General features: G+C 38.7%; 8 protein-coding genes across 8 annotated transcripts in view; 4 read left to right on the forward strand and 4 right to left on the reverse strand.

Moving 5' to 3' along the window:
• Window positions 1–25,119: 25,119 nt before the first annotated feature.
• On the reverse strand, window positions 25,120–40,013 carry scml4 (Scm polycomb group protein like 4; the record flags this gene model as incomplete). The annotated part of the gene is made up of 8 exons (XM_083898539.1): window positions 25,120–25,166; window positions 25,828–25,942; window positions 27,384–27,529; window positions 28,723–28,935; window positions 31,734–31,863; window positions 32,878–33,240; window positions 36,423–36,438; window positions 39,934–40,013. 8 exons carry the CDS (start codon window positions 40,011–40,013, stop codon window positions 25,120–25,122), a joined length of 1,110 nt encoding a protein of 369 aa, XP_083754665.1.
• A 2,030-nt stretch (window positions 40,014–42,043) lies between these two features.
• sec63 (SEC63 homolog, protein translocation regulator) lies at window positions 42,044–56,317 on the reverse strand. Its single transcript, XM_083898238.1, has 20 exons — window positions 56,125–56,317; window positions 54,890–54,989; window positions 52,713–52,827; window positions 52,509–52,621; window positions 52,335–52,396; window positions 51,838–51,896; window positions 51,656–51,706; window positions 51,432–51,540; window positions 51,250–51,344; window positions 51,014–51,146; window positions 50,319–50,411; window positions 50,040–50,185; window positions 49,788–49,935; window positions 49,425–49,507; window positions 49,207–49,275; window positions 48,969–49,124; window positions 48,698–48,871; window positions 48,001–48,201; window positions 46,475–46,579; window positions 42,044–44,178 (listed from the first exon to the last, which is right to left on the reverse strand). Exons 1-20 carry the CDS (start codon window positions 56,246–56,248, stop codon window positions 44,041–44,043), a joined length of 2,274 nt encoding a protein of 757 aa, XP_083754364.1. The 5' UTR covers window positions 56,249–56,317; the 3' UTR covers window positions 42,044–44,040.
• Window positions 56,318–56,388: 71 nt separating this feature from the next.
• Window positions 56,389–60,609, reverse strand: iyd (iodotyrosine deiodinase; the record flags this gene model as incomplete). Its single annotated transcript, XM_083898540.1, has 6 exons — window positions 56,389–56,461; window positions 57,992–58,170; window positions 58,474–58,630; window positions 59,469–59,628; window positions 59,741–59,947; window positions 60,471–60,609. The coding sequence occupies 6 exons, from the start codon at window positions 60,607–60,609 to the stop codon at window positions 56,389–56,391; spliced, it is 915 nt and encodes a 304-aa protein (XP_083754666.1).
• A 2,470-nt stretch (window positions 60,610–63,079) lies between these two features.
• On the forward strand, window positions 63,080–81,114 carry ppp1r14c (protein phosphatase 1, regulatory (inhibitor) subunit 14C). Its single transcript, XM_083899054.1, has 4 exons — window positions 63,080–63,371; window positions 77,455–77,538; window positions 79,081–79,113; window positions 80,406–81,114. The coding sequence occupies exons 1-4, from the start codon at window positions 63,135–63,137 to the stop codon at window positions 80,478–80,480; spliced, it is 429 nt and encodes a 142-aa protein (XP_083755180.1). The 5' UTR covers window positions 63,080–63,134; the 3' UTR covers window positions 80,481–81,114.
• A 14,148-nt stretch (window positions 81,115–95,262) lies between these two features.
• Window positions 95,263–110,827, forward strand: map7b (microtubule-associated protein 7b; the record flags this gene model as incomplete). The annotated part of the gene is made up of 20 exons (XM_083898759.1): window positions 95,263–95,431; window positions 101,190–101,354; window positions 101,475–101,552; window positions 102,289–102,452; window positions 103,122–103,239; window positions 103,631–103,732; window positions 104,091–104,201; window positions 104,726–104,821; window positions 106,248–106,367; window positions 107,260–107,432; window positions 107,955–108,088; window positions 108,238–108,476; window positions 108,559–108,709; window positions 108,777–108,948; window positions 109,031–109,135; window positions 109,216–109,266; window positions 109,359–109,392; window positions 109,500–109,617; window positions 109,708–109,889; window positions 110,402–110,827. The coding sequence occupies 20 exons, from the start codon at window positions 95,263–95,265 to the stop codon at window positions 110,410–110,412; spliced, it is 2,493 nt and encodes an 830-aa protein (XP_083754885.1). The 3' UTR covers window positions 110,413–110,827.
• Window positions 110,828–112,076: 1,249 nt separating this feature from the next.
• On the reverse strand, window positions 112,077–114,090 carry armc1l (armadillo repeat containing 1, like; the record flags this gene model as incomplete). The annotated part of the gene is made up of 6 exons (XM_083898919.1): window positions 112,077–112,519; window positions 112,623–112,697; window positions 113,033–113,149; window positions 113,256–113,439; window positions 113,539–113,630; window positions 113,938–114,090. 6 exons carry the CDS (start codon window positions 114,088–114,090, stop codon window positions 112,325–112,327), a joined length of 816 nt encoding a protein of 271 aa, XP_083755045.1. The 3' UTR covers window positions 112,077–112,324.
• Window positions 114,091–115,607: 1,517 nt separating this feature from the next.
• mtfr2 (mitochondrial fission regulator 2) lies at window positions 115,608–118,914 on the forward strand (the record flags this gene model as incomplete). Its single annotated transcript, XM_083898541.1, has 7 exons — window positions 115,608–115,679; window positions 116,148–116,252; window positions 116,344–116,468; window positions 116,556–116,764; window positions 116,853–117,174; window positions 117,543–117,726; window positions 118,861–118,914. The coding sequence occupies 7 exons, from the start codon at window positions 115,608–115,610 to the stop codon at window positions 118,912–118,914; spliced, it is 1,071 nt and encodes a 356-aa protein (XP_083754667.1).
• An 18,934-nt stretch (window positions 118,915–137,848) lies between these two features.
• Window positions 137,849–144,179, forward strand: part of LOC310934746 (3',5'-cyclic-AMP phosphodiesterase 7B-like) — a gene marked incomplete at both ends in the record, with an annotated part of 9,794 nt that continues 3,463 nt past the window's right edge. The window contains 4 exons of the mRNA XM_083898542.1: window positions 137,849–138,179; window positions 142,880–142,972; window positions 143,893–144,056; window positions 144,149–144,179. The exon at window positions 144,149–144,179 is cut by the window's right edge and continues 33 nt beyond it. Of these exons, the coding sequence (XP_083754668.1) occupies window positions 137,849–138,179; window positions 142,880–142,972; window positions 143,893–144,056; window positions 144,149–144,179 (619 nt within the window). The remainder of the gene's footprint in view (window positions 138,180–142,879; window positions 142,973–143,892; window positions 144,057–144,148) is intronic.

Raw genomic sequence — 144,179 nt, forward strand, 5'->3', positions numbered from 1 at the left:
TATGTCGTTTTTGTCAAATTTTGGACCAAATTTTTTTTGCAAGAAATTGTCATATTTTGGACGACATAGTATAGTATGGCGTACTATATAGTATAGTATGACGTTTTTGTCAAGTTTTGGACCAAAAAAATGTTTTTCAAAAAAATTGTCTGATTTTGGACGACATAGTATAGTATGTCATTTTTGTCAAATTTTGGACACAATTTTTTTTGCAGAAAATTGTCACATTTTGGACAACATAGTATAGTATGATGTACTACATAGTATAGTATGACTTTGTTGTCAAGTTTTGGACCAAAAAAATGTTTTTCAAAAAAATGGTCAATTTTGGACGACATAGTATAGTATGTTGTTTTTGTCAAATTTTGAACCAAATTGTTTTTGCAAGAAATGGTCACATTTTGGACGACATAGTATAGTATGACGTACTATATAGTATAGTATGACGTTTTTGTCAAGTTTTGGACCAAAACAATGTTTTTCAAAAAAATGGTCACATTTTGGACGACATAGTATAGTATGTTGTTTTTGTCAAATTTTGAACCAAATTTTTTTTGCAAGAAATGGTCACATTTTGGACGACATAGTATAGTATGACGTATCACATAGTATAGTATGACATTTTTGTCAAGTTTTGGATCACAAAAAATGTTTTCAAAAAAATTGTCAGATTTTGGACGACATAGTATAGTATGTCGTTTTTGTCAAATTTTGGACCAAATTTGTTTTTCATAAAATGGTCACATTTTGGACGACATAGTATAGTATGGCGTAATATATAGTATAGTATGACGTTTTTGTCAAGTTTTGGACCAAAACAATGTTTTTCAAAAAAATTGTCAGATTTTGGACGACATAGTATAGTATGTCATTTTTGTCAAATTTTGGACCCAATTTTTTTTGCAGAAAATTGTCACATTTTGGACAACATAGTATAGTATGATGTACTACATAGTATAGTATGACTTTATTGTCAAGTTTTGGACCAAAAAATGTTTTTCAAAAAAATGGTCACATTTTGGACGACATAGTATAGAATGTTGTTTTTGTCAAATTTTGAACCAAATTTTTTTTGCAAGAAATGGTCACATTTTGGACGACATAGTATAGTATGACGTACTATATAGTATAGTATGACGTTTTTGTCAAGTTTTGGACCAAAACAATGTTTTTCAAGAAATTGTCAGATTTTGGACGACATAGTCGTTTTTGTCAAATTTTGGACCAATTTTTTTTTTACCAAAAATTGTCACATTTAAGACAACATAGTATAGTATGACGTATCACATAGTATATTATGACATTTTTGTCAAGTTTTGGACCACAAAAAAAGTTTTCAAAAAAATTGTCAGATTTTGGACGACATAGTATAGTATGTCGTTTTTGTCAAATTTTGGACCAAATTCTTTTTGCAAGAAATGGTCACATTTTGGACGACATAGTATAGTATGACGTACTATATAGTATAGTATGACGTTTTTGTCAAGTTTTGGACCAAAACATTTTTTTCAAAAAAATGGTCAGATTTTGGACTACATAGTATAGTATGTCGTTTTTGTCAAATTTTGGACCAAATTTTTTTTGCAAGAAATTGTCATATTTTGGACGACATAGTATAGTATGGCGTACTATATAGTATAGTATGACGTTTTTGTCAAGTTTTGGACCAAAAAAATGTTTTTCAAAAAAATTGTCTGATTTTGGACGACATAGTATAGTATGTCATTTTTGTCAAATTTTGGACACAATTTTTTTTGCAGAAAATTGTCACATTTTGGACAACATAGTATAGTATGATGTACTACATAGTATAGTATGACTTTGTTGTCAAGTTTTGGACCAAAAAAATGTTTTTCAAAAAAATGGTCAATTTTGGACGACATAGTATAGTATGTTGTTTTTGTCAAATTTTGAACCAAATTGTTTTTGCAAGAAATGGTCACATTTTGGACGACATAGTATAGTATGACGTACTATATAGTATAGTATGACGTTTTTGTCAAGTTTTGGACCAAAACAATGTTTTTCAAAAAAATTGTCAGATTTTGGACGACATAGTATAGTAAGTCGTTTTTGTCAAATTTTGGACCAAATTTTTTTTGCAAAAAATGGTCACATTTAAGACAACATAGTATAGTATGACGTATCACATAGTATAGTATGACATTTTTGTCAAGTTTTGGATCACAAAAAATGTTTTCAAAAAAATTGTCAGATTTTGGACGACATAGTATAGTATGTCGTTTTTGTCAAATTTTGGACCAAATTTTTTTTGCAAGAAATGGTCACATTTTGGACGACATAGTATAGTATGACGTACTATATAGTATAGTATGACGTTTTTGTCAAGTTTTGGACCAAAAAAATGTTTTTCAAAAAAATTGTCAGATTTTGGACGACATAGTATAGTATGTCGTTTTTGTCAAATTTTGGACCAATTTTTTTTTTTGCAAAAAATGGTCACATTTAAGACAACATAGTATAGTATGACGTATCACATAGTATAGTATGACATTTTTGTCAAGTGTTGGATCACAAAAAATGTTTTCAAAAAAATGGTCAGATTTTGGACGACATAGTATAGTATGTTGTTTTTGTCAAATTTTGGACCAAATATTTTTTGCAAGAAATGGTCACATTTTGGACGACATAGTATAGTATGATGTACAATATAGTATAGTAAGACATTTTTGTCAAGTTTTGGACCAAAAAAATGTTTTTCAAAAAAATTGTCAGATTTTGGACGACATAGTATAGTATGTCGTTTTTGTCAAATTTTGGACCAAATCTTTTTTTGCAAGAAATGGTCATATTTTGGACGACATAGTATAGTATGATGTACTATATAGTATAGTATGACGTTTTTGTCGTTTTGGACCAAAAAAATGTTTTCAAAAAAAAGGTCACATTTTGGACGACATAGTATAGTATGTCATTTTTGTCAAATCTTGGACCAAATTTTTTTTGCAGAAAATTGTCACATTTTGGACAACATAGTATAGTATGACGTACTACATAGTATAGTATGACTTTATTGTCAAGTTTTGGACCAAAAAATGTTTTTCAAAAAAATGGTCACATTTTGGACGACATAGTATAGTATGTTGTTTTTGTCAAATTTTGAACCAAATTTTTTTTGCAAGAAATGGTCACATTTTGGACGACATAGTATAGTGTGACGTACTATATAGTATAGTATGACGTTTTTGTCAAGTTTTGGACCAAAACAATGTTTTTCAAAAAAATTGTCAGATTTTGGACGACATAGTATAGTATGTCGTTTTTGTCAAATTTTGGACCAATTTTTTTTTTTGCAAAAAATGGTCACATTTAAGACAACATAGTATAGTATGACGTATCACATAGTATAGTATGACATTTTTGTCAAGTTTTGGATCACAAAAAATGTTTTCAAAAAAATTGTCAGATTTTGGACGACATAGTATAGTATGTCGTTTTTGTCAAATTTTGGACCAAATTTTTTTTGCAAAAAATGGTCACATTTAAGACAACACAGTATAGTATGACGTATCACATAGTATAGTAAGACATTTTTGTAAAGTTTTGGACCAAAAAAATGTTTTTCAAAAAAATTGTCAGATTTTGGACGACATAGTATAGTATGTCGTTTTTGTCAAATTTTGGACCAAATTTTTTTTGCAAGAAATGGTCACATTTTGGACGACATAGTATAGTATGGCGTAATATATAGTATAGTATGACGTTTTTGTCAAGTTTTGGACCAAAAAAATGTTTTTCAAAAAAATTGTCAGATTTTGGACGACATAGTATAGTATGTCATTTTTGTCAAATTTTGGACCCAATTTTTTTTGCAGAAAATTGTCACATTTTGGACAACATAGTATAGTATGATGTACTACATAGTATAGTATGACTTTATTGTCAAGTTTTGGACCAAAAAATGTTTTTCAAAAAAATGGTCACATTTTGGACGACATAGTATAGTATGTTGTTTTTGTCAAATTTTGGACCAATTTTTTTTTTTGCAAAAAATTGTCACATTTAAGACAACATAGTATAGTATGACGTATCACATAGTATAGTATGACATTTTTGTCAAGTGTTGGATCACAAAAAATGTTTTCAAAAAAATGGTCAGATTTTGGACGACATAGTATAGTATGTCGTTTTTGTCAAATTTTGGACCAAATATCTTTTGCAAGAAATGGTCACATTTTGGACGACATAGTATAGTATGATGTACTATATAGTATAGTATGACGTTTTTGTCAAGTTTTGGACCAAAAAAATGTTTTTCAAAAAAATTGTCATATTTTGGACGACATAGTATAGTATGTCGTTTTTGTCAAATTTTGGACCAAATTTTTTTTGCAAGAAATGGTCATATTTGAGACGACATAGTATAGTATGACGTACTATATAGTATAGTATGACGTTTTTGTCAAGTTTTGGACAAAAAAAATGTTTTTCAAAAAAATCGTCAGATTTTGGACGACATAGTATAGTATGTCATTTTTGTCAAATTTTGGACACAATTTTTTTTGCAGAAAATTGTCACATTTTGGACAACATAGTATAGTATGATGTACTACATAGTATAGTATGACTTTATTGTCAACTTTTTGACCAAAAAATGTTTTTTCAAAAAAATGGTCACATTTTGGACGACATAGTATAGTATGTTGTTTTTGTCAAATTTTGAACCAAATTTTTTTTGCAAGAAATGGTCACATTTTGGACGACATAGTATAGTATGACGTACTATATAGTTTAGTATGACGTTTTTGTCAAGTTTTGGCCCAAAACGATGTTTTTCAAAAAAATTGTCAGATTTTGGACGACATAGTATAGTATGTCGTTTTTGTCAAATTTTGGACCAAATTTTTTTTGCAAAAAATGGTCACATTTAAGACAACACAGTATAGTATGACGTATCACATAGTATAGTATGACATTTTTGTCAAGTTTTGGATCACAAAAAATGTTTTCAAAAAAATTGTCAGATTTTGGACGACATAGTATATTATGTCATTTTTGTCAAATTTTGGACCCAATTTTTTTTGCAGAAAATTGTCACATTTTGGACAACATAGTATAGTATGATGTACTACATAGTATAGTATGACTTTATTGTCAAGTTTTGGACCAAAAAATGTTTTTCAAAAAAATGGTCACATTTTGGACGACATAGTATAGTATGACGTACTATATAGTATAGTATGACGTTTTGGTCAAGTTTTGGACCAAAACGATGTTTTTCAAAAAAATTGTCAGATTTTGGACGACATAGTATAGTATGTCGTTTTTGTCAAATCTTGGACCAAATTTGTTTTTCATAAAATGGTCACATTTTAGACGACATAGTATAGTATGACGTACTATATAGTATAGTATGACGTTTTTGTCAAGTTTCGACCAAAACAATGTTTTTCAAAAAAATTGTCAGATTTTGGACGACATAGTAAATGTATGTCGTTTTTGTCAAATTTTGGACCAATTTTCTTTTTTTTTGCAAAAAGATTAAGATTAAGAACCAGAACCCTTTAAGTCCCGCAAGGGGAAATTTAATTCTGCAGTGAGTTAGTGAACACACACAGCACACAGCGAGGTGGAGAACATGCTAACCCAGCGCAGTGAGCTGCCATGCCAGTGAGCGGCACTCGGGGAGCAGTGATGGGGTTAGGTGCCTTGCTCAACAGCACTTCAGCTGCGGACTGGTCGGGGATTGAACCGGCTACCTTCCGGTCTGGAGCTCGAAGCCCTCACCACTAGGCCACAGCTGATGGTCACATTTAAGACAACACAGTATAGTATGACGTATCACATAGTATAGTAAGACATTTTTGTCAAGTTTTGGACCACAAAAAATGTTTTCAAAAAAATTGTCAGATTTTGGACGACATAGTATAGTATGTCGTTTTTGTCAAATTTTGGACCAAATTTTTTTTCCAAGAAATGGTCACATTTTGGACGACATTGTATAGTATGACGTACTATATAGTATAGTATGACGTTTTTGTCAAGTTTTGGACCAAAAAAATGTTTTTCAAAAAAATTGTCAGATTTTGGACGACATAGTATAGTATGTCGTTTTTGTCAAATTTTGGACCAAATATTTTTTGCAAGAAATGGTCACATTTTGGACGACATAGTATAGTATGATGTACTATATAGTATAGTATGACGTTTTTGTCAAGTTTTGGACCAAAAAATGTTTTCAAAAAAATTGTCAGATTTTGGACGACATAGTATAGTATGTCGTTTTTGTCAAATTTTGGACCAAATTTTTTTTGCAAGAAATGGTCATATTTTGGACGACATAGTATAGTATGACGTACTATATAGTATAGTATGACGTTTTTGTCAAGTTTTGGACCAAAAAAACTGTTTTTCAAAAAAAATTTCAGATTTTGGACGACATAGTATAGTATGTCATTTTTGTCAAATTTTGGACCCAATTTTTTTTGCAGAAAATTGTCACATTTTGGACAACATAGTATAGTATGATGTACTACATAGTATAGTATGACTTTATTGTCAAGTTTTGGACCAAAAAATGTTTTTCAAAAAAATGGTCACATTTTGGACGACATAGTATAGTATGACGTACTATATAGTATAGTATGACGTTATATAGTATAGTATGACGTCCAAAATTTTTGTCAAATTTTGGACCCAATTTTTTTTGCAGAAAATTGTCACATTTTGGACAACATAGTATAGTATGATGTACTATATAGTATAGTATGACGTTTTTGTCAAGTTTTGGACCAAAACGATGTTTTTCAAAAAAAATTGTCAGATTTTGGACGACATAGTATAGTATGTCGTTTTTGTCAAATTTTGGACCAATTTTTTTTTTTGCAAAAAATGGTCACATTTAAGACAACATAGTATAGTATGGCGTATCACATAGTATAGTATGACATTTTTGTCAAGTTTTGGATCACAAAAAATGTTTTTCAAAAAAATTGTCAGATTTTGGACGACATAGTATATAGTATGTCATTTTTGTCAAATTTTGGACCCAATTTTTTTTGCACAAAATTGTCACATTTGGACAACATGGTATAGTATGATGTACTACGTAGTATAGTATGACTTTATTGTCAAGTTTTGGACCAAAAAATGTTTTTCAAAAAAAAGGTCACATTTTGGACGACATAGGATATATAGTATGTCGTTTTTGTCAAATCTTGGACCAAATTAGTTTTTCATAAAATGGTCACATTTTAGACGACATAGTATAGTATGACGTACTATATAGTATAGTATGACGTTTTTGTCAAGTTTTGGACCAAAACAATGTTTTTCAAAAAAATTGTCAGATTTTGGACGATATAGTATAGTATGTCGTTTTTGTGAAATTTTGGACCAAATTTTTTTTGCAAGAAATGGTCACATTTTGGACGACATAGTATAGTATGACGTACTATATAGTATAGTATGACGTTTTTGTCAAGTTTTGGACCAAAAAAATGTTTTTTTTTATAAATTTCGGATTTTGGACGACATAGTATAGTTTGTCATTTTTGTCAAATTTTGGACCACAAAAAATGTTTTCAAAAAATGTTTCAGATTTTGGACGACATAGTATAGTATGTCGTTTTTGTGAAATTTTGGACCAAATTTTTTTTGCAAGAAATGGTCACATTTTGGACGACATAGTATAGTATGCGTACTATATAGTATAGTATGACATTTTTGTCAAGTTTTGGACCAAAAAAATGTTTTTTTTTAAAAATTTCAGATTTTGGACGACATAGTATAGTTTGTCATTTTTGTCAAATTTTGGACCCAATTTTTTTTGCAAGAAATGCTCACATTTTGGACGACATAGTATAGTATGATGTACTACATAGTATAGTGTGACTTTTTTGTCAAGTTTTGGACCAAAAAATGTTTTCAAAAAAATTGTCAGATTTTGGACGACATAGTATAGTATGTCGTTTTTGTCAAATTTTGGACCAAATTTGTTTTTCATAAAATGGTCACATTTTGGACAACATAGTATAGTATGACGTACTATATAGTATAGTATGACGTTTTTGTCAAGTTTTGGACCAAAAAAACTGTTTTTCAAAAAAATTGTCCGATTTTGGACGACATAGTATAGTATGTCATTTTTGTCAAATTTTGGACCCAATTTTTTTTGCAGAAAATTGTCACATTTTGGACAACATAGTATAGTATGATGTACTACATAGTATAGACTTTTTTGTCAAGTTTTGGACCAAAAAATGTTTTTCAAAAAAAAGGTCACATTTTGGACGACATAGTATAGTATGACGTACTATATAGTATAGTATGACATTTTTGTCAAGTTTTGGACCAAAACATTTTTTTTCAAAAAAATTGTCAGATTTTGGACGACATAGTATAGTATGTCGTTTTTGTCAAAATTTGGACCAACTTATTTTTTGCAAGAAATGGTCACATTTTGGACGACATAGTATAGTATGACGTACTTTATAGTATAGTATGACGTTTTTGTCAAGTTTTGGACCAAAAAAATGTTTTTCAAAAAAATTGTCAGATTTTGGACGACATAGTATAGTATGTCATTTTTGTCAAATTTTGGACCCAATTTTTTTTGCAGAAAATTTTCACATTTTGGACAACATAGTATAGTATGATGTACTACATAGTATAGTATGACTTTATTGTCAAGTTTTGGACCAAAAAATGTTTTCAAAAAAATTGTCAGATTTTGGACGACATAGTATAGTATGTCGTTTTTTGTCAAATTTTGGACCAAATTTTTTTTGCAAGAAATGGTCACATTTTGGACGACATTGTATAGTATGACATACTATATAGTATAGTATGACGTTTTTGTCAAGTTTTGGACCAAAAAAATGTTTTTCAAAAAAATTGTCAGATTTTGGACGACATAGTATAGTATGTCGTTTTTGTCAAATTTTGGACCAAATATTTTTTGCAAGAAATGGTCACATTTTGGACGACATAGTATAGTATGATGTACTATATAGTATAGTATGACGTTTTTGTCAAGTTTTGGACCAAAAAATGTTTTCAGAAAAATTGTCAGATTTTGGACGACATAGTATAGTATGTCGTTTTTGTCAAATTTTGGACCAAATTTTTTTTGTAAGAAATGGTCACAATTTGGACGACATAGTATAGTATGACGTACTATATAGTATAGTATGACGTTTTTGTCAAATTTTGGACCAAAAAAATGTTTTTCAAAAAAATTGTCAGATTTTGGACGACATAGTATATAGTATGTCGTTTTTGTCAAATTTTGGACCAATTAGGTTTTTTTTTGCAAAAAATTGTCACATTTAAGACAACACAGTATAGTATGACGTATCACATAGTATAGTATGACATTTTTGTCAAGTTTTGGACCACAAAAAATGTTTTCAAAAAAATTGTCAGATTTTGGACGACATAGTATAGGGTCGTTTTTGTCAAATTTTGGACCGAATTTTTTTTCCATGAAATGGTCAAATTTTGGACGACATAGTATAGTATGACGTACTATATAGTATACTTTGACGTTTTTGTCAAGTTTTGGACCAAAAAAATGTTTTTCAAAAAAATTGTCAGATTTTGGACAACATAGTATAGTATGTCATTTTTGTCAAATTTTGGACCCAATTTTTTTTGCAGAAAATTGTCACATTTTGGACAACATAGTATAGTATGATGTACTACATAGTATAGTATGACTTTAATGTCAAGTTTTGGACCAAAAAATGTTTTTCAAAAAAAAGGTCACATCTTGGACGACATAGTATAGTATGTCGTTTTTGTCAAATTTTGGACCAAATTTGTTTTTCATAAAATGGTCACATTTTGGACGACATAGTATAGTATGACGTACTATATAGTATAGTATGACGTTTTTGTCAAGTTTTGGACCAAAACAATGTTTTTCAAAAAAATTGTCAGATTTTGGACGACATAGTATAGTATGTCGTTTTTGTCAAATTTTGGACCAAATTTGTTTTTCATAAAATGGTCACATTTTGGACAACATAGTATAGTATGACGTACTATATAGTATACTATGACGTTTTTGTCAAGTTTTGAACAAACAATGTTTTTCAAAAAAATTGTAAGATTTTGGACGACATAGTATATAGTATGTCGTTTTTGTCAAATTTTGGACCAAATTTTTTTTGCAGAAAATTGTCATGTTTTGGACAACATAGTATAGTATGATGTACTACATAGTATAGTATGACATTTTTGTCAAGTTTTGGATCACAAAAAATGTTTTTCAAAAAAATTGTCAGATTTTGGACGACATAGTATAGTATGTCATTTTTGTCAAATTTTGGACCCAATTTTTTTTGCAAGAAATGCTCACATTTTGGACGACATAGTATAGTATGACGTACTATATAGTATAGTATGACGTTTTTGTCAAGTATTGGACCAAAACAATGTTTTTCCAAAAAATTGTCAGATTTTGGACGACATAGTATAGTATGACGTACTATATAGTATAGTATGACATTTTTGTCAAGTTTTGGACCAAAAAATTTTTTTTCAAAAAAATTGTCAGATTTTGGACGACATAGTATAGTATGTCGTTTTTGTCAAAATTTGGACCAACTTATTTTTTGCAAGAAATGGTCACATTTTGGACGACATAGTATAGTATGACGTACTATATAGTATAGTTTGACATTTTTGTCAAGTTTTGGACCAAAAAAATGTTTTTCAAAAAAATTGTCAGATTTTGGACGACATAGTATAGTATGTCATTTTTTTCAAATTTTGGACCCAATTTTTTTTGCAGAAAATTGTCACATTTTGGACAACATAGTATAGTATGATGTACTACATAGTATAGTATGACTTTATTGTCAAGTTTTGGACCAAAAAATGTTTTCAAAAAAATTTTCAGATTTTGGACGACATAGTATAGTATGTCGTTTTTGTCAAATTTTGGACCAAATTTGTTTTTCATAAAATGGTCACATTTTGGACGACATAGTATAGTATGACGTACTATATAGTATAGTATGACGTTTTTGTCAAGTTTTGGACCAAAACTATGTTTTTCAAAAAAATTGTCAGATTTTGGACGACATAGTATAGTATGTCGTTTTTGTCAAATTTTGGACCAATTTTTTTTTTTGCAAAAAATGGTCACATTTAAGACAACATAGTATAGTATGACGTATCACATAGTATAGTATGACATTTTTGCCAAGTTTTGGACCACAAAAAATGTTTTCAAAATTTTTTTCAGATTTTGGACGACATAGTATAGTATGTCGTTTTGTCAAATTTTGGACCAAATTTTTTTTGTAAGAAATGGTCACATTTTGGACGACATAGTATAGTATGACGTACTATATAGTATAGTATGACGTTTTTGTCAAATTTTGGACCAAAAAAATGTTTTTCAAAAAAATTGTCATATTTTGGACGACATAGTATATAGTATGTCGTTTTTGTCAAATTTTGGACCAATTAGTTTTTTTTGCAAAAAATTGTCACATTTAAGACAACACAGTATAGTATGACGTATCACATAGTATAGTATGACATTTTTGTCAAGTTTTGGACCACAAAAAATGTTTTCAAAAAAATTGTCAGATTTTGGACGACATAGTATAGTGTCGTTTTTGTCAAATTTTGGACCGAATTTTTTTTCCAAGAAATGGTCACATTTTGGACGACATAGTATAGTATGACGTACTATATAGTATAGTTTGACGTTTTTGTCAAGTTTTGGACCAAAAAAATGTTTTTCAAAAAAATTGTCAGATTTTGGACAACATAGTATAGTATGTCATTTTTGTCAAATTTTGGACCCAATTTTTTTTGCAGAAAATTGTCACATTTTGGACAACATAGTATAGTATGATGTACTACATAGTATAGTATGACTTTAATGTCAAGTTTTGGACAAAAAATGTTTTTCAAAAAAAAGGTCACATCTTGGACGACATAGTATAGTATGTCGTTTTTGTCAAATCTTGGACCAAATTTGTTTTTCATAAAATGGTCACATTTTGGACGACATAGTATAGTATGACGTACTATATAGTATAGTATGACGTTTTTGTCAAGTTTTGGACCAAAAAATGTTTTCAAAAAAATTGTCAGATTTTGGACGACATAGTATAGTATGTCGTTTTTGTCAAATTTTGGACCAAATTTGTTTTTCATAAAATGGTCACATTTTGGACGACATAGTATAGTATGACGTACTATATAGTATAGTATGACGTTTTTGTCAAGTTTTGGACCAAAACAATGTTTTTCAAAAAAATTGTCAGATTTTGGACGACATAGTATAGTATGTCGTTTTTGTCAAATTTTGGACCAAATTTGTTTTTCATAAAATGGTCACATTTTGGACAACATAGTATAGTATGACGTACTATATAGTATAGTATGACGTTTTTGTCAAGTTTTGAACTAACAATGTTTTTCAAAAAAATTGTCAGATTTTGGACGACATAGTATATAGTATGTCGTTTTTGTCAAATTTTGGACCAAATTTTTTTTGCAAGAAATGGTCACATTTTGGACGACATAGTATAGTATGACGTACTATATAGTATAGTATGACGTTTTTGTCAAGTTTTGGACCAAAAAAATGTTTTTCAAAAAAATTGTCAGATTTTGGACGACATAGTATAGTATGTCATTTTTGTCAAATTTTGGACCTAACTTTTTTTTGCAGAAAATTGTCACGTTTTGGACAACATAGTATAGTATGATGTACTACATAGTATAGTATGACTTTATTGTCAAGTTTTGGACAAAAAAATGTTTTTTTTTATAAATTTCAGATTTTGGACGACATAGTATGTCATTTTTGTCAAATTTTGGACCCAACTTTTTTTTGCAAGAAATGCTCACATTTTGGACGACATAGTATAGTATGATGTACTACATAGTATAGTATGACTTTATTGTCAAGTTTTGGACCAAAAAATGTTTTCAAAAAAATTGTCAGATTTTGGACGACATAGTATAGTATGTCGTTTTTGTCAAATTTTGGACCAAATTTGTTTTTCATAAAATGGTCACATTTTGGACAACATAGTATAGTATGACGTACTATATAGTATAGTATGACGTTTTTGTCAAGTTTTGGACCAAAAAAACTGTTTTTCAAAAAAATTGTCAGATTTTGGACGACATAGTATAGTATGATGTACTACATAGTATAGTATGACTTTTTTGTCAAGTTTTGGACCAAAAAATGTTTTTCAAAAAAAGGGTCACATTTTGGACAACATAGTATAGTATGACGTACTATATAGTATAGTATGACGTTTTTGTCAAGTTTTGAACTAACAATGTTTTTCAAAAAAATTGTCAGATTTTGCACGACATAGTATATAGTATGTCGTTTTTGTCAAATTTTGGACCAAATTGTTTTTGCAAGAAATGGTCACATTTTGGACGACATAGTATAGTATGACGTACTATATAGTATAGTATGACGTTTTTGTCAAGTTTTGGACCAAAAAAATGTTTTTCAAAAAAATTGTCAGATTTTGGACGACATAGTATAGTATGTCATTTTTGTCAAATTTTGGACCTAACTTTTTTTGCAGAAAATTGTCACGTTTTGGACAACATAGTATAGTATGATGTACTACATAGTATAGTATGACTTTATTGTCAAGTTTTGGACAAAAAAATGTTTTTTTTTATAAATTTCAGATTTTGGACGACATAGTATAGTATGTCATTTTTGTCAAATTTTGGACCCAAATTTTTTTTGCAAGAAATGCTCACATTTTGGACGACATAGTATAGTATGATGTACTACATAGTATAGTATGACTTTATTGTCAAGTTTTGGACCAAAAAATGTTTTCAAAAAAATTGTCAGATTTTGGACGACATAGTATAGTATGTCGTTTTTGTCAAATTTTGGACCAAATTTGTTTTTCATAAAATGGTCACATTTTGGACAACATAGTATAGTATGACGTACTATATAGTATAGTATGACGTTTTTGTCAAGTTTTGGACCAAAAAAACTGTTTTTCAAAAAAATTGTCAGATTTTGGACGACATAGTATAGTATGATGTACTACATAGTATAGTATGACTTTTTTGTCAAGTTTTGGACCAAAAAATGTTTTTCAAAAAAAGGGTCACATTTTGGACAACATAGTATAGTATGACGTACTATATAGTATAGTATGACGTTTTTGTCAAGTTTTGAACTAACAATGTTTTTCAAAAAAATTGTCAGATTTTGGACGACATAGTATAGTGTCGTTTTTGTCAAATTTTGGACCGAATTTTTTTTCCATGAAATGGTCAAATTTTGGACGACATAGTATAGTATGACGTACTATATAGTATAGTATGACGTTTTTGTCAAGTTTTGGACCAAAAAAATGTTTTTCAAAAAAATTGTCAGATTTTGGACGACATAGTATAGTATGTAATTTTTGTCAAATTTTGGACCTAACTTTTTTTGCAGAAAATTGTCACGTTTTGGACAACATAGTATAGTATGATGTACTACATAGTATAGTATGACTTTATTGTCAAGTTTTGGACAAAAAAATGTTTTTTTTTATAAATTTCAGATTTTGGACGACATAGTATAGTATGTCATTTTTGTCAAATTTTGGACCCAAATTTTTTTTGCAAGAAATGCTCACATTTTGGACGACATAGTATAGTATGTCGTTTTTGTCAAATTTTGGACCAAATTTGTTTTTCATAAAATGGTCACATTTTGGACAACATAGTATAGTATGACGTACTATATAGTATAGTATGACGTTTTTGTCAAGTTTTGGACCAAAAAAACTGTTTTTCAAAAAAATTGTCAGATTTTGGACGACATAGTATAGTATGTCATTTTTGTCAAATTTTGGACCCAATTTTTTTTGCAGAAAATTGTCACATTTTGGACAACATAGTATAGTATGATGTACTACATAGTATAGTATGACTTTTTTGTCAAGTTTTGGACCAAAAAATGTTTTTCAAAAAAAAGGTCACATTTTGGACGACATAGTATAGTATGACGTACTTATAGTATAATATGACGTTTTTGTCAAGTTTTGGACCAAAACAATGTTTTTCCAAAAAATTGTCAGATTTTGGACGACATAGTATAGTATGACGTACTATATAGTATAGTATGTCATTTTTGTCAAATTTTGGACCCAATTTTTTTTGCAGAAAATTGTCACATTTTGGACAACATAGTATAGTATGATGTACTACATAGTATAGTATGACTTCATTGTCAAGTTTTGGACCAAAAAATGTTTTTCAAAAAAAGGGTCACATTTTGGACAACATAGTATAGTATGACGTACTATATAGTATAGTATGACGTTTTTGTCAAGTTTTGAACTAACAATGTTTTTCAAAAAAATTGTCAGATTTTGCACGACATAGTATATAGTATGTCGTTTTTGTCAAATTTTGGACCAAATTGTTTTTGCAAGAAATGGTCACATTTTGGACGACATAGTATAGTATGACGTACTATATAGTATAGTATGACGTTTTTGTCAAGTTTTGGACCAAAAAAATGTTTTTCAAAAAAATTGTCAGATTTTGGACGACATAGTATAGTATGTCATTTTTGTCAAATTTTGGACCTAACTTTTTTTGCAGAAAATTGTCACGTTTTGGACAACATAGTATAGTATGATGTACTACATAGTATAGTATGACTTTATTGTCAAGTTTTGGACAAAAAAATGTTTTTTTTTATAAATTTCAGATTTTGGACGACATAGTATAGTATGTCATTTTTGTCAAATTTTGGACCCAAATTTTTTTTGCAAGAAATGCTCACATTTTGGACGACATAGTATAGTATGATGTACTACATAGTATAGTATGACTTTATTGTCAAGTTTTGGACCAAAAAATGTTTTCAAAAAAATTGTCAGATTTTGGACGACATAGTATAGTATGTCGTTTTTGTCAAATTTTGGACCAAATTTGTTTTTCATAAAATGGTCACATTTTGGACAACATAGTATAGTATGACGTACTATATAGTATAGTATGACGTTTTTGTCAAGTTTTGGACCAAAAAAACTGTTTTTCAAAAAAATTGTCAGATTTTGGACGACATAGTATAGTATGATGTACTACATAGTATAGTATGACTTTTTTGTCAAGTTTTGGACCAAAAAATGTTTTTCAAAAAAAGGGTCACATTTTGGACAACATAGTATAGTATGACGTACTATATAGTATAGTATGACGTTTTTGTCAAGTTTTGAACTAACAATGTTTTTCAAAAAAATTGTCAGATTTTGGACGACATAGTATAGTGTCGTTTTTGTCAAATTTTGGACCGAATTTTTTTTCCATGAAATGGTCAAATTTTGGACGACATAGTATAGTATGACGTACTATATAGTATAGTATGACGTTTTTGTCAAGTTTTGGACCAAAAAAATGTTTTTCAAAAAAATTGTCAGATTTTGGACGACATAGTATAGTATGTAATTTTTGTCAAATTTTGGACCTAACTTTTTTTGCAGAAAATTGTCACGTTTTGGACAACATAGTATAGTATGATGTACTACATAGTATAGTATGACTTTATTGTCAAGTTTTGGACAAAAAAATGTTTTTTTTTATAAATTTCAGATTTTGGACGACATAGTATAGTATGTCATTTTTGTCAAATTTTGGACCCAAATTTTTTTTGCAAGAAATGCTCACATTTTGGACGACATAGTATAGTATGTCGTTTTTGTCAAATTTTGGACCAAATTTGTTTTTCATAAAATGGTCACATTTTGGACAACATAGTATAGTATGACGTACTATATAGTATAGTATGACGTTTTTGTCAAGTTTTGGACCAAAAAAACTGTTTTTCAAAAAAATTGTCAGATTTTGGACGACATAGTATAGTATGTCATTTTTGTCAAATTTTGGACCCAATTTTTTTTGCAGAAAATTGTCACATTTTGGACAACATAGTATAGTATGATGTACTACATAGTATAGTATGACTTTTTTGTCAAGTTTTGGACCAAAAAATGTTTTTCAAAAAAAAGGTCACATTTTGGACGACATAGTATAGTATGACGTACTTATAGTATAATATGACGTTTTTGTCAAGTTTTGGACCAAAACAATGTTTTTCCAAAAAATTGTCAGATTTTGGACGACATAGTATAGTATGACGTACTATATAGTATAGTATGTCATTTTTGTCAAATTTTGGACCCAATTTTTTTTGCAGAAAATTGTCACATTTTGGACAACATAGTATAGTATGATGTACTACATAGTATAGTATGACTTCATTGTCAAGTTTTGGACCAAAAAATGTTTTCAAAAAAATTGTCAGATTTTGGACGACATAGTATAGTATGTCGTTTTTGTCAAGTTTTGGACCAAATTTGTTTTTCATAAAATGGTCACATTTTGGACGACATAGTATAGTATGACGTACTATATAGTATAGTATGACGTTTTTGTCAAAATTTGGACCAACTTTTTTTGCAAGAAATGGTCACATTTTGGACGACATAGTATAGTATGACGTACTATATAGTATAGTATGACGTTTTTGTCAAGTTTTGGACCAAAAAAATGTTTTTCAAAAAAATTGTCAGATTTTGGACGACATAGTATAGTATGTCATTTTTGTCAAATTTTGGACCCAATTTTTTTTGCAGAAAATTGTCACATTTTGGACAACATAGTATAGTATGATGTACTACATAGTATAGTATGACTTCATTGTCAAGTTTTGGACCAAAAAATGTTTTCAAAAAAATTGTCAGATTTTGGACGACATAGTATAGTATGTCGTTTTTGTCAAATTTTGGACCAAATTTGTTTTTCATAAAATGGTCACATTTTGGACGACATAGTATAGTATGACGTACTATATAGTATAGTATGACGTTTTTGTCAAGTTTTGGACCAAAACTATGTTTTTCAAAAAAATTGTCAGATTTTGGACGACATAGTATAGTATGTCGTTTTTGTCAAATTTTGGACCAATTTATTTTTTTTGCAAAAAATGGTCACATTGAAGACAACATAGTATAGTATGACGTACTATATAGTATAGTATGACGTTTTTGTCAAATTTTGGACCAAAAAAATGTTTTTTCAAAAAATTGTCAGATTTTGGACGACATAGTATAGTATGTCGTTTTTGTCAAATTTTGGACCAATTTATTTTTTTTGCAAAAAATGGTCACATTGAAGACAACATAGTATAGTATGACGTACTATATAGTATAGTATGACGTTTTTGTCAAATTTTGGACCAAAAAAATGTTTTTTCAAAAAATTGTCAGATTTTGGACGACATAGTATATAGTATGTCGTTTTTGTCAAATTTTGGACCAATTAGTTTTTTTTGCAAAAAATTGTCACATTTAAGACAACACAGTATAGTATGACATATCACATAGTATAGTATGACATTTTTGTCAAGTTTTGGACCACAAAAAATGTTTTCAAAAAAATTGTCAGATTTTGGACGACATAGTATAGTGTCGTTTTTGTCAAATTTTGGACCGAATTTTTTTTGCAAGAAATGGTCACATTTTGGACGACATAGTATAGTATGACGTACTATATAGTATAGTTTGACGTTTTTGTCAAGTTTTGGACCAAAAAAATGTTTTCAAAAAAATTGTCAGATTTTGGACAACATAGTATAGTATGTCATTTTTGTCAAATTTTGGACCCAATTTTTTTTGCAGAAAATTGTCACATTTTGGACAACATAGTATAGTATGATGTACTACATAGTATAGTATGACTTTAATGTCAAGTTTTGGACCAAAAAATGTTTTTCAAAAAAAAGGTCAGATTTTGGATGAGATAGTATAGTATGTCGTTTTTGTCAAATTTTGGACCAATTATTATTTTTTTGCAAAAAATGGTCACATTTAAGACAACACAGTATAGTATGATGTATCACATAGTATAGTATCACATTTTTGTCAAGTTTTGACCACAAAAAATGTTTTCAAAAAAATTGTCAGATTTTGGACGACATAGTATAGTATGACGTACTATATAGTATAGTATGACGTTTTTGTCAAATTTTGGACCAAATTAGTTTTTCATAAAATGGTCACATTTTGGACGACATAGTATAGTATGACGTACTATATAGTATAGTATGACGTTTTTGTCAAGTTTTGGACCAAAACAATGTTTTTCAAAAAAATTGTCAGATTTTGGACGACATAGCATAGTATGTCGTTTTTGTCAAATTTTGGACCAATTTCTTTTTTTTGCAAAAAATGGTCACATTTAAGACAACATAGTATAGAATGACGTATCACATAGTATAGTATGACGTTTTTGTCAAGTTTTGGACCAAAACAATGTTTTTCAAAAAAAAATTCAGATTTTGGACGACATAGTATAGTATGACGTACTATAGTATAGTATGACATTTTTGTCAAGATTTGAACCACAAAAAATGTTTTCAAAAAAATTTTCAGATTTTGGACGACATAGTATATAGTATGTCGTTTTTGTCAAATTTTGGACCAAATTTTTTTTTTGCAAGAAATGGTCACATTTTGGACAACATAGTATAGTATGACGTACTATATAGTATAGTATGACGTTTTTGTCAAGTTTTGGACCAAAACAATGTTTTTCAAAAAAATTGTCAGATTTTGGACTACATAGTATAGTATGTGGTTTTTGTAAAATTTTGGACCAGATGTTTTTTTTTGCAAAAAATGGTCACATTTAAGACAACACAGTATAGTATGACGTATCACATAGTATAGTATGACATTTTTGTCAAGTTTTGGACCACAAAAAATGTTTTCAAAAAAAATTTCAGATTTTGGACGACAAAGTATAGTATGTTGTTTTTGTCAAATTTTGGACCAAATTTTTTTTGCAAGAAATTGTCACATTTTGGACTACATAGTATAGTATGACGTACTATATAGTATAGCATGACGTTTTGTCAAGTTTTGGACCAAATAAATGTTTTTCAAAAAAACTGTCAGATTTTGGACGACATAGTATAGTATGTCATTTTTGTCAAATTTTGGACCCAATTTTTTTTGCAGAAAATTGTCACATTTTGGACAACATAGTATAGTATGATGTACTACATAGTATAGTATGACTTTATTGTCAAGTTTTGGACCAAAAAATGTTTTCAAAAAAATTGTCAGATTTTGGACGACATAGTATAGTATGTCGTTTTCGTCAAATTTTGGACCAAATTTGTTTTTCATGAAATGGTCACATTTTGGACGACATAGTATAGTATGACGTACTATATAGTATGGTATGACGTTTTTGTCAAGTTTTGGACCAAAACAATGTTTTTCAAAAAAATTGTCAGATTTTGGACGACATCGTATAGTATGTCGTCTTTGTCAAATTTTGGACCAAATCTTTTTTGCAAGAAATGGTCACATTTTGGACGACATAGTATAGTTTGACGTACTATATAGTATAGTATGACTGTTTTGTCAAGTTTTGGACCAAAACATTTTTTTCAAAAAAATTGTCAGATTTTGTACGACATAGTATAGTATGTCATTTTTGTCAAATTTTGGACCCAATTTTTTTTGCAGAAAATTGTCACATTTTGGACAACATAGTATAGTATGATGTACTACATAGTATAGTATGACTTTATTGTCAAGTTTTGGACCAAAAAATGTTTTAAAAAAAATTGTCAGATTTTGTACGACATAGTATAGTATGTCATTTTTGTCAAATTTTGGACCCAATTTTTTTTGCAGAAAATTGTCACATTTTGGACAACATAGTATAGTATGATGTACTACATAGTATGGTATGACGTTTTTGTCAAGTTTTGGACCAAAACAATGTTTTTCAAAAAAATTGTCAGATTTTGGACGACATAGTATAGTATGATGTCCTACATAGTATAGTATGTCGTTTTTGTCAAATTTTGGACCAGATTTCTTTTTTTTGCAAAAAATTGTCACATTTAAGACAACACAGTATAGTATGACGTATCACATAGTATAGTATAACATTTTTGTCAAGTTTTGGACCACAAAAAATGTTTTCAAAAAAATTGTCAGATTTTGGACGACATAGTATAGTATGTCATTTTTGTCAAATTTTGGACCAAATTTTTTTTGCAAGAAATGGTCACATTTTGGACGACATAGTATAGTATGACGTACTATATAGTATAGTTTGACGTTTTTGTCAAGTTTTGGACCAAAACAATGTTTTTCAAAAAAATTGTCAGATTTTGGACGACATAGTATAGTATGTCGTTTTTGTCCAATTTTGGACCTTTTTTTTTTTTGCAAAAAATGGTCACATTTAAGACAACATAGTATAGTATGACGTATCACATAGTATAGTATGTCGTTTTTGTCAAGTTTTGGACCACAAAAAATGTTTTCAAAAAAATTGTCACATTTTGGACAACATAGTATAGTATGATGTACTACATAGTATAGTATGACTTTATTGTCAAGTTTTGGAACAAAAAATGTTTTAAAAAAAATTGTCAGATTTTGGACGACATAGTATAGTATGTCGTTTTTGTCAAATTTTGGACCAAATTTGTTTTTCATGAAATGGTCACATTTTGGACGACATAGTATAGTATGACGTACTATATAGTATGGTATGACGTTTTTGTCAAGTTTTGGACCAAAACAATGTTTTTCAAAAAAATTGTCAGATTTTGGACGACATCGTATAGTATGTCGTCTTTGTCAAATTTTGGACCAAATCTTTTTTGCAAGAAATGGTCACATTTTGGACAACATAGTATAGTTTGACGTACTATATAGTATAGTATGACTGTTTTGTCAAGTTTTGGACCAAAACATTTTTTTCAAAAAAATTGTCAGATTTTGTACGACATAGTATAGTATGTCATTTTTGTCAAATTTTGGACCCAATTTTTTTTGCAGAAAATTGTCACATTTTGGACAACATAGTATAGTATGATGTACTACATAGTATAGTATGACTTTATTGTCAAGTTTTGGACCAAAAAATGTTTTAAAAAAAATTGTCAGATTTTGGACGACATAGTATAGTATGTCGTTTTTGTCAAATTTTGGACCAAATTTGTTTTTCATGAAATGGTCACATTTTGGACGACATAGTATAGTATGACGTACTATATAGTATGGTATGACGTTTTTGTCAAGTTTTGGACCAAAACAATGTTTTTCAAAAAAATTGTCAGATTTTGGACGACATAGTATAGTATGTTGTCTTTGTCAAATTTTGGACCAAATCTTTTTTGCAAGAAATGGTCACATTTTGGACGACATAGTATAGTTTGACGTACTATATAGTATAGTATGACTGTTTTGTCAAGTTTTGGACCAAAACATTTTTTTCAAAAAAATTGTCAGATTTTGTACGACATAGTATAGTATGTCATTTTTGTCAAATTTTGGACCCAATTTTTTTTGCAGAAAATTGTCACATTTTGGACAACATAGTATAGTATGATGTACTACATAGTATGGTATGACGTTTTTGTCAAGTTTTGGACCAAAACAATGTTTTTCAAAAAAATTGTCAGATTTTGGACGACATAGTATAGTATGTCGTTTTTGTCAAATTTTGGACCAGATTTTTTTTTTTGCAAAAAATTGTCACATTTAAGACAACACATTATAGTATGACGTATCACATAGTATAGTATAACATTTTTGTCAAGTTTTGGACCACAAAAAATGTTTTCAAAAAAATTGTCAGATTTTGGACGACATAGTATAGTATGTCATTTTTGTCAAATTTTGGACCAAATTTTTTTTGCAAGAAATGGTCACATTTTGGACGACATAGTATAGTATGACGTACTATATAGTATAGTTTGACGTTTTTGTCAAGTTTTGGACCAAAACAATGTTTTTCAAAAAAATTGTCAGATTTTGGACGACATAGTATAGTATGTCGTTTTTGTCAAATTTTGGACCTTTTTTTTTTGCAAAAAATGGTCACATTTAAGACAACATAGTATAGTATGACGTATCACATAGTATAGTATGTCGTTTTTGTCAAGTTTTGGACCACAAAAAATGTTTTCAAAAAAATTGTCAGATTTTGGACGACATAGTATAGTATGTCGTTTTTGTCAAATTTTGGACCAAATTTTTTTGTAAGAAATGGTCCCATTTTGGAAGACATAGTATAGTATGACGTACTATATAGTATAGTTTGACGTTTTTGTCAAGTTTTGGACCAAAACAATGTTTTTCAAAAAAATTGTCAGATTTTGGACTACATAGTATAGTATGTCGTTTTCGTCAAATTTTAGACCCAATTTTTTTTGCAGAAAATTGTCACATTTTGGAAAACATAGTACGACGTGCTAAATAGTATAGTATGACGTTTTTGTCAAGTTTTGGACCAAAACAATGTTTTTCAAAAAAATTGTCAGATTTTGGACGACATTATAGTATGTCGTTTTTGTCAAATTTTGGACCTTTTTTTTTTTTGCAAAAAATGGTCACATTTAAGACAACATAGTATAGTATGATGTACTACATAGTATAGTATGACTTTATTGTCAACTTTTGGACCAAAAAATGTTTTCAAAAAAATTGTCAGATTTTGGACGACATAGTATAGTATGTCGTTTTTGTCAAATTTTGGACCAAATTTGTTTTTCATAAAATGGTCACATTTTGGACGACATAGTATAGTATGACGTACTATATAGTATAGTATGACGTTTTTGTCAAGTTTTGGACCAAAACAATGTTTTTCAAAAAAATTGTCCGATTTTGGACGACATAGTATAGTATGTCGTTTTTGTCAAATTTTGGACCAATTCTTTTTTGCAGAAAATTGTCACATTTTGGACAACATAGTATAGTATGATGTACTACATAGTATAGTATGACTTTATTGTCAAATTTTAGACCAAAGAATGTTTTGCAAAAAAATTGTCAAATTTTGGAACAACATAGTATAGTATGACGTATTTGTCTAAATCTTGACCAAAATTATTTTTTTCAAAAAATTGACAAACCTCGACGACATAGTATAGTATGACGTGTTTGTCAAATTCTGGACGACATAGTATGGCCTTTTTGTCAAATTTCAGATGTCACAGTATAGTACGATGTTTTTGTCAAATTTTGGACCAACGTCTTTTTTTTTCAGAAAAATTATCACGTTTTGGACGACATAGTATAGTATGACTTTTTTTGTCAAATTTTGGACGACATAGTTTATTATTACATTTTTGTATATATATATATTTATATATTATATTTATATATTTATGAACATAACTGTGGGTACATACGAAGTAGAAAAAGTTTTACATTTGGATCAATAGTAAAGTCGCATTTGTCTAAACAAAATAACAAAAATGCAACTACAAACATAATTCAAAAGAGAAGCAGGTTCATTTGGAGTACAGATGCATTTAATATACATCATAAATGTGATACAAAACTTGTGGAAAATAGGTCTCTTATACCACACCACCCTTCTTGCAGATCATGAAATTCCATATGTCAGACTGAATTATTACAACTGTATTTTTTTTTTTTTTTTTTTTTGAAAAGGAAAAATTGAATAGCTCACTTTGACAGAAGACCATTAATGAAATACAAAAAAGAAAATCCTACATCGACATACAAGCTGTTCATCTTATAAGTCTGACTGTGGCACAACATTTCAGAGAGAACTTTAAGCAAAACACAAAATATCACAAAATATTGATCAATGAAAACTTTCAGATGTCAATGTTACTGTTATTAATGCTGTCACTGGTAATGCTGATACTGAGTAGTTGGTCGGTTTTTCTTTATGATTGGACATAAAGTACTGCTGCATACTGCAAGTTAAAATAACTAGAGAGGTATCATGTGAAAAGAATATGAACCGTGAGTGTATTTGTATGGACGTGCACAGATTAGGCCCCAGGTGGCGCTCAAGCCCCTTTTGAAAGACATTTTTATTTATGTCTCTATTCTTTATTTTCTTTTTTTTTTAATATGGCCCATGGCATCATTTCTCAATTAAAAGTGTATAATAATGCCACCCCCCAAAAAAAATTAATATATAGTCGTTCTGAGTACTTAACATCTGCATGAGTGTATGTTTATTGCAATAAATAAATACTGAAGATTGATGAGTCTATGTAGTTGCAGTAATTCTTTGACTGAGCACAAAGTCGCACGGGGGGTTCGTTGCCAGATGTCATCACTCAGCACCACTTCTGCAGCCTTCTGGGCGCTCGAGAAGTGCGACTGTAAAACCAGAAAGTGTAACATCATATGCGATTTATGAGAGCATAATAATAAAAAATCAAAAAAAAATCCATCTGCCTTGTTTGCTTGCTGCCATGTCAGTAGACAGAGTGCCATTCCGAGCACGTCTGCTTTAGTCAGACACCGTATGTTCGTTCACTGAGATGTGGTTTGTGGTTTAAAAAGAAAAAAAAGAAGATGCCCCCTTTACTTTGTTTCACCTTTTCTCGATGATGAAATACAGTACATGTCTATTTTTTTCGAAACGTCTCGCAGTTTTCGAGATTTAGAATCGCCTCGGTAAACATTATCACGGATTATTTGAAAAGATTTCGTTTAAATGTAAATATAACTACTGAGGTAAAGCACCGTGAATTGTCTTTGTGCGTCTCCTGAGGTGTTGATACAGCGTCAATTACGTGAGATCTGCACATCACATTCCATCGTACTGCACTGTTTACACTGTAAAGCCATTCAGATATATGCAGCAAACAAAGACATTAAATAATTCAGCTGTAATAGTTAACAGGGTGTGAAAAAGTCCAAAAAGGTTGCTCGTGAGCTATATTGCTGATGGTTGAGGAAAAAGTCTGTGTGTGTGTGTGTGTGTGTGAGTCGGTGTGAAACCAGAGGTGAGCTTAGCCAGAAAATCACAACCGACTCTGTTTCAGCCTGTCGATGTGGTAGCAGAGTTTGAGCGCGGGGCCCAGCTTCAGGCCCAGGTACTTCATCATCATCTCACTTTTCAGCAGCAGCAGAGCGTCTCCGTCGATCTCCTGAAACGCATCACGGAGCCACGTTTACATGTACAGTACAAGATTGTTATATTATGAATAGAACATCAAGGGAAGACTGTGATGGAGCATTAGCACCTGACTCCATCACAGCATTAGCTGCTCAACAATATGTTATATGGCAAAATGAGAACGTAAAGATATGCAGTTTCCATCATCTATGCAGAGGTGGAAAGTAATGACTTACGTTACTATAATTGAGTAGGTTTTTTGTGTACTTGTACTCCATTCGTTATTGAGTAAACAAAACAGACGGTGGCGGTGAATGACGAGGGCAGGAGAATTAATTATAGTCCCAGAGTGAGTGAAAAAAGTTAAAGGCGCCATATGTAAGAATGTGGCCATTAACGGTTACTACACTCAAATTCAAAATACTGAGGTCTTTTAGGTTTCGTTTTCTGACGTAACTGGCAACCCCGTGGTTGCTCGGCAGCTGAGACTCTACTGACTGCAATGATTGGTAGACGGCGGTAGGTGGCGCCACATTACCAAAACATGATTTCAAAACATAAACATGATTTGCAGTCTGCAAAATATTTTTTTAATGCGAATATTTTGTCTGTACTGTTGTTGTTGGTGAGTTCAGTTTGTTATATGAACATTATTCCTGAGTCTCTGTGACATAATGATTTTACGGCCAGTTGCTTTAGATTCATCACATAATGCAGCTTTAAAGCATTTGTGACCTTTGACCCATTTTGACGGATACATCATGTGTTTACATATTTTATTTTGTCAGCACTTTAATTTGTAAAGGTTTACCTTTAATTAAAAACAACTAATGTGAGATTTGTGTCCCCTTGTAAATTTTGCACGACACAAGAAAGAACCACAACATTAAATTAATTAACTTTAAAACAAGCTACTTTTTTTACTTTAACTTGAGTACATTACTCGACCAGTACTTTTACTTGTACATTACCGTTCAAAAGTTTGGGGTCACTTAGAAATGTCCTTATTTTTGAAGGAAAAGCACTTACTTTTTCAATGAATATAATGTTAATCAATCAATCAGAAACACACTCTATACATTGTTAATGTGGTAAACAACTATTCTAGCTGCAAACGTCTGGTTTTTAATGGAATATGCACATAGGTGTATAGAGGCCCATTTCCAGCAACCATCTCTCCAGTGTTCTAATGGTACATTGTGTTTGCTAATCGCGTTAGAAGGCAATCGGATGATTAGAAAACCCTTGGAAACCCTTGTGCAATTGTATTAGCACAGCGCTGAAAACAGTTTTGCTGATTCTTTGACGAAAGCAAAGTTTGAAGGGCAAAATGAGGACATGTTAGTGTAACAGAAGAGGACGTCTGTTGTGGCGAACCCCCTGAAGGGAGCGAAGCCGAAAAAGGAAAAGCAGAAGATAACAGAACGATCAAAAATACATGAATACCCTACAGTGTAGTAGTCTGGACTCACATGTTTCCTGAAGACATCAGCGTGAGGTCCTAGTGCTTGAGGGTCGGCGTCTTTGATGAACCAAACCACCTCCTCCACACTCCAGTTAGATGGGTCCTTACCAGCAGGACGTTTGCACTCTCCAGAGTCTGGCATCGGACTGTAGCCTGTGAATGTAGCACAGGGAGGAAGATTTTATGAATAAATGCTGAACACCACTGGAATTTAAATGACTTTATTTGCCTTTTTTTGCATTGACTTAGATCAGGAGATTCCCACATATGTCTGTTTATAATGAACTACATGAGCACGACTGTGTTCCACTCTTGCAAATAAAGAGAACCAATTAAAGGTGCCTTATGTAAGAATGTGGCCAAAAACGGTTACTACATTCAAATGCAAAATACCGAGGTCTTTTAGGTTTCGTTTTCTGACGTAACTGGCAACCCGTGGTTGCTCGGCAGCTGAGACTCTAATGACTGCAATGATTGGTAGACGGCGGTAGGTGGCGCCACATGCCAAAACATGATTTCAAAACATAAACATGATTTGCAGTCTGCAAAATAATTTTTTTAATGCAAATATTTTGCCTGTACTGTTGTTGTTGGTGAGTTCATTATGTTATATGAACATTATTCCTGAGTCTCTGTGACATATTAGGAGGATTTTATGGCCAGTTGCTTTAGATTTATTACATAATGCACCTTTAAGTTGCACCACAACAACATTTCTCTCGCTAATTGCATTGCATGTAAGGTCAAAATTGGAGGTAGACGATCATTCATTGGATGTTTTTTTTATATATATTCTGTATCAACTGTCTCTGCACCATTAGTTGATTAGATGAATAAAGAAAACAAGTTAAGTTATACAGCAAATCTTTGTCTACTTTTGTTCTCAGAAACGCATTAAATGCTGCAATAAAAGTGCAATAAAACTAAATGTAACGTTTTCATTTGAAAAGGTTTGGGGGGTTTTTGATGACCTGTTTGTGGGATATCAACCTACAATGTTATGCACAACAAGTTTGCTTGTTGTAGAAGTCGTCTTGTCCATCTCGATCAGAAATCAAGTGATTCAAACAATGATCTATAGGTTATATAAGCCGGGGTTGAAAATGCGAACCCTAACTCTAAACCCTAATCCTAATTATTGATTAATAAAACAATAATGTCATATTTGTTTCACTGGTAACAATGCAAACATAAAATGTAGATTGGAAAGACAGACCATATGTATTTAATATTTATTGAAGTCATTTTGTCATAATATATCAGCTCTGACTTGAAATATATTAATTTTCTTTCATAATAAAGGGTGTAGCAATCGTTTCAGGGGTCTCCCCCACACACAGCCTCACCATTTCTGTTTGCATCCTGGAAGCTTGCCGGGCTTGACAATTGTCTGCACAAGCCCATCGGAGTGGAGCACCTGCTGCCACGGTAACCATAAGTGCGCTTCGCTGGGTACTGTGACACCATGAGGTTAAAGCCGGAGTCACTGGGATCCACGGCGTACCTCTTGGACTCCACTGGCGGGTCACACAGGAAGTCGTCAGGCACTGGCGTCTCTGCTGAAGAAGCAGCAAACCACAACCACAACAAGGACAGGAAGTGACGTATTTCCTTTGAAGCCCACGCGCGGTGGAGACGGGTCAAAGGTTTCACACATTTACTCAACGACTGAGGATGGAACAAATCAAGGTGGTTGTAAAATGTGATTAACAGTTCAATTTAGCTATTTTCAAACCAACTGACTAAACTATAGTCAGCAAAAAATATAAACACACAAACTTGAAATGTTGAACAAAAACAGAATGTCATGACATTTGCTCAGATTCTTGATGCATTTGTTTATGGAATGATTTGTTTTGCTCAAACCCAGTAGTCCAGTGTCACTCGGCCACTCCTATTGACTGCAATCTCAGATTGAGTATTTCAACTCACCAGAGTCATGGAGCATGGCAGAGTGGTGGTCAATATGTGTGACCAGTACACAGACACTCCTTATGGTCTGGTCAATAAAAGGGCACACCAAAATGTGGACTTTTGTCACTTTTTGTCAATATGCCACAGATGTCACAAATCATGAGGGAGCGTGACATTGTCATGCTGAGTGCTGGATCGAGCATTACAGCTGTGGCAACACAACTGAATTTGCATCATTCCACGATCGACAACCCGGTGATGTCCATGCATCGCCGGTGTACCGCTCTGCGTGAGGCTAATGGTGGACACCATGGATGTATTATATGAACTGGATAGAGCACCGCCCCTGGCTTCCGTTCATTCCTATGAAGCTGCTCACCCAGCGCATATGCCAAAAAAGTTTTTTGACTTCCGCGTCTATTTCTTTATGGGGCCCATAGAGCATGCACAGTAGTGTCACTACCATATAAAGATCTATAAAAGCCCGTGTCCATGTCTCTGTGGACACTTTTACTATTGCGGTCAATGGGAAAATTTATTTTGGGCTCCATGGGGTTTTCTGTTGCAGTACCCACAGTGACCACCATGTAAAAATTGTCTTCAAGGCAGAGGGGGCAGTACTCTATCCAGTTCATATAATACATCCATGGTGGACACACACAGAACTTGGATCATCGACCCCCATTGTGTTTTTCCTGCCATTACTCCAAGACTTTTGTTTTGAAATTGATAAAGCCACTTCATTGTAATTTGATCTGATTTTGTATGATTTTTGTATGATTTAGTCACTCAGCGATGACCGACTACACTTATAGGAAAGTATATGTTAAACCCCCGCTGAGTCTGTTACTGTGAGGAAATGAAACAGCTGAGCGGTAAAACAGTAGATCCTTTGAATCTGCTCTGAGCTGTTATAAGTTTACCTGTGATGACAAAGATTAAAGATGGAAATACTCCACTGAGGTTTGAAAACACTATTTCCTTTTTCATCTATACATCCAAACATCTTTAACCTCTGCATCCATGACTCTCTTTACTAAATAGTGAGTATATCTCTGCAATTACAAGCTCTATGTGAATTATCCTGGTATCAAAATAGAGATAAATGTCCTACTCTTTGCAAATGCAATTGCTAAGGTTGTAAATATTGTGTAAATTGAAAAATTGTAAATATTATAAATAGTTGATTGTGGATTTTTAAAGTGATTGTTGTTATTCTTGCTATTATTATCATTATTATTATTTTTATTGCTACAGTTTTTATTATATTAGCAATTTTCAGTCAATCTATTCATGTTAGAGACAAATAGAATCCTTTTGTATGGTTGTATTTGAATTTTTTTCATTCATTTCTTTTAGACCAATAGTGATATGTAAATACATTAAAAAGGGTTTAATAATTTGGTTCCTCAAATGGCACAGATGGTGCCAAACTGTGCCAAATTAGGCATCGCTTTACTAAAACCTCTGCTCTGTTTTTAAGCTGCTACCGCATATTGTTCAAGTTGATATTTACTTTAAAATGCAATTTTTACCTTTTTTTTTTTTTAATTGTGCAAATTCTTTTAATCCTTCATTTATGTTGGGTTCCACAGTTGCATCTAAAGTGATAGAGCATGTAATTACAGAGATATTCATGTCATTTTCAAGCAAAGACCCCCCTAGAAAAGTGCATATCTGTCTGGGTGGTGGTGCAGAGAGTTAACTGGTCTGTGTTTGCACACACAGTGTGTGTGTGTGTGTGTGTGTGTGTGAGAGCATGCTTTGCGTCTGTTTACAGTGTGACATTAAACACGTTTCATGATTTGCGAGACACAAAGACCAAACTGCCGGTCCCTGACACGTTAGATTCCTATTCCCAACTCAAATACACTGAAGGCAATCTTTAAATATTTGCTTATTCAGAGTAGAATAGATCATGTCAGGAAATGGAAGAAAAAAAAAATGTCTGACTTTCTCCACAGACAAAGCAGAAGAGGGAAGCTAAGCGACTGAAGAAAACGCTATGTTTGAAAATGCATCTCTGTATTCTCATGTTACTGCAAAAACACAACATTTACAGACACTACTGTATTTTTTTCATTTAACTAGCAGACAAACACAAGAGTCAGTGTGTTCTGTTACCATCTAAAAGCACATCATCCCCTCACAGACAACAAGTGACTAGTTAGGGAACAAAGAACAAAGACGCCGCGCTGACGTGTGTGAAAACAGAGGCATGTATTCAGCGCTGAAGTATGAAGTCGGCAAGGGACGCACGAAAGAGAAGAGAGGAAGAGGGAGCACATGTCACACCGCAAAACACTCATCGAGCTGTCAGAGTTAAAAAAAAAAAAATACACCTTTCTACCTAATTCGACCTGATAATTCTACAGGTGCAGACCTTTATGTAGAGACGTGACTTTATAAAAGTCAAACTGTGACTCTGTGTGTGTTGTGTTACCTGTTAGGACCTGTGGTGTGGCCGACTGAGGGACGATTGCGGCGTCCTGTGGAACTGAGCCCATCTCAGGCTCTGGAGTGCTGCTGGGAGAAGAGTTGGCCAGTGGGGACATGACCATCCTGGGCTTCAGCTGCACACACACACACACACACACACACACACACACGCACACACACACACACACACACAGAGAGAGAGACACCCAGTTCCCATGACTTCAGAGGACATTGCATTGACTTACATTCATTTCCTGGAGACTTACTCTAACCATAACCATAATTACTACTTAAAGGTGCATTATGTAATAAATCTAAATTGAACTGGCCATAAAATCCTCCTAATATGTCACAGAGACTCAGGAATAATGTTCATATAACAAACTGAACTCACCAACAACAACAGTACAGCCAAAATATTTGCATTAAAAAAAATATTTTGCAGACTGCAAATCATGTTTATGTTTTGAAATCATGTTTTTGGCATGTGGCGCCACCTACCGCCGTCTACCAATCATTGCAGTCAGTAGAGTCTCAGCTGCCGAGCAACCACGGGTTGCCGGTTACGTCAGAAAATGAAACCTAAAAGACCTCGGTATTCTGAATTTGAGTGTAGTAACTGTTTTTGGCCACATTCTTACATATGGCACCTTTACCTCTAACCCTAACCTAACCTTAAAACATGTATTCGCCTTAAAATGTAGTACCTTACAGTTATGGGGACTTGCTTTTTGTCCCCATAAGGAAAACGAGTCCCCATAATGTGACTGTGTAAACAGATGTAGGTCCCCACGACATCAGTAATACCTGTACACAAAAAATAGTTTTTTCCATCTCCATGATGTGACCTCAAAGACATAATGCATTATCTAGCCTCTTACTCTTAACTAAATGCTCAACCCTGAGCCTAAAACCAGGTCTTAACCCTGAAAAAGCCCTTAACCCTCGTGAGGACCAGACAAAATCTCTTGATGGAACTTCACATACCAGTGAGGATGTTCTTTGTTTGCATATTAAGCTTCTGCTTCAAATATAAAAAAATCACACTCTGGCTTCTGCTAAAAGATGACGCCTCCATAAAGCTTTATTCCAAAATATCCCACACTGGACCTGTAATATATAAAAAAATAAAGCGATGACTGACTGACCTTAAAGCCAGGTTTCCTGCCTCTTTTTTTGGGGACCTTGTGGGACGACAGAGGCTCTATGTAGTGACTCTGGAACTCCAGCTTACGGATGGGTGGCCGTCCTCTCTTTCTGCCGGGCACTTTACCCTGGGGCCCCATCATAAACTGCGGGCCAGGAGCGGCGGTCTGCATCTCGGCGCTGCCAGACAGGGGGGCACTCATCAGACCTGACGGAGACCAAAGAACAATGCTGCTGATGGTGATGTTGATGCTGATGATGTAGATGAAAACCAAAAGGAACAGGAAGTGGCAGCTTTCAATCGTGCGCACCGCTGCCTCAGCACCAAACTGGAGCGGAAGCTTAGATGTGTGTGAGACCACTCCCTACACACACACACAGAGAGAGAGAGAGAAACTATAGGAAATAGAAAAAAGCCACATAAAAGCTTTGTAGACTGCTTCACCCCTCCCCCTCTCCAGCTGCAAAGATTGAAATAAATATCATTACTGCGAAAGACAGAAAGAGAGCGACAGACAGAGAGACAAAGACAGGGTGCACACAATCTTAACTTTGACCAGACCAACTAGAAAAGGCAAATACACACATAGACACACACACACCACATAGTGTGATGAGCAATTGTGAGTTACCAGCAGGGAGTTAACAGCACAGAAGTTAAGATGATGATGATGATGGACTAATTAACTGTCTTATACCTATTATTATTGTTATTATATTATTTATGTTGCCTAAAAACAGGAAATAAATGAAGGTAAAAAAAAAGAAAATATATGACCTTCCTCGATGACAAATACTGACAGAGGAGAAACAGGAACAGAGACGCGGACTGAACACGTGAACATCCCTTCGATTCTCCTCCCGAGAGCAAACCACACACACACACACACACACACACACACACACACACACACACACATATGATTCTCAGCGTTGCTTACCCTGCACACAGCTGCTGTCTGCTGACGCTTCACTCCAGTAGCAGGTCTCCTGATATTCCCCCGATGGATCTCCAGCCGTCTGTTCTCTACTGTTACTGTGATGCTGCTGCTGCTACTGTACACTTTAAACACACACACACACACACACACTCTCTCTCTCACTCGCTCTCTCTCTCTCTCTGTTCCTCAATCTCCGACCACCTTCTTCTAAAACCACCCCCTCCTCCCCTAACCCCTCTTGCTGTGTCCCCTTTCAGTTGTCATAGCAACACGCTTCTAACATCCCATGGCAGCCTACAGAGCTTAAAGCAGTGTGTGTGTGCGTGTGTGTGTGTGTGTGTGTGTGTGTGTGTGTGTGTGTGTGTGTGTGTGTGTGTGTGTGTGTGTGTGTGTGTGTGTGTGTGTGTGTGTGTCATAAGCTACTTTTGAAGACAAACCAGTCAATTGGGGACAAAAGATGCTTAGAATAAAGGGTGAGGGTTACACATGTGGTTAAGATAAGGGATACAATAAAAAGAGATATAATTTTTTTTCCCCCCATTTCTATGTTAAAACGTAGAGTATATACAGAGGCTATAAGAATTTGTAACATAGAGTGTCTTATATCTTTTTTTCGGGCACAACCTATAAGCAATGCGATGAAAAAAAAATGTTTAAAATCAGATTGAATTTGTGAAATGTGGAAATACGTCACAGTTCAAAGTTCAATTGGTTCGTTTTTATGAAAAACAAAAGAAAAACGGTCTAATGTTGTGACGTCAGCATAATTATTGCTACTTTATATCACCATTAAAAATGCGATATAGAAATGACTTAACAAAAATGCATTTCTTTTAAAGACACACACACACCCCAGGATGTCCATATAAGGAGTTGTGTATTATTCCCACGGCAAATCACCGTGGGTGCACCTGCGGCACAGTCCCTAAAGTATGACCTGTGACATCGTGTGTGTATGTGTGTGTACTTGTATGTATATCATGGCGAGGACCATTATAAACCACAGGAAGCAAGGACATTTTGGGGAAGTGAAAAAACATTTTTTTTTTTTTTTTTTTTTTTAGCTGGTCCTCACTTTCTGTCACACTGAAAGCTGTTTTAAGACGTTAAGGATTAGAATTAGGCCAGGGTTAGGTTGAGGGTTTGGGGTTTGTCGTTTAACTTGTGATGATTAAGGTTATGGTAGGAGGCTTGTGAGTGTCCTCACAAAGATAGCCGTGCAGACATGTGTGTGTGCGAGAGAGTGAGAGTGTGTAGTGTAATTACAGTCGCTGCAGCTCAGGATTTTTCTTGTCTGTCTTAAAAAAAAAAAAAGCTCACTCAGAGGAATGATGGGGGATTCAAGCTGTGCAATGTTTACCCTATGAGCACAGGGGTCTGTAAACTGTAATCACTGAAATTACACCTGAGGAAATTATATACATAGTATATAATGTATATATAGAGGGAGAGAGGTTTTTTTTTGTGTATTTATACGTATTTTTACTGAAGTATGTTTTTTTTCAGTACTGCACTTAACTACACGGCCATTCCCCAGTAAAAATAAATAAATAAAATGGACAGGTGAATGATGAGGACATGTGAATTAGCACTAATAAAGGTCCCTGAGTGAGCGACACTTTGACCCATTTTGACTGACACATGATTATTATTTTGTCAGCACGTTAACTTATAAAGTTTTGCCTTTAATTAAAAACAACTAATGTGACATTATTGTCCATTATTGTAATTTTTGCACGACACAAGAACCCCGACCTTATATATTATAATCTGTGTGACGTCATGTTTACGTGCCGCGACTCCGGAGTCCGGGCACTGTTTACCAGTTAGCTCCGTTAGCTGCGTTAGCTCCTTTAGCGCGCCTACAGTCGAACTGCAGCTGTCTGTTTATTAAACGAAAAGAGCAGCGCTACAAATAACCAGCGTACCTGTGTACTACGTATGCATTGAGGGAAATGTAGTTGATGGTCAACGCACGCCTTAAAGCAGCATAGACCTATTTTAACACCGATTTTTAAGACCAATTAATCACTCGCGGGCCACATAAAATGACGCGGCGGGCCACATCTGGCCCCCGGGCCTTGAGTTTGACACATGTGCTTTAGAGACTCATTTGAACAATCTGGAGTCACGTGAACATGACATCACGCGCATCTTTTTCCGGTCAGTCGTCCTGGAATATATATATACATATATATATGTATATATATATGCATAAAACCAAAGTTTCAGTTAGAGGCCTTTCGAAAAGCTCATTTTTACAGACTTCCTCTGCTCATGTCTGTGTTTTAATGTCTGATAATAAAACACACCAAAAGATAAGACGACCCAGCCGAGGGTAAGGTTGTGCGATTCCCCCGGCTGAGGTCCGGTTATTAAAAGAAAACGTGCGCTCTCCGCGGGCTTATTTCCTCTAAAAAGCGACAACTGAAGAACAACTCGGCCTCTACCCCCTTTGCCACCACTTATCGATTAGTTGCGCTCCACGGTTGCCATGCCGATTCCCGTTTAGACCCTGCGTTTGTGTGTGGGGGGGCTTGAACGCTCAATCAAAATCAGGTTAACCTTTCAGAGAGAGGATCAAAGCCCCCCCCCCGCGCCCTCACCTCCACGAACAACCGCCTGACAGCACGTGCAGGGACTTGTAAGAGGTCGGCTTTAAGGAAAACACTGAATATGATATGAATATACGTATTTTCAAAAAGGGAAAACGAGGGTTTGAACAAAAAGGGGTATGAACGGATTGCAATATATCAATATATGTCATTTGATTTTACAGATTAAGGGTTAGGGTTAGCCTCAAAAATATTGTAAGTTCTGTTTATTTTCATTTGAAGGCTCACATTGGTGCGGTGTCCTGTTCTATTCATTTTGGCCAATGGTTTTATTTTTATTTCATTATATACTTGGTCTGATTGTATTTATGTTATTATCATTATTAGCAGGGACATTTAAAGGTGCATTATGTAATAAATCTAAAGCAACTGGTCATAAAATCCTCCTAATATGTCACAGAGACTCAGGAATTATGTTCATATAACAAACTGAACTCACCAACAACAACAGTACAGACAAAATATTTGCATTCAAAAAAAATTTTTGCAGACTGCAAATCATGTTTTGGCATGTGGCGCCACCTACCGCCATCTACCAATCATTGCAGTCAGTAGAGTCTCAGCTGCCGAGCAACCACGGGTTGCCACGTCTGAGCTACAATGGCGGACAAAATGACACTGAATTTGATTGTAGTAACCGTTTTCGGCCACATTCTTACATATGGCGCCTTTAAATGTGGCATTTATAAAATATTATGTTTTAAATTGTTTCAGACTGAAATGTGACTTTTTGGTTATTCCTGAATAAATATATCAGTCAAATTTGGTTTACGTAAGAAAAAAAAAAAAAAAACACATTTATAAATACTACTTGGGTACACCAGTTACTGTGATCTAATCAAACTGTGACAAAAGCATATTGTCCCAGCCCTAGATATGATACAGCTAGAACACAGTCGCACGGTTAATCTGCAGTTACTGTGATGCCCTGTCTGTTGTCTATGTGTGTGTCTGTATCTATGTGTGTCTGTGTGTGTGTGTGACCCCATAAATCATAAAAGTAATTACACAGTGAGATTAATCCAGATGTCCCTCCTCGATCAGTCCTGTCCTATTACGCTGTTTCACATTACAGATGGAGACTGAGGGAGCAGATAATCATCTTTTACTTAAAAAGAAATGGGCGTGGGGGAGGGGAAGGAGGGGAAGGGAGGGGGGTTCACCATTAACACTGACTAACGACGTGAGGCAACTCCATTTTTTTTTTTTCACAGACGGGGGGAAATCTTTGCACCACTGCACCCTGTGCTTTTTGGACTGCAGCCTAATTTGTTTACGGCTAATTAAGCAATTAAGCGATCAGCGATCGACTCCTCCCCCGTTTTTATTGTTAAACCACGGGACACAATCTTCCCATATTGTCTCCTGTTTTGGGACGCCGGCGTGTTAGAGGACGGCGTTTAAAAAAAAATGCTGCTGGAGCACGGTGTTATGATGCTGAACAATGATCGGCGATGATTAGCATAACTTAATTCAGTAGCTTCGGGCCATGGACTTTTAAATCTGTTTTCACTTATGCAAAAGGGGAAATTGCAATGGAGTCAGTTATGCTAATGCTGCTGTAAAGTGCACACCTACACACATAAACAAAATGTCTTAACACACACACACACACAAACACTGGTTTCCATGACTTCTAAGGACACTGCATTGATTTACAGTTATTTCCTGGAGACTTCATTTAACCTTAACCATAATTACTACTGCCGTAATCCTAATCCTGACCCTAAATTTAATTCAACCCTAACCTTAGTCTAACTTTAAAACATGTCTTCACCTTAAAATGTAGGAATTTACATTATATTTATCATTTTTGTCCCCATAATGTGACTTAGGTCCCCACAACATAAGGAATACCAGGTACACACACACACACAGATTCTTGTACAGCATTCTTAGCGAAGACACTCGTATACATAATACATTCCCTAGGCCCAAGACTACAATTAACCTTCACAATTAAATGCCTAACCCTTAACCGCAACCCTTAACATACACTTAATTATAATCCTTCCCCTAAAACCAAGTCTTCACCCTGAAAAAGAAGCCCTTTAAAATTAAAGCTAAATTGGTCCTCACAAAGACAGATATACAAGTAAAAACACACACACGCGTGAAGATTTATGCATAAAATAATCACATTTTAACTAGAAGCTACAGTATATGCCCTTTTCCTCTGGGTGTGTGTGTGTGTGCGTGCGTGCGCGCGTGTGTGTGTGTGTGTTCTCTAATCAAAGTAACAATGAAACACACACCCCTGAATTTATTTACAGCTCAGGCAGAGTGTCACCATGGTAACAGACAGCCAAATCGGATTCGGCACCGAAGTCATGCAATAAGGTGGGAATAAATAAACACATAAACAGCGATGTGTGTATTAAACAGGCGCACACACACACACACACACACACACACACACACTCTGCCCCTCCTTATCTCCACTTTGTGTTGATAACACGAAACACTCCACGAGGAATGGAAGGAGAGGAATATTGCTCTTTTCATCAGCTCAGTGTGGGGGGTTGGAAATGGAAGAATTTGACAAATATATTTCAAAATAAAAATGTCTACAACTACAGACATACAGTATGCACCTACATTTTAGGTTTACATATATATATATATATATATATATATATACTGCACACATTTGAAATGAGTCTTCTTGAATGTTATTTTCTTATAATAAAGCAAGGAGTGCCTATTGTTTTGCCCAATTAAAATTAAATTTAAATTGAAAGGTTTCATTTAAATGTTGGCTTTCCCATTTTTGTTATAGGTTTGGATTGCAGAGCCAAATTTAAATGAAGGAAGCAAGAAAGAGAGAGAGAGGAAGAGGGAAACTGTAAAACTTGAGTTCACCCATTAGAATCAAAATCACCGTTTTAAAGTCTCGAGATTCGTCATTTGACCTGCGCCACTTTGAGGCTCTCGCTGAAGGATACCAGCCGTCAATTAACCCTTAAGTGTCGCAGGTGCACCCAATTAAAAATGTAATTGTGATTTGCCGTGGGAATAAGACACAACTCCTTATATGGACACCCTGGGGGAGGGGGGGGGGTTAGGTCACATAATTAAATTAGGTGCTATTGGAGAAGAGCTGAAGCTAGCCTAGTAATTGAGCTCATTAAATCCTCAGGAAAGTTAGGAGAGTTTATATTTTTGTTGAGCGCACATCAAACCCCATGTGTGTATTCAAGATATTCTTACTCCCTGTTTTTTTATAGATTCTCAAAGGGGCTAATTTTATTTATTTTTTCTCTTTTTTTTTTTTACCACTCAATACTTGCAGGCTCATTTTGTACTTGGAGGTCAAATGTTGGGTTCCATTAAAGAGATTTAACATGAGCTCTAAAGCTGTCTGTCACCTCAAAATAAATATGAATCTGTGAAATAAGTGGCATCAAATTGTACACAGAACAATTCAGGGGAGGTATGTAAAAAAAAAAAAAAAAGAAGAAGAAGAAGTGATTGACAAAATGGTGGTGAAGAGAAAACAAACCCTTTCAGTTCTTTCAGTGGGTGCACATCATCTTCTGTCAGGTTGGAGATGAAAGACTCCCTCAGACCGTCAGATTTCATATTTACCGAGAGATCAGAAACATCAAACAGTGATCCTGGGAAAAAAAAAAAAAGTAGTGAAGTGAAACGCTTGAGAGAAACTTGTTTGTATCTCTGAAGGGTGTTTACTTAATATTCTGTGCATTTGTTTCAGGCTAAATATTAGTTTTAACATTTTATTATCATGATTAACAGCAATAATAATAATAATAATAATCAACCAGAGCATAGAGCCACTGACGATGATATCATGAAGTATGTGGAGCTGCAGAAAAAGGATGAATGAGATAATTACGTTGTCATCTACACGAGACAATAAGAAATGTGTTTTAACTGCAGCAGTGTCAGAATAAAAGTTTAATTTGTTTATTTATTTTTTATAACTGTTAAATACTGAAAGCCTGATTATCTTACAGAGGATTAAATGATTCATTTAACATGTTTGTTTCTAAATATTCTCCTCGAAAGAAAAATGATCTGAGGTGAGTTATGAGGTAATGCACCTCCACTTATTTGCAAATGCTAAATCATTTAAAAACAAACAACAGCAGCAGCTGAACTGAATATGCAATGTGTGTAAAAATATAAATAAATAATCAACATAAATTAAGTGTAAAGGTCCCAATAATAAATGAATGTGAAATAATACTTAGCAGGGTTTTTTAGCTTTATGCAATTAATTTAATGGAAAACCATCTGCAAGTGAAAAATAGACTCAGTTAATAACAAACCTGTAGAATAAAGTGTAAAGTATTTTATTTTATGTGATTTGTTACCTTTATTATAATATTCATGCATTTATTGAAGGCTGGTGAACGTTTAGGCTCTCACAAAATTAAGTTAAATGTGAAAACATTTATTTCAAAATAAAAAAAACAGGTGTCATGATCATTAATAACAGCCTTAAGGGTTTTTTTTAATTATTATATTAATACCTACTGTTGTAAAGTCACAACATCACTTTAAGCTGTCTCAAAAACAAACCTGCTAATGTTTTTTTATGTATGTAATTGCATGGTTTAAAAAAAACACAAAAAAAAACCACATTCACATTTGTTTAGCCATGCAATGCCATTGGATGGTAAATGTGTAAATAAGCCATCAGGCCATGAACTCATACAATGAGCACTGAAAAAAATCAACACTGAAGTAAAATCCCTGAATTGTTTGATTATTAGGATGCCTAGAATACTAAATTATTATGGAATACATGCACATGGGGACATTGTATTGTATGATTCACAATTTCTAAATGTGTCTCCCTCTTATCTGGCTTCCTTCAGCATATGCTGAGTCTGCCCCCAAAGTTTTCATTCAGATTTTTATGAGTCTAATAAATGATGTTACTGTGACGTGATTATTATTCATGATATTTACTGTTATAGTGCTTTGAAAGCAGTCCTTAACGCAAATTGGACCCTTCTATTCTGTATAATTGTTCTGGAAGTATGAGTGCAGATACATATATTCTGCGCTTTCTAGGCCCAACGTTGCAATATTACATTTCTGTAAAAACTTACTAAAACGTAAAAATGTCTCTGCATCAGAGGCCTCTTTAACACCTGAGAGATAAAAAAAAAGTGTTTTTTCAAAAAAAAAAAAACAGCAAGAAATCTGTGATTACAGTCTGGGTTTCCATTTGTATGATATTTAATTGATTTGGGCAGGATTCTGGGGCTGCAGTGTCATCTTTAGGCCTGCAGAGGGCGACAGTTTTCCTGTGTGAACTCTCTTCTCGCAGCAAGTAACGTTGTACAAACCATCAAGCTCCAATCACACCAAGCTAAACTATTGTATCCATATTTAAAGCCAAATCCCAACTTCCTCAATGTGAACACTGACACCATGTTGTGTTTTTAAAGTGTAACCAAACCCCTAAACCACTTTTCCAGGTATCTAGCAATGTTGTTTATTTATCTAGGTGCACAAAAATGCAGTAAATGCACACAAAAAAAAAAGACTTGCTCCATCCAGCATCTCTTTTAAAAGTTTTTATTTGAAATGATTTTAAATACAAATAATATATTTTTCCATTTACAATGACAGTTCCTTTGTAAACAAAAGTGGCAGATCGACAGTCATTGGGTTGTCTGTCCAAACTTAGACGGCCTGTGGGGCCAGGAGCCTGGACAAGGTCTGTCATGGGAGAGATGGTGTTGTATTTAACCTTACTGCAGTTTGTTTGTTTGTTTGTTTGTTTTCCAAACAGCGTAAATCACTGATGCTACATTCTATTGCAGAGCGATAAATACTCAAGAGTACAATATAACCTGTTAGCATACACCTGCTTTGAGCACAAACAACAGGAGGGTAGAGTGCACGCATGTCGGTCTGTGTGTGTGTGTGTACAGTATGTGTCGTGTATGGAGAGTGTGCCCACAGATATTCAAACCGATCTCTCCCACACCAATATGATCGTAGAAAATCGTCAAAAGTGAAATAATTAACCGCTGTAAGGATATTCCGGGTGAAAGGTGTTTCATATATCTTTTGAAAACTCAACTGTTAAGATGTCGACATACAGTGGCGGCGGCCAACAAGGAACCGTACAAGGAAACTCTGATTTTCTTTTTTTCCCCCTACCCCGACACTAAAGTTTAGAATGGAAGAAGACAAAGTTAGATTTGTCAAAATTACATCTTTAAAAAAAAAACTGAATTTCAAGCCAGAGCTGAAGACAATCCTCTAGTGAGGAGGTGCTGGACAGAAGGTGACACGTCGAACACTACATGTTGCTTTTTCCCACAGGTTTTTGTTCAAGACACTTCCTCACATCCTCATCAGTGTGTCAAGAATCTCGTACTCCAACAAGCTGACTCCTTTATACCAGACAAAGCAGTTCTTATTAAAGACTTTGTCCTGGCAGCATCAGTGATATGCATCAAGTCTGTGGAGCCATGGGTTAATCAGGATTATTTTGAAATGAAAACAAAGGAAAAAACACTTAACTTTTTTTTTTCTTTTTTTTTGTTAAATCAAACATAAAACTATTTTTTTTTTAATGCTCTCCCAAGAACCACTGGTGCATAGCACCCAAACTTATGTATGTTGTGGTATTTCAGTTGTATCCATAAGGCCTTTTTGGACAAGGATTATACACTGGAATGTGCAAAAATTGAGAAAGGAAAAAAGAAAAAGTATGTATGTATACATATGGATATCAGTATCTGAGGCCCTGGCTACACAAGTCATTTGTCGTACGATTAAAAGCCGCCTGCTTTACAATAAAAATCGTTTCTTTCAGTTTGATGTGGGCATATATCAGGCGTCATTAACAGCACTAACTTCCTCCATTTGTAGACACATCCTCCTTCAACATATAGCAAGTACAAGTGAGCCTAATGAGTGGGGCTAAAGCTCACACTTCTGCAGTTTTCAGGGTGCAATAAGAAAGTATCACTGATGTGGAAAATATTGGTGCCAAGTGGAAAAAAAAAACTGTTGTGCGAGAGTGAAGTCAGGACTTGCTTACAGAGGTCGCGTGTTTTTGTTAGTTATGCACACAGAGTTATTTAGCAGGTTGCACGTCCCACCTCTCCCGCTCAAGGGAAAGAAAAAAAAAAAGCCCAGATTATAGGTCCTCCAGTCCACAGTGTGACAATCTTTCATACCTGTACAAACACATACAAGGTAACAAACACGCGGGCATACGCACACACACACAAACACACCCTCACGTGCGCACGCCGACACGCACACACGGGGCCTGGTATAAGTATTCACAGAAATCTCTTCCGCCAGCGACAGGAAGTGAAAGAACGAGTCTCTGTAGAAAAGAGCAAAAATGGTCACAGTCCATCAGTCCGCGTCACTGTAGGGGGAAAACAGACAAGAGGGAGGAGGGCTGTGTGTAGACTGCCCCCCGATAATTCAGTGTGTGTAAGTGTGAGTGTGTGGCAGGCAAAGGCTTTGCTGCTCTTCATTCTCACTGTTGAGTGCTGTTGTGGGGTCAAGGATGGTTGGCTCTGTGTATGTGTGTGTGAGAGTGTGTGTGTGTGTGTGAATGGTGTGCAAGCACACGTCTTTATGGATTTCCGCCCGCCCCGTCTCAGTCGTTGTCCTCGTCGTCGTCTTCGCTCTCTTCGATGCCGTCGCTGTCCTCCTGCTCCTCGTCCTCCTCCTCTGTGTCGGGGATATCCCACTGCGGGTGGTTGTCCAGCATGGCTTTGGCCTCATGGACCTCCAACTGGGAAAACACAAGGGGGACAGTGTTTTCAAAAAAAAAAAAGATGCAGATTTGTTTTCTATGTGAAGGCTACGTTCAGATTACCAGGCATGTTTCGTATAAATCATAAGATACTGACACAGTAACACTTTTGAGGTATAGACTTTTATTTTATTTATCCAATATATTTATACAAACCAGACATTTTATAAACGCAGAACTGCTATTATACAGCAGCATGAAATCAGTTTTTTGTGAGGCTAGTACAGTACCAGAAAGAAGACTGCAAATATTAGCTGATAAAAGGCTGTCAAACATATCAATAGACATTATATTGACTTGGTCTTATCCACTGCCTCAGAAATGAAGCCCTTCTCCCTATGAAAAACTGCTGATATAGCAGTCACTGGAGTTTTCCTGGTCGTCAACAACGGATTCATCCTGCCACATAAATCCTGAGCTACTGCTTTCTTCAGCCTCATCATATTCTCCTCTACAACACTTGTAGCATCCATGAGGCAGTGGGTCATCCTGCTCAGCTTTCACGTCGACATGAAGCTCAGCGTCTTCTGGGGATTGTTGTACTGCGCTACTGCCGTCGCTGATGTGCGAATACCTGCCGTCATCGTAGTCACAGGAGTTTTCCTGGTCACTAATAGAAGATTCGTCCTGCCACATGTACGCCATGTTCCCTTTTTCCTCATCACATTCTCCTCCGAGACGCTTTCGCCACATGTGAGGCAGTGGGTCATCCTCCTCACTTTGCACTTCCACCTCTGCAACCTCCTGGGATTGTCGCACTTTGCCGTCATCGCTGACAAATGAAGAACTGCTGCTTTCCTGGTCGCTAACAGTAGATTCGTCCTGCCACATGAATCCCATGTTACTACTTTCCTCATCCTTGTCACATTTTCCTCTGAGACGCTTTCGGCACATGCGAGGCAGCCGGTCGTCCTCCTCACTTTGCACTTGAACCTCTGCAACCTCCTGGGATCGTTGCACTTTGCCGTCATCACTGTCAAATGAAGAACTGCTGCTTTCCTGGTAACTAACAGTAGATTCATCCTGCCACGAGAATCCGATGCTGCGATTTTCTTCATCCTCATCATATTCTTCTCTCGAATGCTTTCGGCAAACGCGAGGCGGTAGGTCCTCCTGCACGCCATTCAGGTGGACTTGTTGTACATCAACGTCGTATGAATGTGAATAGCTGCCGACATCACTGCTGACATCACTGCCAGATGAGTTGTCCCAGTCATCTGGAAGTCGACCCCACCCACTCAACTCCACTTGATCAGCATCATGGTAATCTGAACTGAATCCGCGACTGCAATGTCTGCAGCGTCCAACGCGCTTGAAGTTCCTCTCTTTAACTACGGCAACCGGAACAGGACTCTCATAATGACGACTGTCGATGCCGTCACCGCTCCCATTAAAGTTGACCGAAACACTAAAAATGGACCGTTGCCACCTCTGAGGGGGGTGGTCATCCTTTGGTTCTGCGGATCCAATTGGTGGAATCATGTCAACATGAACGGTGACTTGGCGATGAAAAAGACCTCTTCTCTCCATTGTATCCTGTGTCCTGTTTATTTCTGTCCAATACTTCATAAATCTTATAATAATATCCAGGCTGTACACTGAGAGGCGTAACGCAGTCCTCCACAGTTCGAAGTTCTTGTCTTCTTGGTCTCTATATAGCCCCTTTTTTTATATACACACTTCAAAGGAACAAAGACAAAAAGTATTTCAATCTGTCTTTGAACTATCTTGTATGTGCAATAATGAACTGAGAATGGCAGTTTTACACCTCTTAGTGGACAGAAGAAGAGATGTGAGAGCAGCATTTCACAGATCAAAGGACACTAATGAATGAGTTTTGTCCTTGCCTTGCTGCATCAATATTTTTTAATGTTCGTATTCTGTCAGCCTATGCTGCTACTCCTCATTTGTTGATGCCATTACTATTGTCATGTTTAAATACTTTTAGTTTATGTATCTGAGTGTTTCGTCATGTTAATCAACCTATTGCTGTATATCTGGCATATTTACTTACATATTGATGTCCAATGTCGCAGTGTTTTATGGCATTTGACATCCATTCTGTTGCATTGCTGCCCTTTTAATGTGAACTCTATCTTCCAACACTTCATAAATCACCCTTTTAATTCATCTATACATATATATATATATATATATATATAAACATATACACATATATACACACACACACACACACATATATATAATATACACATAAATATATAAATAACATCACAAAGGTAAATATGACACTGGGTCACACAGAAACACGCACCTTCAGTGGTTTAATCTGGTCCAGTCCCAAGAAGGAATCAGAGCGAAGGATGACAGAATACTGGTAGTTCCCCGTTTTGGAAGGAGCTGGAAACTTCAGCTCTACCTGGAAACACACACAACCACACACACACACATTAGATCTAATCACAGAGCTACAGGGTGCAGTCGCGTGGTTAACAGAATGAAGAGACAGCAATGGCTGGCTTACTGCCACTACTCCAAGGAGCTCTGTCAAAAAGCAAACTAATGAATCATTACATAGACCCAAGTGATCAATGATGACATTTGTTGCCAAATACATTTAAAATCAATGTATTCATCCTCTACATGAGGGTTGCTGGTGTTAATCCCAGCTGACATAGGTGAAGTACACCCTGGACAGGTTGCCAGTCCATCGCAGGGCCTTAAATCTACTTAATTAATCACTGTTATTAGTCACTGCATCACCACATACATGTAAAGAGTACACAGTCCAATGCTGCTGAGTATTATGATTTAAAAAACAGCTCAATGATGACACATAATCTAGCTGCACCTGGATGTAGTGAGGTAGGTTTTAACAAATTAGCCATCGTACAATCATCCCAACTGTAAATATTAGACCAACATAACCCCAAGCTGTGATTACCGTGTCGTACAATTACATATCGCTAACATCCAATTATTAGCACAATGGTGCTAATTATTATGCAGCGTGTGCGAGTGAGGGGAATGAGCACAGCTGCAATTTACTGCTCTGATTTATTTATGAAAGCAGAACCGTCTGTCTGCCCTCCCCAAAAAACACATCAGTCAGACACAGCACACGAGCAGCCGCGCGAACACACAAACAGAAGGAATTGCTGAAGTGACAGTAACCGACTGTGAATACGTAACATACGTGCGGGTCGCCTCTCGCTATTACACTCCTTCAGAGCAGAGCTTGTCAATCAGAGCAGGCCTCATTAAGCCGTTACCTCACAGTCAATCCTTAGTGTTGCTCGGGATCAGAGGTGCAAATCAAACACACACTTACATTTTACATATCAGTGCATAAGGTTGCCTATCAACACTGTGTGAGAGGCTATGAATTAAGAGGAAGAAATCATGGAGTAATACTATATTGATTCTATGAAGTGCAGAATTGATATGGAAATATTCTCAACAGTGGTTATGTGTTGTATTAAAGCCTCCAACCACTTGACTCTCTACCCCTCGTTCCACTCCTCACACAAGATAAAGAAAGCATTATGCCCACTATATTGTAATTTTTACTGTTTCTGTAAGAGTTTTTCTTTAAACAGAAAAAAAAATTGCAATATGAAGCCATTCTTATAATATTCAAATATATTGTAATGTCACCTGAACATAATGATATGTACACAGCCCTAATGTTAATGCAACATTAAAAAAGAGCTGATTTAATCACAAATTATAACACAAATCTGTACCAATAGAGTACCAATCATCAGTCAAGTATGTGTACCACCAAGTATCAACCTGTCCCAATACTTTGGGCATCTAAAAAGTACAACACACACTCACCTCCTCTGAGTCTTTTAGTGTGCAGACATGGTAGGGAACAGAAACGAGGGTCTGATCCCGGCGGTCGGCGATGTAGAGCCACCACCACTCCTGCTTCTCCTCGGGGAAGTAAAGGCTGTAGACGGGGTGCGTCACCTTTGATTTGGTCTCGAGCAGGGCCCTTTCTCGCCGCTGAATGCTTTGCTGCAGTGCCTCCCACTCCTGACAAGAGATGTGAAAAGTGAAGGCTGTTGCTTTCCACTCTCCGGCTTATACGTGAATGACAATCGCGAGCGATGATGCATTCAACAATGACGAAGATTCTCATTATGATGACATAAAGGGGGACATCATGGCCTTACATACAGTAATACTACATTGCATTCTTAGCTTGCACATAGCAAAACGAGCTGTGATTCCACTGGTGCCATGACACTTTTTAAAACAAGAAATTCACCTGCACACAATGGCCAGATGATACTAGCTGTCAATTACACTTATGTCCACTCCGTTTTCCTCTAAATGGGAACATAATTTAGAAAATTGACATCTATATATTCTATTGAAGAAGACAGATTGATTTCAAACCGTTTTTCTTTTTCTTTTGCAAACAGCAGAATCAGGAGGCTCATTCTGCCCTTCAACCTCTCAACATCTCATTTTATGTACAATGCATTACAATACAAACTGCACTCTTATGTATAAAAAGTTGTCCGACCTCCTCGTCGTCACCAGCCATCTCATCCACCTCAGTGTCGCTCTGCTTGTCACTGTCATCGTCTTTTTCACTGGGAGAGTCCTTGTTAGCTTCGCCCTCGTCTGACTCGCTGCCTTTGTCTGAGGCATCGTCCTCTTCCTCCTTTGCCGCTACCGGCGTTGCTGCTACGCTGTCCTGCAACATTAACGTGGACAGTAGGAATTTAGCAAACAGGCAAGTGAGTGTTTTCCCATTATATGAGAATCCAAGCGAGTTGTCGCTGGACACGTACATTTCCTGCCACGTTGCCGTTGGCCTGTTTGGCTTTGGCAGGCACAGGAGCTGCCTTTTTCTTGGTTAACTTTTTCTTCTTTGACTTGGCGGTTTTCTTTGCCCCTTTACCCTTGTTCTGCCACACTTTGGTTTTGGCTTTATTAGCATCTGCTTGCTGAACACACAAAAAAAGGGGGTCAGGAACACTATATGACTGAGCTGTAATATGTTTGAGTGCGTGTGTGTGTAATCCTTACTGCTTCCTCTGTAGTGGCAGCCTCCTCTCCTGTACATGGTGTTGAATCCTGCTCTTTTTCAAACATGTCCTACACACATTGAAGCAAAAAAAAAATTCCATCCAACTGTCAACAGTGCACTCTAGTGGTCAACCATGGAAATGTATGCACAAACCAACAGTATGTTTGTTTCATATAAAGACAAATGTCGGTGTTGACTAAATCCAAACATTCCTTACCGCCATCCGTTTTCTGGTCAAGGTGACGGTTACTGTGACGATAGAGCCTGCTGTGATGTTATTGCTGTCTTCATCATCAAGGACTGCAGAGAGAGAGAATAAAATCAGCCTGAAAATCTGACTAAACAAAATATATTACATTTGCACACAATGAAAGACCACGACTAAATATCTGAAGTTTTCAAACTTGTCTTCATGACCTAAATTATTAATCTCACACTCATCTCATCTTCACTATACTTCATAATTAACCAGTCGCAGCAGACGATCTGTGCAAGTGCTGATGAAGCTGAAAGAGTATTTCAGGATATATATTTTTTGATGCTGTATATGTAGCGCTATGTGTGGATTCCGGGGTCTAACCTTGCAGTTTTGTGTCCATGTTGATGTGAGGGAAGCTGCTCAGTACAGCTATGACCTCGTCGTACTTTTCCTCCCCCAAGAAACGCAACATGCTGCGTCTGTCAGAGTCCTTTAGACTCACCAGATCCTGAAGGCTTCGAACTTTATACTGAGGAGCGGGGAATAACAAACATTTATGATATAATGACTTTGACAACAAAGTCAAACAGTATGTGAGCATGTGCAGGTACTGGGCAGGTACTGGGCAGGTACCTTCTTGGAGATGCAGTAGCGAAGGTGCTCCTCCTCAAAGTGGGGCAGCTGCAGCAGTGGCGATTTTGCCTCCTGCAGACCCTGCACTATCATCTGGGTTAGTTTCATACAATTCTCTATGGTGACAAGTCGAGGAGCATGGAACCCTGAAACAACAAAGTATTGTTGATACACAGGAAGTTGTGTGTTTATTTGCCACCACCAAATATTTAAACGATTCAAACCTGTGACAATCCTGTTGACAGGATTTATTTGACATATTCATAATAGTCCGTTTACCTCCTCGACTGTTGGCCATCATTGTGAGCTGACAGCCAACGTTGATCATCTCCTGCAGGAGAGCCGGACTCTTCCTCACCACAAACCTCTGATCTGGGAGCAGAAACACACATGCATACCATGTTCTAAGAAACATGTTGACTGACCAGCAACTTTTAAAGAAAGAATAAATATTTAGAAAGATTATTGTTATGAAAAAAATGTTAGGGTTACCATCTCAACATTAATTAGGGGTCCGTGAAACCATGACATGTATTTGAAACCACTTTGTAAATATAGCTCTGAGATGGTGCAAATTGAATCACAGGATGACTCTTTTTCATACTCTCATCTGAAAATCACAACACTGGCATATAGTAGGTCATGTGTTTACATCCTAAAAAAGTGGGATACTTAACTTTTATAAGTGTACAAAAAACAACTTGTTTAGACAACTTGAGCTGCGGGGACTTTGCCTCTGTATAGCAGTACGACTAACAAAAGTAAACAAAAGTGATTGTGTACGTTTCTCAAAAATGCCCAAGCAGCAACCTATTTCCCAATTCTGGAAAAGTAAATGAGTAGTTCGTCTGCAGCTTTGGAGAAGTACAGCATCACATGGAGCTACACATGCAAATTTACAGTGAACACATTAACACACAGCATTTAAATTCTGAGGTAGAATGGCAAACATCTCATATTTTTTAGACTCCTACCTTCCTCCAACTCCTCTGATATATCCATACGAGCCAGGTGAGCAAGCACTAAAACCCTGGCCTTTAAACTGTAAGGATAACAGAATGGAGGCTCCTTCTTCTTGACGTTGATATTTCCTAATTCTCGGATCAACTGCAAAAAAAAAAAAAGACAGCACGGGTTTGGATTACATGCCCTCTCAAATGATTTACTTTTGATTGGTGTTGAAGCACACAGTGGTGATGTTGTAAAATACCTGTGGCACTTCAATGTTGTCCGTTGGTCGTATGGTGGCTTCTTTATTGCTGCGGGGGTCAAACTCAAACGCTGCGGTCAACACCATACCCAACCCTGTGGTTTATATAAAGTCAGAAATTAGAAGTTGACGAAAAAAGAGAAAAATGGCACATGTAAAGTGGATCTGGAGATTAAACTCACTCTTCATGTTCATGTTCGGTGTCTTGTACATAAAGTGCATGAAGAGCTGGGTGGTATTGATGAGGATCTGGTCTCCACTGTAACGGATGGAGCGGTACCACCATGTGCCCTAAGATGGAAAAACACACAGGAAAGACGACATAAGATATGAGGTATAAGAAGAAAAACAGGCAGCTATCGAAAACCTTCTGTTGTATGGAGACTAACTTTAAATAAAGACTTACCACAACAACAGGAAGGATGACCATAAATGCTAACCCATATACCAACAGAACCTGGAAAGAAAACAAGAACCATCAGACCAAATCCAGAATTAAATCAAGTGATCAAGGAAAAATTAGCGTCTACTACTCAAATACAAAATTTAAGGAATGAAGGAAATGTTCAAGAATCAGTGAATACATACCAGCATCGAGTTCTTCTGGTCAACAATCCAGGCAGGCAGGGCAATACCAAAGCTGGTAGCTAGAAAAGAAGACATAAGAGACAATTAACCAACTAAATTTGCTGTGTCATTTTGCAACAGCACTGGGATGCATATAATTTAAAACAATCAATCATTTCTCAGTAGCACAAATTGTATAAAAATAATACTTTTGGTTCACCTTAAAAAATAGGAGCAATAAATAAGCTGCAAGTCCGTTCATCTGCGAGATACTTCTATCTGTACGTTAAATTTTGTAATCAAACAATACTCAATATCTGTATTGGTCTGGCCTTTGTCAAAATCACTGGGCAGATACTAGAAGAGGTTAACCATAATTTCTGATACAGTCCAAAAACCATAAATATCACATACACACTCCACTAACGGCAGATTGTAAAAATGTAAATTAAAATGGCATCAGATGATAAAGACGCAAACATCAGCCCAAATAAAATGTCAAAAATCCCACTCCTTACCTCCTGGACCATCAGGGTTGCCGTACATTTCCCAGTTCTGACGCGACTGTTCATTGGTCAGACTGTGGGGAGGGGAAACAAGTAAAAGTATGTTTTTGGTGATTATTGTAATTACTGAAAACAGAAGCAGTTTGGCTGTCCGGATTACGAAGTCATGACACGAATGACACTTACGCAGCATAGGCTTTGCTAATTCTCATGAATGTGGCCTCATCGCCACGTTTGTCGGGGTGGTACTTGAGAGAGAGCGCATGGTACTGCTTCCTGATTTCTGACAGAGACGCACCCTGGAGATGAACAAAAAAAATTACAGCAACTCAAAAACTGCTGACAGGTGCAGACATTCAAATCCAAGTTTGCTTGTTTTTTGGTCTTTACCGGGTCCAAGTTGAGGACTTCATAAGGATTGTACTCCTGGTACTCTCTGTCCAGCTTGGACACCTTGTACGCGAGCAGCAGGAACACAGCCCACCCAAATAGCAAGGCTGCTTTCCTGAGAACAGCAGCACACAAACAGGAAAGAAAATGTCACACACAGACATCTGCTTTCTTTGGAAACATCAGACATGACTAATTTTTGTGAGACATTTTCTTGCTGCGGTTCAAAGATAACACAATTATTCAGCAGAATCCATCCTGCAATGTAAACCATCTTTTAGCACGATGCTGTAATTTTATCTCAGATTAAAAAAGCTCATCATAAAGATAATTCATACAAGGAGAAGAGGCAGGATAGTAGCATACTGTTGTTTAGGAAATGCATCCAAGTTGATCTTGTTTCCATGACAATGGAAAAACCTGATGGCCTGCTCTGCAGCATCTGTTGCCATAACAACGACACTCTCGAGTTGTCAAGAGTATCTTAACCAGAAAACGCATGATAGATTATCACCATAATAATGATACAGCTGTGAAGAGGACACACATACTGATATGTTTTAAGATATTATGCTAAAGAAAATCATGTTGATTCATACCACTGAATAAACATGACTCACAAGGTTCAGTCAGAAATCATGTAACAATGTAAAGAAACATTTTATAAAATAAACTAATGACAGAACCATAGTAGAAAGTGGATGCATGAAGTTACTACACAAGCGACAAAGACAGACACAGAACAAAGGATACTCAGACAGACGCACTGTAAAAGGAGGCGAATGAGTGACATAAAACAAGCACAGACACACAAATACCCACACTTACATTCTGTAAGGAAACAGAGTCATGTTAAGTGTAACAGAGTTTACACCAGCACTGGTTTACGCCAGCACCACGCGTCAATGTAGAGGTTTACACAAGAGAGTAACTCCAAGTCAAGAGTGCTACACACAGCATGGTCTATGTCTAAATCTTCATCGCCTGAAGACACACACTGGGACCACGTACATAACTGAGCTTAACATCCGTCCTCAGCGATGCCATCACAGCCAAATCACAATGTACAGGTCTGAACGGTCCTAATGTGTCCTGAGGGCATCCTCAGATCTGATCACAGAAACCACATTCCTAATGTCCGTGGTTGGAAGTGGTTTGAGGATGCTTGTGTCCAAATTCCTGGGCATGCAAAATCGGTCCTCGGGATGGATTAGAGACCACCTCCTCAGCTGATAATTTCACTGTGTTCTTACTCTATACAGCCTCAACATTAGCACCGATTGCCATACAATTATGGTTAAACCTTTTTTCAGCGTGAGGTGAGTTTGATTAACTGTAGCTCTCCTACTTGCACACACCAAAATCTGCCGACATCTTGTATAATCGGACTTGTTAAATCATATGTTAAAATTTTGCAGTCATAGCATCAGTGTGTATTCGAAGTAAGGGCGGGGGAAGCGTTAACAGGAGACGCATCCAGAAACCATTTTAATGACAGGTGTGAACAGTCATACTCGGTGTGACATGACCACGATCGGACGACACACATTAATACCAGATCTGATCTGGGCCTGAGTTATGTGTTGCACAACCAGGGACAGCTCCAGTGATGAGAGGATCACTGAGATTTCAACAGTGCGAACAGACAAAACAAGGCAGGTCTCAATCAACAGAGGTGACGTGGTGTTTGGCAACAAAATGAGAGGGAACCAAACCTGTTATTATACTGAAAAGTGAGCAGAGGCAAATTTTAATTAGATGTATCGTGTGCACAATGTTCGACAAATGACTATAAATAATGCAGGGACCATATCAACTCAATTGGGTTAAGCCAAATTAAAGCTGCTGTCAGCAAAGCTGTATTTTGGCTAACTTTATGCTAACTTCCTGTCCATTGCTGCGGCTAGCACTCTCCTCCTTTATTCTTATGTCAGACCATTAATGTGTTTAGTGAATTTAGTTATTTATTTAGTGTCAAACAGTCCAACTTCAGGTGTCAAGAAGACCACATCTTTTTGGAGTTCTGGCTCCTGATTGAACTAAAAGTAGAGAGCCGAGGGTGCTATGGAAGAATTTTTGAGAAAAGGAAAATGGCGATGTTGACAATCATTCTCTCTCCCAAAATGAGCATGCATTACGTTTATTTCCACAACAAACCATACATTGATTGGACTTACTTTAGTGTTGGGACTATACTCTGTTGTGACTTCATAAACCTGAGACGGTACCACAGACATCTGCCATGTACCCTCCTCAAGCTCTTTAGGCGGAGTTGTTCTGGAAAGGGAGGTGGATGTAAAAAGATTACTCACACACAGTCAAACCAGTCACAGTCAATACCCTGGAAATTTCCTTGGATTAAGTGTTGTAATGTTTTGGTTTGCCTAAATGAGTAGCATAACTCAAAAAGAAAAGGATGGCTTTAAATAAAGTTATCTGGGGATATAGGTTAAGGCAAAGGGAAGAAACAACTACACAGTTGTGTAGTTAAACAGTTGTATTTTCAATGCATGATGTGTCTACAGGACTGTACTGTTTAAGAGTTGACAGACAAGCTTAAGTCAAGCTCCAATTCAATATTGCTGTGTTGATCCAAAACATGGGTTGACCCAAAATAAAAACATGATGTAGTGTTATAACTGTGGAACTGCTAATAATATCAAATGATTACATTAAACTGGTATAGAACAAAGAACAATAACAGCAGATGACAGATAATTAAACTGCAGCCTTCGAAAAGCAATCTGAAAAACAATTGTTCAGACTGAACACTCTTATGCAAAGACACAGCAGATGACATTGGATAAATGGGAGTTGCAAAAACCTGTTTGTGCCTTTCCTACTGAATTTGACTGAAATGTCACCATTAATGAAACACAAGGCCTCACAAGGTATTTTGGTGCATTTGTAAGTAGCCAATACTCAAATTAATGTGTATGTAACTTTAAAACACAGGTCTCATTTTGCTTAGCCTTCCTAAAGCCATTCTGTTACATAACCCATATTGATAAGCTCAGTTGTTGACAAACAGATGGCCACACATAAAGGTAAAGACATATGCTGAAGCTTTACCTGTACTAGCCTGTGCTATACTTATTATTTAAACAAAATTATATGAAGGGAACGTGTAAGTGCAGATAGGTTGTTAGCTGATAGTGGGTAAAGCAGAGTGTCAACATTGATTGACCTGTTCTATGAACATCAGTAAATGAGTCGTGGACTGGCTAGCATCAAGTTAGTACATCTAGTTTAGCTGTGTAACCTCCGCGTGAAGCTAACCAGAGTAACAAACTGCGCTGCGGCTACCTTGAATGAGCCATTGTGTTGTGTGAACACTTCACGTTCCACTGGCTAGGGTTAGTTAGTCAGTTAGTTTAGCTAAGTTAGCACAGAGCCAGACATTGGGCCTTACCAGCATTCTGATCCCGGGGCCAGATGTAATATGTGGCTGGGATCACAATAAGTCCGACGAAGGACGTTAGAAAATAGAAAAAGGTGTTGCCGCTGTCGTCGTACTGGAACTGTTGCCCGGCCATTTCGTAGCGGCGCTTGGGTCTCCCTTCTTCTCCACCACTGCGCGTCCCCTCCTAACCCAATGTGTGCGACTTGACAGACCGTTAGCTAGCCAGCTAGCATCCAGCCAAGAGCGCTCTGTCTACTCGGTGGTGTACGTGGTTTACGCAGGCGCAGTGTGGATTTTCTTCTTCGTTGTCGGCAGATTCACCGCTTTCATCCAGTCGTACCGACACCTAGAGGTGACGAGGATGACTGCAACGTCATTCTAACTAATCAAAAAACTACATACGGATATCTGCAATTAATTTTTTACAGGTCAAAATGACGTCATAGATATCCGTAACTCAGTTTGTTCTAGTCAGAATGACGTCACCATTGCCATTCATATGTATGGCGTTTGTCATTATTAATTAATATCTACAATATATATAATATATCTACATCATTATGACTAGCCATCATTTTAAATTCAAGATATCTTTAATAATCCTCAATTCAAGATAATAATAATAATGAAAATGTTGTCAAGTAAAATAACTGAATTGCAGATGTCTGAAACTGTAGTTTCGACTCGTAAGAATGACGTCAAAGATACAACTCCAATTGATATTAGTCACATTTGCCTTCATTTAGCTTTATACCAGGGGGTCTCAAACATGCGGAGTTAATTCACTTTAGCACTGTTGAAAGCCAGCTGCATCACATGCATGGCGCATTTTCTTGCACATAACGTCTTTAGGCATCTGAAAGCATGCTTGTCGAGTGTTGCATTGCACACACTGGTGCCTTTAAGTCACTGGCCAAGTTTGAAGCCTGTCAATCGCTCGTTTCGGACAGTTATGTGACTAACAGACAGACATTACTTGAATTAATAGTCTTTTCCTCCCTGTTCTTGCAGACAAAGGACAGATGGGCCCACGAGACAAGAAAGCAGTTGAGTAAACAAGGGGATGATAGGGGACTAAGACACTGAGAGTACTTCCATCTGGGACTGAGGTGATGAGAGGAGTTTGAGGGAGAGGAAGAATCCAGATGGATTACGGAATGAGGATGTAGGAAATCCTCGAGCTGCAATTGAGAACTTTGGACTGCCATGAAGAAAGATGGGAACAGGGCGAGACTGAGGAGATAAGAGGACGAGTAGAGCTGTGATAAAGAACTTCAAACTGTGGAGGGCAGCATTACACCTCTGTGTACAGCCTGTTGGATATGATTAGACGAAGAAAGATGGGACAACAGGCGTTCCTTTAATTAATTGAGCAAGACCATAGATATCATTTCTAGGACACCAAAGATATTAGCACACATTACTGCCCCTCTGGTGGTGGCATGTGGTATTTCCTTCAAATATATGAGTGAATCCCCCAACATGTAGAATAAAAGGTGGATTAAACAGTAGCCGTGATGTTGCATCACTGCCATGTCCTCTTCATTCCAACAAGGGGAAGTATCTGGGGCTGACTTTGATGTTTGATCTTTTTTGTTGTGATTTCTGGAAAAACTATCAGTAAAATGGCTTGGAATTGCACTGAAGGACTCTGGACTGTGACGATGAAAGAAGAGGACCGTTTTTAGTGCTTCTTACAGTTTAAATCATTATTCATTTAAATTTCAGGAGCTTCTATGTCATGTATAAAATTGCTCTATTACACGCCAACACGACAAATCTTTTGTTACTGAATTATAGACTGTTTAGTACGTCTTAATTTTCAAATTACTTTGCTTTTTTTTTTCTCATTATTCTTCATCCTATTTCATCCTACATGTACACGCTGATTTCATCCAGAGGCTTGCGTCCAAAATCGGGCACAGTGGCGTCATGCGCAGGGTAACCAACGGGAAGCAGCATCAGCAGCTTCTCATTGACTGGCCTCTTGAGGAGCAGCCTGAGACGGGGACCACAGTTGAGGGGCGTCGAGGTGACAGTCACAAGACCCACATTCTAATGAGCAAAGAGAAACAATACTCATGTTTCATGTGTGCAATGAGCATATTAATGAACAACAGTATACAATAAACAATGGATGGATGGATGCTCCTTTAAGTCTGATGTGACTAGTGATAACAGACATCATTTTTTTCACATACAGACAAAAAACAATCCATACACTTATTTAAGAGCGGCTCATAAATGTTTGGCGGCATGGTACTATGTACTGCCTTTTACAGTATGTGGACTACATTTATGACAAAGAAAACAGAGATTAAAATGACCTTTGTGTTTATGTGTGATGTACAATAATACCTGCAGTGCAGCCAGTAGTATTCCGCAAGATATGGAGACACTGATCTCATTGTAGTAGTGTGTCTTTTTCTTGTTGTTTGGCAAAATGCCGGACGTCTGTTTGAAGATGAGGACCAGGTACGGTGCAACATCCAAGTACTCCTTAACCCAGTTTGTCCTGCACAAGTAAAGAAAGGCATGTGAAATATTTAACTTTTACGTGAATTAAACTTCACATTTGAGATGAACTCGAGCTTCTGCAGTGAGTGAGAGAGAGAGAGACGCTGCTGTCAGGAGGACACGTCTTTTCCTGATGCAGCTTTCTGCAGAGGTTACTGTAAGGACGTGCATCTTCCATATTTTGACCGTTTGCTGCCGTCTCGCTCAGTACGCTTACATGCACAGTTTAATCGAGCTAAGGCCATAGTCTGACTAAGACAGGCAATCGGACAAGTTGCTGAGTCAGAGTACACATGCGGAGGAAAAGCTCTTTTCTTTTCTGTTTACTTTCGGGTCAAAGACCGGGGAGTCAATTTTGGTGCATGAGCACAACACCAAGTCTGACTCCAGTCCGACTAAGCGTATATACATGCAGGAGTAATTGGACTATGAGTGAATCACATTATCCAGGTACGTTAGTCCGACTAAGACTATCTCGATTTTGGCCGCATCAACGTGTTTACAGGACGTTAAGAAAACCACATTATTGTCTTTGCGCAACTAAAATCTGACTTTTAACACGTACTGGGTGTCTTTGCCTCCATCATCCGTCCGTCATTCGTGACTTAAAAATGCATCACGCCATGTGTCGTGTGGGAACTCAAGTGACATGAAATATTACTACAGCTTCCATGATCAATTAATACTCTTTGTATATGCATAGCCAAAGGATATTTTGGCCACTGAATGTTGTCAGTCAGGGATGTCAGTGCAATAACATACAAAAATGTGTAGCAACTTTTTGACAAATTTGACCCCCGGAGATTAATAAAGTATTCTGATTCTGAAAGTCTTACTTGAATTTGGACAAATCCTGGAGCCACTTTTCCCCCATCCTCTGACGGTAGTTCAGCTCCTCCTCGTCCTCCACAATCAGCCTGATCTGGTGCTTCAAGTCGGCGTCGGATACGACGACAAACGTCCAGGGTTGTGTGTGAGCTCCACTCGGGGCCGTACCTGCCCACAAAAAAAGAGAAAAATGTGTGTGAGGGGGAGTATATTATAAACAACACATATCGGTATTTATCTCAGGTTATAGCACATTAGCAGTGATTTATTTTTGATGTACCTGCAGTGCGGATGACATTGTCAATGACGTCTCGTGGCACCGGCTCCGGGCTGATGAATCGGACGGTCCTTCTCTGATTCATCGTCGTGTAGAAATCCATGCTTCTCTTCAGCATTGTTTCCTCCGGGTAGCGTTGCAGGGAGTAGGGCACATGTGGAGAGTCATCCTCGCTGTCTTGTGAGTCCACACCCTCGTATTCCTCTGAAACTGATAACAGACAGAAAATACATGCCCACAAAATTGTATCAGAATTTCCATCCTGTGTAGTATTTTTTTGAGCTGTATGCTGCTCACAGACAATGAAAAACATGTTAATCAGTACCAATATTATGAGTTATCAGTTGAAACGCGTGGGTGGGATAGCACTATTTACAATAAAGTGTACTTTGTTCTCCCAAAAAACTTGTCTAAACATTGGTTTTGTTGACTTGATATTTGCTCTGAAGATTAACAATGATTTACTGTGCATTGGACCGATGGACCAAGTCACTTTTCTGTGATTGTTGTCCAATATAATACAATATAATATACTTAATATTAAGAGTAAACTATAACCTGATATATCCCAGTTTAGTATGAAGGTTTGTCTAACTCCAGATGTGGTCCATGAGTCATTCATCAACATTGATTAACCAAACTAGAAGAACCCGTTTAGCTGCAGTACAGTACTGGGCCCTGAAGTATCAAGTTCAGTCTAGGTAAGACTAAAAAGTTCCTGCTCTGCTCTTACCGTCCTCTCCATCCTGTAAGTCCTCATCCACCCACGGTCTCGTGTCTGTCTTTGTCTCCCGTGGCTTCACCAGCATGAAGCCTATAACCATGCACAGGATCAGCAGCAGCACCGGTGTGAGGACGGTGAGCAGAGCCATGACTGTCCGAGGTACAGTCAACTACTGTGGTACAGTGAGTGAGTCACAGTTGGATTACTGCTGCGCCTCTAGTAGCGTAAATGTGGTACAGGACATTTATGAGGTCCTTAATCCTTTAAGGTACACAGCAAGAAAAAAGCAAAGGAAAAAATATTTCTTTGCATTTTTTTATCATTTTATTTTATCTACTAATGATAACAATGTTGGTTTTTTTTGTTTGTTTTTTATTAGACCCATAGTATTTTAGATACAGGCCTCTACCAAATGGTTGAGATGTCTGTTCATAATAAACCTGGTTTTCATAATTCATAGTGTACAAGTACAACATTCAGAACAAGTCACATTAAGTGTTAGTGAGTTCAGCTTGATGCAATGAGATGCAATGAGATATATTGACTTAAATTGTGGTCCACCAAATGGTTGAGTAGTACCTTAAAGGGTTAAAAAAACATAGACAGGTTTTTTTTTGCCTTGTCTCTGCAGAACTGTGGTCAAGTTATGGCTGACAGTCGTTTCTCTGTGGTCAAACTAACTGACTATCTGAAGTATATGACGCTGAATTATATTTATACTTCCTTACAGAGGCTTTTACGGTAAAAACCCTGCAATCCAATGACTCGGTTTTTGAGAAAATTAAAGGTCACATCTGTTAAAATGACCCTAGTTTGTAATTATTTATATATATATTTGATTTCAAATGTTACATATATTGCACTGGAAATTCTATGTAACCTACACATATGACCTGGGGGCCAATTAGTATGTACTCTGGCCAGTAGGGGGCCAGTCAAGAGAAGACAAAGCAACTGTTCATGATTTCGTAGAAATGTAAAAATAAAAGTGTCAGTGCTGTGTTGATAGGACCAATGTATGGCTCTTGAGCCATGGGTCAAATGTATTATAGTTACAGTCATGAGTGTCCTGAAAAGAATAGCTTCCATAAAGGCACAACAGCCGAACCGCAGAGATAAGTATATTAACAGAGGATAAAGAACAAAAAAAGAAACTCTGTGCATCTTTAAGGACCTTCGATTCGCTCTATGGTGTCTCATTACCGTATTTTCGCTACGAAAGGAGCAGCAGAAATCCAACTGCGACTCCAAATAACGGCTCACTTGAGCATTTAAGTGCTGGATCCACTTACAGGAGAAAGTGTGTTGTCATAACACCAGGGTTAAAATCATGACACAGCATTAGATAAGAGCGTCTGTCTAACAAAACATTGTACTACTGTATGTCGTGAAAGAATCACACAGAGCTATTACAAGTAGAATACTCCTTATAATCCAACAGGGGGCGCAAGGGTACTGGTTTCATATTTAAAAAAAAACATGAGGTGAGCAAATCCATCACTTTAATATCAGTCTGTATTCACAGACACAATATTTATGGATTAAAATAAATACACACAAACAGCAAGATTGGAATTTGGAAATAATAATATTATATATATAATTTCATCATAATTTTTCAGGTTTAATCAATCAATCAATCATCAAGTTTTATTTGTATAGCACTTTACAATAGCCAGACGGTACCCACAGTGCTTTACATAAAATCAATAAAATAATACATAAAAACAATATATAAAAACAATACATAAAAACAGAAAGCGCTACTAGTGCTGCAGGGTGTTAGAGGCCTTCTAAAAGTGCATAAAGTAGAAAACAGGTAAAATAAGTACACCTGAGAGAAGGACTACCCTAGTCAGAGTTAAAAGCCAATCTAAAAAAGTGTGTCTTCAGCTTCGATTTAAAAAGGCTGAGATCAGTAGTGGTGCGAATCTCAGAGGGCAGTCTGTTCCACAGCTTGTTAAATGTGAATATTTCCTGGTTTCTTTGCATCATATGACAAAGAAATCATTCATAAAACGATTTTCAGACCTCAATATCTTAATATTTTATTTATAAACCGTTAGTTTTATGTATTGATTCTCTGTGTCGCCAGTAGGGGGAGTTGCTAAGTTTGCCAAATATTAATTGAAAGATTTTTCTGTAAGTTTGCAAATCTGGTGTCTGCTTCCATGCAACAAAAAGTTCTCACATTTAGTTTTACAATTCGTATTCATGAATACCTTTAGTAGGTGTGTGAATGATCAATAATCATTATTATTGGCAGTAACAGAGGGCCCCATAATCCAAATTTTGCTCCTGGTCCCTACTGTCCAGACTAGATGCTCAGTGACCCTCAGGCAATTTGAATTGCGGCCCCATCTAAAGCCATGATGGGGCCTCATCAGTGTACTTTAAATGGGAGGATTGCGTCAGGAAGAACATCTCTATGCGCACTGAAATATATTCATTTTTGGGGTAAGGTTGACTATAATTTGTCTGTTGGAGGCGCTGCTGATGCTCATTTCTCGCTGCGTTAACTCCGCCTTCTGTCTCCGGCGCTGCGCTTTAAATAGCAGCTGTTTAAAAGCAGCGCTCCACTCTCTTGTCTGCAGCCGTACAGAGCGCAACATCTCTGAACGCTGCAGTCCACGCTCAGTCGTCTACACCTTAAAAAGAAATCACGTCCCTGCAATGTCGGCCGCCAGCACCGAGACTAGTGCCCCGCTGTCCACAGCCGGCAGCCGCGTCTTCTTCCAAGGCGCGCCCGGCGTGGGCTGCGTGGGCTCCGGACCCATCACCACCGGGGACGACCCGGTCCAGAAGAGGCAGGGCAAGGTGACGGTCAAGTATGACAGGAAAGAGCTGCGGAAAAGACTCGTCCTGGAGGAGTGGATCATCGAGCAGCTCAGCGAGTTGTACGACTGTGAGGTGAGTGGAACTGGCACAGACACCTAAGAGACCTTGGAGACAGGTAGAAAAAAAAAAACTGGTGCTGAATCCTTTGTTTTCTGTCAGTACCTAAATCAGGACTGCAGCATGGCTTTAATGGAGCACAGCATCATCCTCCGCTAGTGTAATAACGTGTTATTGGGTTTAGTGGCGGTGTCTTTGTCCTGCCTGTGCAGCACTGACTGTCTGTTTGCGGCTGATTTTGATGGCAGAAAAATGTCTGAAGCGACACAAAGCAGTCTGGTCGCTCTTTGGACTCAGATGCACTGTGTGTCCTCTCCTGCCTTGACAGTAGAGAGAGAGAGAGAGAGAGAGATGATGATGGTGACTATGATGAATGGCTGGTTCAATGAGGTCGAGAGAAACCGCATGTTTGCGCGCTTTTACGCACCAACATTTTACGGGGAAAAAACAGCTCGAGAGAAACGCGCTTTTACGCACCAAGATTTAACGAAACATACAGCACTGAGGTCGAGAGAAACCGCACGTCTGCGCGCTTTTACGCGCTTTTACGCACCGACATTGTTCGAAAAATACAGCATGTGAAAAAAATTTAATCTGGTTCATTTAAATACTGCGTCGTTGTCCTCGACACTAAAGGGTTTATTAAACCTTTAGAGCGTGATAGTGTGGTGCTTTCCCCACATTGGAATCTGTTGGCTTATCGTTTCTGTGGCGGATAATAATGACCTTATTAAAGGAGGATCTGTCGCCAGACGATACTGACAGCCTAATTATTATTTTTTGCGCTCTCACGTTCACAGGTCACATTCTTAAACATTTACAGAAGGGGAGAATGTGTGTGTGTGTGTGTGTGTGTGTGTGTGTGTGTGTGTGTGTGTGTGTGTGTGTGTGTGTGTGTATGCATAGGCAATATGCTGCCAGAGCCAAGTGGGGGGAGGTGTTGGGCTGGAGGACAGAGAGAGGAAAAGAAGGGCAGTGGGTTAAGGATGTGCTGATGCTGTGTGACTCTCTGCACCAGCCAATCATCTCCTCTGGCACTGACCCGCTTCCCTGCAGCAGAGGGTCTGCACAAACACTCACATATGTGCACTTACACACACACACACACACACACACATTACTATACATGTGTGCATCCACATGTGCATGCATCAGACTACGCCAAGTTGACAGTTATGTTTGCAGAGATATGCACACTGGAGAGTGTTTCAGCCTCATCATACACACTATAGTGTTCATGTGGTTATTTATTTATGTAAGATACTGCATTTCGGAACCACTGCAGTGTGTGTGTGTGTGCATGCACGCTTGTGTGTGTGTGAGTGTGTGTGCAGAGAGGAATCACCTGCACAAATCACAGCAAGACACTGCATGTCAACACGAAAACACATTAGTGTCTCAGTAGTTTGTCTCTTTAGAGCTTTAACGCACATTTCCATTACCAGATTTCAAATCTGGTGCTCCAAACGACATCCGTCTACTAGAACAGCGTCCTTTCTTGCCTGCGTTTAACCCTCAGCTGTTGTTTTTACATCTTTCTTTCCTCCACCTTTCTTCATGGCCCTGCCGTGGTCTCTCACTCAAGTTGAAAAGAGCCGTATAGCCTGTCAGAATATGAGAGTGGACTGGTTTACATTTCAAAGCTGGCCGGGCTCTTGGCCTTGTATTGGTCCGTTGTCAGCAGGTGTGCTTGATCTACACACACACACACACACACACACGCGCACACACACACACACACACACACACACACACACACACACACACACACACACACACACACACACACACACACACACACACACACACACACACTGCTCTGTTTGATGTTTCAAAGAGAGCTGGAGAGCACCAGCCCAATGTTGATTTCAGACGGTCACATCCCCAACCGTTTCTCTTTCAGTGGATGGATGGTTTTATATATCCGCAGGTGATTGCTCAAATTAAATTAACATTGATATTTAATAGCTGAAATCACAAGATACTTTCCCCCTGTGGTGGTTTCCAGATCCACAGAAAATCCATCTTTTTATGTCACTATTGTAACATTTCTGATTTCTCTGTAGTGATGGGAAATTCTGTCGTCCATGCTTCACTATCGATATTCCCCCGCAGCAAGATGCCTCCTCATGTCGTGTCTTTCACACGATATATTGGATAATATTACATGTAAATCCCCACTCCTCTGTGGTGTTGTTATCAGTCTCAGAGATTATCTGATATCATGCTGGTATTGCTGAAAAAGTGGCACAGCGCTGTTTGACAGTAGGGAGACAGGATTTCATGAAACAAGAACATTGTTAGTTTGAAACCATGCTGCCGTGGTGGATTGTTATCTGTGCCGTGCCTCAATCATCATGTTTGGTCACGTGATGTGGAAATCACAGCCACTTAATGTCCACTAACACCTCTATGTTTAGACTGTCATGTCTGCCAAACAGCAGCTGAATAGCATCAACCCCGAAAAAGCCTTTAAACACACGTCCATTCACGTCCATAGACACAGACATGAACACACACACACACACACACGAGGCCTGAAGGCAGTGCGCGCTGTCTGTGCTTGTGCACACATGAATAAGCTTCATTGAGTGGGGCTCTATCAAAGCGGAGCCATCAGAAAGTAGGGCAATACAGTGTCTCTGTCCCCTTATTCTGCGTTTTCCACTCCGACAGCACACAGAAAACGATGGAGTGAGTGAGACGACATCAGATTTACCTCTCCATCCGTCTCTGCCACTCTATTTTTCTCTCCCTCATACACACACACACACACACACTCACACACAGCAGCCTACATCGACCGTGTTACTCTCCGCACTCAGACAGACAGACTTATCAACGCGCTGACACATTCTGCCTTTTAATCAGACCGGAGTTGACCGCAGCATTAAAAGCATGTCGTTTACAGTCTAGTCCAGACTCTCACACTGGGAGAGGGAGAGTGGTCGATTTTCAGTTCCAGAGGTAGTGAAGAATTCCCACACAGTTGTGGAGAAGGTAAAGGTACATTCACATGCCAAAATTCCCATGCAAGCTTTTACAGGTAAAGGGAAGAAAAATGGCTTCAATTTTAAAATGGAGGAGACAAAGTTAAGACAAGAAGAAGAAGAGACAATAAGATACTTTTTGCCTATTCTTTACTGTATTTGTGTTGGGTGCTTGGTTATCACTCTTCGTCCCTCTTTATCTCGCTCTCTCTTTCTCTTCCTGAGCCAACTCTCCCCCCCCCCCCCTTCTCTATGTTCTTAAAAGCAAAATGAACAAGAGACAACATTTCCCAGGAGAGCAGAGAGGGGCATCCATCTCTGACACAACTCACCTTCTGCTATCCTATAGCTGAGAGAGAGAGAGACAGAGTGTATTCCAAGTTTCTGTGTTAGAAATCCATGTTCCGTCTACATGGAACGCACCATCAATCCCATTTCAGCCCTTAGCCCCTACCACTTAGCCCTGCCTCACATATGTGTGCGTAGGCTGTCCCAGTACGTGTGGAAGTAAAGCGATAAACCAAACCGTTTTTGGTTCCAGGTGGTACCTTTTTATAAAGGTTCCACCTGGAACCCTGAGTGTTACCAATAACCCTTTTATTATTCAGGAAAGGGATTTTAAAGGGTTCTCTGGATCAAAATGGTTCTTACTGGAACCATTAGTGTTACCGAGAACCCTTGAAAAACAAATGATTCCAGGTAGAACCACAGCCCTTGTAGAAGAACACTTTTGGAACCCTTATTTCTAAGAGTGTAGGATGACGTGTAAGTGCTAACTGGCCCTTTAAAGAAACATTTAACGGATGGCTATGAGATATTTCCCAAAATGAAACAAATTCATGGAAACTAATGTTACATAACTACGACCTGGTCCTGTTGCTGTTGGACGAAGTTCTTGCTGTGGGTCAGGCCGTGTTATTGAAGCATCTCCTAATGTTCTCTGGTATCAGGTTTTCACATGAAACAGACACAGAGTTATGATATTAATAGACTGAAATTGTACTCAATCAAGATATACCTTCACTCTAGCTGGAAGATGGTACACAGAAGAATAAGACAACGGATGGTAGAGCTCGGCATGCTACTAACTAGTCGAGCTGGTTCAAGTTAAACCAGAGCCGGCCTTATACTTTCAAGCTGAATGGGGGGCTTACCGCCACCTAGCAGAGTGGACGCGGAACACACTTTTCGTTCAATAAATTGATCCCCCACGCCACAAGTGCATGTACGCAGGGACACGAGCAGCGGTTCAAGTGAACGCCATAATCCTGCTACAACCATAGTTCAAGGTAGCTGTCAGTCAGTGTGTGTTGTGGACAAAGGATTGTAGGTTGCTGAGTTTTCCTCCCCTTAGGCACGACCGCTGAGTACTAAGTGGGAAATAAAAATGGGCATCTTCATCTGATTTTTTTTTCTTGCCTGTATCTCCCCCACCCCCACTCTCTCGCTCTCTCCTGTGCCCTTGTCAATAACCTCTCTCCCCCCTTGCTCGCCTTTCATGTTTTTTTTTTTCTTGCTGGGAAAGAGAATGGAGATGTATCATGTGAACCTCGTTGGGTAGCAGAGGACGAGCAAAACAGTGCAATTCAAGCCAAGTCATTAGCGAAACGTTCAATAGGTTTAGAAATAGCATGCAAGGGAATGAACACAGCAGGCACAGTGACAACACATAAGGCAGATGCCTAATGTTACCGTTCAGGTTATTGGATATACTGTACAACTATGTGCACATTATTATATACTGCAGACACATAGGTGGAAGCAGCATATGTTTAATGTTGCAGCTAAATGGTTGTCATTGCACTTTAAAATTTGCGTCTATATAATCACCGCCGACAGTTGATGGATGTGATCAGTTGAACAGATCTCACATTGATTGATGTCAGGAAGTAGGGTAAGCTTGATTTACGCCATCCATTTTAAGATGCACTCTAAAATTTAAAGGGGACATATTATGCAAAATCAACTTTTTAATCATTTAAATCCTTATATTTGGCACTCTGGTGGTCCTATCAGACAGCAAACTGTGAAATAAGATGACTTTTGTTAATGTTTTTGTGGTCCTCCTCAGTCTAAGTACAGGAGATGGAACACACGATGTTGACTTCCAGACTCATTGATCACTCAAAATGATCACTTTTCCAAATGCTAACTGCTGTTAGCTCCCAGTAGCCTCTATGGCTGATCTAATTTCCTGTCCCTTAAGTTTTGTTTTACTTTTTTTTTTAAGGTGGACCTAAAGAGATACTACTAAACCGAGCGTTCTGAACAGGTCTGTTTTGTCAGGGTGATTGAACTGCTGTGGTGCTTCATCCTTATGGTATTTTGACCAAAGCATGTCACAGACATGTTCATTAGGACACCAGGGAACTAGTTTAACTTGGAGAAATAGGGTATAATATGTCCCCTTTAAGGATTCCAGCCATTTAAGCTAAATTTGAATCATGTAATCATTTGGCATGTTTTCCACCAAACATTTTCTTGCTGGCAAATTTCACGTGACAACGGCCAAAACAACAACCCTGGTTAAGTGCTCAAAAATGTACAGTAGGTGCAAAATTGGCCAAAGAGGAGACCTGTGTGTCTGTGCTCGATTGCTCTTCCTTAAACTAGTACCCAGATGTCTTTCACAGTGAATTGAATTTGAATTGTGAGAACTGAATGTGAAAATATATTGAATTTTTCAAATGCAATGAATTAAAAAAAACAAAAAACAATACACATTCAAATGATGTGATTCAAATAAAAAAAATGTAATGCAATTATTCAAGTTTAGCAATTTAAATTCAAATGTAAATGATTCAAATGCAGTTTCTGGTGGCACATATTTCAGCCCATAGTGTCGACGAAGGTCGTTGCTGTTTGTTTGTGCGTGTGTGTGTGTGTGTGCTATGGAAGGCATTTAATCTGCCAGCCATTGAAATCGCGGCGACAGAAATAGTGACTTGCATCGGCGTCCGAGCACGTGTTGACACATTTCACGTCGCACCTGCACACACATTCGCGTGCTGCTAAACAAATCCGAGGTGTTGACAAGAGAGCCTTTTAGTGAGCGGGTACCCAGCAGCTGCTGAAACAGACAGCTATAAACAAACAAACAGGGGAAAGGTGTCAAATGTCTCTCTTTTAAAAAACAAAAACAAACCCAGGGACACAAAGTTGCAATGTGCCTTCATCATTCTCTGCTCTTTCCCTCCTCTCCGTTGTCTCAGCTTCAGCCTCTTCAAGACACCCACTCACCTGCTCCTTATCCTCTGCCGCCGCTCTCATTGTAATTCTCCCTCCAGCATTTGTCTGTCCGTGTGTGCGACTTTAACTTAAATGTAGATCGGACGTCGTTTTGTCTGTTGTTGACGATGCTAATCAAACATGACGAGTGGTTATTTGGGCTATGAGACGTCAACCAAACGTGTCCACATCAGTCAATATCAATAATTATCATAAGGGTCAAATTCACTGTTCACTGTGCTTGTTATTATGTCGATATATACACTACTGAGGAAAAGTATTTTGTAGTGATTGTTTTATCAATTACTGAAAAAATTTTAGACTTTTTTACTCTTTATTTTTTGTAATTGAGTATTGTATGTTTTGGGTAACATCTACTGCACGTCTGTCCGTCCAGGGAGTGGACCCCTCACCTGTGGTTCTCCCTAAGGTTCCTACCTATTTTTCCCTGTTATAAGGTTTTATTTCCCTGGTAGTTTTCCTTACCCTGGTCGAGGGTCTAAGGACAGAGGATGTTACCAACCCTGTGAAGCCCCCGTGAGACAAACTGTGTTTTGTAAACTGTGGGCTAAAGATTCATTGATCGATTGATCGATTACTTAATTCATCTTTGTTTTCTCAAACTAATTTCCAAATCCATCCAAAACCAAGATAATCAGCAGTGAGGTGAATCGTAACTGTAAAATACCATAATTGTAAGACCGTCAACTCGCCAACCAACCAAAATCAAATTAATATCAAAATCAAAAATCCGAAATAAAACCGTTTATCATAAAGGTTAATTGCTGGAGAGAAAAAAAAACAGAGCTGTACCCATTCATTGATTTCGTAGTTTTAGCAAGTTTTATTTGTCTTGATTATGTTTCATATTTATAATTTGACAGTTGCTATTGTGTGCAATGTAATTGAGCTTGTAGTTGTTATGTATATGCATTTACATTTTAATGTGTTATGTCATTTTAGCATGTAGTTTTAATGTGTTTGATCATATATATGATTAGGGGTTGATGTAAAAGCCCAACTACAGACAAGAGTTGCAAAACTATCAGTTGCATTTTTTTGTTCTGGAACTATATTAACTGTATTGTCTCTATTTAAATGATATTCTATTCCATCAGTCAGCTCTTATTCTAGTATATCCATTACATTTCTACATGGATAATGTGACAGACAATTGATCAACACTTTCAGCTTTTATCTCTCGCTTCTCGACTCTTCCTCTCTTCTCTTTAGGCCCTTGTGGTTTCCCACTCTATTAACCCTGCATTCTGTGTTTATGGGCTTAGCTGGACTTTTATAATGCTTGTCATAGTGGTTGTAGATATTACTGCCAACCCTGTGGAGGCTTATGAGTCTGCCTGCTGCCAAATGGATGAAGCAAAAAACATGAAGTGAAAAAAAAAACATGCTATAAAGGTATTAAATTGGAGCGTGCACTTTGCAATCATAGTCATAGTACTGTAGTTTCCTTTTTTTCCTAGTGAAATATTCTCCTCACATATTTCACGTGGGATGTCAGCTGCAAAGTTCAAAGATCGATTTAAAAAAAAACAGCCCAAGAACCAGCTGCAAAGTGTGTAACCAGAGCTGCAGAAGCCACCGAGGCTGTGAAAGAGGAGATGTTGACGTTTCACACTCGCACACTGATTTTCTTGTCTTCCTATGACATCTCTCCCCCATCCTGAGAGGAACCAGTTAATCACTGGTTTCACTGTCACAGTCCATAAACTGGCTGTGCACAAAACACTGACTCACTCTCTGTGGCTGGTCACTGTGAAAAGATGTAAAACACAGTCTGCATTCACACGTGTCTGACACACAGAGAGAGAGAAGGGGGGGATAAGAGAGAGAGAGGTAAAATGATTGTTTTGACTTTCAAAGTCAGAGGGGTGTGTTCAGGTCAGGGTGTGTTGTTTACTGCTGAGGAAACCTTTGCATGCGTCGAGTGACTCGAGTGCACATTGTGGAAGTGATCTATTAATGTCTTGATGAAACCAGTTGTCATGTTTGCCGAGTGACTGGGAGGCCAGCTTGGCTTGAGCCGTGGCTTGGCAGAGGGCAAAGGTCAACGCGGTCGCCAGCTATCAATACATCAGGCTGAGGCAGACGCTGTCGGGTAAATAAACAGTGAAAAGTATCACGGTGCCTGTGAACTGCAGAATGAAGAAATGGGGTGATGAAATATACCCTTGTAACATTTTATGATCTGTTTAACCAATTTCAACTTATTTGTTTAGTGAAATACAAGCATATAATTGTATTCCACTATACAATATACAATATACCAGGATACTGTGGTTTATATGTACAATTACATACAACAAGTTGGATATAACCTTAAATTGTAACCTAAAGCGGATTTTAACAACTGTAAAACATCCAAACAAACCTCTGGACAACATTCCCAGAACGTTCCCTTTTAGTTGTAAAAAATACAACCACACAGTAACGTTGTGTGGAAACCACGATGCAACCACAGGAGTTTCAGCTTTTGGTTCCCCCAACGTTCCCTCAACCTAACCCTGAGGGAAAGTTCTAACCAACTAACCTTAGGAGAACCGTGGGCTAACATTCTTTGAACATTGTGTGTTAGTAGGGACGCACATATAGAAGCTGTTGTAGGATGATGTTTAGCTCCTCATCAGGGGCTGCAGAGACGGAGGCAGTAAGAATAGTTACTAGTCTAAGCTTTGTCAATTGTGTGCTCCAAGTTTCCGTTGCTGCAAAAGTTTGTCGGTAATAATATTCGTTTGTTACCGTTCATCAAAGGATTGTCGCCTGACGGTGCTAACACCCCGTACAAGACCATCCAGACTCTTTTCGTGTGTTGATCCACGCTGGTGGAATGACCTACCAAGCAGCGCCCTGTCTACTTTAAAGAATATCTTGAAGACCTTTCCTAGACTCCTTCTATGTAGCTTATTCCTCTTTTGTAAGTCGCTAAATGCTTAAATATAATCTCCCCAAGATTATTTTGATGGCAAATCAATTTACGACAGGGTGAATGTCGCCCCTGTCAAAGCCTGAGCACTGCATATCTTCTGGTCAGTGCCACAAAGCAGAAAGATGCACAGATTGCCATTTTTTTTATTTATTGCGAATTGGGTCATGATCATTTTTGGCATCTTCAAAACTGCAATAGAAAACAGCTGAATCAGCGTGGGAACGACCTTGCTGCCGCAGCTAACTGTAGAGGAGCCACTGCATCAGTGTTGTGTGGTTTCAGCAAACTGCATTGCTGGAGGGCCAACGGGGAGGAGCTGGGAGATGAAGGAGGTAAGGGGTTAATGAGGAGGTAAAGAGCTCATGGTGTTACTGTTGTTAAGATTGTAGGTACGTTTAAAAAAAAAAAAACATCCTTTGTCCTCTCGTTCGTCGTAATCCTTTGAGCCTCCCATCGTTTTTTGTTGTCTTGTCACATTCCCCATCGTTATTTGTCACGTGTCACTTTCACACCCTCAACTCACTCCTAAGAGGAATTCATCCAACCTTGAGCTCCTCTTTGCTTTGATGTGACACAGCATTGGTGGCGCAGAGAGAGACAGAGAGAGAGGTAGAAAGCTGAGCTGTGTGAGGATGTGCTGCTTTTGCACAATCCTCCTCTTTCCTTCCTCTCTGCCTCATCATCACAGTGACACATGTACCAGTGCGCTCCCCATCTCCCTGTATCTCTATGTTCTCCTCTTACGTCGACCGATTGCTGCTCTCTTTGTTTCTTTTCACTCCCACTTCCGCTGACTCTTACCTTCCCCGTTTATCTCACATCTCCTCTGATATCCCATTGTTTGACTGAGTAAATCTTGTATCGTTACTTCCTTTCTTTCAAAATTCTCCTCACATTTCCACCGTCATGTTGCGATGATCATAAATACCAGTTAACTCTTCTTTGAAATTGGATCAGACAGTATTATCTGTTGTGTGCGAGATCCGTCAATGTCAGCCGCTTTTTTTGTCCGTACGCTGAGATACAGTCCGCTCGACTCAACGTTCCTGCTTGCATGAATTAAACACGCACGCAAACGTGTGCATTTGAAGAATGACCGGAGAGAAAATGACATCTGACTGACAGCGGTGTCACCTTGACACTTGACAGCTGCCATGATCCTCCAGACAAAATCATTTATCTACAGTAGCTCACACACAGTGACGCTACAGAATCGGGGGGGGGGGGACTTGGCTTTTAACTTGAGGGTTGCAGTTTTGAATCCCAACAAGTCTAGGGCAAATGGTACGTATAGTATAGTACATGTATAGTACAGTACGGATTAGGGTGAAACCCTTGGTAAAGGCTTGAATTACAACTGAGAACAGTACCTTTACTTGGCAGGTGCACCGACTGACAGACAACAAAGGAGGAAATCCAGCAGCTCGTTTTATTTTCTCCTCCATTTGTGGCTTTTTGCACCAACAAGACATCACGCATTGAAGGAGAGTAGACTGCAGGCATTGAAGAAACACCAGTTGTTGTGTTTCTGTCACCCAATCAGCTGATTGTCATTGGCCTAGCTCAATTCGGACCATACCATAACTCTGGTACCTCAAGGGAAGGGTACCAAAACATGGTTGGGGCCACTTATTTTGGTACTATTCTTAATGGAAGCGCTTACAAAAATACGGTAAAATAACCATTCCACTTGGTGGAAACACGCAATAAGATACATCTGTGCAAGCTACCCAATCTCCATTGATTGAATACACACCAGCATACTCCAGTATACTTTTAGTCCGCTTCCCAAGCCCGGATAAATGTCCGGGTTGTGTCAAGAAGAGCATCCGGCAAAAAAGTCTCCTCTAAATCATGTATGTAGATTACTGGAAAAGCAGGCGATCTGCTGTGGCGCCCTCTATAGAAGAAAAAAACAGTCCAATCACACTGAAATAATAGCAGAATTTCTTAAAGTATAATTAGTGTAATTCAAAGTCCAAAGTGGTTCCAAGTGGTGCACATTTATAGCGTTATGCTACGAAAGAAAACGCTCGCTGATCTGAGAGTCTCGTTATAACTGGTATTTCTGGTCATATCGAGTATAAATAGGCTGCAATAATAAATCACCAAGCCAAGTGAAACCGTTCCCTGTCATGAGGGGATTGCCTCTTTGTTTCACTTGAGTGTTTGAGTACAGTTTGTGGTGAGTCACAGGGTCAGGGCTGTTTTTACATTCGTTTTCATTCACCTCGCCAGACGAACCAGACTGAAAACGCTGCCGGCTCCTCAACTGTCGGTGAAAACAAGTCTAACACACACACACACACACAACAAACACATTGGTTGACTCTTTGTTTTTACCCCAGGACTCTCTTTTTGCTTGTAGACATGGTCTTAAAAACAAAGTCACTTTCATTGCAACAAACACACAGCTCCTTGTTATCTCTCGTGCACACATTATCCTCTTACACACAACACACACACATACACACTATCTCTTTTCCTGTTTTCCTCACTATGTCTTTATTCTGGATATAAACACACACACACACATTTGCTTTCATCTGCAGCTTCTGGGCTTCAGACACACACAAACACTCATTGCTTCACACTACATCCTCATGAACACTAATTTAGTGAAACATAAGAGAACATAAATACAATGATTTGCATCACAAAAAAAAAATGTTTTCCAGGCATTTCCTTATTTATTTATGTATTGTGTACTTTCTGCCGTCTTTATTTCACCATGAGCCAATGTGCCAAACCACTTCTCATGGTACCTCATGGTAGCATTATAAAATGTAGTGTTATTGCACTATAAATTCACCAAAGCACGGGTGAAATTTAGATGTAGTTTCATTTTTGTTGTAATTATTAATGAACCTTAGACAATATATATATTGTTTGTTCAATTTTTTCTCGCATTGTGTTACAATAAATCTACCTTTGCACATCAGAGTTGTTCACTCATACCTTTAGTTTTCACGGTATCAATGTTGTCTACAGAGAGTAAAACATTTGATGAACATAAAAGATAAATATCAGTATGAAGCGTGGTCAGTGAGTCTTAAAAACATGTTATTTTTCATTACTTTTTTTAATATTATAATATTATTAATTATTTTTATTTCTAAGAGTGTACTGGAAACAGTATTATACTCATCATTTTCCTTCCTTTAACCCATTTTTACTTTCTCTTTTCATCCCTTCACCCATTTATCCCTCTTTTCTTCAGTTTCCCATCTGTTTCTCATTTGCGTATATACAAATCTCAGTCCTCTCGCACACACACACACTACTAATATGATTAGTTGACAGGCTCTGATTTGTCCTGTCACGTCCCCACCTCTTCTCTCAACCTTTCCGTTTGTGATTCCTTAATGCTCTGTGATTTCAGAGCAGAGACCCTCTCACTAAGACGCAGAACAAGAGGTGGAAGGGGACGCCAGACTTGTCTGCAGAGACACGGAGACGCTTTAAATGGCAGTCATGTAAATGTCTCTTATAAGGGCTCAGAGATAGTGAACAAATGCAGATGAGATAATGCAGGTTTCATTGATGTCAAGTAAAAAAAGGTCTGGTCTCATGATTGGACTTTTATGCTTGAATTTCATTTTGATTGATATTATTATTATGATTATGATGTTCAAGTGTTTTATATGAGCAAGATTTAAAGGTGCATTATGTAATAAATCTAAAGCAACTGGCCATAAAATCCTCCTAATATGTCACAGAGACTCGGGAATAATATTCATATAACAAACTGAACTCACCAACAACAACAGTACAGCCAAAATATTTGCATTAAAATGTTTTGAAATCATGTTTTGGCATGTGGCGCCACCTACCGCCGTCTACCAATCATTGCAGTCAGTAGAGTCTCAGCTGCCGAGCAACCACGGGTTGCCAGTTAAGTCAGAAAAACGAAACCTAAAAGACCTTGGTATTTTGAATTTGAATGTAGTAACCGTTTTGGGCCACATTCTTACATATGGCACCTTTAATGTTATTAATTGTTAGACTTTTACTTGATCTTAGCGAGACTAACATCTCCAAAACATCTCACTCAATCTCCCAATGCTTTGTTTGTTCTTTGGCAAATATAAATGAAAGTTTCTGACCCAGAATCTCTACATTTTGGGAGGGAAAATCACTATGAAGTTGCAGAAAATTGCTTGCAAATGAACACTGGCTGAGGTTGCACTAATAAAACCCTTTTTTTCAATTGGGGAAAAGACAGACTGGGACTCCTGTTAATAAAACATCAAACGTTAATTACAGGCCTAAAGCAATTTTTTGGTTTGCTGCATTAAAGTGTGATACAGGGATGCCACCCACCACCCCGACTTTCACACCCTCACTTTGGCACCATGTGTTGCCGTCGGACTTAAATTTTGCCGCACACTTTCATCCAACGCGCACGTTTGCGAGGTAAACTCGAGTAGGACCGCAGTCCACTTCATCCAGCATGATGCTGGTGGTCACCACTCGGACACAGAAGCCACACTTGCGCGGGATTGCTAAGGCTTTACTTCCTAGAAAAGAAGAGTATGGAAGATCCCACAGTAGCTGGGAGGGAAAGCTTGATCCTCCCTGCATGCCTCTTCTGCACAAGCCTGTGGTGGAATAGAACGAACTAAGGAAACACGGGACCTTTGAAGTGGTTTAGAGCTGAAAACGGCCTCTAACCACTGAGCCACTAAGTGGCCCTGCCCTGGCGCAATGACATTTCCATATGATGTCTGCTTCTAATAGGCAAACATATGTTTGGGGCACTTTGGAGCTTTGAGAGAACAGTGTTTTGAATACAGACTTGTGCTGAGATGTGTAATTGGATTTGGAAAGGGGTTAGTGTCACCTTAAAGATAAAAAAAAAAGGATTATTATAATATGTGCCAATGTGTGCCTCTGTTGTAGCAACTCACTAACCAAGAGCATCTTTATGTTCCAGGAGGAGGAGATGCCAGAGGTGGAGATAGACATAGACGACCTGTTGGAGGTCACCAGCGATGACGAGAGAGCCAGCAAATTACAGGTACTGTACACCCCAGTGACTGGGACTGTCTCCATACCATGTCTTTAATTTGGAAGCACAACTGCAATAGAGAAGTGTTTCTGTATAGGGCATTAAGAGGTGAGAGGATGGTGTAATGTTTGCTACTGTTGTGGAAATTCTCTGCTGCTGGTGAAGAGTGAAATAGAGAACTTCTGCCGGCAAACAAGGTTTTATTTTCTTTGCAAGGAAAAGGTCAAACTTGACAGGAGTGATCCTAGCTGGAGAAAGACCCAGAGCAAAGTGAGCCCTCCACATTTATACCTGAGCAACTCCCCTTTCGCATTCCTCCAATAGAAAAAGAGTCTGCCTTTCCAGGCAGTGTTTTCACACCTCTTTGTCTACTTCTAGGTATCGGGGAGCCGACTCCCTGTGGATGTTGTAGGAAGGTGCAAGTTCAGGCTCGACATCCTTACAAAGTATACAACACACATTACAAAAAAAAAGGACCTAGTATCTTGTGTTAGAAAAGGCTCTAGCTTCTGAGACAAAGAAATTTAATTTGCCATTACACGACTCATAGACTGTATGTGAAAATGGACTGAAAACAAACTCCAGCTGTGAAGGCTGTATCAGTTTTTGAAACCAGAAGTTCACAGACGTCACCTGCGACCAGACACCAGCAGTCAATCACACTGGTGTCCACTCATACTTGCTGTGCTTTATCATCTATTTTCCTCTAAATGAGAACACAATTCACAAAATTTACATCACGTTCTATTGAAGAAGAGCTGAAAGAAGTGATTGAGACGATGAAGTTTTACTGATATTGTACATCAAGTGAGAAGTAAGCTCATTTCCCCATAGACTGTAATTCAGTTAACCAGCATCCATCCTGCGATCTAGGTCACTTTTCAGAGCAGGTGATTATGTCCATTTTTATCTACAGTCTATCATGCCACTAAGACTTTGGAGGACGATATGATTGAGTGAAACCTCCCGTTTAGTTGTACCCACTTTATCTTTTACATTTATTTCCAGAATACTAACCTCCAGCAAACAGTTGTTCCCCCTCAGCTGGTGGTTTTAACCACTCGTAGAGAAGGTTGTAAAAGTGTGCTCAGACAAAACAAGAAGCAGTGCATTTTGTGTTTATTGGCACCAACATCGGACATCAATGTTCAAATCGACTCTGTGCATGGAGGATCTAAATTGTGCCTCTTGTTTTGCCTAAACACACCTTAAGAGCAGCAGGTTTTCCAGAGAAGCACGGTGAGTCAGCGGAGGAACTGGTAGCACTGGTATCAAATTAAGTTAACGCTTGTTGTTTTGATTCTGTTGCCAAATTCCGGCACAAATCGAGGTTATTAAGTTAAACGTTTACTTTCCTTTTACTGTACTGGACAATAACGTTGAACATTTACTTGTCATTCAACGTGGCTTTCCACGTAATTGAAAGCCGTAGGAGAACTAAAGTGTAAAATGTCTATGTTTACATAAACAGAGAGTCCTGCTGCTGCAGCGACAAGCTTGAACACGTCTAATCCCCTCTACAACAACTCTTTGTTTCTTCTCTTCGCACAGGAATCGTTAATAGACTGCTACAAACCAACAGAGGTTAGTATGTTTCACGTCTGTCATCCATACATTCAGTATCAATGACTGTATGTTGATCCACCATGACCCAGATGACACACACTCTCATTACAATGTAACAAAGGCTTGAAAAGACTTAAACCTAAACACACACACACACTTACAAAGGACACTGTTTGACGTTTGTGAGTGCGTGAACGGGTGTGTTTTGCAAGTGTTTGTATTGTGTTGAGGTAAGGTGATTATAAGGTGACACGCAGACAAATCACATCACCTCCACATACATGCAAGGCGATGTTGTCCGGCCTGTACTCCCCCATCTGTCAACCTGCGTTCATTAGGTCATTAGGTCAGCCCGTTACAACCATTACAAGGTCATTCAGAGTGTCCAGCCTGGTCGACAACCGCTGATAGATACACACACACACACAGACACATACTGTGATCCCCTGAGTATGGAGAAACACAGACGCCATGTTGAGCTTCAGCTGGGGATAAACCGTGAAGAGAGAGAAAACACGGAGGTGGCGAAAGAATGAAAACCGTACACTTCAATGGGTGCTGATGGGAGTTATGTTGGATATAGAAGTCATTACAGAGAGATGGGAGACAGGGATTTATATACATATATATTTATAAAAAGGACAACTAGATGGAGAATGACAGACCATAGTAACCATAGGAGGCTGTCTATCAGTAATTGGGTCATGATGAGCAGTGTCCCTCCGGTGTAATGAGTGGGATAGCTTCCAGCACATTCTCCACCACACAGACTCATTTGTCCGTATTCGTACCGTCGTGCCGTTTGCTTGTTGCTGTACGTGTTTATTTTCCTGCTCTTCCGTATCACTTGTGGCTGTTTTTGTTCATGCATGGATGTTTCTGAGTCAGACTGCCCCCGTCCTAATTCCCTGCAGTACGAGCAATGCCAAAACATCTCTCTTTTTTGGCTGGATGAAGAATGAATTAGAAGCTGTTTTGTAATGGGTTATTTTTGGCGACGCGTCTGGCTTTAGAAGTTTCCCCTTTCAAAGGAATAGTTAAAGAATCCTCTGATTTCTTCCTGAGAATAGATCAAGATGAGGTCTGCCAACTGGACAAAAGAGTGTTTCCTAAAATATAAATTCTTAACGATCTCTATATTAATGACTCCGCACTAAATCAGGAATGACATCTACAGATTTTAATGCCCTCTTTACTGGCTCTGGCACAGTATTTAATAATCAGTTTTGATAGTTTAATTGTATGTTATTAACTAGTAGTGATGTGTTTTTTTTTCTCCGTCTAACTGTTTATGTCTTTCCTTCCTGCAGGACTTTGTCCGTGAGTTGCTGGGCAGGATAAGGGGGATGAGAAAACTCAGCGCACCAACCAAGAAGGGCCTATAATGGTGCGTCGTGTCAGCCGTCAATCAAACATACGCAAACGACATCATCCCGGCTCCACCTGCTTAACCCACTCAACATGGACTGTCGTCGCATTTAAATAACATTAATAACTACTCTGCAAGCCACAATCATGCAACCGTAAAATCCACGCGCATCATAGCCCCACGAGGTTCATTATATTATTAGACTGTTGAAAGGTACAGAGTAACAGCATAGGGAGAGTCACGAGAAAAAAAGGTCAAACCCAGTGACGTGAACACACCGCCTAATCCCACATCTCGGAGCCATTTTTAAGTCTTTTCAAGCTGATGCTATAATCTCAACAGCCATACAGACTTAGACACCAACAAGTCACATAAAGGGAAGGTGGGTTTTAAAAAAAATATTTGTACCGACGTAGGTGTGAAAATTAGCTCTAGCACTATGTAATCAGTGCTTCATGATTTTGTCTTTGCTGTTACTTCTTCTACTGTACGTTGACATTTACTGTTCACATGGTTTAAGTGTGGTAGTTGTTTGTTCTGTTGCCTACTTTTGCATTTTAGTCTTGCAAAATGTGAGGGACTCGTTTCATTTTCAGCACAACGACTTTGTCCTTTCGTGACGTGCGGTGTAAATCTTCCCCGGGAAGAGCGGTGACCATTTTAGGGGGTTCAACCGGGGGGGGGGGGGGGGGGGGTAAAATAGTGTGTGATGTGCTTTGCTTTTGACCCACTGCTCAACTTCACCTCCACCTTTCCACCACAACAACAAGGCATGATGGGTGTTGCAGTTCTCTGTATAACGCCTGTATGATTGACAGCCTTCGACGTCTCACGTTATTGCGGTTTCATTGTCCCTCAGAATACATATCAGTTGATTTTAAGCACAAAGCCCAAATGTTTTTGGTTGTTTTGTCCTCACACAGGGTTTCAACTCTGCAAACTGGCCTCTTTAATATATTGGTTGACGTTGCCTTTAAGGACATTCAGGATCAGTTCCCCTTTTACTCAGCACTGAACCTTAACTACTGACAACCAGACGTCAGAAACCTGAAGACAACTTGAAACATACACCTGTCACATCCTGCAAAGTAAAGGTGTGCCAAAACCGGTAAGTGGAGTTATTACATCGTACACGGTTACATGTAACAGGGGCGTTAATGTGTGACACAGGGATCGCGTGATTAAACTACCTTTTGAGTGGGTGCAGACGAGAGAGTTTTAGGCCGTTTGAAATGTTCTGCAGAGTTGCAGAGAAGAAGTTGCTATAGTATATTCCCATGTTTACGAGCTGTATTTAGTTAGTTATTGTTATGAATTACCTATACACACACACACACACACATACACACCGACACACTCACAAACCTGTACACTCTGGTACAGTCATGACTCTGGTACAGGGCTGGGCCTAGTGAAACAACTGGAATGGAATATATATATATATATATATATATATATATATATATACACATGAAGGCCAATGTTTGGTATTAACACTTGCAAAACCACCCACCTCGCATGCTGTCGACAGATAAGACAAAAACAAACACTGATGAAGAGTATATACATTATGATGTTATTATGAGCTTATAATCAAGCAAAAAAAACCTTTTTTTTGACTTAGCTACCATATTATATGACTTTGTAGAACATTTTATTTTGAAACAACGTGATGGTCACGTTGCAGAGAATCCAGGAAATTTAAGAGAAAATAATAATAATGATAATAATAATAATAAATGGTGCTGTTTTTGATGTTTTTCCCAGGGGTTTTGGATGGTATAAAAAGGTGTTTACACTGTCGATTGACTCCGGAGAAATGTGTCTGTCTTTACTGATGGAGTGCATTCAGTGTAAAGTGGCAGCCTCTTTCCTTGGTGGATTTATTTGAAAAATGTCACGTATTTTCTGGATCACTGAATAGGGAGGAGAAGTTAAAGAGGAAGCCATTACAGCCAGCTGAGATGCATCTAGCATTCATGTTTGAGGTACTCGCATATAGGATTTATTCCGTCAAGAAGTGGTTCAGTTTCTAAAGGCTGAATTTTTATAATTTATGGGGTTTCATGTGTTTTTTGGACGTGTCCATACTAGAAAGCTTTACATGTGCATGCATTTTTAAAGTAGCATGTCGAAGGGAACATTTTGTTTGCCCAAAAGGTTTTTATTTACAAAGTAAGTTTTCCTTTTTATACCTTTATTATTACTGTTATTACCAGTAGAATTATTATTATTATTGTTCAAACTATTTTTCATTTAGTTTTTTTTTTCTGTACATCCACAATAAGTGTACTTGTTTTTAAAATGTAATGTGACGTGTGGTTTGTTTTTGCTGATAATAAAAATGCAGAACGACTCTGTACTGTTTGAACAGATGTCCGCTTTGCTTTTTCTTTGTTGTTGTTTTTGTGGATATAGGATAAATAAACCTAAAAATAAACTGGATTTAGATGAGAAGAACCCGGTAAATTAACTAGTTCATTAGAGCAGCTGGTTATCTTAGCCCAGTGTAATGACTGGATACAGGGGAAACATTTAACCTTGAGGTGTCGGTATGCAACAGTAATCTGCACTCTCAGAAATAAGGGTTCCAAAAGGGTCATTCTACAAGGGCTGAGGTTCTACCTGGAACCATCTGCCAGGTAGAACTTTTATAAAAAGGTTCTACCTGGAACCAAAAAGGGTTTTCCTATGAGGACAAGCCGACGAACCATATATGGTTCTACTTGGCACTTTTATTTCTAAGAGTGTACACTCTTAGAAATAAGGGTTCCAAAAGGGTCCTTCTACAAGGGCTGAGGTTCTACCTGGACCCATTTGCTTTTTTTCAAGTGTTCTTGGTAACACTAATGGTTCCAGTAAGAACCATTTTGATCCAGAGAACCATTTAAAACCCCTTTCCTGGAATCTTTATAAACATAAAGGTTCTACCTGGAGCCAGGAAGGGTTCTCCTATGAGGCCAAAGCCGAAGAACCTTATATGGTTCTACTTAGCACTTTTATTTCTAAAGTGTAGCTGACTATCTCCAATTTTATATGTAGTTTTATCGACCCCTTAATATGTAAAAGGTTAAAGAACATGGGTGTTTTTTTCCCCAAATAGAGGATATCAGATATTAAACTGATAAGAACAGATACTACACTCGATCTCGAGAAGCGATGACCCACAAGTGTTCTCAAGATCTTGGCAACTATTCCTTCAAATAAAGCATAAAGATATACATATTTGTTTGTGTGCCATTATTCAGATGTGTTGCCATTTGTGCTTCCACGTGCCTATGTTTCTGTATGAAGGCCATACTGAAGCATAATGGCAGCCAGTGTGCGCCCTCTTAGTGCCACACAGCGTGGCAGTGGTTTAGTGGGCCACTCTGTTAAGAGCTCACCAGAGTATGACATGATCGCTTCATGTATGCTTGAGTATCTTTTCTCTGCAGCGCGTCTACTCTCATACGGACTAACCCACTACTGTACGTCGTTGCTACGTAGAATGTGTTCATTGATCCGTTGCGTGTGCCTTTGAGGGAACAATCGAAATGAAAGTTAATGTTACGTGATCGCCGTGATCTGTGAGGGAACAAGCAAAGCAAAACAAAGCTTGTCATGTGGAAGAATATAGGCCAGTTTATGGAGGACACAGACAGAAAGAGAGACACCCGGTAAACGCACCACTGGTTACAGAATATGATAATGAGTGGCTGTTAATTTACACACCCCCAACCAGCCTTGTGGATTTCACTGCAGGAGACAAAATTGCACATGCGCTTCTGCTGCCACTGCTGCCATGTTTCGGAAAAAAGGAATAGAAAGCCAAAAAAAAAAAAAAAACAGTGGCGGTGTGACTGTGGATGCATGACAAGTGCTGCGTGTGCCTTTAAATTCCATGACCCACTTTTCACAGCTGGGGCTGGCTGGCAGGGAGCGCTCGTGCGCGCCGCCTTGAATAATTGGAACTGCAAGGTGAATGTGAGGAGAATGGCTGAGGACTGCTCGCCGTCAGCCATCAGTGTGCCTGGTTCAGTCAGCTGGCTGTAAACCGGCGAATCTCACACCAGCGCGGTCCTCGAGCTCCTGCTGGCCATGGCTTTTTCCCAGAATATTAAAAACTGATGTGAATGGAGGAAAGCTGTTTGACAGAACGTGAATGGATGCATGAAATCAAATCAGACTGGCAGGAGAGAGGAGTGATGAAGCCACTGGAAGATTCTGAATAAAGCAGACATCATATTTCTTTATGTGGAATCGCCCGGCAGATCCTACTGTAATTTTAATGTGTTCCCATCCCCCTCTTCATTTTGCCATTCCATCTCTTGATCATGTATGTTCCTCTCCACCCCCATACTCTCCTCATACTTCTCTCTTTTTCCCCCCCCCCGATCTCCCTTGTGGATGAAGTGATCCATCACTCCAGTGCTTCAGAAGCAGCGAGAGAGAGAGAGGGGGAGCATCTTGAGAATATAAAATGACAGACAGATACTGTATGTGACCAGGGGTGGTAAAGACAAAGACATGAGATTCCTTCAGCTGCAAGAGAGATCCCATCTCATCTCCACTGCTGTGGAACCCAAATGCAGCATCAGATAAACGCCGGGGCGACACGTCACGCTTCCTGTAGCCTGATCGTTCATTCACATGACAGGCAATTCAGCCATACAGCATCACTTATTAGAGAAGAAAAGAAGGGAGGAGATGTTGTCGTCTGTCACCTGCCTGACACAGAGGCCAAGATTATGGCGCACACTAGACTTCCTATATTTCTGACATCAACGCTAAATATCTTAGACTGTATAGTGCACGTTTGTCACATTTATTGACCTTTTTGAATGCATCATGCACAGGATTATGGTTTGATACTGAGGTTGAGGTGAGAATCAGCCTGAATGATAAGGAGGATGCTCCACTGTAAGATGTGGGATAGCTTCTCAGTAGGAATGTAATACACAATATTCGTACATCAAAGAGTAAACACACTTTTATGCATTATTAACGGTTATTAGTGTATGTATGTTATTCTCTAATGTACATATTAGCATATATTTTATTAGCAGGCACTTATACTAAGCCTAAACCTTACAACACAATAAATACATGGATATCAGACAGTAAACCCTGTTGTTATAATCCCTGTGCATCTCTATATCCACCAGCAGGATTAATAGAAGGGGTTTAGCATTGAATATAATAGCACTAGTTACTTGCTGGCCTGTTTATGCACCAATGTTGGAGGTTTGTTTTTTTCTCTGTTGTAAGTGGTGCACACCCAGAGGGTTAGGTTGGTCAGAAGTAAAGGGTATCATAGCTACAGCATGCACAGGTTTGTGTATGTGTGTGTGTGTGTGTGTCCATTTAGACAACAATAACAGGATCGGTGTATCTCTGCAGGGCGTACGTTCGGATTCTCCATTATGCCATCTGTTTTACTACTAAATCATGACATAATTAAGAGGCTATTATCAATAAACCAAGGGAACATAGTTGTGTAACATGGAGACATGATGCAAACTCATTGGAACGACAAACATTTTTAAGAATAGCACTGCCTGCTTCTGCCCCTAGTTACACAGAAAGATATACATATTAAACATTTTCTCAAACTTGGAGGCATTAAATACAAGAAAATTCAGTTAAGCTGTGAGTATCCACTGACATCTGTTCTGTTCTCGCTCCATAAGTTGGTTTGAAATGCATTTTCAGCCTATGTAGTGTTTAGAGAGCGACCACATTACCCCGACAGTATGCTGCGCTCCCTTCACTGGCTTCCTATCTGTTTTAGGATTGATTTTAAAATGTTATTGCTGGTTTTTAAAGCTCGATTTGGCACCATCTTACCTCTCTAAACTTCAAAATCCTCAGTCCGATGTTACTATTTTACTGCTTTACTTTTATGTTTTTATTGATTTTATGTTTTATACCTCGTATGCTGCTGTGCCTTTAACTGCGTAAAGCACTTTGTTGTAACCTTGGTTGTTTTTAAATGTGCTCTAGAAATAAAGTTGACTTGACTTGACTTTGCTCAGCATCCCATTATTAGTTATCAGCTGCTAAAATACCTGCAGATGAAGGATGTTGCAATTACACATGTGGGATGATAACAAGTACAAAAGGAAACCAAAGGTATATTCTGTCTTTGTCTTATGACACTGTCTTATGTGCATTGCTGCTGATTGAATCAGCCTGCTTAATCCAGAAACTCATCTGCTCTCCATGATGTCTGCTAGCCTGTGCTTTGGATCTAAATTAAACAAAATGAATCAGTGAGGAGCAAAGAGGCCGCTTGTCCTCAAAATCAATCCGTTCCTCGATCTGCTTATTCGCCAGCAGCCCACCCCCACTCTCACTTGATTATCATCTTTCATGAAGGGCCTCCGGCGTTAATCAACAGAGGATCAGCATCCCAGTGTGCATACGTGTGACATTCATTCACCTTCACTGTTGTGTACATTTAGGTCAAGCACAGAGACAAAAAGAAATCGTCTCGTTTTCATCCATCACTTACTCTGTGTATAAAGTGAATAACTATTGATGAGAAATCAAGGCATCTTCTTCGGTGCAGGATGAAGACCAACGTCTTATTCCCCAGAGATCCAATTACATACAGTTGGAGAAGGCTTTCATCATGCACATATGATCACACTTAAAACACACATGACCCTGAACCTCAGCCTCCACCCCCCCCCCGGCTTAACCACCACCCACTGATTTAACCCTGCACCAACCTCTATGGCTGACCTTCAACGCTTCTGACACAAACAAAACAGCAAAAAACAGCCATGGAACACACAAAAAGAACACACAATGAGGAGGAAAAGCAGGGGGTGGATTTGTCTGTTATTTCTAATTGAAAAACATTGATGTCCAGAGGAGTGTGTGTATATCTCTGACTGTCTGGTTGTCAGTATTTGAGAATTACCTGCAGGCTAGTATCTCCTCAGTGGAATTACCAAACTGCTGGTTGCCATGGTTGCAGGTTCCTGAGCACCAGTCATTCGGTGTGTTACTGGGGGGTCTGGGAGTGAGGGGTAAAACCTGCACAGTCTGGAAAACAGAAACGATTGGAGCAGAGATTAGTAGACATTTAGCCACAAACAGTAATTCCAGGCTCAGTGAGTTGAAATAACAACGATGTGTTTAATTATTGAGTCACTTCTTATTTGGTGTAATGTAAATTCTGTCTAATCTAATCTAATATGTCTTTATCTTTGGGAAGAAACACTGTTCATATTTTTATTCACTCTGTTATTTTTACTAAAAACACAGACTGTGATTGTTTTATATACACATTAGTGGTAATCTGGGAAAATACATATCCTGAAATGTAGTTTTGATGAGTCAAATATTTTGAATGTGTGAAGATAGCTCCATCTGCTGGTGGCATAGAATAATACAGACAAAATGAATGAAGACAACTTTAGTTTACAGTGAAAATTTGTGTTGTTTAAGTATTACCATACACCGATTTGTTGGTTACATATTTTTTTATGTTGTATGTTTGCACTTTTGTGTGTTTGAAATAGAGCCATAAGTTCTATTTTTTATTAGTGGCCAATAAAAAATCATATCTGTAGTAATTGCATATTAGGATCAGCATTTCATTTTCCTGTATGTTTACCAAAATATGCAGATTTGAAAACCTTTGTTTTGCAGTGGGAAACTGTGTCATTATTGGTTATGATTTTTTTTTTTTTATGTTTAAAATGGGTGTAAAGACTAAGCCTAAACTTAAAGCCACTGAGGGTCTGCTATACGGATTTATAGCAAAATGTACTTAGTTTATTTGCTCCACATAACAAAGAAATCTTTAAAACTGAATAATTTCGGTTTGTGGACAAAACAAGACATTCGAGAAAAATCGTCATTTCCAGGTTTGACAAACACTGATCAACGTTTTGTAACATTTTCTGAACCAAGCGATTCATCGAGAACAATAATCGTCGAGTCCACACGTGGGACCAATTGGAACCATTCTACAAATACAACTTTTCAGTAAAACTTTTCACATTAACCAGGCCCGACCCATAGTGTTCGGAAATAACACAGTCCAACTTCGTCCTCTGCAGCTTTATGTTGGTTTATTTCTTCGATAGTTCGACAGCCGTCAAAAACTATTAGTGCTCCTCTTACTGGCAACACCTGTTACCTGTCTGAAGGTTCCAAGCTAAACACGATTCATGTGACCCCCAACAACAGTGACACCTAGTGGACGATTTGTGTCCAACACACAACACACATAAAAGTGGCTCTTTCAATGGGTGTCAGTACAACGTTTTCAACGTTTCTTAAAGGTGCATTATGTAATAAATCTAAAGCAACTGGCCATAAAATCCTCCTAATATGTCAGAGACATAGAGAGGAATAATGTTCATATAACAAACTGAACTCACCAACAACAACAGTACAGCCAAAATATTTGCATTAAAAAAAATATTTTGCAGACTGCAAATCACTTTTATGTTTTGAAATCATGTTTTGGCATGTGGCGCCACCTACCGCTGTCTACCAACAATTGCAGTCAGTAGAGTCTCAGCTGCCGAGCAACCAAAGGTTGCCAGTTACGTCAGAAAACGAAACCTAACAGACCTCGGTATTTTGAATTTGAATGTAGTAACCGTTTTTGACCACATTCTTACATATGGCACCTTTAATTCAAGTTCAACATAATAACATTTCGTTAGCCTCAGAGCATAATTGCCTAAGTCATAGTTTTGGTAACTGTGATATCTGCCTAACTTTACCAATGTGCTTACTAAAAAGTTTGTTTTTTAGTAAGCACATTGCACAATTTATGGTTGGATTGTAAAATATCATGCCTCAGTTACATTTATTTGTCATAATATTGATTTGATAAAGACTTCTCATGATTGCCATTTAAAGAAGTCCAAATGTGTACTTCTTTAAATGGCAAATACAGTACATTGAATTTTTACTCCCTAATATCAGTTCAGTCAACAAAAATTAATATTGATTCCACCATTAATTAAATAGGTCATATTTATAAGATACTAAGTCATAATTATGAGATTCTGTAATATTTATGAGATAATAAGTCAATATTATAAGATTATAAGTCATACTTATGGGGTACTACATCATAATACTGAGATACTATCTCATATGAGATACGAAAGGCATAATTATAAGTAAATATGACTTAGAATCTCAGAATATCTCAGAATAAAGTAAGCATTCTTTTTCCCATGTGGCAGAAACGAGCTTCCATAGAAAACACAGCCATTGTTATTGATCGTGCTCAGATAACAAATTAATAGTCAACTGATTTCACATTACTGATGTAGTCTAATTGCCAGTAGATGTCAGCACAATACCTTTCAATGGACATGAGACCCAAACTAGTCCCAGTTAAAGGTCAGTAGAATTGAGCTCTTGTACAGGAAATTGTGGTTTTAATACATAGTTTTTATAAGTTTTTATTTTGTATTCATTATCTAATTTATTTACATTTTAATTAAAATGATTAGTTACTTTTGTATTTAAAAAAAAAAAAAAAATGTTATAGTTTTTCACTTTAGCTAACTGTGCACAGTATTGTAGCTTATACGTGGAATTGGTTCAGCATGAATGTTGCTGTTGGCCCGTGTCGTCGTCCTCCCACCTGACCGTGGAGGGAGGGCCGGTGTCCGGCCTGCGGTCAGGATCAGTCCCGCTGCTGCTGCAGGTTCCTGTCGCTGATCCCTCTCAGGTGACGTCACGGCAGGAGACATGGCGGACCAGGATGGCAGCGACTCATCTCCTCCCGGGTCCCAAGGTGAGTTCTTCTTGACACAGTCGGGGAAACTTTACTCGGACAAACTTTTGTTAGAAAATAGACGCAGACGAAACGACGCGGTAACTCGTCAGTGAGCGAGCTTCCTGTCGTGTTTTTGTTCGGTGTTTTGAACGCTCAAACGCGGAGAGAGTCCTCGGAGCCGGTTGGTCACGGGAGTGGGATTAACGATCAACCGACTCACTCGCCCGGTGCTTTCGCGTTTATATAAACTCGACACGGCCTTTAAATCATGTAGATATAGCTGTAGTTTTACCTTTGTTGTCGTTGTTTGCGGTCATGTCGAGCTCCTCTCGTGCTTGCTCAGACACCTGTTGCTGACATTTTGTCGAAACGCTCCTTTACTTGATGTGACAGGTGAATTCATGTGAATGAGCAGAGGCTAAACTGAGCTGTTAACGTCTTTATCTGGCGTTTTGCACACAGTATATTATTCCCCCTCTTCTTTTAATTCGAGTACTTGTTGACTTTTTTGCCTGGTTTGCTATTTTCCATAACTTTTACATAACGCAGTGTAACCGGACACCTGTGTGAACTCCTCATGGTGTCGACTGTAAATGACGGCTCACGTAGCTTTAAAATTGTGTCGTATTAAAAGGAATTGTTAGGCCTTGTGCGTCAATTTTTTCATATTCTTTGATATATAAAATAGTACATAATGTAGTGCTTCCACAGTACAATAAAACATTGATTTTTGTGACACTAAATAAAACTGTTCTTGTTATTCACTACTGCGTTTTAACTGGCCTAGTTTACATTTCTTAAAGGGTTTGAAATTACAGGTGTATTTGAACGTTTCACCTCTGGCCACGCCTCCAGTTAGTGATGACACCACAGGTGTTTTCCATCAGCTGTTAATGATATTCACCACCAAAAGCTTTTTCTAAAGACTTCCAGGATTATATTAGATTTTCTAGTTTATTCATTTATTTTTTGAAAGCATGATAAGAAAAATAATGTTATCCTTCAAAATGTTTTGGAGGGGCTTTTGGCTGCTATGTCTGGACCCACAAATATGATTTAATGACTTGCAATTAACAGCTATTTACCTAATCGCCAGAGCAGTGCAACAGCCTGTTAATGTCCAATTTAACATGATATTGTTACTATATATGCTTTCAAAGCTGAACTTTATCACTCCGATTTAATATATAAAAACATCTTATCTTATATGTTGTGTCTTTTGAATATGCAGAATTTTGCTATTTGGTTGCCTAAAACTCTGTTTTTCTCAGTTTTTGTCTGTTTACATGCAAACGCGAAAACTGAGTTTTCCTAAATCTCCACTTTTGCCAGAGTTTTTAGAAAGAATCGTTTTCAGAGGCGAAAAATCGCTGTTTGTCTGTAAACGAAAGTCACAAACGAAGGGAAAAGTCTCGGTTTTTAAAAATACCCGTGCTAGTGTAAATGTAGCCTTAATTTAGTAGCTGGACAAGTTTTTTTTTCACTCGCTTGTGCAGGTACTGCAAATGTTTCCTCTTTGTCATGTATAGTAGAATGAAAGTAGTTTTTCTTTCCTTCTTTCTAGAAACATTCCAGTTTAGAAATAGCTCCACCTTTTCTCAGATTACCACTGGTTTAGGCTTACCTAGTGGCGTGTTTTACTTGTTAGTTTAAATATTGTGAATAGTTATAACCACAGGGGAATCCAGCTGTTTGACGAGGTTTAACTTCCACTAAATTATAAGCCAGCTCTTTTACTTTCGGGGCAGTTGTCGTTAAGGGGAAACATGGACTTTTTAAGTTGTTAGCAATGTTAGCAATTAAAACGAGATTGAAAATGTTTACATTGTCTTGTAGTAGTTAGCCCTGAGGGACTCGTCATTGGCTTAAGGTGACAAAGGCAGTTCAGATTGACAAAAGTGGAGCACTGCACTACACTACTGCTGTGCACAGCCTCCATGAAATTCTATAATTCCTCACCAAACGCTATTGGTAATCTCTGCATTGTTGGCTGACAGTTTACTGGAAATAGTTCGGCTGTTTTATTGAAAACCATGAAAAGACTGTGCATATTATGTCAGCTTCAAACTCTGGGTCCGTTTTATCAGCAAGTATAGTTTAAAAGGAATTGGACTCTCTAAAATACATACAGCTTTTACTGACAAACACTTTCAGACTTTGTACCCTGGTCATTAGTCTCGTTCCTCGTATCTATATCCACAATTATCACTTGCTTTCGGGTTTTCCCATTATTCTTTGTTTCACTTTAAATTATATTAAATCCACGTCCATTTTTGTTAATAACATTTTGTGTTCAAGCCTTACAAGCCTGATGCAGGTATCACTTATTTGTATGCATTATTAATGTTCCCATGCTGTTTTGAGCTCTAAAACAGGCACAAGCCAACTGAATCCAATGTTATGCTTGAATCATGCATGTCTCAATCCCATCAAAACACCCACACACAATTGCTGCATGTGTCTATCAGTCTGGTGCAAAGCTAGTTTTAGTATCTCTTTTCCTAATCAGCTGACAAATGAAACACTAACAGCTTACCCACTGCCAACATGCTGCCAGGTTAATTGTTTTGCACTTTGTCTCCGATTTCCTTCTTTATAATAAGGATGTTTACCTTTTTATTCTTTCATTTTAGCCGACTGTTGTTTCATCCTGCTGATATATTTGGCACAAAGCCAGTTTCTTTTTCTTCAGCTCATTGGTCCTGAGGTGTGATCTGTATTGAGTCCTCAGTCTCTGTAAGGACTCTTAGTGAGACTATTAGTGAGAACACACAGCACACCTGCCGTAGCACCATAGTATTGTTGACTCACCTGGAAGGCTGAGATGTTTGGTCCTCACAATTGGGTCATCTTGTGCACATTGTGGCACGTGCTGAAAACCTGTTTTAAACTATAAACATAATTATACAAACACGGTTGGATAATTAAAAGTTGCCATTATCAGCTGATGCATTCCTGAATCTGAAAAGGTCTGAGCGTCTTAATGTCATAGCGGTCGCAGATCTAGTGATTTAGGGGGCAAACCACAACGTATAAAAAGTCTAAAATAGTCCAGAATTTGTTCATAATAATTTTTAAAGTTATCTAGTTTAGTTGATCATAACTTTAAATGGTTCCGTTTGAAATTATGATATGCCTTATTTAATGTTTTGTAACTGAGAAGGAATCCAAAGCAGATTAATGAAAATAACTTTTTATTGGCAATGACATAATAACATGCTGTATATATACTTAATAATATCTAACTGCAGTCAAACAGGTTCATTTGTTCCCATTTCTGTGTCTCACACACATTGAATAGGTGTGAGAAGGGCGTGTTGCCGAGCCTATCTGGTTAAAGTCTGAGTGTAGGATTACTCTATCCTGCAGGGACAAAGATCAGATTGCTCTCGGATGAATATGTGTGTTTGAACAACATGTGCTCCCAGGGGAGATGAGGCAGTAAGTGTTTTCCTGAAGTCCTCTATAGTCCTATATATTAAATATCTTAGGCCAACTACATTGGTCCATATGTAATGCATTTGAGAAAAGGAGGCAGTCGGATGCTTTGTCGTGAATACTTTTGTCACCCTGAAGTTACGAGCCACAGCTTTACAGCGGCTTTACGATTTCCAGCTGTCATACTGGTTGTTTAATCTCTGTGTGTATTTGCTCTGGTGGATGTGAGATAAGCGTACGCAAGCTCACACCACGAGTAAAGGTTGTCCAGGCCGGTGTTTGTGTTGTTAATGAACAGACCTGCAATAGCTGAGATCATTTCCCCATGTTTAATTTTCCCCTCCCTTCTATGGCACCTGTCTTCTGATGTCGTCATTTTTCCCACTCTTGAATAACCAGCTATATTTGCATATAATTCGAATGAGTTTTTTTAGAACATTTCCAATGCTATTAATCACAGAGAAGTCGCAAAATCTCATGCTGGTGAAGAAATACTGGTCGTGTTGTGTTTAATTGACCAATTTCACCACTAATGCAGTGTTCTCACGATTTCCTGTAAACATGTGTCCTATATTTGTGTCACCCTTTCCCTTTAAGAACATATCAGGTATAAACTGATGCATTTCCATATTTACTGTACAACTGTGGTGGCACTTTAAGAGAGAAATAAGGCGTAGACATATACCATGTGCTTTATGGACACACCCCCTCTATGGATACTGCTGTAGTATGTGTGTGTATGTGTGTGTGCGTGCTCTCTGGCTTACACTCTCCCACTGCGTCACACTGGTCCATGTGCTACTGTTGTTAAGGAAACCCTTTACTGGTACCGGCTCATGTTTCCACCGCTGGATTCCCACTGAATATTTTAACAATCGTGCTGCCCTTAGTTAAACATGTGCCTGTGTGATGAAATGCTGTGATGATAGTTTGCATCTATAGAATAGGTCTTAGCTACAGAGCATGCAGCACTGCAGCAACAGTAGTGTCAGCAGCAGCAGCATCTCATAGGGAGTGAGGGAGTCAGGAGAAGTGCAATCCTCCCAGCTCTCCACCGCGCCAGTCTTATGGATTAAGTCTTCTTTTCTAAGCCCAGAGTAAAAGAGCTCATCCTCACTCTGTCGCACTCTCGATGTCTTTCTTCCTCTTTCCCTCTCTATGCCAGGGCAGGCACTACCATCACAGCCAGTGTGGACGTGGCACAGTGAGCTTCTCTGTTTGTCTCATTCATTCTCTCCTTGAGCATCACACTGTGCCTAATTCTTTATCCGTCATCTTTACCTTTAAACCTCTTGCTGTCATCTGCCACGTTTTGTTTCCTCCATCTCTCCAACTGTGTTTTTTCTGTCCTTCCCATTCTCTCTTTCCGTCTATCGTCAGATACAGAGCTACAATGTGTGGTCGGAGGAAATAAGCTTTTAGTGTCAGCTATTAGCCGATTGCACTCTCCATCCTCTCAGAGAGCAAGGCTCTTAGTAAGGTGACCTCGTCATCCACCATCATCTTCTGGTCCATCACTGACCTGCTTCCCGTCACTGCTCACCTCAGGAGGTTGGGATGGGCAGGAGTGTGGCTGAGTTAGCCAGGAGCTTAAGAGTTAGCAACAGTGTAGGTGATGCCAGAGAATAAAGGAAGGGGGAAAGGAGGATGTGCAGGCGGATGCTCGCAGGGCGAGTGGAAGCTGAAGAAGGGAGGCAGCCGCTCAGCCATCCCGGCACTCTTCACCATCACTGAGGAAGATGAGGGACGGAAGCGGAGAGGTGCTTGCAAAAGGAAGAAAAAAGGTATGGGGTATAAAGGAGAAGGTGACAGTGGAGAGCATAGGGGATGCATATGTTTTGGTACTTTGGGCTGTTTGAAAAGTGTGCGTTTGTGTGCTTTTTTTGGACCTTAATATCTGGAGATTAGGGTTGTTTCCTAAATCTCTGGAGAGTCGTAGTGGATAAATTGAAAAAAGAGTGTGTGTGTGTGTGTGTGTGTCTGTGTGTGTGTGTGTGTGTGTGTGTGTGTGTGTGTGTGTGTGTGTGTGTGTGTGTGTGTGTGTGTGTGTGTGTGTGTGTGTGTGTGTGTGTGTGTGTGTGTGTGTGTGTGTGTGTGTGTGTGTGTGTGTGTGTGTAAAAACCGTTTATATCAATAAATATCACAATAAATATCTGATAATTAAGACTAGCTTTACACAACAACGATCTGAACACAAACCTCAAAAGTGGCGTTGCATTCCCCATTTCACGTTTAGAAGAGCGTCTTTGAGTGGAAATCTGCGAGCACACGGTGACGCAAAAGTGTGTGAAATTTGATGTAGTATCCACGCCAGGTTACCTCAGGCTAGGTGGCACTGTGAAGCACTGCCAACAACACCAGCAGTTAGCGCATGCGTTGAAACTAGTGTGAAGTAGCCCACAGTCGAAAACCAAAACATTAACTCGGCTTACTTGCTGAAATGACTCCTGGATAGGTATCAGATCAGCTAAGGCAACTCGAATGTCCGACTGATGGATATAATTCGACATGTTTGTTGTTGTTTGGCTGTACTGCACATGAATTTGACGTCAATGCGTACGGTAGGATAGCCAGCGTGAGCAGCTCAGAGCACACTTTTGCGTTTTCAACCCTTTAGAGGGGAAAGCAATGGTGGAGCGTCAGCTAAACTAAAGGCACATCTGATAAAATATTTTGTTTCACCTGGGAGCATTGTCGGGTAAAGCCAGCCTAAAAATAGATTTTGCACCTGAATCAAAGTTGAAGAAACATCTAAAGTAATTATATGGGTATTTGGTTAATGCATAAACATATCATTATATATTTTACTGTTCTTACATTATTGCTTGCTGTTTGTGTATGTGCAGATACTCAGCTTTCCAGGGACGGGTGTCTGTCAGGTCTGATGAGAAAGCACAGCTATGATGTGTGTGTGGGTTGGTTTGTTTGTATTTTAGAAAGCAGCTGACGAGGCACGATCAGGTCAACACAAGGACAACAGATGAGTGAATGTGCAGTTCACCACTTCACGCGTTGTATGTGGCTTTAATGCATCAGTAAGCAGATCTGTCAGTCTGCTGGACAGCGAGTCACAGCTGGTATAAATTAGCAATACATTCACTTTCTATTTTCTTGATCATGTCTTCCAGAACAACCTATAGAAAAAGAGGGAGGTGGACTCAGGAACTTGTCTCTGTTTGAATTGCTTCCTGGTCTTAAGGCCTAGTACACAACAAAGAGTGGGAGAAAAAGCCTATGGGCAATGTTTTAGGGTTAGTATTACAGAGTAACTTTGGAACTTTCATTGATGAACAACTGATGAAAACAAAGCAAATTAATTTGCTTGTGCACTAATAGCTCTCAAACTGTAATACTGTTTATTGTGAGGAGCAACTGGGTTTTATGCATGGAACAAACTTCAACACATAGTTTTGATAGTTCCATATTTGAAGAAAAGTTGTTTCTGAGTTACCCATCCTCTGTCAAGCTCTTATCCTTTGTTATTTTAAATCAACTTTGTATACAGACTCCTAACTATTATCATTAAATATTATACCCTCTCAAAATATCACCATGACAACATTTCAATACTGAGACACCAGTTTCTAGTATTATTAGTGGCCCTTTTTTGTCAAACATCAAATACTGGAGTGAATGATGACACTCACTTTAGCTTATTTAGCGCAATTAAAACCTGAAAGTGCTGTTTGTCATGAACGCAGCCTCATGTGTTGTTAGCAGCCACCCTTTTTTTCACCTGTTATCCAGTCCTGAAAGGCCTATGCTGGCTGGATCTTAGCGTTTAGCTTAGCATTAGCAGAGGCTAATCCTCTCATGCAGGCTGCAGTGAAGGCAGGAGGACACACAGCTTGCTCGCCTCCTACCCACTGGCCCCAGACAGCACAGCATTAATCACTAACTCTGACCATGTAATCTGAATGTAGATGGATTGGGGGTGGGGAGCAGGCGTGTGCACCAGCATGAAGGGAGGGAGGGCCAGATTAAACAACCACACTCTCCTCCTGTCTCACTCTTTTATAAACACACGCATATACACACATGAGTACACATATACACACAATAAAAGGATGGGGGGGAGTCACCACAACCTGTCTCACACAGTTGGTTCACACTGACACTGACAACTGACCTCTAACTCTTTCTCACTTCCTGCCTTTACTCTGGTAACGCTTGAATTTCGGGTGGTCCCTTTTTTTTTGTCTCATATGGATCTTCATCATTTGCTCTTTCTTACTCACCACTGAACCCTCTGTGCACCATGGACTGTGATCTTATCGTGCATCTTTCTCTCCTGGAATCATGAACCAAAACCCAGGTAATGGCTTGCACAGAGACATGCAGTTGTCATTTCTGAATCAACATCAATTGGACGAGTGCAGGGTAGTGTAGTGCAATTTGTAAGTATCTGTAGAGTTTTGTTTTCACTTTATACTCCAGCACACTTGAAATGATGATTACTGAGGGATCAAAGTGCAGATTTTGAGCTCTATTGTTAACCCAGTGCAGAGATTTAAACATCCATCGTAGAGCCAAACATAAATTATCTTCAGTCTATTTCTTTCCCTTCTAATGTAATATTCACTTCAATACTTTTGCAACTTGTATTTTGCTAAACCCTTGGGTTTCTCTTGACAATTTTGGAAATATTAGGGTAGAGCTTATAAAGAAATGGCAACAGATGGGCTGAGTCTTTGAAGGTTTATTATTTATTATTTATTTGATTGAATGCACTAAAATCTTGGGGCATCTTGCTCTTATTTACACTGTACAACATATTAGTTGTGTAAAATTGAACAAATATTTAATAATTTTAGGGTTTAGTGGCTTAATGCTTGCACACTGTACTGTTACTTTATAAATAATTGTGAATCATCTTTTATTGTAAATGCAATAGGAGGTTTTTCCTTTTCTTTTTCTACTTACATTTTTCTCCCTCTTGTTTTCCTCTGTGTTTTGTTCCGGGCTTTTCCCTATTTGTGTGACTGAGAATTATCCAAGCTCTTTTCATTGGGTTGCTCCAGTTTAAGCTGTCAAATGAAATAAAGTAGTTCAGTACTTTCCCTGTCACCACATGACTGAAGTTACGTACTCGGCCTGTCACGGTGTCTACTACATCATCATACTCTCAGAAGTTAGCTAGCATTGAACAAGGTCCCTACTTTGTCCTTTTTAAATAATGACCATGTGACCTCTCATCCAGAGTTCATCTCACTTATGTTATTGGAGCCTATTCACCAATTCCTGTTTCAATATTTGTCTGCATGACATAATCCTCATCTCTTACAGTCTCTCATTGAGCAAATCTTTTGTTTGGATAAAATGATTTTAGGGGGAAGGAGCAGACAGACTTCACATTATTGTAACCTGGTCCCAGCCAAACCTTTCCTGTTTATAACAATAGCCATTATGAAACCAGTTCCAAAACTGGTGCACCTGAGGCAGGGAAGGCTTGTTAATAGTGATCGCAGTCCTCTATTGCTGCTTCACAAACTGTGGCATGCAATACCTGCAACCTCATGTCTTTGTTCAGCACGCCTTTTGTGAATTAGTATTAGACATAATGAATACGACGGGGTGGAAACGGCACCAACACTTTGCATTTAGAAACATTTTTGGAGCATCACAAACCACGAGTGTAGCAGTAGGTGGAAAGCATAATGCATTTCTCACAAAATCCCCATGACTGAGCAAAATCTTTTCACAGATGAAAGCCAGGAATGAGCTAGTAATTTGACCTTGGGTTAACATGAGTAACAACTTGATTTTTGTCAGGAAGAGCACCACAAATGTGGTTACTCCCTCTTTATCTAATCCAATGGTATTTTATTTTTGCTACTGTGCACTGATCAGCCACAACACTGAGTCCCCTTTGTGCCACCAAATCACCCTACCCTTCAAGACGTACCCTGTAGTGACCACAAGACCTCTAACAGGAACTCCATGGTACCAGACACTTAGATGTCAGCATCAGATCATTGAATTCCTTTACATTGTGACGCATGTCCAATCAATAGACAAAGCTTATCCAGACTGATATCTTGAAGTTTACTCTTTCCTGCATCTAACATAGATTCAGAGATAAAGAGCTCATGTAGGGAAAACAGAAACAGAATAGGCTGTGTGCCTTGTGCTATTTCAGGTAGAGTCACTCTGTCTTAGTTTAGTCAGCGTAGTCTAGGTCAGAGAGGCTGATTTAAATTGGTCTTCAGCTTTCTGGGACAGATTTGTCTCTGTGGAGACTCCACGTCACTGCATGCAATGAGGATCAGTATTGTATGTTGTCTAAAATGGTGATATAACTCTGTACAGTGTATGTTACTGTGGACTGTTTGTTGCTCCATGTGGGATTCACCGTATAGTCATCTCAGAATGTTTTCCTTATATTTAATGGTTTGTCCTTGACTAATTAAGTTTGTCTTCGTCAAAGCACAAAGGTGGGTGCATGTTTTGATTTTGGCAGGTTTGCGACAGGCCCATCTGTTTGTGCACAAAGCCCATGTTAAGCTCTCTGTCCGTGTCCTGGAAGCTGACCTGAAATTACTGAGTCACCCTGAGCCTTGCAGTGCCATCAATCAATAGCCAATAGTATGAGCTGAGTTGGCAATGGGGCAACACACTGGAAACGTTTAAGAATACAAGAGATGCAGTTTATGTTGTTTCACCCCATTCTGTTTGCTTGGAAATATAAGAACTGACTGTTAACCTACTATAGATGTATTTCTCTACCATAGTTTGTCTTATGCAGCTTCTCTTTTCATCATTTTTATGCCTCCAGACTGGTGAAAGTTCTGGCCTGAGGCATCAGATTTCAAGATGTCCTTCCATTCTTGTAAACCTGATATCTCAGGAACATTTTGAGTGAATCTCATAAAATATGACACAGAACCTTGACTGAAGGATCTCAAGGATGAGCTGATTTTGGTGGACAAAGACCAAGGTCACTGTCACGTCATGTTGTGAACAGAGAAATCATCTAGCAAAAACATTTGCTTGAGCTGGGGGCTAATTCGATTTTTGGGATCAAATTTCAAGGTCATTGTGTCGTCACAAATCTTCACAACATGTCTCAGTAATGATTTGAGTAAATTGCTATAAACATTCACTTAGACTTGGAGTATTTGATGGTCTAAAGCAGGGTTTCTCACCCCTGGTCCTGGGGAGCCACTGTCCTGCATGTTTTAGGTGTTTCCCTGCTCCAACACACCTGATTCCAATAAATGGGTCGTTATCATGCTTCAGCAGAGCTTACTGACGAGCTGACCATTTGAATCAGGTGTGTTTGAGGTGAAGGTCACAGTGATATCGCAACATATTCACAAAGATCTCTTGTCAATAGTCTTGATTGGTAGAACAAGTCCTGCTGCTGAAGAATAAGGTATTAATACGTGCTTAATGATTACTAATAAAGGGCTAGTATTCTACTTATATATGTTAGTAAGCACATAGTGAATGGTGAAAATGTGTTCCCTAATCTAAAGTGTTACCTAAATCTTTAATTAGAGACATTCAAACTTCAACAATACCACTTTGTTTTCCTTTCAGTTTCCTACTCCCAGTATAAATCAGAGGATGGCACAGTGTCATCTGCTGCCCGTCCGAGCTCCTCGGGCTCTGGACAGATCTACACTCCCAGTCCAACCTCAATCCCTGCTTCGATCCATCACCACACCACCACCAGCCCCAGTAACAATGCTGCTACCAAAATGGGTAAGTCACTCTGGTTTACAGGTTTAACAAAGCTAAATTAAGACATAACATAGATTTTGTCTGCTTTCACCAGTTTTAAACGCAGTTTATTCTGCTCTTTAATTGTTGTTTTAGCCGCAGACTCGTTGCTCTTCAACAAGATTGACGAGAGACAGAGGCTGGCCCGTGAGCGTCGTGAGGAGCGTGAGAAACAGAATGGTGTGTTTAACTGTGTGTGTGGTAGTGGAGGTGGTCGTGGTATGTGTGTGTGTGTGTGTGGCAGGGGTAGACTCTACACCAGTGTGTAATCAGTCTATAAATGGGGTATTTAGATGCACCACTCACTGTTTTTTTTTTGGTTTTTTTCCCACAGCATATATCACTACTGAACTTGGTTTGTAGCTGTAGTGGAGGGTTTGTTTCTCTGGTTGTTACATAAAGTCCTGGCCAAAGCCGGGGTCACCCCGGTAACCATGGCACCCATGTTATGCAATGGGTTGGGCCATGGGACAGATTTTAGGAGCTCATAGTGAGTGAATGATGTACCACAGGTGGGTTTTAGAGTTATAGCCTGTTAAAAACTGAAAGTATACATTCAGTAGGAGCTCACCTCGCATTGCCTGGGTGATTTAGTCCAACTTTGAGATATTTGATTTAGTGCAATTTCAGTCATGTTTACATGTATTTTAGGAGTCTGCTTTTAGTTGGACTAACACGATCAATTAATTATGTTTTTCCAAATGTAAACTGAGTTAGTGCTGTACAGTGGTGTACCTCTGGCCACAGCTGAAGGGCTGAGGGATTTGCTTTGTGTTGAGAGCTAAAGCTTAGTCACATGGTCTTCAGCTGACCCTTTACACTGCTGCTATAAGCCGTGTGTGTGTGTGTGATTGTGCATACTGGGCTCAGGTGAATGTGCATCAAACCTTTATCAACTGTCACCATTATGCCTCAGCCATCAAGGAGGTCCAGTGGCAGGCACGTGAGGAGCGAGCCAGGCAGCACTATGAGAAACACCTGGAGGAAAGGAGGAAGAAGTTGGAGGAGCAGAGGATAAAGGAGGATAAGAGACGGATCGCCGTGGACGAGAAACGGCGGCAGAAACTGGAGGAGGACAGGGTACAGAGAGACGCGTTCATGTTCACAAATCTGTGCAGGCAGATCTATTTAGGACTCATATTAACACACAGACACAATCATGCATATGCACTGTTTCAAAAACCCAGAACAGAATTCTGATGCCTTCACAGAGTTGTGGTATTAAAAAGACTCTACTGTGTCATGAAATAAGAGGAAATTGTTTAAAATGCAGCGAAAAAAAAGGAAAAAACTCTCTCAACCAACATGTTTTAGAGGGAAACTACTTCAACACAAGTTACTAAGACATACTACGAAAAAAAAGTATGAGAAATAAAGTAAAACGTTTAAAAAGTATACAACTGAACAGGAGCCGTTGTGAAAGGCTGCCAGCCGGTTGACGTATGCGCACTGAGGAAAGTGAGATCAGAGACACAGTCCAGGAATGTTAAAGGTCAGATCCTGAAAACCTCACAAGTGTTCTTTACTGTACATGTTTGGAGTATTTTAAAAATGTTGAAACAGCCAAGAATTGTGGCTTAGCAGCAGCCATGAAAGTGTCTTAATTTCCTGTATTCTACATACTTTCAACTGTTGTCTGATGAGGTCAAACAATTCTGGGCATTAGACGCAAGTTCAATTCTCTAGTCTTCCTGCACTCTTTTAAAAGCTCATTATGTGACAATGCTGTCATTCTTATTTTCACCAAAGGTTCGTCATGAAGCAGTGATTCGTCGGACATTGGAGAAAAGCCATAAAACCAGGCAGAAGCCCAACCGCTGGTCATGGGGAGGGGCTCTGTACACAAACACTCCCAACACACCAGCCGGTACTTCAACACATCACACATCTTAACAACAGACTACCACTGTGTGTGTGTATGCATGTGTGTGTGTCAAACACAGGTGGAATTAGACTGAGAAATAAGTGCTTTCAGCTCTCTGATGTCTTACTGCATGACTGGTGTAAATATGTCCGCCTGCATCTGCGTGTCACTTTTGTTCAGCTGTTTTAATATTTGTGTCAGATCCTCTGCCCATTATTGTTATTGCTGACTCACACCCTGATCTACCTCTGCCTCTCCCTCCCTTTCTTTCTTCCTCTGTTTTCCCCTATTATCAAACTCAACCTCTCCCTCTCTTCCTCTTCCCCGCTCACGGATCTCCCTCCTCTCTGCTCTTTGTTTCTCTTCGCCATTGTCCTTCCACCTCCTGGTCCAGGTTTTGTCGAGTCGGCTTTCCTCTATCCACTCGACCTTGCTGGACTGGAGCACATGCAGAGTGCTTTCAGTCTCTACCGCAGATATGGAATGGCCTCCCAATGTGAATATTATAGCAGTGTGCCAGTTAGCTGGCTAGTGTTAGACTGCTCACTGTAGCACTGCAGCTGTGCACTGTGGCATTAGTGTAAATGTAGACCAGTGTGAATGGCTCCATTAGTTTTTATTTGCACGTAGTAATCCTCTTTTAGGTTATATTGTATTCTATTTAAATAGAAATAAGACGCATTTAGCTTTAATTTGATATAATTTCTAACAACATATTTGTAGTTGTTTAATCTAATTTAATTAGACTTGATTAACTTCCCGTGTCCAGCTGTCTTTCTCCCCTGTCTGTCGTGAAGTCCCTGACTTTAATGGTTTGCAATTCGTTTACTTTTGTCATGTTGCTTCTTTTTTAGATGGTGACAGACGGTCAGTGTCCACTGTGAATTTATCCAAACACGCAGACCCGGTCATTACCAAGCGCCTCTCCTATTCCTCTGCCACGCTCCTGCACTCACCAGACAGAGGTAATGACAATGAATGTTACAAACACTATTCATGACATTATTAATGACATGTTGTTATCTGTGTGTGGTTGATTATTAAGTATGTCTAACCACTTTTGTTTTCTCTTAAGTTTAGGGAAAACAAAGCACTTAAATAATATCAGTACTTTTGCTATCAAAAGCTGCTAACTAGCTTAGCTCAAATAACAACCAGAAATTGGGGTAACAATTTACCGCTGTCCAAAGGTAACAGAATAACCTACCAGCACCTCTACAGATAATTAAATAATGTCTTATATCTGAAGTTTAACTCCAAAAACCACTTACCACTGTAAGTAACAAATAGAATATAATGTGTCATTACGTGAACTTTCGATGTACTGTTAGGTTGGATTTGTTACCACTGGACAACCAAGCTAACTGTTACCCTCTCATCTATTAAGGAAATAAACATTATTCTCAAAATATCAGCCAATTCCTTAAAATACATATTTATATATATATATGTATTTTCATTGAACATTTAGTCATGTATTCTCTGACAGGCTTACAGATGAGAACAGCCTCCTCTCCTGTCATTAACAAAGCTCAGTCCAATCTCCGCCTGCACCAGGGAAAGACCACCCTGCAGAAAGGCACAGGTGTTTTCTGGGATTTTTTTTTTGTCAACTGGTCGCTCATTTTTGTATTATGCTATAAACTTGGTTGCACAGCAAACAGATCGTGGGTTGGAACCTGTTTATATAATAATAGATGTGAACGTTGTGTGGCTGAACCAGACATTTAATAGAAAACTAACCTTTGATATGAACGTCTTGATCTTTACATTGATGTGATGTCAGATTATTTTTGATAATATGTACACACTCATCTAACAGAACATACTGTAGTACAGTATGTGCGTGTGTTTCATCAGAGGGATCAAGATTTTTTTCACCCTCTAGCGTGACCCTCTTTCTCTAATCCTCTGTGGGATAATCTTTTTGTTTTTGTGGGAACTTTTTTTTTTTTTTTTTATCCCAGCTGAAAATTTGGCACCCGCATTTCCACAGTGGGACTGATGTGTAAATAAAATGACACTGTGGAAACGACACATATTCCCTGTATTCTGCTTTAGTACAGAGCAGTGTATGTTAGAGATTCAGTTTCCAGCCCAGTTGTATCTTTGCTCACTGCGATCCCCTGCAGCCTCTGTATTCTGCATAATTAGCAGAGCAAGCAATGCTGCATGTTTTGTCTGAGAAACTCTCCTTTGTTTTCTAAGTGGCAAATCAGGACACCAAAAGGATTATTTAATTTGCATGATTCCTACCCAGGTGCTAGGGACTCTGCATGGACAGATACTGGTAACACCTTACAAAACAGTAATAATTTTGTAATTGGGAAGTAATATGATGGTAATACCATTGTAGTCCTATTATAACCAAGTGTGTGGGAGATAAAGGAGGATTATAATATGGTAATTCACAAACACTCATGTGAAGCTATTACACTGATGGTAGTCTATAGAAATCCTCATTGCCAAGCTATTACATGGATTTTACTATAAAATAAGATGGTATTTATGGTATATATTCTCCATATTACCATTGTTATTACCAAGCTGGGGATAGCAGATAGTATTACTATTATATCACCCCTGAATTACAATATTATTGCCATATCATTTTCCATTCTGTTATGTAAGGTGTTACCCACAATATTTTAAGTATCATGCTTTAAAAACTTTAAATGCATTTTGAATAATTAATTTAAAGGTTTAAATTGCAGATGTAATTTGCCTTGTTTTTAGTTGAAATATTCTCCTCTGTGTTTGTCTCTGGTCTGGGCTTCGCTTCATGCTGTTGTGGTGCATGCAGGTGTAGGTGTAACAAAACAGCCTGTGCATGTTTAAGACGCTTTAAACGCCGTCGCCTACACAGTTGTCCAATGCGAGGGAAGCAATATAAAATAATTATAATAAAGCATCCATTATAATCTGCATTGGCTGATTACTTGGGATAATAAGTGGGTAGGTTAAAAAAGCTTTGGCTGTTGTCGAACCTCAAATGTGTCATGTGCGTCCAGGTCCGCGTCGCCTCCCTCTGACGCCGTGGGAAAGCAACGTGGTGAATCGCCTGCAGCAGCCGACACACTCCTACCTGGCCCGCAGTCGCAGTGCCATGAGTCTGTCTGGAGAGCAAACAGGTAACATCCCTCATTTAAGACCCATCGTTATATTGTGTGTGAGTGACACACCAAATTATACATCACTGTTGTTCATAGTGCTCAAACGTATTTTAATGAGATTTGGTCAGGTTTAAGGCATTATACTGTCTGAAACTTTCCTCACCACCCTGCGACAGGCACACAAGTAAGCTATTTAGGAAGTATTCTCATACTGATGCCATTCTTTGTTTCCCTGGAGGTCAGCCGAGTTGTGGGGTCAAGCATTACGTCGTGATTTTGAGCATATTGTTGTTTCCCAGAAACTCAGGCCTGTTTCTGTCTTTTGTGTTCATTCTGTGTTTTTTGAATAATCATACTCCTGCCCATGCTCTCCTCATCAACTTTACTCACACTAAAGCTGTTGCTTTACTCTTTTCTGCACTGATGTGCAAATGCACCTGTTTCTTAGTAAGCTGCTATGTGGTGTTGATTCTGGTAATTGTAGTTTTGCATGAATGACTAAGTTGAAATACTTCCAACACTGGGGTTGTTTACAGCAGGGATCACACAACTTGTATATCTTTTTAAGATTGTATACGTTGTAAGTTTTTCTTTTTCTCCATTTCTGATCATTCACACTAAACCGTTTTCTTAAAAAAAAAAAAAAACACATTAAATGACATCTTTAATTTGATTGTCAAAGAGTGTTTGCACTAATATCTTCTTTCTCTGTTTTCACCAACACCATACCTTCGCTGCTCTTCCCAAACCCCCCGGCTTCTCTCTCACATCCTTCTCCTTCCTTTCTCTCTTGCTTCTGATTATCACACCCTGACTCTTCCGTTGTTTCATAAATCCCCACATTGTCTTGGTCCATTACCCTCCGCAAATCCGTGCCCAAAAATCCTCCCACCTCCATGCGTCACCATAGCCATGCCTGTGTGTCCTCGCTCAGTGTCTTGCCACCCGATGGGCTCCGTGTCCTTCAAGGTTCTGCAGGCTCAGCCGCTGCCTCACTGCCGCAGCCAGGACAGGAACCTCAGCAGGGAGGCGGCCTCGTCCTCCTCCACCACCCCACGCAGGAGGACGACTGGAACCACACAGGTAACTCATGGCACAATTGGCACACGTGTGTTCGGCTGGTTATCTAGGACAGTGTGGCAGTGTGCTATCATTTATGTAGTCATATCCTGTTTTTCCATTCATACCAAGTACAATGCAGTCATTTGTGTGACATAACATGTGCTATATTATCTTTATTTCAGTGTTTAACTGAGGGGGGTTAATTTCACATTTGCTCTTTAATTTAAAGTAATGGATATAAAGATATTGAGTTGATTAGTATTTCTTTATATTTTGATGAGGGTTTTTTGTTAAACTTGGCTGGTCAGAGATTATATGTGGTCAATAAAAAGGTTGTTTGAGTCTAATCCTTTTACTCATCTTCTGCTGCTGCTGTCACCAGGTAGGGCACCTAGATCTGGACAATGCCTCAACCACCTGATAGCTGTGTATTGATATAGACAATGCTACCTCAGTGATGCTATATCAGTTGCTCACCTGTCTCCTGGTTAAGTGACACAGAATCATCATCTTAATAATTAGTGGCTTCTCCTCCACCAACAGCGAAAGGACCGTGACAACGTCAGGAAGTCGTGGAGCAACCTTTCACTCCCACTGGCCCCCATTATGATGGTTCCCCCCAACAAACACTCCTCTTCTATAGGCAAAAAGAAAGTGACAGTGCCCTCTCCTGGCAGGTAGGAGAACTATGGTTTGTTTGGAACAGGAACTGGGTTTAACTCTTTGATCAGGTTGTGGTGCTTTTAAACTGTGAAAAATGTCCAGAGAATGACATTTTGTGGTGACAACACTTGTAGCTAATTACAGCCTCTCTTCTTGCACACAGGCCTCCGCAGAAGACACCAGCGCGTCCTCCAACCCCCAAGCTGCTTAAGTCCCCAGGGGCAGAAGACACGGGAAACCTTCGTCCTGTAAGAATCACACCTGACAGTCCCCGCTCCCCAACTCCCACCAGAGGCCAAGAGAAGGAGCAAGAAAGGGTCTTCAGCCCCCCTGAGCCTCGACCTCAACCGCTGGGTCAGAACAGGACATCAAATGAGCAGACAGCACCAGCAGCATCCAGCGGTCAGTTGCCACACTGATTAAGCATAATTATGCAGCATGCATCAGTCATTTCATTCATTAAATTTTACTTAATGCCCTTCAGAGAACATAAGCAGTCCTCCAGCACAGAAGCCTTCAGCAGGCACCACAGATCCAGAGGAGGCGAGTCGTATCCTCGCTGAGAAACGGCGGCTGGCCCGTGAGCAGAGGGAGCGGGAGGAAGAAGAGCGTAGGGTACAAGAGGAGCAAGCAAGGTAGAGTATGTGCAGGATCTTTACAGAGCAAGTGGAGGTGCAGCATTGACTTTGTGTGTCCATACAGGTTGGCGAGAGAGGAGATCGCACGCCGAAAGGCCGAGGAGCGAGTGAAGAGAGAGGAGGAGGCTCAGCAGCAGGCGGAGGAGAAAAGGAGGAGGGAGGAGGAAGAGAGGAAGGTGGAGGAAGAGAGACTTCAAAAAGAGAGGGAGGAGGCAGAGAAACAGGTTAGAGGGACCGTACAGGGGGGAAGCAACGTGTAATTCGCGATCTGTCAATCTCACAATAGATAATGAGTGTGTCTGAATGTCTGTTGGTCAGAAAGAGGAAGAAGAGTCCAGACAGAGAGAGGAGGCAGAGCGGCTGCGGCAGCAGAGAGAGAAACACTTCCAGAAAGAGGAGGCTGAACGACTGGAGAGAAAGAAGGTGAATTTCGCACACGCATAATTATCATAATTCTCCTCGTGTGCAGTGCACGTAAAAGCTTTTTGTTTCCTAATCGTCAGCGTCTGGACGAGATCATGAAGAGGACAAGACGTTCAGACACAGCTGAGAAGGTAAAGACAAGAGGAAATGTCAAACTCTTTGTCGAGTTTGTGTTGTTTTTTCAGTTGTGTTCAGTCTCTTTTTGTCGTTTCCCCAATTCTAGAAAGTTATTCCCAGCAGTAATGGAGACAACACAGGTAATTAAGCTTCATCCCTGTGTGCAATCTTTTATAATAATAAAACAGGTCTGGAGTAGCTTTGGTGCCTGTATCTGACAACTGTGTTGGTCTCTTTTCATCATCAGCTTCTCCTGCTCCACCTGCAGTGACGGTGTCACCTTTACACAGCAGCAACAGCAACAGTCGGCAACTTGAGCCCAACACAAACCCCAGCACTGCAGCACTGAGCCCTCCTGGGCAGAGGTACAGCTGTAGTGCCTGCATCATGAATGAGGCTGTTAAAAGAACATTTTCAAAACTCCTCTTCCATTTCTGTTTTCCTTTTTATTCCAGGGAGAATGGGGAGTTTGAGGAGGTGATTGTCCTGCCTTCACATTCTAGGTTGTCACCTCCCGAGGGAGAGGAGGAGCAGCACATTCAGCAGGAGGAGAGAGTTCCTGTCATAGCCTTCAGGGAGAACGGTCTCCTAAAACCTTTGAGTGGAATAGAGGATATATCAGCTCAGCAGGGTCCAGGTCAATGAGCAACACACTCTGCTTCTCCTCTGCTTCTTTGTCCTCCACCTTTTTCTTCCTCCTATCAAAGACTGTCAGTCACAGATGTCAGATTTAATATCTATTTTTCCCTAAATGGGTACATAAATCACTAAATGGACGTCATGTTCTTATTGAATAGCTACAGAGGCCTTCACCTCTTTTAAATGTTTCCCAGGCGTGTTCCTGTTGACTCCATATAGCATACACCAGCAGTATTGCCCCCTAGTGGCTATTCAATGAATTGTTACTTCTTGGTGAGACTCACCTTTTAAACTGGAAGACTGCGGCCACTTGGGATGTGGGTTTTTACCAGGTTTAAAGTCCATGTTTTGGTGGACATGGCATCACTGATGTGCTACAGTATATAGTGCAGATTGGACAGTTTAAAAAACACAATTTTAACAAAGTAGAAGGTTTCTCGATGCCTTTGAAGAGGTGGTTCTTTTACTCTTCCCAGTCTTCACTGCAACTGATGTTTTGTTTCTGTTTAGATGTCGCCTGATTCATCGTGTGACCGAGATGATTCTACACCTAGTGAGACAGGAAAAAAGGTGGAGAAACACGGAGCAGCTGCACTGAATCAAAGGAGGAACCTGCACCATCGGAGGTTTATTTTCTTGCCCGCCCACAACAGCAGAGCACCACAGCCATGTCCCAAAGATGGCGTCTCCAAAGATGAAACTAAATCTTCTCCAGAGAGAGCAGACGTTACTTCTCCCTTCAACACCGCTCTCTGTGGAACAGACAGACTTTCTGTCTCTGACCATGTTTACACTTGGTCACTTGTTTGTTTTGTGTTCAGCCTCCATCTTACACCCGATTCTGAAGTCACCAGTGGACAAACGGACATCTCATCTGACTGTGTGCATGGTATGTATAAGTGTGTGAGAAGGACTAATGGTAACGTAAATGAGATTAGTCATAATACTTGAAGTGTGTGCGCGCATGTGTGTGTATGTGAATCAGTACCACAGGTTAGGTTTCATTAATGTGTGTTTTCGCTTTAACTGGAATGTTTAACATACTCGACTGAAATAACACAGAAGAGATGGGGACGAAGGATTGATGTCATTGTATGATGTTGTATAAAGACTACAGTAAAGGTTCATGTCGTGTAAAATATACTCCACTGTGTCGTCAGTGTTTAAAGCTGGAGGTTATTCTTCAGATGAGACGGCAGCAGCAGTGTCATGGAGTTTAAGTTAAATAATGACATAATGAAAAATACCTTATTGTCAAACACCTGAGAATTAGGGTGTAAACCACTGTTTGTTTTTTCATTTCTGTAAATTTGAAATGTGTTTTTGTTTTTTCCTCATCTTCCCGTCTTCACTTTCTGTTGAGAATGAGATAAAAACAAAAAAAAGCATCCTTAACTTCTGTCACACCCCTTTTTTTTGCATTGACCTCATCATAGCTGTGGACCGAGGTTGTCCTTTGTTCTGAACAAGCAAGTACAAAATGATGTTAATTTTGAAATAATTTCATGAATTAGATTTTTTTTTTTGTTATGAAGAAATGCTGCTAATTCTGAAATTCATTTGCCTTACCACATTGTGGGAAGAACTTAGATCTGTTCTTGGTTTCGATTTAAATTAAAATATGCATTCCCTGTATGAGCTTTGATAGTCTGGCCACACGCTCAATCTCTGTGTGAGGGGGATTAAAGTGAAGCACTGGCATGAGCCTCACTTTTCACCCAATTCTCAGCACACTTGGCATTTAGTTCTCAAAGCTTTTGCAACACCACAAATGAAATTTAACTTGAAATGAAACTTGACGTAGCTTGCGAAAAAAAAACCTGCTGTAACACGAGCGAAATCTTGTTTAGAATATTACACATAGCTATATAAATGATGTATAAATGTTTATATTTTACTAAGACTGACCGTGAGGACTTGAGAAGTAACAAGCCCTTTACTTCAGAGGAGAAGATCTTTGAACCACTGTAAATCTGAAATCTTTGTACAACAGTTCAGCTGTTCTGTTTGAAAAGAAAATTAAACTTTTTGAATTGATTACCTACTCACTGATGTGGCTGTACAATTGTTTTTTTAATTATTGACTCTTTTAAAGGACAGAAACACATGTCCATCTATTACAATTAGCAAAGGCTAAAAACACACAGAAAGAGAAAATAGGACATAATAAAAAAGGAGGGAAGAAAAATATTTACACTTGAGAATAGAGGAACATAAACACCACAGATTAACATTTGTCTCATTCAGTTCAAAGTAGAATAGACCATATTCGATAAAATCTCAAGTGCTTTTGAGAGTTGATGATATTTTAAGTTATTCACAGGAACTGATGGCAAGTATGTGAAGTTGTGACTATGCACATAAAGTCAGGATGTGTTCCTGTGGTGTGCTCACTCCGATAAACAGCAGCAGAGAGCGGTTTAAGCTCAAGTTTCACCAGTAGAAGGTTTTCGTGAGGAAACTGGCGGCAGTGTTAAGCCAGCTTCCGCTTGCGTCTTCCTTCGCCGCGGTGCGGGAAATAGCTCGGTCGACCTCCTTCTCGGGGCTCTCCTCTTCCTCTGGGAGGTAGTCTGGCAACGCAGAGTTCTGCTGTACCTTCACCCCAGATGTGTTCAGAGAGATCAAAACCTGAATGAAGCAATCAATAGGAGAGGAGAGATCATTTAGCTTGATGAACAACTTGTTGGGAAAGCCACATGAAGGGAATATTTGAGTGTTCAGTGCTCACTACCTCTTCTCCTTTTTCGTTCTTCACCACCTGCTGGGCCGACAACACATTTGTGGCAGCGATGGCTGATGCCAGACTCTGCAAATGAAGAAAGATCGGGGAAGACAGTCAGTAGTACATTCCCATTCAACTGTCTCAGTATACAAGCACTGGCAGATAATCAATTTATTGAATGAAGTGTTTGACCACCCCAACTATACAAAGTTTCAAATTGTTAATATTAAGTGTTTTCTGTTTGACCTTTAACACCACAAATAAAACAATTTAACCTGTAAAGCTCCATTCCTAGCATCGAAAATACAATAATTGTATTGTATTTTATTGGACGTCATCAATCAGAAAAGATGCACCGTTTCCTTGAGCCTGAATTATGAGCCACCTAATCATTAAATGCATATTTTTGTGTCTGTTACCTCAGTAGAAAGGTCAGAGCGGATTCGGACAGTGCATCTCTTGGAAGCCATCTGGAACGTGAAGCTGATCACTCCTCTGACCTTCAGAAGAGCCTCTTCACACAAACCTCGCTGGTCCTTGGTAACAGAGGGAGATTTGTTCAGTTCAGAGCAGGAAACAACATTTATATCTACACTTGTGTGCACATGGGTGTGTGTGATTATCATCATCCAGCCTACTTACTGTGCTGTCCAGTCCTTGAATGTGCAGAGTGACCGACTTTGCCTTCTTATTGGAGGAGTTGATAAAAAACTGTGGTTTCTTTCTCCGCTCCTGCTCCGGTGTGCGAGGTACTGGATTAGCTGGTGCACACAGAATGTCGTACACCTCCTGAGCCAAGGCTGTGATGTCAACTGACAGTCCTTCTCTGAAAAGAGAAACATATATGATGATGATGATGCCAGGTTCCGATCATCACCTTTCACATGACAGCAAACGTGACTGCAAAGAGTAAAAGCCATCTCACCTTCCTATAAGATTCTCCAGGCTCACCATCATTCCCAGTTCATTCGCCATGGTGGGGATGTTGGGAGGCAACTCAGCCAAGTAACGCAGGGTCTGAGGACATACAAAGGAAGAACATGGATGATGTATATACAAACGTTTGTTTTGATATTCGACCTGTTCTTACTAAAGCAATAAAAAAGAGCTGTGGTCAGACATACACTCAAGTCCAGACATTTTACAGAATGTGTATGTGAATGCAAATGACCACAGAAGTCAATAAGGACATTTTTTCAGGCAACTTCTTGTCGGCTCTCTGGTATAATGTCAGGACAGTGTGAGCTCATGATCGGCCTTCTAGGTCACTAAATCGAACCAGTATATCTTGAATGGAGGCACCCACGCTAACACCCCCACTCACCTGAAGAGTTGCGAACAGAACCTCGCTGTTCTGGTGGTCGAGGAAGAGAACCAGTCCGGGCAGACAGCCTTCATCCTGGACTATCACCGCCCGATTCTGCGGTTCCGACGCCAGATCCCGCAGCTGACTCACCACCGACAGCGCGTCCATCATCTCTGTAAACTGAACCAGACATTTGCAGCCAACTTTAGTCGTAATACTCTGGATATATACAGCGATAGAACTGCACCCTTTAAAAAAAATAATAATAATTAGCATGTTTTGCTAATGCTAACATCGTTGCTAGCCAAAGAGGCTAACTACTTTGTGTACGTTAACGAAAAGCGGAACAACTAACAGCGAGGACGAGTTTATACGTTTTGGTGTAACATTTGGACTCAAAATCACGAAACAATAACACATACGACATTATAAATGCGTGTATGATACAAAGAATGTACCATAAAGGTAATTGAATTCGGTTTACTTACTCAAGAGGAGAACCAGCTCGTGGACAAAAATACAAATTTAATTTGGTGCTCCGTTTTCGCGACACCTGATTGGCCGCTCGGCCGCAGCCCACGCATCTCCATCAGTCCCGCCTATTGGTTCTTCGCATTCAGTTGCTCTCAGCTGCCAATCAGAGAAGATCTTACTACTCCAGCTTTATTTGACTTCACATAGTTCTTGTGTGAGCGAGCGCGTGAGCAAGAGAAGTGTTTTTAAGTCCGTTTATTTCTGTGATTATAGTTCGTGTTTCTTGTTTTATGACGGTGTTTGTGGTTGATATCACACAGCGACAGATGCCCGCTTTGACAAGAAAACGAGTGCAAGGTAAGTACAGCTGTGTTTCCCGCTTCTGTCGCGTGTTCTGTTGCTTTTGCACGTTTCGTTTCACTGCGGCGCTTGTGCGGTAGTTAGTCACGTCCCCTGCACTGCTGTAAACCGAAGGTTTTTCTCATTCTGTGGGAAAAATATATCACAGAAACTGTGAAGTGTGAACCATTAACTTCAGGCTGATGCAGCAGCAGAGTCAGCATCCAGAGACACAGGCAGCTGCCTGTTCTCCCTGAGCATCATTGTGTGTGAGAGATAACACCAAGTCAAAATAATGGATTTAAGTGGCCACGTAGAGTTTATTTTAAATATCCTGTTCATATTATTATTTAAATATAAATAAATAAATAAACATATCAAGCTCTGAAACTTAACAGGGTCGATAGAGTTATGTTTGCAGCTGTGTATCAACATTTAAGGACAGTTAAATTAAGCATAGACCGGAAGTCTTATGTTTATGCTCAGAAATAAGGGATTAATTAACGAATATATTCAGAATCAAGAAGATCAATTGTCATTATTCTCATGTGAAAAGGAAATTCACTGGCTTCCATCAATAATGCATAAATAAACACAGGAAGAAGCTGTTTTTCTGAATCTGGAAACCGGGAATTATTTCCATAGCAACATTAATATATTTCTCTTGTTTTGTTATCTATAATGTATATTAGATTAAAGGTTAGTGCCAACTGTCATTTTTTTCTCTTTCGTTGTTGAGTTTTGTGTCTTTGGATTCATTTCAGGCGCCCGGTATGTGACTCAGTGACAACCTTCCTGTTTTGGCCTCTCACCAAGTCCATCAGCAGAAACTGGAGCTTTGCAGTTGTCAGCTGGTGCAGGACAAAGTCTTTCCAATGTCTTTAGTGGAGGATGTTCTGCATGTGTTCCACATGGTCATGGAGTACTTTGGAGTTCCTCCAGACATGGTGAGACACACTTCTTCTGCTACAATTGTGTTCGTGACTGTGCATCTGTCATTTATGCATTTATGTTTGGTGTCACATTGTGTGTGTTTGATTTGAATAAAACTTCAAACCTATTTTGGTTAATTTTCACTTGTCAGCAAGAGGTGGAGGTTGAAAGTTAAAGTGTGTCTGCTCTGAGTAGCAGCAGATAATTATTTGTAAAGTGTACATTAAATGTCCACTGAGGACATGTACAAGAGAGAGAGTTAAATAACCGTGGCTGAAGCTCTTTATTATTTGGCTTCCCTGTCCAGGATTATTTATTATCCACACCAGTTTATCTGATCTGACATCTTCTCTGTCTTCAGCCATCTAGATATCTCCACTGTAGACCTGCTGTTTTCTTCTGCTCTGGTGCAGACATTTTTGAGAGAGGTAGTGGGGCTGTTTAGGACATTTCTGATGCCACATTTGTTATTTTGTCTTTAGCTGGTTCCAGTGTGGGACAGTCAGTTGTGCGGTCAATATCGCAGCATTGTGCGGATGATTGGGACAAATCTCCCACTGACACCAATTCCACGTATCCACTTTCAGGTGCACTACAACTTTTTTTTTTTTAAATAAGCTGAAAAGTGTCTAAATCTAAATTTAAACAGTGTTAATAAATGTCTATGTTTTGCCTTAGATCCCTTTGCTCAACTATAAGCCCCATGGATGTGCTGATGTCAACGTGGAAAAGCCTAACATCCCCTCATTTGCTGACATACTGTGGGTCTTAGAGGATGAAGGGGAGCACTTTGCCAAGACCAGGTAAGCATGTAGACATGTATTGAATGATTGTTGCTCATTTACACCCCCCCTCTGACTGTCCTGACATGGTGAAATGTCCTTTGGCAGGAACCATTTACCGCCAAAGAAGCAGAGTGCTGTAAATCGAGAGGTGGTGAAATCCTCGGGACCCACCAGGATTCAAATCCAGGGAGGAGGCAGACCAGTGAAATCGACGGTTGATGCAGATGCCATGAAGAAGATCACAGCACTGGAGGATGAGCTGCACAAACTACGAGCTCAGATAGCTATGATTGTAACCTCTGCTTCGGCCTCAGGTACACAATATTTGAACTTTTCTACCTGTACAATAAAGTTGATATTTTCAGGTAGAATTATAATTTTTGTCTTTCAACGTGTTTTTAGGTCTGACAGAAATTCCAAATAGCCCGAGGCCACCTCTGATGTCTCCACTACCTCACCCAGCTCTCACCTCCACACCACGCGCTAGTGCTCCTCCTCCACCACCACCACCCCCTCCACTTCCTCCTCCCTGCCCTGGCTCCTCCACTGAGACTTTATCTGTAATGGAGCTGATCCACAAACGCAGGAACAAGGACACAGACGGCGGTAAGGGTCACCGCAAGTCCCAGGGCTCGAACCCCAGGAGTTTGGAAGTCAAAGGGTTCCCCTCCATGATGGATGTTCTCAAGGACTTGACTCAAGTGAAATTGCGCTCTGTGGAGAGGTAGGTCGTCAATATCGAGAGAATATAAGTGTGTCAGCATGCATGATTGAGTTGTACTAATATTAACGTCCGAGTCCAACTGTCTCCTCAGTTATGCCAGTACCTTCGTTTATTTTCTCGTATTTCCATACTGATTAATTTTAGTACGTTTTACATTTTTAGACAGAGACTTTTGTTGTTTTTCACTGAGTAAAATAGTCTGTTGCCATGGTAATACCTGCAGAGTGAAAGACTACTCTCTATATTATCTATTTAACATGTTGTCAAAAACCACCATTCTGGTGGTAATTTCAAGATGTAATTCGTTGTGGTATGAATTACTGCTCTGTAAATTTCCTCCTCTTACAAAATATCTCTTATTCCTCCAGATCACCTGGGGGCACACCAGTATGTAGGGGAGGCAGTAAGGGACAAGCAGCGCTGCTCAATGACCCAGCGGCTCTCATTGCAGAAGCTCTAAAGAAGAAGTTTGCCAAGCATCACCACAATAACTCGTCTGACAAAGAGAATTCACTTGAACTCTCACCTTTCGGCAGCCCTGAAACACCCAAGGTTTGTTTGTTTTTTTACATATGAAGCCCCATTTTCACCAAGTGGTAGAGTTTTGACCAGTGTGGTACATCACACAGTTAGAAGAGGACAAAAAAGAATCAATACTGTCCCGGTTTTTGGCAGCCTTCTGTTGGGGGTACAGGGTCAAGCTGTATCCACCCACCCAAGAAATAGGGATAGACCAATTATTGACCGGGCCGATTATCAGCATCAGCCGGCTAAGGCCGAACGATTTTGAATAAATATCTAATTGTGATTATTTTGACAGGAATTGCGATCACGATAAGATTCGCGACATCCGAGGGAATGGTGATTTTTTTTTTTTTTTTTACCAATTTTAATTCAAAAAACATATGTAAAAGGATTATTGTCTGATATTTGTGCAGATCTGTGAGAAATCTGAAAACATCTCTTCACTTGACACATCTTCGCACCTCCTGCGATTTGAAAATTGTAGGCCATATTGCGATTTCGATATAATTTCAATTAATTGTTCAGTTCCAATATCGGCTCCAAATATCGATTATCGGCCTCCTTTACTAATAATCAGTATCGGCCCTGAGAAAAACATATCGGTCTATCTCTACCAAGAATTATCACTTGCATGCAACATTATGAAAAACAGGGGCTTTTCCATGCATAAAGCTAAGCTTGTCGTCTCATAAATAGCAGCACACCAAGAAGCAAGAATGTCCACCATCCTGGCCCTTTGTTCACTGTGTCACATTTTTCGTCTTCATATTATTCTTAATATTTATTGCTGAGCTCCACTCTGTCATTTACTTATCTAGCCCGCACACCCGGTGTTGGAAATGCAAGTGTACATTCCAAACTGCACCCTGGTGACTTGAACTCCTCGGCATTGCTTGGTGGAAAATGAGGCTATTCTTAAAAAATAAACACACCTTTTGTTTATTTCAGTGCACTCACATATTCCTTTCAGACATTTTCACAGTCACTCTGTTTATTTGTGGTCTAATTAAAGATCTATGAGTCAAAAATATAGACATACAGTCCAGTGTACCTTTTTCTTGCAATGTAAATGTTGTCCACCTCTGCATCTTGTGGTTAAAAAAAAAAAGTTTATCTGCATAATCTGCACGATTGTTAACCTGCTGAACCTTCATGTTCCAGATCCCTCACCTCACCAGACGCAGTAAGGGACGCCGCAGCCTGTTGGCCTATTAAATGAGAACTGACCTGAAAGAATGAGAGAGCGCCTGTCAGCCATTACAGCGCCCTCGCCTTTTCTTTATATGCAAGTGTTTTGTCTCACAGTGAATATGGCGCCTTAAATTGTTACGTTTTTTTTCTTTGTCGGGATATTTAAATGTATGTTTTTGTAAAAGCTAATGCACGGACGGTATCATTGTTTTGTTTGTGTAAATCAGAGTTTTTTATGGATTTCATTGTCAATGTTAATGTCTTTGTGTGTGAAGCTCCTTTCAAAGGAGACGATGTATTTAAGCAGGTATGTAATGTAGCTTTTCTCTGCATGCCCTCGTGTTTCTAAATTCACTTTGTGAGGCCTTGAAACGACCAATGAGTTTTGAGATGGTCCCAATCTATGCAACTGCTGTTTCAGGGTCAAGTGCACTGTACGTTTTCTTTTCCTCCTCGTGCTTCCTGATACTTCAGTTTGTGTCCAAATCCAGTTGATGTTGATGTTTTGTTTGTTTGTTTTTTTACATTTGAACTGATGTTCAAACTGCTGCAGAAGCGTGAGTGTACAGTATTGTGTGCATATGTCATTTCAAACTGTTGGGTTCAGGGTCGTTTTTAAAAAAAAAAAAAAATAGGTGAGCTAAGCATTGGTTTGGCGCAATAAAGAAGAGGAAGAAATCTTTTAACATTAATCCCAGATGCTACGTCTACACTGTGTGTGTTTGTCATTGCTCTCCGGCGTATATAACTGATGCAGATTTAAAAACATTAACTTTACTCTTCACTAAACACCTGATACTGAGAGAACACTACAGGCATGAGACATAGTCAAAGTCAATTACTAGAATGACGTGGCTGAGCAGTTTGAATAGCGTTTTTAGATCGACTCGTTCACCTCTTATGATTCTGTTTTCATCATATTGTAGAAATGTATGTGAATGAATAACAACCGGAAAAACACGTTTGTCTTTCATGTTTTATTTTAGGGCAAACTTTATATAAAGTTTGCATAGGATCATCAAAACAATATTGATGCTTGTTTTTTTTTTTAGTTATTCCTCTTCTTCAACCTCCTGCTGCAGACTGTGGAAAATACAAGAGAATGATTTATTGTCTTATTAGCATTATATCTTAATTATACATATTCAGGATGTCTAGTACAACATGTAGCTGTAATGGAAACATGAATAATAATGTAATGTAAAAAAAAAAAACAGTCATATATGAATTATTCCCTTTTCTAGTTAAAAAAAAAAGAATGTGGTTTTTACCTAGGGTTTGGATCTCCGTCAGTTGCTGGCGAATCCTGGGACTCTGTAATATACCCATCATCCTCATAGTAGGGAAAACGGCTATGAGGATGCTGGAATATGAAAGCTGGAAAGCTGTCACAGACCTGCAGTAAAGCAGAAACTTCAAATCAGTAAGTTCATATGTTGAATTTAAAAAGATGTAATTCACCTGACAGTAAATGACCTGCGACTGCCTTGTCCATCGTTGTTGGCCGGCTCCTGTGAGGGCTAAGCAACAAAAAAAACAACTCAATACAATGCATTTAAATACATAACATTGCATAAAAACACATGTTAAATTCAAATTTTAATGCAAATGTTCAAATAGCTGGTCGTTAAGTAATATGAAATGTTACATCATCATAGACGACGATTCCAGATAACACATCAGCAGCGTCCACACACTCGATAGACAACTTCAGATCCTGGAAAAAGTTTTATAAAAATCTTTCATGAAAACAGTCCTGTTTCAAAGGCTGCCATTTTAAAAACGCTCCCCTGCTGCTTGCTACCAATGCTAACAATGACTAATGAATAAAAAGAAAAACAATACACAAAGCTAATCAACTGTTTCAGTCAAATAATGACAACTTCAAATCAACAAAACGCTTGCACTAAACTTACCAACATGCTAAGGTCATTTAATGTAATTAAGCGTAAAATTAGAAATCTTACATGGTTCACTCGATCGGCCATTTTATTTCCCTCTATTTATCTTTACTGTAGGTGCGTGCGCACGCACCGTAGATGCACGCGCACCGTAGGTACATGCGCACTGTATGCAGTATTACTGCCGCACATGTTCAAATTTTGAGTAATTTTAGGAATTTCATATTTAAATTATAACATAAAATATCTTTGTGCAGCCTGGTTTTTTTCTTCATTTTTGTCAAAGGAAAAAATTTCCTAAACTTCCCTCATGAAATAAGATTGTTAAAAAATAATAACATATTATAATATTATACATAATAATATTATTAATAGAAGAAGAGCTCTACATGAATGTACGTGTATTAACAAAGTTTCCCCACAGAGCCATTAAAACACCATACCTTTTTTTTTTTCCTTCAGATCCTTTACTTTACAGAAAGGAAAGTATCTTCTTTTCATGTCAAATCATATTGGTCCAGCATTTGGAACCAGGAGTTAACAAAATAGAAATAGGATCCATCCTGTTGTTCTGAACGACGCCTGAAGTACAAAGATGATCTCAGTGTTCAAGGAAAGGCAAGTGTGTGCTCAGAGATGATAGACTGACATATGACCTTTTGTTCACCCCTGAAACTGCGCTGTAAGTGAGAACACCCACAACCAACGGATGTTCTCTAGACACGTAGTTGATGGTGCACACACTTTTAGTGACGTTTATATGACGATACATTTCACAGAAAATAAATTATCGATCATATTTGCTTTTACTTTTTGACATAAACCTAGTCCAAATACCTCATACCACATTGTATACGTATTTAACCGTGCAACTTTGTGCCAATCATGAATAGAAGATAATTGTATGTACTTTTGTTTTTTAAAGTGATGACCTTTAATAGAGAATACTTGAACTGTGCTGTACTGCCTGGTGGAAAATGAGGCTATTCTTAAAAAATAAACACACCTTTTGTTCATTTTATTGCACTCACGCATTCCTTTCAGACATATTCAGAGTCACGTTGTTTGTTTGTGGTCTAATTAGAGACATGTGAGTCAAAAATATAGACAAACAGTCCAGTGTACCTTTTTCTTGCAATGTAAATGTTATCCACCTCTGCATCTTGTGGTTAAAAACCCAAGTTTGTTATCTGCATAATCTGCACGATTGTTAACCTGCTGAACTGGTATCATTGTTTTGTTTGTGTAAATCACAGTTTTATATATATACATAGTCAAAGTAAATTGCTAGAATGACGTGGCTGAGCAGTTTATATCTCATATCTTATAACCACACAGCTCATGGGATAAGTAATTCATGCACAAGTCATCATTGATGCAACTCACTGGTCAAGTTGGAGCAACATCGGACATCATCTGTATATTTATAATTTAACTTTTTCTTGTAGTAGCACCGTTTAACACAGCTTTCTAGCAACACAACAATCTACCTCAACATTAAGACAACTAGTGCAGTGCTGTAGGAAGTATGTATTCCTATAGTGGGCGCTGAAGAAGATTTTTCAGTTATGTGACTGTCAGCCACATCACAGAACAGCTAGCTACGCTAATGCTAATCGAGGTCTGCACAGTGTTTGTATTACAGTTTTTTCTCCATTGGTTTGGCTCATTTCTTGAAACAGAAATGACATTCTCAAAACAACATGGACAAATCTCCAAACCACTTCACAGTCGTCCACAACAGAATTGCATTTCTCATTCATTTATCAAATTGCAATTGTCTTAGTACATCTTTGCATATGATTAAGTACAGGTAGCACACAGTTAGCACAGTTAGCACAGTTTTCCAAGTGAAAAGATCTTGTTGATCTAAACTGATTGTCGAAGTCTCAGTCTAATGGTTGTTCTCTGCAAAACATGTCAGCATCATTTCATTGTGTAAGTCATCACTTGCACAATAGTCTGTTCAGTTGTCAAAATTAGTCATACCATTAATATATCATATATGAATCTCTTGGAACATTTGATAAATGTATCATAATTGACACACATTCTTTGATCTGATCTGTCATCTAAGATGTGTGAAACTCCTCCTTTTGTAGGCAAAGTTCTATATTCACCTGACCTTGACCTCAATTACACAGAAGCTCCTCATTTTCTTGGACCACCTTCTTTCTGATTTGATCCCTGAAAATGAGAGGTCTGGTCAGGCCTCACCTACCAAAGTATGCACTTGTGTGGGACAATATGAATTTCCTGGCCAGCTCATCAGGGCCTGGTTCACTATTCATCCAAGGATGGTCATGGTGTTCCTACCACCTTACTCTCCTTTTCTCAATCCTATTGAAGAGTTTTTCTCTGCTTGGCGGGAGAACGTGTATGAGCATCAGGCTCAAAATCAGAGGTCCCTGCTCCATGCAATGGACGCTGTATGTAATGATATTACAGGAGATCAGTGCAGGGGATGGTTGTGAGATGCACAGCGTTTCTTCCCTCATTGCATCACAAGGGAGAATATACACTGTGATGTGGATGAGAATCTGTGGCCAGACAGACAGCAGTGTGTGGACGGCCAGGAGGTCGAGGGTGAGGACAGAAATGTCCTCAATAAATGTTAGTTTTGAATCTCCAGCTTTATTTTGTTTATGTGTTTATATGACAGTATATTGTATATATACTATATATTTTTTCCGCTGATGTATGGAAGTTAGTTTATATCTGTGAATAAATATGGTTACAATTTCCTCGGCAGTACGAGTGCAATGTGTGATGTCAAACATTGGGTGGTACTCTTACCATAAATCATAAAAAAGCAGTATTCTACACACTTGTTTTCTGTTAGCTGGACAAACAAACTAGTAGAGTAACCATTGTCAATGAAGGACTGGGCTAAGACTGAAAGGTGGACATGAGGGATATTTCAATGTTCCTCTGCCATAGCGACAAAACATCTAAACATTTTGACCTGCAGTGCTTACACAATGCCAAAGGGACAATGGATTTTGGGGGCACCGACTATTTATATGAGAAAGAAATTTAGTTTTGACACACGGGTGAACTGTTTTGGGAGAGATATGAGCTTCTGCAGGTGAACCATGGTGTTGTGATTAACCATCCAGTTTATTTTGTCAAAAACACCAAGAGTGTTGAGAACGTCCGGTCTGGTTCGAGAAATGAGCCAAACCAATTGAGAAGGATCTCTTGCATTTTGGTGACACTGACTATTTATATGAGAAAGGAATTTAGTTTTGAAGCATGAGTGAACAGTTTTGAGAGAGATATGAGCTTTTGCAAGTGAACTATGGTGTTGTGCTGAACTGTAAGACTGTTGTGCCAAACGATCTTAGAGTTTTGAGAATGTCATTTCGGTTTCAAGAAATGAGCCAAACCAATGGAGAAAAACTGTATGTTAGCCCTACGCTAACGCTAATCATAGCCTCACTAGCTTACCTTTGGAAACAGGTTTGCCAAGTTAGCCGCAAAGTAGTAGCATGCTAATGCAAAATAAATATATGCTGGCGTATAGGTGAATGGACGCCGACTTAGATAGATAGATAGATAGATAGATAGATAGATAGATAGATAGATAGATAGATAGATAGATAGATAGATAGATAGATAGATAGATAGATAGATAGATAGATAGATAGATAGATAGATAGATACTTTATTCATCTCACAGAGAAATTCACAGTTCAGCAGCTCCAGAATATGTTACAAGATAGAAACATAAGAGGCATGCAATTATATGTACAGTCTAAATACGACTTCGTTGTTTCAGTATAACACCCTGTTCTGCGGCGGACCGTGTGAAAATGTCTCACCCACCGTCAGGACAGCCTCTTCACTCCCACCTCCCCGCTCCAGACAGCGCAGCTGCTGCTGATGAGCCACTGCCTGCCTGGTGTAGCGTGATAAATCAGCGAAAGTGCAGCATGATAAATCGGCGAAAAATTAAAATTCCTCCAAAAAATTTGAAAATCAAGGATGCATACCATCGGGCCATGCTCAACCCATATCCAAAGTCTTAGGGTGATCTGACTAACGGTCAGCAAGACATGCCCGTCACAGACAAGACGGACACAGATACAACTTGCTTTATAGATAGATAGTGTGAAGCTTCTACACTTATTAAATCAAGAGTGTAAGTTAAAACAAATTAAATAGCATTTTTAGGTTGACTCTCATTCACCTCAAGCCCATGGTTCATGTACAAATGTATGTGAATGAATAACAACCGGAAACATGTTTGTCTTTTAAGTTAGTTTAATTTTTAAAAATCCTAAACTAAATCCTATGACTACTAATGCAACATCTGGTGACACAGCACCATGTTATGGTTCAAGTGTTGTACACAATATGATACAAATAAGATATATAAAGTATACAGTACATGGTAGCTTAGCTTCATACAAATAATCTTGACGCTTGTTTTTTTTAGTCATTCATCTTCTTCAACCTCCTGCTGCAGACTGTGGAAAATACAAGAGAATGGTTTAGTGTCGTATTAGCATTATATCTTAATTGTACATATTCATGATATCTAGTTGTGCAAAATGTAGCCATAATGGAAACATGAATAATAATGTAATGTAAAAAACAAAACAAACAAAAAAACATAATCATACATGAATGATTCCCTTTTCTAGTAAAAGAAAAAAGAAAAATGTGTTTTTTACCTAGGGTTTGGATCCTCGTCAGTCGGTGCTGGAGAACCCAGGGACTCTGTAATATCTCCATCATCCTCATAACGGGGAAACTGGCAAGCTATCACAGAACTGCAGCAAAGCAGAAACTTCAAATCAGTAAGTTCTTTTGTTGAATTAAAAAAAAATTAACCTGACAGTAAATAACCTGTGACGGCCTTGTCCATCGTTGTTGGCCGGCTCCTGTGAGGGCTAAGCAACAAAAAAAACAACTCAATACAATGCATTTAAATACATAACATTGCATGAAAATACATCCATCCATCCATCCATTATCTACCGCTTTTTCCTCCACCAGAGGGTCACGGGGGGTGCTGTGCCTATCTCAGCAGACATTGGGCGATAGGCGGGGTACGCCCTGGACAGTTCGCCAGTCCATCGCAGGGCCACATATAGAGACAAACAACCATTCACTCACACACTCACACCTACGGTTAATTTAGAGTGACCAATTCACCTAATCCCCATATCGCATGTTTTTGGACTGTGGGAGGAAGCCGGAGAACCCGGAGAAAACCCACGCACACACGGGGAGAACATGCAAACTCCTTGCAGAAAGGCCCTTGTTCCGAAGTTGTTCCAAACGGGGCTCGAACCAAGGAACCCGGGTCTTCTTGCTGCAAAGGCAAGAGTGCTAACCACTACACCAACCGTGGGCCCATGAAAATACATGTTAAATTCAAATTTGAATGCAAATGTTCAAATAGCTGATCGTTAGCTCACCAGACGGGACGAAACACGAACTGTTACATCGTCATCATTATCATAGACGACAATTCCAAAACACACATCTGCATCGTCCACGCACTCGATAGACAACTTCAGATCCTGGAAAAAGTTTTATAAAAATCTTTCATGAAAACAGTCCTGTTACAAAGGCTGCCATTTTAAAATGCTAGCACTGCTTGCTACCAATGCTAACAATGCTAATGAATAAAAAGAAAAACAATACACAAAGCTAATCAACTGTTTCAGTCAAATAATGACAACTTCAAATCAACAAAACGCTTGCACTAAACTTACCAACATGCTAAGGTCATTTATTTAAAGGTAATTAAGCGTAAAATTAGAAATCTTACATGGTTCACTTGATCGGCCATTTCGATATCCCCCGATTTATTTTTACTGTAGGTGCACGCGCACGCACTGTAGGTGCATGTGCACGCACTGTAGGTGCATGTGCACGCACCGTAGATGCACGCGCACCGTAGGTACATGCGCACTGTATGCAATATTAATGCCGCACATGTTAAAATTTTGAGTAATTTTAGGAATTTCATATTTATTTTATGTTAAATTATAACATAAAATATCTTTGTGCAGCCTGGTTTTTTCTTCATTTTTTTCAAAGGAAAACATTTCCTAAACTTCCCTCATGAAATAAGATTGTTAAAAAATAATAACATATTATAATATTATACATAATAATATTATTAATAGAAGAAGAGCTCTATACAAACTACAGATCACTCATAGGCATCACCTCTACGCTGATGATACATGAATGTACGTGTAGTAACACAATTTCCCCACAGAGCCATTAAAACATCATACCTTTTTTTTTTTTCCATCAGATCCTTTACTTTACAGAAAATAAAGTATCTTCTTTTCATGTCGAATCATATTGGTCCAGCATTTGTAACAAGGAGTTAACAAAATAGAAATAGGATCCATCCTTGTTGGTTGGAGGGAAATGTCTGTATCTGTTGTTCTGAACGACGCCTGAAGTACAAAGATGATCTCAGTGTTCAAGGAAAGGCAAGCGTGTGCTCAGAGATGATGAAGTAGACTGATGACTATTGTCTCTCCCCCTTTTGTTCACCACAAAAAACATAAAAACAAAAACTGCGCTGTAAGTGAGAACACCCACAACCAACGGATGTTCTATCTCCTTCAACTGCGCAGACACGTAGTTGATGGTGCACACACTTGACAGTGACATTTATATGAAGACATTTCATAAAAAATCAATTATCGATCATATTTGCTTTCACTTTTTGACATAAACCTAGTCCAAATACCTCATACCACATTGTATACGTATTTAACCGTGCAACTTTGTGCCAATCATGAATAGAAGATAATTGTATGTACTTTTGTTTTTTAAAGTGATGACCTTTAATGGAGGGGATTTTTTGTTATAAAGTAAACAGCACCACCTATCTCTAGACGTTTAAACAGCACAGTTGTCAAGCTGACCACGTTTTCAAGAAGCACAAGTAACATTTCAATTTATCACACTAATTTATCACTCTTATTTGCTCACTGCCTTGCTGTGTACCTTACAGGATATGTAACAAACATAATGTAGGTGTAAAGTCTGAAAGCCGAACGGCCACATCCTGTGGAAGAGTTTTTCAGCTCAGTCGTCACATTTAAAAGGAAATTTTAAAAAGACAACAACATACAGTTAAAGTTACATTTACAGCAGAATAGATGGTGAATATAAGTGTACATCCTGCAAAATGTTTTTGTTTGTTCGTCAAGGATCGTGTTCAATATCAAATATAACAACTTTAAATGTACTTTTTAGTGTAATAGGTGGAGCTGTGAGTGAAACAAAAGCATATTTTAAATAAGTGATCAACAGGATTGTTTTTTTCCGATGTAGAAGAGTAAATATCATCCTCCTTTTATCTTCTTTCTTTATGAAAACTAAAGATAATAAGACATGAGAATTAGAAACTCCACTTGTCCTTTACTGGAAATCATTCAAATTCACATCTATGTCTGAGTAAACAATCATATAGTACAGTGGTTTTCAAACGTTTTATGTCAAGAACCACCTGAGACAATATTATAATACAAAAATTATAAAATATAAGGAAATATAAAACATGTTGTCAGTTGTGAAAAACACAAAACAACAAATGACTATTATCTTTTCCCCTTTTGTTCACCACATAGAGTGGTGTAAGTCGGCCGAACAAAGTCAACTATTCAGACGTTTTCTCTCTCATCATCCTCCTCTTCCTCACATATAGTTCACTTCACACACTGGTATAGAGAAATTAGATTAAGATGGAGTGAGAAATAAGGTCATTCTAATTCATTATTATTATTTTGTCATTTGTTTCATTTTCTAAACACTGGTCAAACTTCCTCAGCTTCAGTCCCATCACATACTCGGGTATATGCAGTAAAACATTCACTGAAGATAAAGTGTTATAAAATCCTTCTACACCAGGTGTCAGCATTTCCTCGACAAGATTTTCAATTGTCAGTGTTACAGATGAACATTTTCATAAATGATGGTTTCAGCTAAGGGTCAATTTTATCTATCTATCTATCTATCTATCTATCTATCTATCTATCTATCTATCTATCTATCTATCTATCTATCTATCTATCTATCTATCTATCTATCTATCTATCTATCTATCTATCTATCTATCTATCTAATAGCAGCTAGCTAACTACAAAGCTAGCTAAATATAGTATCTATCTATCTATCTATCTATCTATCTATCTATCTATCTATCTATCTATCTATCTATCTATCTATCTATCTATCTATCTATCTATCTATCTATCTATCTATCTATCTATCTATCTATCTATCTATCTATCTATCTATCTATCTATCTATAAACCTTCCTACCTATTTAAACCAATTTATGTGAGGACAGCCAATTGCATTTACAGCGGTGAGTGTATCGAGCGCTGATTGGTCCATTCCCCTCCATGTCCCGCCCCCCTGTATTGCTACAACCAGCCCCGCCCCTGTCCTCGCGCTGCGGCTCCTCGACGTACGCACAGAGTGCACGCGACAACTTCACCTTGTCTCTTTGAAGAAGCAGACGTTTGTGCGGTCAGACGCTCGTGCGGGAGGAGGACGGAGCTGTTTCCCTTCTTCTCCTTCTTCTCCTTCTTCTCTCTTTTGTGAACAGCAACAAAGATGGTAAAAACAGGTGTCAGACAGGAGGACACGGTCACCTTTCATCCCGCGGTGTGAGGTTCAGTCCTGTCTGTCTGTCTCTGTCTGTCTGTGCTTCTTCACCGTGACATGAAAACACTCCTGGATCCGTCGTATTCACTTGCTGTCCACGAGCTGCCACGATGGTTAAATGTCCTGTTTAACGGTCGAGGTATGTAGACACACACACACACACACACACACACACACACACACACACACACACAAACGCACACTTGTTTATGAAACAGGCCTGGTACGACTTCGATACACCTGCACTATAAAGTCCTGTAATTATCATATTTAAGACCTTAAATTGTGTTAAATGCTCACTACAGAGTCTGTGGTGATGATGTATTGTTGTCACTGACCGTCTGTCATGGCGTTTTTAAAACATGAATGTTGTTGGACATGTTTTGCCTGCAGTTATGTGAGTGTATATAGTGACCTTGGAGTCTAATCGTACAAAGGAGAAGTTTTTCTTGCTTTTAAGACCCGAGTCCCCCAGAGTTTGAGTCCTAGTCCACAGTGTTCCACCCTGAGTCCTTTTGTGTTCAAGTCCAGTTCCAAGATGGGCTGTAATCTTGACATTTATATAACTGTCATACGAAAATACTGATGGAACATGCACAAATTCACATTTGCACAACATTGAATGTTGTTTTTATGCAACTATACCTATCAATATTTAATAAGTGGTAATAAGTCCTTGTTCCCCAACTTCAGGGTCTGAAAGGAGTCAGTGCTGGAGTCAAAGTTTATGTCAGAGTACAACTCTTCCATGTGTCCCAGACCTGAATACCACAACTGGTATTAATTAGCATGTAGCTACTGTTTGATTAGCTGCACTGCTGTCTACAACATTATAGCTGCAGCTTGGACACTGTCAACCTTGGATATATATAATACTTGTATACATTTATTTTTATTTGGCTTGTGTGTGCGCACGCAAATGCTTAAAATGTGTCCATACCGGAGTTAAACTAGAGCATATTGTATATATTGTGTTCAAAGATGTCTGTTTTCTACACTGTGATGTCCTACAGTGCACAATAACGTTATTAACACACCTGTCACCTGTCCAACAGAGCTGTACCAACCCACAGATGACCCATTTTATTAGTCTGCACAGCAGTTAGCCAGATTTACTTTATTACCTCTTCTGTACACACGTTAACTTAATTTACTGCTGCCTTTTGTGGCAGCAACAGACCCATAGGCAGCATTTCACTGACACCTTATCCACGCAGAATCAGAACTCTCCCTATACCTTATATAATCTCTTTTGTTCTTAAAACATTGTTTCTTCCTAATGGGAAAAACCTTCTAAAATGACTCTTAATGCTGTAGTACATATGCCAGGCCTGTACATGGCACTGTAACACTGCTACATAGACGTTTGGAAAGACAGGGACGAAAATTAAAAGGACACCTACTGTGCACCAGTGGGACACAAGGGTGCCACTAGTATATGATTCCCCACATTCTCACACACCAGTGTATAACTATACAAAAGGGTTTCTTTCAATCCTGGTCCTGGGGAGCCACTGCCCTGCATGTCAGGTGTGTTGGAGCAGTGAAACATCTAAAACATGCAGGGCACTGGACCAGGATTGAGAAACACTGCTATACAGGGAAGTCCTTTACAGCACAGCATCACTTTTTTTTTTATCACAGAGATGAACATTCTCTATACAGCAATGTCATTTCCTCTAAGGACACCCAAAGGACACTGTCATGTATTGTAGGGACAGTAGGGGACATCATAACGACATCCTTTTTCATTGGAAGGACACCCATAGGAAATTAAGTTGCAAGGGCATCTTATAGGGCACTGCATCACTTTTCTCGCGGGACCCACGTTTTAGAGGTTTCCCTGCTCCGACACACCTGATTCAAGTAAATGGGTCGTCATCAGACTTCTTCAGGTGTGTTGGAGCAGTGAAACATCTAAAACATGCAGGGCAGGCAGTCAGGTCTCCAGGACCAGGACTGAGAAACCCTGCGTTAGAGGGCCACAAATGAATGGCAGCGAGTAGGACACTTCATCATGTTTTTACCACTCTGGAGGGTGCTTTAGCGTGTGTCTTGTGAGTCAAGAGGGCACTTAAGCGCATGACATTTTTGCCCAATTGTGCTCCAAAAATAGCTTTTCAGTGCTCCCGAAATGCTAGTTCCGTGTGAATAAAAAGCCAATTCAATAAAAAAAGAAACAGTAACCCCAAGAGAGGCTGGAGTTGTGAGCAACTTGGCAATTTGTTTTGGTCCAAGATACTGGTGTTAGGATGACATCTAGTGGCAGTGAATATTGTATGTAAAAGCAGGCTGTGTGCAACGGAGGGTTACACTAGTGCATCCGTGGTGAACATAAAGAGGAGATAAGAGCTTGACAGCAGTCAGTCATTAATGAACGGATACAAAGATGTGATTGCAGGGCTGTCCAGATCAGGTTAATAATGATGATGACGTGTGCTTAGAGCTACAGATCATCAAAAACGATAAGGGTATAAACATGCAAGAGCCATGTGGGCTGTGTGAGTGAGCAGCCATCCCCACTGGTTTGACTCCATCTACCCAGTTTCCTTTCTGTCAGTAAACAACAGTGGGCTATTTAAATGTTAATCCACCTACTCAAAAATACTTGTTTGTGACTATTTTCTTCCTCCAGAGAAGTAACATGGAACATGATGTTCCACCAGATAACAGACACGTGTGTGTTGTCAACTCATTGGCTGCCAGCTGCCATTTTCAGCGTAGAACTGCCAAGCGTTTTACAGCATTTTGACTGAATTTCCAAGACCCACAAAACAGTGTGTTATGACTATGTAAACACCCGAAACTACTGACGTTTCTAGATGTCATTGGCAGCCAATGAGTTATTAAGGTCTGGTAGGGTACCGACCCCGTCTTCATCACCATGTCTACTAATAGTCATAGTTACATTATAATTCTTCTTCTTCTACTAGCTATTATAAATAGATGACCTCCGTTGGAACATGTACCAATTTGACTCTAGCTGAACTGTGGTATAATTAGGCTTCAGATCAGAGCATCTGATAAAGTAGTTCATAAATTTGAGATGAAAACTATCAGAAATCTTGTTCTAATAATGAAACCGATTAATCGATTATCAAATTAGTTGACGATTAATTTAGTAAGCGATTAATAATCGTCAAATGGATTAATTGTTTCAGCTCTACATCCACTAAACTGTTCTGTGGCCAAGTCGCAGAACATGCGAAAAGGCAAATCCATGATTTGAACATTACACAAACGCACCTTTGATAGAAAATATCTGTGGAAAAAAAAGACTTAAGACTGCAGCAGACCCTGAGGACTAACCATGTGGAAGCATGTGATTAATGTGTGATTTGCTGCCAGTTTATGCCACTTTGTTGCCTGACCCACTTTTTCCGTGTTGTCGCGCACACACACACACACACACACACACACACACACACACACACACACACACACACACACACACACACACACACACACACACAGATACTGGAACAGCAGATGCCACTGTTGCTTCATGCACCTACTTTCTTATTCACTATAATGATGCCTGTAATCCTCTGTCAAATTCAGGATTCAGATTGAGATTTTAATAGTAATTGCAGTGACGGAGAGGGTGTGAAACGACACATTTTGGATTTTTAAGTTGCAAGATTGACTGGATCAGTATCCCAAATTTTTTTTTTAAGTTGATAAAATATAAATGTATTGTTTTTATTGATTTTCAGGGCATGGTACTGACTGGTTGGATGGCACACTGGAAGGTCACCATGACTTTTAGCACAGTTTCTTCACTGATGCTCTTTGATATGATGTGTGTGTGTGGTTTTGGGGTGTTCTAATATTAATCCCAGCTCTTTCTCTCTCTATCTTTGTCTCCACCACAGAGGTGTGGAGCTGTCACGTTTGAAAGGTCGGAGCAGAATGCCACACAAGTTCGCATGCTGGGTAAGACGAACTCTAATTGACCTCAACAACCTCAGCGATAACGGCTGTCAATGTGTAGTCAGCTGGTGGGAGAGAGTGTTTCCAAATATTTGGTGACTCCGCTCCAGGTTTACACTAACCTTTCAACCCCCGTTTAATCTCTGTGTCAAACAGAGAAACGTATGCTTGCTTTCTCTCCACATTATCTCCAGTTTACTTTTTCGTGCATTCAATTTAACTCCTCTAAAACTTGAAAATACTGTAAGGCTTTTTATCCTCAGTCCTGTTTTTTGCTGTTGTGTTTGCACTGGAGACACTAAAATGTAGTCTTGTTAATCATAACTACAGTCTCAGACCTTGATGATTCAGACCTTGAGATGTAGCCAAAGCAACGTTTTTTTCCCCTTGATTAAGATTGTGAAGGAAACTTCAGCGCTTGACTAATAAGGTTTTTTTTTTACCCAAATGTGTCCACACGCACAACTAATTTTGCTACTACAGACAGGCCATTTCATTCAGCGACTGACCCACTTATCTTTAGCAAGCTGCCACAAAGTGTAACCATGATGATGGGAATCAGAAATAAGATCAGTCACACACACAACACAGTGCAGAGAGCAGTTAATGGGACAGCTCCACTATTTAGGGACAATATTTGTATATATTTTCGCCGGAGTTTGTTTGTCTGTCTGTCTGTTAGTTAGCAACATAGCTCGAAAAGTCAGGACATTTTTCAGGAAATGTCCGCAATGGGACCAGGAACAAGGGATTACATTTTTGTCACGTGGCGTGTGGAAATGTTTCTTTAGAGGTACAAACAAGCAGGTACAAATTTTAAAGGTACAGTGCTTGTACCCTGATACGGTAAAACTGGATCGTCAAAGCATTTGTAACTTTTTAGGTACGGTCACGTACTGATTTCTTAGTGTGTAGTTTGAGAAGTGGTGAAGGTAAGTGTCCAGGAATTCTAAAAACCATGTTGACAGTGTGATCCACCTTAAATCATATCAACAGAGTGACAAAATGACGTATTGTTACATCACTGCTTCACCGCTCAAGATTCCTTCCATCTATCTTCTACGGCTTTTTCTTCCACATGAGGGTCACGGGGGGTTTCTTCTGCCTCATGCCGTCTTCTCATGCAGATGTTAATCTTTGCTTTCTTTGTTTGCTGCTGTTTTTCTCCCTGCACCGCAATTCTTCCTCTGTTAAAATTGCATAATAGTCGGTCCCGAGGGAACACCATAACATCTCGATCAATTCTTTTAAGGCGTCAGTATTCTTCCTGTTCACACATCTCCACTTATCTGATCAGGCCGTTCTTTTCTCTTTTTTAGCCTGATATATGTTATGCTTTGGTAAAGGACAATACAAGAGTTTCCTTTGTTTCTCATGATGTCACTCCATCCCACAGCGAAAAAAACAATGTTTTACACTACATAACAGCCAGTCACCGTGACAATAAAACAGCTGTAAACTTAACACACATGGTCATGGTGTGTTTTACCCAGCTCAACGTCTCCTGCTTTGCAGCGTTTCTCACAACCTGCGTCTTTTATCTTAACACTCGAGATTTCCTGCAATCGTTCTTTTTTTTGCGTCTGATATGCGACAGTCAAGGCTATGTGCCCGTCTGTGCCGCTGCGTGTTTGTCAGCGTGCGACTGTTTCTCAAGGGAAAATTCTAGGGGAAAATGTAGCAATGGTATACTATAATCCAGTGAGTGCAAGTAGATCCATGTTTAATCATGAAGGATGCCAGTGATGTCTGGTTTTCAGCAGCCAGTAAAGCCCTTTCAGTCCTGACAGAGGTCGTTTCCAGATAAAATGTCATATCTTTACTTGTTAGTCTTACTTTTACTGGACTGTCTTGGAGTCCTGTCCTCCTTTGTTGTAAATATTTTTGCAATGTTTGAGTGTTTTTAACACTCAAACATGCAATGTAAGATGGCAGAATCCAGTTACATTTTAAAGATGACGTCTACATTTTTTGTCTAATCAAGGGACGGCCATTTTAAAGAGGACATATTATACAGTATTTCTCAAAGTTAAACTAGTTCCCTGGTGTCCTAATGAACATGTCTGTGACATGCTTTGGTCAAAATACCATAAGGATGAAGCACCACAGCAGTTCAATCACCCTGCCAAAACATCCCTGTTCAGAACGCTCGGTTTAGTAGTTTCTCTTTAGGTCCACCTTAAAAAAAAAAGTAAAACAAAACTTAAGGGACAGGAAATGACATCTGTCACAGACGCTACTGGGAGCTAACAGCAGTTAGCATTTGGAAAAGTGATCAATTGCAGGCTCTAGCAGGCACGTTGCTGTCACATATAACATGTATCCACTGGACAGATAAATCCTCTGAGGCTGGAAGTTCATATAACAAACTGAACTCGCCAACAACAACAGTACAGACAAAATATTTGCATTAAAAAAAATCTTTTGCAGACTTCAAATCATGTTTATGTTTTGAAATCATGTTTTGGCATGTGGCGCCACCTACCAATCATTGCAGTCAGTAGAGTCTCAGCTGCCCAGCAACCATGGGTTGCCAGTTATGTCAGAAAACAAAACCTTAAAGACCTCCGTATTTTGAATTTGAATGTAGTAACCGTTTTTGGCCACATTCTTACATATGGCACCTTTAAGTGAGGTTGTTCTAACCCAAGTTAGTCGAATACTCCCAGCATGCCCTTTTTTAGAGGGTTCCTTTTAAAGTGGTTGAGTAGTTTTGACTTATTATGTCCAGACGTTCTGACTAGTGTCTCAACAAAGTTTACAATGTCTACTTGCTGCTGAAGAGTTTTCATAATTTGTACAACATTCATGAAAGGGAGAATCATTCTGTTGGTTTGCGAGTGGATCTCTAAGATTTGCTCCAAGTATATAACATTTTCACCATCAATCCTAATGGTTAAATGCTTCTTGGAGCAATTTACTATTCATTCTCTAGAATTCCTCTATTGTAACATCTTCTAATTGTGTACGAGTGGAACAGTTCCTGTCTTTCCTTCTCCGTATTGTTTCTTTCTTTCAGATGAAGTGCTCGTTGTGTTAAAGCCCAAGGCTGCTTAGTCACCTGAAATGGAGAAATAGGCGCAAATAAATGAAAACAAACCCACCCAAGTGTTTTTATCGCTGCGCAGCTTTAATAGAGAGTGACTCACAGTACGCCATGTACCTAATTTTACCTTCAAGCACAACAAGGCCATCAGTTTGTTCTCACTGTTGGGCTTGTATTATTAAAATATACACGCTAACAAAACAAGTGGACATCGGACAATCAATTAATTATTTATGTTATATATTATTACTACGTTCAGCTCTCAAATGTTGCATTTTTCTTGTGTGGCTCTTTTCAAATGATTGTAATTTAAAGGTATAATATGTAACATTTGAGAAGACGCTTACATGAGCCCAAAATATTACTAAATCCATCTGTAAATGACGTTATCCGCTTTACAGTCTCTGCTGTAACTGCTGCGGCAAACCTGAGAGCTCCCTCCATATGGTGCAAATGCATAGCCGTACCAAACAAAGCAAAGAAAAAAACAATCCCATAACCCCACACTGCTCCATGACATCATCACACTAGGTCTATTGTTACTGTTTTGACTGAGCGAGCCTTCCTAGCAGAAATTATATCCTGTGCTTTTGGACTTTTGGTTGGATGAACAAAGCAATGTAAAGAACCTCACGTTGGGCTCCATTACATTTTATTGACATTGTTCTCTATTTCAATTTTTCTGGTCACAATAGCTGGGTAAAGAGTGGACCACGGCTTTCATTGGTATCACACAGAACCCTTATTTCTTGTTCGGGTTCAAGGTAAGGTATTGTTTTGGCTGTCTTCAATGACTGGAAGTCACTGCAGTGTGTAAACAACCCGAGTTGTGCAAAGCTGTGAGCGTCTGTGTGTGTGTTCACCTCGTGTAGCCCTCTTTCCACTGATCTGACCGCTAGACAAGAGGGACGTGTCTGTGAACTCAAAGGACCCTTCCACATATTGGTCCGTCGCTCTGGGAGCAGCGTACAGGCATGGTTAGAGAGTGTTGGAGAGCTGAGCGCAGATTGGAGGGAGGGAGGGAGGGAGGGAGGAGGAGGGGCTTTTACTCTCCACAACAACGCAAGAGAAGGAGAGGAGACTGTGGATGAGAGGGAGAGAATGCGGCAGAAGGAAGGAGCAGACTGTCAGTGGCCAACTCGGGAAGACAGGAATATAGAAGGATTCTCTTTCCTCTCACACTCCACTTTACTCTCCATCTTTCTATCTTTCTTTCTTCCCAGCTGAATATTCTTTCTTTCCCTGCATTTTTTTATTCTTTTGTCCGACATCCAGACTTCCCCACTATCTCACTACCACTACCTGACACTGAGCCGTGTCTCTTTCTCCTCTGGACTTCTTGTCCCACTATTCCTCTTTCTGACTTCCCTCCGCTCTCTTGGCTTTAATCTTTCATCCCATTCACCTTTTGTATGGTGTGAGGATGCCAGTGTTAGAAGGTCTCTGGGGCCCCGACGTTAGGATGCGGGATTCAGGTCTCGGTGTTGGGGTTGACGTCGGGGTCTGTCCAGATGAGGCTGCCCACTCGCCCGTGTGGGGTCCACTCAGGACTCCTCCTGTCACCTGCGGGGGCCTGTCACTGGCCCTGGAACTTCCCGCTCTCATACGGCAGCTGCGGGCAGCCTGGAGGGCGCGCAGGGGAGGCCCTCGAGGGTCAGAGCAAAGTGAAGCGAGCACTTGGGTGAAAGCAGAGGAGGAGGCGGAGGTAGAGGAGTTGAAGCAGGACACGGAGGATAGAAGCCCACACCTGGAAGGTAACCTGCATGTACAGTAAAGCGGCACAACATCGGTCTTGCCATGTTTGTTTATTCTGTCACTTTGAGCGAGCAGCTCTCCTTTAATGCGTGGAAATGCATTTAAGGGAGACCGACTCTGCGTGACTGTTTCCTTTGGGCACATTTTGTGTTTAAACGTGATGATTTGTGGAGAATTAGGTTTGTCGTACTTTGACGACCTTGTTTGGTAACACTTAACGTTACAGTGCACCAAGTGAAAGCATGGTAATAATAATGCCGTTATGGTGATTCTCATTATGAAGCTTTTACCTGGACATTTTTTGTATTACATATTGTTATTACCAAGATAATTTACAACTAATATGGTATTCCTTTAATACTACCACTATATTAAACCATACTATTACCACGTCGTGACTATACTCCTCTGCATCCATTTCTGTCCGTCAATGTGTGAGTTATAATTTTGTGCGCGTGACTGACAGTATACCTTTTTATATAAAGCCCGCTTCCTGCAGCATGTTTGTTTATGTGCACGTTGGTCAGCAAGTGCCACGGGTGCAGCTGGGTGGAACGAGGGGGGGGATTTGGAGCTGTAAAGCCAGAGTGTGTCCATTTAAATAAAGCTGAGTAACCATCTGCTGAGCCACAGCTGCACCGATGACATCGACGTGACGCCATCAATCCAGCATAACACGGATTATGCCAAGTAACACTGGTGACAGTTTGGCATGAGTTACTTTATGGAGGAGTGATGCTGATAATAAGCAACAAGTGACTTTACGTTGATATTTGGCTGTTGACTATGGGAACATTTTTACTATTTGCATTGAGGGATTTTTTTTTTGTTTTACATCTTCATGACAATAATAATGTAAATATTTGAGATGACACAAGGACTGACTGATCTAATCACAACAAGCTGATCCAGACTAAAAACGGGTCCATTATTGGTAGATTCGCATGAGCTTTTAAAGACTTAAGTCGAGAAGGTGATTCACACTTTGGGGAATTACCCGTGCGCAAGTAGTGACTCATAAGGTAGAAAAACAGATAAAAACTCAGTGCCTGTGACCTTCCTTTTGAATCACGATGGCCTCATCCTTCTGATGACTCCATACAGAGGGTGAAAATAAATCTGTCTGCACAATATTTAATGTCAGCCTAAACAAATAGACCGAGTGAGACGCGTTGTGCGCGGGGACAGTGAGTCATTCTGACATTTGCAGTTTGCACGGATGAGCTGTGAAGATCTGAAAACAGGGTTACCGTCTTTATGTGAGCTTTACATGGTGAAAGTGATTCACATTTTCAAGATGTAGCTCTCTTTTTTTATTGATTAAGAGACATTTGACATAAGAGAGGAATGTCATTTCTTTTGTTATTAATTAATGAAACCACATTTCCAAATATGCTAGGTTCTGGCTCCAGGGTTAAAATAAATAATAAAATAAATGAGAAGACTAATGAATCAAGATGAATTGATAATGAAAAATAAAAATACCCATGACAGAATCAAGACATTTCCTTTTCAGCACTAGTGTTTGTGTGGCTCGTTGTATGAGTAAGCAACAAATAAACCAAAAAAATAATTTATATGGAGTTCAAAACTTTATTTTTTGGAAAGTCTGGGAGCACAGAGCGTAAGACCAAACCAACATGCACGTTGTCTGTTGTTTTTACGCCATACCTACCTTGTGATTTAACTGAGATTCCACAGCGCTCGGATGTCTTCTGACGATGCGAATTAAAAGCAGGAAGCATCTGCTACTGTGTTTGTATACATTTACATATTGGCAGCGACGTGTTTTTTTGAGAAGGAGAACGGCACGAATCACAATTTGTGCCTTCAAACGTCCACAGATTCAGTGAATGTGTGTCTTTCTGTGAGTGTAATTATGTGTGGGAGCCGTGTGTGTGTGTGAGAGAGCATGCATGCATATGCATGGCGAGGTTACATGTGGATCGTTGAATCATCGCACATCTTTTCCATCCGATTCATGTTTTCATCCTAAATGACCCAGTTCTGCTCAACACGGAGACAATGACCTATTTATCACTTAAAAGAGACTTGGAAGAAGAGGAAGGGAACGAGGAAGGCGGTGCGACGAACCAGAGGGATCAGATGAACATGGGGAGAGAGTGTTGATGTTGAAGAGGAGGAATTAAGGATGGAGTGGATAGTTATGTAGGGAGAAAGTGGAGATGTGGAGGCAGGATCCAGTGAGGTAGGAATGAAGGATGGAGTGACACGTGATATAGAAGGATGGAGAGATGGCTAGAACATAGGAGGAGAGCCAGAGGGGGTGATGTGTGCGTGTGACACACACACACAGAGAAAGAAGGAGGTGATCTGACCGTTACTGTGGCGTTTTGTTTTCCACATGATGCATTTCCTCGTCTCCTTCACCAGGTTTTCCCCTGTTTCCCCTTTTTCTTTGCCTCACACAAGGCCAGGACTCTTCTGCCTCACTTCTTTGACAGTCTGAGTCACTTGCCCCCAAGTGGTTTAAATTTGTTTGTCAGACTATAAAATGCATAAATAGGGAATGATGCCTGCTTTTTCCACTGGATGTTTTATGCATAGCCACCTTGCCTCCAAAGTACACACACATACTGACAGACATTAGGGCTGAACGACATGGGTAAACTATCAAATTGTGATTTGCGTAATTGCATTTTTTTTTTTTGAGTCCAGCTTCAAATCAATATTTACTGCTGTAGGGCGTTTATTTTCGACTTTTTTTGTCAATTTCATCTATCTTTTCAATCCAAACTTCCTCTGTTGTTAAAGGGGGAATGAGACGTGTATCTTGGATCCACTGCCTCATGTTCAAATAACACATTTATCTCTGGAAATGAGTACAAAAAATGTGTATTCTTTTGGTGAAGTGACATTTTAAGCCATTTTAAAGCACTTGTGTCACCTGCTTTTATTATATAACACTACAGCATTTACATATTGTTCTGGATCTGTGTATAACTGTACCGGCTTGGAGTTATTACCACCTTAAATAACCCTGACGAAAGACACTGAGATATATCTGAAGTTGTTAAATTGGAAAACCCCAATACCTGACAGGCAAGATCTAATCCTAATCTATGTTGACTTTAAACCTATCTACAGATAGTTTAGCTGCTCTTGACATAAAAATGGTGGGGACGTCTGCATCCCAGTATGCTCTAGTTCCTCATGTCTGATATGTAAATAATTCAGTGTTCCCATAGTTTTTAGTGTATTCAAGTGTAAATTTCATGCCTGCGCATGTGTGCTCTGAGTCGGAGTGTACTTTTGTTGTGCCTTGTCACCCGGCCTCTGGGTGTGTGGATTGTGCGTTTTAAAAAAAAAAAAGAATTAATTCAGTGAGCCATTGTGCTGTTGTGTTCCATCTGATAGCGAGGATTAAAACTTAAACGTTTATCTCCAGGACTCCAAACGTCTCCAGCAGCAGACAAAAAAAAAAAAAGAAAGCTTGTTATCTATTTTCAGAGAAAACATGCTGTCAACATGTCAAGCAGTGGAGAAGTACACCGTCTTTATTGTTTGTCTTCCAAAACATTTGTTTGTAGTTTAAATAATGGATTTCATGTTGTCGGAGTCTTCCAACAGAAAAATCCCCTGTTTAGCAGTAGCAGAAAATAAATATGACACACACTGGTCACCCTTTGTTTAAAAAGAACCCATGAAACGATCACGCTGCATTATGCGATGCCACACTAACAACAAGAATAATTCTACTGGGAACAGAATGTATGCTTTTGTAAGCGTCACCAATTTGATAAATAATAAAATGTTCAGACGTACACCGAAACAGCTGCACCGAGGCATGAAATCTTCTCTCCTCGGGCGGACTCATACCAGAAGCATGATGTCCTGCTGATTCTGTGAAGTCAAAGATCCTCTTGTTCCGTCGAAGCTGTTTTAGAAACGACTCTCAGTCGGCTTTTATGAGGCTGATGTTGTTGAGTTTATAGTGAACACTGAGCTCTGTTGTGCTACTATCGCCACGCATCGGCTGCACAACTTTACCCTTCAGCCATCAAACCCCGTCTGTCGCCTTGGTTTGCGATATATCTTCTGTACTACTCCACATCCACAATACTTCAGTGTTTGAGAGTCGGGGAAAATGGAGAAGGCTGGATCCAGTCTGGACAAGCAGAAACAGAAACCTTTGTAAATAATAATGCAGTAGAACTGAAAGCTTTTGGTAACGGATCTAATTTTTTAGAGATTTAAGGTCAAGCTTCATAACAATATTGTGTTATGGAATTTAATACAAGAATTGGCACAGGATAGCGTCTATATTATCAAAATATGAAATAATTATTATGCAATGATGAGAACTTAAAGATATGAACTGTTTCAAACATTTGAGTATTGTATTTTAAAGTGTAATATTTGAAATTTGAAATTTAAAAATAACCTGAATCAATCTTAAGACAAAAACCTTCAATTTTAATTTTCACCATTAGCCACAGTTTCTGAAACAAATGGAACAACTGCAGGGAAGAAAATCAGCTTCCTGTTTGAAATGTCTCCTTTGTCTCTTCACGCTACCTCTTTTCTCCTTGTAACTTTGGTTAATAAAAGATGGGATTGTCCCTGCCAAAAATGTTCAATTCAGTGCATCTGTAATAATAATCAAATATTTATTATATCTTGCCTGTCTTTTTCTCTCCCCCCCCAACCTGTCTTTATCCTCCCGTCTTTCATGTAGCTGATGATGGCAGACTGAGCACTGGTCATGCTGGTGTGTTGCTGGCCGAGAGACGAGGTTCATACCCGCTGATTGACCTCCGCATCTTGAAAAGTAAGTCTCCTCATCCATTGGAATGCTACACGGGACACATTCAGTGGACATGGCAACCATATAACTATACATTTCTTTAGAAATCAGTTGTTAAGAAAAAAACATGTAATTGCCCAAGATTTCCATCCAACATTTCTTAAGATTATATCATTGGTTTGGTGTTTTATACAGTAAAACAGAAAGCATCATAATTGTTATTGGTTGTCTCAATAAGTTTTATTATTAATGATATGTGCATTTAACTTCTTCAGTTGTGTGACCTGTTTTGTTTTTTACTGTGTGAAGCATTTAAATACATAAAATACATTTAAAAATGTAATTTATGGCATATTTAATCATATATATGGATGTTGTTAGTTAGAAATTTGCAAACAACCACATTTGACCAAAAGGATGAACCAAGCCTGAAGTACAAAAATAAAGGAGTATAAAACAATAAATAAAAAAAAAAACCACAATAAATGGAAAGTCTAAAGCACAATAAAAACAATAATGCAGAATAATAAGTGGATTGAAAGGGTTAGGTTAAATGTAAAATTATTGCTGTTTTGAAGCCCCTCTGAGGTGTGTGACCCTGCAGTTAACGCACTCTACCTCTATCTACCCATCAATGTAGAGAGCCCTAACTACACTGTCCAAGAAGCAAACCAGTCTAGCTCATGGACAGAATCTGCACTATTGGGAATTATATATGAATTAAGCATAACTGTGAGATTCAAAAGCAGATAACACACTTATTTTGTTTATTTGATAGATCGGGAGCTTTCTCGCAAAAATCTGGATATAAAAAATTAGGAAATGCTAAATGTCCCTCATGTATCCAGCACCACTCAGGCTCGTTCTGTTCAACACATAGTTAAGGTATTGTGGTTTTTTTTTTTTGGTCTGTTCAAGAGTCTATTGTGTCTGTGCAATTTCAGCCAGTGCCCAGCAGGGGGAGGTCGAGTCCAGCACCAGGAAGAAGCTGAAGCGCCTGCTGAGCTTTCAGCGATACTGCCACGCCTCCAGGCTGCTGAGGGGCCTGATGCCTCACAACCCCGGGACCCTGCACCTGCTGGACGACGACTACCTAGGACAAGCTGCGGTGAGGACCTGCCACTCACCTGAATGAGCACGGCATTGTGTAAACCACATGTGAATCACACCAAAACAACTGTTTGCCTTTTTTTGTTACAGCACATGTTGTCAAAAGTAGGGACTTGGAACT

This window comes from Microchirus variegatus, assembly GCF_963457635.1.
Source record: "Microchirus variegatus genome assembly, chromosome: 12".
Lineage (NCBI taxonomy): Eukaryota > Metazoa > Chordata > Actinopteri > Pleuronectiformes > Soleidae > Microchirus > Microchirus variegatus.

What these genes read in the sequence shown, in the direction of transcription:
- sec63 (XM_083898238.1), bottom strand. Translation starts at nt 56,248, where the DNA reads ATGGCCGGGCAACAGTTCCAGTACGACGACAGCGGCAACACCTTTTTC. An exon ending in GCCCCGGGATCAGAATGCTG is followed by an intron (nt 54,990 to 56,124) that starts GTAAGGCCCAAT and finishes CTCCCTTTCCAG; the next exon opens with AACAACTCCGCCTAAAGAGC. An exon ending in CTGCCACTACAGAGGAAGCA is followed by an intron (nt 49,125 to 49,206) that starts GTAAGGATTACA and finishes TTGTGTGTTCAG; the next exon opens with CAAGCAGATGCTAATAAAGC.
- ppp1r14c (XM_083899054.1), top strand. Translation starts at nt 63,135, where the DNA reads ATGTCGGCCGCCAGCACCGAGACTAGTGCCCCGCTGTCCACAGCCGGC. An exon ending in GCGAGTTGTACGACTGTGAG is followed by an intron (nt 63,372 to 77,454) that starts GTGAGTGGAACT and finishes TTTATGTTCCAG; the next exon opens with GAGGAGGAGATGCCAGAGGT. An exon ending in AGAGAGCCAGCAAATTACAG is followed by an intron (nt 77,539 to 79,080) that starts GTACTGTACACC and finishes CTCTTCGCACAG; the next exon opens with GAATCGTTAATAGACTGCTA.